Below are 138,248 nucleotides of genomic sequence, written 5' to 3' on the forward strand. Positions count from 1 at the left end.
ATCTATACAGTGGTTCTATATATCTATACATACTGGTTCTTATCAGTGTGACATGGACCATTAAGGATCTATACAGTGGTTCTATAGATCTATACATACTGGTTCTTATCAGTGTGACATGGACCATTAAGGATCTATACAGTGGTTCTATATATCTATACATACTGGTTCTTATCAGTGTGACATGGACCATTAAGGATCTATACAGTGGTTCTATATATCTATACATACTGGTTCTTATCAGTGTGACATGGACCATTAAGGATCTATAGATCTATACAGTGGTTCTATAGATCTATACATACTGGTTCTTATCAGTGTGACATGGACCATTAAGGATCTATAGATCTATACAGTGGTTCTATAGATCTATACATACTGGTTCTTATCAGTGTGACATGGACCATTAAGGATCTATAGATCTATACAGTGGTTCTATAGATCTATACATACTGGTTCTTATCAGTGTGACATGGACCATTAAGGATCTATAGATCTATACAGTGGTTCTATAGATCTATACATACTGGTTCTTATCAGTGTGACATGGACCATTAAGGATCTATAGATCTATACAGTGGTTCTATAGATCTATACATACTGGTCCTGATCAGTGTGACATGGACCATTAAGGATCTATACAGTGGTTCTATAGATCTATACATACTGGTTCTTATCAGTGTGACATGGACCATTAAGGATCTATACAGTGGTTCTATAGATCTATACATACTGGTTCTTATCAGTGTGACATGGACCATTAAGGATCTGTTGGCACAGTGACAGGTTGTGTGTGGGTCTGGTGAGTGGGACGAGCCTCGGGTTCGATTCCCAGCTCATCACCAATCACTACACATGAGCTAGAAATGCAGCAACAATGTGACCACAGGACCACTCCTCATTTTAACTCCTACACACCCATATGGGGGGGTGGGGTGGGGGGGAGGGGGTCAGTAGCATGTGGCACCAACAACATGGGTGATGAATGTTAAGATGACAACTGTGGTTGTCTGTCTGTCTGTCTGTCTGTCTGTCTGTCTGTCTGTCTGTCTGTCTGTCTGTCTGTCTGTCTGTCTGTCTGTCTGTCTGTCTGTCTGTCTGTCTGTAAGGCTTCGACTCAGGATTTATCAAGTCCAAGTTGAGTCTGTGATTTAATCCGTTGCTTTAATCCATGTCAACATAATACAGACTGCCGTGCATATGAGACATGGTGGCGGCGGGCATTAATTGAGGATAAATATTGCGTGCAGCCGTGCATAATGGTGAATCGTGGAGCATAGTAGAACAGACGAGAGTAATGCATCTCTTTGGCAACACAAATGCGCGTCATTTATTATTTCCACAGGTTGCATTTTCTATCTTGACAGAATGTAACATGCAGGACCTCAATGCTTTTAGCATCCTTTTATATCAACACTCCTGTGTAGAACTACATACAGTTCAGAGCAATTTTACATTCCACAGACCATAAGACTCTTACTTTCCCATAACTCCTTTACATTCCACAGACCATAAGACTCTTACTTTCCCATAACTCCAAAAAGAAAAAGTAGTGTCAAGTAAGGCTGGGCAATGTATCGAAAATGTATGGATATGGAGGTATCAACATGCAGGGTATACATATCAGGGTATACATATCAGGGTATACATATCAGGGTATACATATCAGGGTATACATATCAGGGTATACATATCAGGGTATACATATCAGGGTATACATATCAGGGTATACATATCAGGGTATACATATCGACCAAGACGGCTTGAAATGGGGTATTGGTGTGTGTGTGTCAAATTAATTAACAGAGACACTATGCATCATCATGCACGTAGCACATGCAAAAACGCAGTCCATCTGTAACCAGGTGTGGCTATTTCAATAAAACCTACCTAACTTTAGTATGTGTACTGTGCAGTGTGCATGCATGGATATGCTATTCATTATCTGGGTTAGGCAGGCAGTGGACCTGAAGCAGAAAAACATAAAAAAAACTATATAATGCAATTGTTTTTACTAATATCGTGAGTAATATCGATATCGAGGTATTCAATAACGTTATCGAATATCGAAGGTTTTCCTAATGTCGCCCAGCCTTGGTGTCAATGTAGCTAGGTACTTTTGCCGTGTAGCTTGTAGTGTAGCCTGCGACACTTCTCTGGGGATGGCTTTGCTGTAGTTAAAGCTATATTAATCGTGAGTTACTTGTAGCTTAGCGAACTACATGTTCCAAGTAGCTTGCCCATCACTGCTCACACAATTCAATTCAAAGGGCTTTATTGCCATGAGAAAACATACGGTTACATTGCCAAAGCAGAAGTGTACACAATACAATACATAAAATACAATACAATACAATCGGAAAACAAAATATATACAGGTGAAAAGAGTCTAACAGTTTTCATGCATCAAGGTTACATGCAGGCAGAGCAGGGATATTTATACAATGGTCTTTAAGGTGGTTGGGTTCCATTTGATATCCTTCTCCTATCACATCAGCTCACAAATCTTGCTGCTGTGTTTGCACATTGTTTTACTTCACCCAGCAGATATGGGAGTTTTTTTTTTATCATTGGTCATGTTTTCAAACTCTCCTTGTGTGGTTATGGTCTGTGGGAAGTATGTGTCTCTGATGTCTTGGTACAGTGGGCAGGTGGTCAGTATGTGTCTCTGATGTCTTGGTACAGTGGACAGGTGGTCAGTATGTGTCTCTGATGTCTTGGTACAGTGGACAGGTGGTCAGTATGTGTCTCTGATGTCTTGGTACAGTGGACAGGTGGTCAGTATGTGTCTCTGATGTCTTGGTACAGTGGGCAGGTGGTCAGTATGTGTCTCTGATGTCTTGGTACAGTGGACAGGTGGTCAGTATGTGTCTCTGATGTCTTGGTACAGTGGACAGGTGGTCAGTATGTGTCTCTGATGTCTTGGTACAGTGGACAGGTGGTCAGTATGTGTCTCTGATGTCTTGGTACAGTGGACAGGTGGTCAGTATGTGTCTCTGATGTCTTGGTACAGTGGACAGGTGGTCAGTATGTGTCTCTGATGTCTTGGTACAGTGGACAGGTGGTCAGTATGTGTCTCTGATGTCTTGGTACAGTGGGCAGGTGGTCAGTATGTGTCTCTGATGTCTTGGTACAGTGGACAGGTGGTCAGTGTCTCTGATGTCTTGGTACAGTGGGCAGGCGGTTTGGAAGTGTAGTTCAGCTTCCACATCATTGTGTGCAGTGCAGGTGCAAAGTCTGTTTTCTCTAAGGAGCCAGGTATGCCTATGACGACCTTTCTCGATTCTTGACACACAGACGGACGGACAGGGGTGAAAACATGACTCTCTGGGTTAAAATGCTCTCTGGGGGGAGGGGGGGGGGTTAATGGAGTCAGTAAAGAGGCTCCATTTCCCAGCATGCTCTGCTCCCTAAGGAGAACAAACATAGATGATTGACTAATAGAAGCTGAAACCAGAGCTGAGTCTACTAGTGGTGTCTACCAGGGACGTGCTGGGCCCCTGATTCAGCCCGGGAAAAAGATTTGTAGAGGCCCTCATTGCGCGCTATAGAGAGAGATCTCTCTATAGCGCTGCTGCTACTCAAAGATTTGCCATCTCAGATCATGACAAGTGACAAGCCAGTGGGCCAATTACTGTACATGAGTTCTATTTCGTCGTTGTTGAGTGGAAACCTTGTATGTCCAAAACCGTTTGTTTTGTATTTATCATTTTAAAGATGATTTAAACTAGTGAAAACAGCCGATCTACAAGCACACAACGCCTCGCACCTACTTTTGTGCGACAGCCTTGTATGATGAAGCAGGGCTTTGCTTTGCGAAAAAATGTATACATTTGAAACTTGGAGATACAAGGTTTCTGCCCGACAGTGACGATTTACTTTGTTGGCCGCCCAGCCCCCAAAATGGACATTTTTTTTTTTTTTTTCCTTTTCCTAATGGCCGGTAATGAACCGGCCGTTCGGGAGTTGTCCCGATTTTCCCAATGGCCAGCACGTCCCTGATGTCTACTATAATCCATTCAGAGCTGAGTCTACTAGTGATGTCTACAATAATCCATTCAGAGCTGAGTCTACTAGTGATGTCTACAATAATCCATTCAGACCTGAGTCTACTAGTGATGTCTACAATAATCCATTCAGACCTGAGTCTACTAGTGATGTCTACAATAATCCATTCAGACCTGAGTCTACTAGTGATGTCTACAATAATCCATTCATCTGAGTCTACTAGTGATGTCTACAATAATCCATTCAGAGCTGAGTCTACTAGTGATGTCTACAATAATCCATTCAGAGCTGAGTCTACTAGTGATGTCTACAATAATCCATTCAGAGCTGAGTCTACTAGTGATGTCTACAATAATCCATTCATCCGAAATGATGGGGCCGAAATGATGTGTAGGGTACCAAGCCGAGGGCCACAACATTGCAGGGGGCGACGGTGGTGTTCCTGCTACTCCAGCGACAGTTCAGATATCGTCGTTGTCGGGTGAAAATCTTGTATGTTCAAAACCATTCGTTTTGCATTTATCATTTAAAAAATTATTTAAACTAGTGAAAACAGCCGAGGCGTTGTGTGCTTGTAGATCTGCTGTTTTCACTACTTTTGTGCGACAGCCATGTATGAAGAAGCAGGGCTTTACTTTGTGAAAGAACATACACATTTGGAGATGCAAGGTTTCCACCCGACAACAACGATATACTAGTGTTGTTGCTGGGTTGGTGGGGGCCAGACAGTAGCCCCCCGCGGGCCGCAAATGGCCCGCGGGCCGCCTATTGGGGAACCCTGTTATAGTGGTTTCATACAGGGGTTGACGGTGCCCGCCCCGTGGCAGGTAAATACAACTTGCAGGGAGGTGGAGTTTGCTTTTTACTCGCCCGATCGGGCAAGTGCACGTTTGACTGGTCTGGGGACGCAAACATCTCTAGTTGGTTAACGATATAAACACGAACGTGGCTAGAGCACTCTGTCCCTCTTCTCTCTCCTTCCCGCACGCACGCACGCACGCACGCACGCACGCACGCACGCACGCACGCACGCACGCACGCACGCACGCACGCACGCACGCACGCACGCACACACACACACACACACACACACACACACACACACACACACACACACACACTCAGCGTGTCAGCATAATGTGTGTCAGCCAGACCAACGTAAACTCTTGACGTCCGGTTTTGGTCTATGGATAAATGTGTGTAATCTCTGTGTTCATGTCAAGGTGCGGGTTTGTCCATAATGTGTTGTAATACAATGTCCATGTATTTGCTAGAGAATCACAGTGTTTACATATTTATATCCATAATAATAGATTTTCCCTTTAAAAAACCTGCACTATTGACACATTTTACACAGATTTAATGTCTTTGCTAAATAGTTTCTATATCGATTTAAAATCAATGAATCGAATTGTATCACCAATGAACCAATATCATACATGTATTGTATCGTCAACCATGTATCGTGATACGTATCGTATCGTTGTTCAAATGTATCCTTACACCCCTAATGGCTATCCCTCCCACCACAGGTCAGAGCTCACTCGCTAGAAATTGACTTTTTCTTTTTACAACTCTACCACTTGCATTGGATGCCCTTGATTTAACAATGATTTTGTTAGGATAATGATATTTTATTAATTGATTTTTCCTTATTTTGGAGGCTTGGAGTAAAAGTAAATTGAATAAATGTAATCTGAGTATTTCCAGAATTTCCGTGCAGTAGTATTTTCTCAGAACAGAAAAATAACAATCTTGGCCATCAGTAACGTCCGGTAGAGAAGGGCTCGTTTTAAACATGAACGTGATCTGGAGTTGGATTAGGAGATGAATACACTTTGGTGAATCTCATAACACTGGCTCTCTATGGGGAAAACCGTATATCCTGATTGAGTTATCTCCCGTTGCATTCTGGGAGTTGGAGTTTTTCTCCACAGACAGCGGGCTACGGTTTAATATGAAACCTTATCACGTTGCGTCACACTCGCCGACGGCACGCGGGACATCAAAGAGTCGCTCGCCAACTTCCTCGACGGCATCCAGTGAGTTACGATCTGGTTTAAGAACGTCTGCTAAACGCCTACATTTTTAATTCTACATTCTAAAGATTGGCTTTCAAAGTTTGCAGAAGTGCTCAGTTTTTTTTTATCAAATCATGAACGCAGCGTAGGGGTGGGCGATATGGAAAGATATTGTATCACAATACTGTTCAGCAAATTATCACAATACAGTTTTGTGCGTGTGTGTGTGTGTGTGTGTGTGTGTGTGTGTGTGTGTGTGTGCGTGTGCGTGTGTTGTGCGTGCGTGCACGTCAGTGCTGACATGCAGTAACGTCTGTGTTCTCCATTAGGCTGTCATTATTACATCATACTGATGAAGTCAATCAATAACTTTACTCACAATATTGATTTAAATGTTTATTTCATTAGTGTACACACACTTCCATGGCAACACGCACGCACGCACGCACGCACGCACGCACGCGCACACACACCATACAGGATACCTCCATCGACCAATCAGAATCCTGTATTCCAGCTACAGTTGTACAGTACATTTAATAATACATTATATTGTGTTATTGTGTTTACTGGAAGAACACACACGCACGCACGCACACACACACGCACGCACGCACGCACGCACACACATCGCAATATATAAAAAGATAACTCTTCATTGTGTGTTTACCAAACTAATGAAAACTGAAATTCTAGTCAAAATGTCCTTAGTTTGAGGTTTTCTGGCTACCATCAGTAACTTATTGCACAATAGTCCAACCTTGACCATTTTCAATCCTGCACCTCACAAATGTCCCAAAGTATGAACAAAACTAACACTACATATCGGGGTCTTCAACGTTTTGGATTCATGTCAATTTGTGTTTTCAGATATTTAACCACTTGAACCGTCAATACTTAATAAACTTGACCTTTCACTCTGTACTTAGTCGGCTCTTTTCCCCCTCTACACCAAACCTCTTTGCCAACAATAGCCGATCTACAAGCTCGGCGTTGTGAGCTTGTAGATCTGCTATTTTTGGCAAAGGTTCCCAGAATATGGACGCTAGGGTTCAAGTGGTTAATATCAAAAAGGTTCTGTCGCTCAGTTTTGGAGGACCCTGTAGTAACTCTGAGGACCCCCTAGGTGTCCCGGACACCCTGTTGAAGACCCCTGCTATAACTAATAAAAAATAAGTGCTGTCAAAATTTAAAACCAGTAAAAATGTGCAAACCTGCTCTACAAACTAATTCAAACTAATTAAATTATATTTTTTTTAGGAATAATTCACTATTGTAACCTTAGCGCACACATGCGTGCGTGTGTGTGTGCGCGCGCACACACACACGCACGCACGCACACACGCACGCACTCTCTCTCTCTCTCTCTCTCTCTCTCTCTCTCTCTCTCTCTCTCTCTCTCTCTCTCTCTCTCTCTCTCTCTCTCTAATGAGACAGCTGAGACATTACTTCCTGTGTGTCTGCATCGACCTAATGGACCTGGAGACTGTGTGTGTGTGTGTGTGTGTGTGTGTGTGTGTGTGTGTGTGTGTGTGTGTGTGTGTGTGTGTGTGTGTGTGTGTTTAATGTGTGCGTCAGCTAAATGAGTGTTAATGTACAGTAATTTGACAGTGTAACAGATGATGTAACCGTAGCTTCTGGGGGTCCCTGGAACAACATATTTTGAGGTGGGGGTCCGCGGCCAAATACATTTCAATTAATACAATACAATTCATTTCGGGGGTCCTTGAGATGACAACGTTTGAGAATCACTGATATAGAAACATACATTTTACTTTTTCATGTCAAGGACCCCCAAAATGATATGTATTTTGCCACGGACCCCCATCTAAAAATATGTTGTTCCAGGGACCCCCAGAAGCAAAGATTTTAGTTAAAATGTTCACTCTGAATTTGGGTCTTGCCTCAAGCTGGATGCAGAATAGATACACATCCATGACCAGAGGCTTTGCACCATGAGCTGTTTTAATTCACCACCACACCACTAGAGGGAGCTACTGGCCTATTGTAGAGAATGGATCTGTTATGATGTTCATAATATGACAGACTGACACTGGTGGAAAAAAGTTCTCACATATTTTACAAGTATCAGTAAAAATATCAATACTGCAATATAGAAATACTCTATTACAAGTAAAAGTCTGGAATTCAAACTGTAAAGGTTTGAAAGTGTTGGCATCAAAATGTATTTAAAGTACAAAATGTTTGAAAATAGCCTATCTGATGATCTGATGCGACACGTTGTGAGCTTGTAGATCGGCTATTTTCAAATAGCCTAGGTATAAATTAGGGCTAACATGGTTTATTCATATTTTATAATAATATTATAATTTATAACTGCAAAGTAACTAGTAGCTAAAGTTTTCAAATAAATGTAGTGGAGTAAAAGTACAATATTTGGACCTGAGATACTTGCACTCTCTGCTTGCACAAGTAATAATACAAAATTATCTTTTCTTTTTTCAATGAGCCCGAGACCAGGCCCGGCCCGGCCCGACTAATTAGCATACATTTTAAGCCCTATCCTACCCTAAATGTCGGATCGGGTAGGATTGGGTTCTGGCAGAAACTGAGAACTCTACTCTCTCTCTCTGGTAACGGGCAGACATTCATTAACCAATGGGACAAGCCTAAACGCCGGAAGAACCCTAACCCACTTCCCAGTAGGGCTGTAATCTAGCCCTGTTTTAGGGATTCGAACTTCGGGGGGATTTTCCGAACGGACCATCGAACCTTAGATGGTTCGTTCAATTGAATAAAAATCGAACGTCCGAACGTTCGAACCATCGAACGTACTGTACCTTTAACCAGCTAAAACAGTGTAGGAAATGTTTTAAATGCGCTGTTTTATCCACTGAAAACGCGTGGATGCGTGGCCGCATTAACACCTAGGCTAACACTTGGAAAATCCAACCCAATCGGAGAAAATGTTGCGCAGTTTGTTGACGGACAGGCTCAATGTATAGCGGAGTTGCACGGATGATGATTAGACTTGGTGACTGCGTCGGAGCGCGTCGCGTTCGGGCTGAACTGGTCTCGATGTAACAACCCCAGAAATCGCATTATAGATCCTTTAGGACGTTGCAATGAAATCCATCTTTGCTCATGCTTAGGAGAAAGCCTGTTTAATCATGGGTGCATGGATGGGTGTTCGCTGTTCAGAGCACACACGTCTGTCTCTGCCCAGCTCGGCTGCTCTCACTCTGTCATCAAGCGTGTGTCAGCGAGGCTGGTTCGCCACCCGGTTCGCGGCCCCAAATAGGAGCGGAATTGGAGCGGAGGACGGTCCTTGATCGCTCCAAGCTGTTCTGGTGCATTTTATAACTACTATAACGGTCACCATTAACTGTTAGTGTTTACCGGTAGGCCTAACTTATTTCGTATTTGGCTATCTCTACTACTGTGATATTCTGAATAGGCCTATCACATTCTGATAATTATTTTCCGTGTAAAAAAAGAGGGAAAAAAAAGAAAAAAAACCTGAACCCATTAATTTCGAACTTCGATTGCCAACGTAACGAACGAACGTTCGAATCCCCGAAGGTTCGCTTGCAGCCCTACTTCCCAGCAAGCACAGTTATGACCTGGACCAATCAGTGGAGTCTCCATTGGGGCCAGATTACAGCCCATATGGGGCCAGATCACAGCCCATATGGGGCCAGATCACAGCCCATATGGGGCCAGATCACAGCCCATATGGGGCCAGATCACAGCCCATATGGGGAAGATCTTGACGTTTTTTGTTTGACAGGATTATTGTTATTGTTTGTAATGTTAGTTGAAATCTGAGCATATAAGGTTATATTCTGGGACATATTATCTGACTAGTTATTATGATATTTATCTGGCCTAGAATATCACCTGATTTCAACCAACACAAATCCTGTCAAACTAAAAAGTCCATATGACGTCCTGGTAATGACGTCAAGATCATTCCCATATGGGCTGTGATCTGGCCCCATATGGGCTGTGATCTGGCCCCATATGGGCTGTGATCTGGCCCCATATGGGCTGTGATCTGGCCCCAAGCGAGACGTCACTGATTGGTCCAGGTCCTGACTTGCTAGTTGGGTTTGTTGACACTTGTGTCAAAACTTCAAAGGAACGGCAGGAAGTTATTCTGAGTATAGTGTGTGCCAGCGGCTACGTCATTGTAGTCCTTAGCGGCCATTTCTTGGGTCAAAACACAGGTGTTTCAATTGTTTGATTGCATAGAACTAACGCTATAGTCTAATCAGAACACCTGTGTAAGGCTGTGTTTACCCAACAAATGGCCGCTCTTAGAACTACATTTGGCACACCCTATAATGACAACCACCCTCTCTCTCTCTCTCTCTCTCTCTCTCTCTCTCTCTCTCTCTCTCTCTCTCTCTCTCTCTCTCTCTCTCCATCTCAGGGGTCAAGTGATCAGAGGTCGCCCCCTGATGTTAGCTGGAGGCGGTGCTTTGCCGAGCAGTGATTGGTGGTTGGTTGCCGGGGCGTGCAGGTTACCGTGGTAACCATGATGCTGAGCAGTGCCGTGGCGTCGGACCTGGAGCAGATGGAGCTGCAGTACAGGTAGAGATTAATCAATAAATATTATTAATATCTGTACAGGTAGAAAATAATCAATAAATATTATTAATATCTGTACAGGTAGGAAATAATCAATAAATATTATTAATATCTGTACAGGTAGAAAATAAGCAATAAATATTATTAATATCTGTACAGGTAGAGATTAATCAATACATAATATTATTAATATCTGTACAGGTAGAGATTAATCAATAAATAATTGCGACCGAAGGTTGCATTATACCCTGAGAAATCTATACTGAGAAATCTATCATTATACCCTGAGAAATCTATCATTATACCCTGATAAATCTATCATTATACCCTGAGAAATCTATCATATAATCTATCATTATACCCTGAGAAATCTATCATTATACCCTGAGAAATCTGAGAAATCTATCATTATACCCTGAGAAATCTATCATTATACCCTGAGAAATCTCCTAGCTTGTCTGACTGTCAGTACAGGAGGTGATGTCACGTGACATCCCTTTTATGCCCATATATGAATCATTCTGTACCACATCACTTTGACTCACTGACATCACATGACATCACTTCCTGTACAGTCAAACAATACTGACAGTCATACAATACTGACAGTCAGACAAGCGTGACATCACTTCCTGTCATTACCAAATATGGGCATTCCCATATGTGTCCTTAATATTGATGGCATAATATCCTTAATAATGTCCTTAATATTGACAATATAGGAATCTCTGTATATGGGCATAAAACATATGTTAATTAGTAATGCCAAGCAGGGCCTTGGTGAGTTAGGGCCTTGGTTTGATGCCTGTGGATCTCCATATATGGGCATAATGGGGTACCCTAACATTCTCATTTTCGGCCTGGGATTTATGACATCAGAAATATCCATGTATGGGCATAAAAGTTTTTTTTCCCAAGGCCCTGCTTGGCATTACTTGCGTACGTTATGGAGATTCCTATATTGTCAATATTAAGGACATTATTAAGGATATGTTGTTATCAATAGTAAGGACATATATGGGAATGCCATATTTGGTAATGTCCATATATGGGCATGTTTTGACATTACATAACTATCATGAAGGGGTCTCCATATGTGAGTAACTGGTCCCATATACATCACTGGCCAGATGGCCAAGAATTGTCACCCTGAGGTGTCTTACTAGTATTAATATCTGTACAGTTAACTCACCCACTGCCATATGACACGTTTGAAGAGTTTTGGAGTTTGTCCAATACGTCAGTGACGAGTTTGACGACCATTTAATTGATTAGATTAACTCTAAAACAATCCAACTTTGATCGCCGAATTTACCTTCACCTACTTCTGGTTCTGGGCCCGGAAACGGATCCATTGCGATACGTGGACCAGCGTGCGAGATCTACACGCACGCGTCACGCACTGCGTAAAAGGCCAGAAAACCTCTGCAGTTAAATGGAAAAGAATATTTTTTAATTGTCGCAGTCAGTGACTTTATACATAGTGTTAATATTAATAATGCAGTCGGTAGCACTGTCGCCTCACAGCTAGAAGGTCCTGGGTTCGATTCCCAACCGGGCGGTGCTATGGGAACTGGGGGCGTGTTCTCTCCTCCACGTCATCAGCGCCCACACCATAGGTGGGAGTTTGCATGTTCTCCCCGTGTCTCCTAGGGTTGATACCCTCACAAAAACATGCATTAATCCTGGTCTCTTTACTGCCTCCCCCTGGCCAACCGGGGCGCCTGATCAAGGGTAAAGGAACTGGTTGGAATAACGTGTTCCTTCCACGCGCTACGTCCAACCGGAGTAACTCCCCCCCCCCTGTCAGGTGATAAGAAGCGGCTTGCTCACTCCTCGTGCAGGGAGGGCAGATCCCAGGATTACAGCTTAGGCAATTGGCATTGGGTGAAAAATGGGTTACAATAATGTGATGTTATGTTACTATAAATGAGATGATAAATCATACTTATTATAGACATTATAATACATAATGATGTGATGTTATGTTACTACACGCTCCTTGCCTGCCAAACTACAACCTCCAAGGACCCCCGGAGCTCCAGGAACCCCCAGGTCCCTGGGGGACCCCCAGATGTAAAAAATGACCAAATGTGCTAAACTGACCAAATGACCACCCCAACGGGGCTGCTCGCGGGGAATTCCCGGGGACCACCGACTCCTGGTGCTCCAGAACGGATGCAAAAGTGGTGGCGCCCCCAGTGGAGGACCCCCTACACTGCAGCTCACATAAAATGCCGTAACTCCGGCTAGGAGCGACCGGGACAGCCGGGGCCGGTACCTATTCGTCCGCCGTGGCGGCGCGGAGACCCCACCCCTCATTTCTCACATGGCCCTCTTCTAGCGCCACCATGAGGCCGATTCTTGCAAAACACATTTTTGGACACTGCTCCTACAATTTTTGCCCTAAAATCACGCAAATCGGTACACAGTCTGTCTACACTCATCCCATCAACATGAATCTCTCCCATATAGCGCCACCTCCAGGCCGATTTTTTAAAACACATTTTTGGACACTGCTCCTACAGATTTTGCCCTAAAATCACGAAAATCACTACAAAGTATGTCTACACTCATGTCATCAACATGGATCAGGAAGATTTTGGCAAAACAAATTTTTGCCCTATTTGTGGAGATACGTGACCTACGGTCGCTTATCTCCCGATTAGGGAGTCTTACTGGTGTTACTATAAATGAGATGATAAATCATACTTATGTAATTATAGATATTATAATACATAATGATGTGATGTTATGTTACTATAAATGAGATGATAAATCATACTTATGTAATTATAGATATTATAATACATAATGATGTGATGTTATGTTACTATAAATGAGATGATAAATCATACTTATGTAATTATAGATATTATAATACATAATGATGTGATGTTATGTTACTATAAATGAGGTGATAAATCATACTTATGTAATTATAGATATTATAATACATAATGATGTGATGTTATGTTACTATAAATGAGATGATAAATCATACTTATGTAATTATAGATATTATAATACATAATGATGTGATGTTATGTTACTATAAATGAGGTGATAAATCATACTTATGTAATTATAGATATTATAATACATAATGATGTGATGTTATGTTACTATAAATGAGGTGATAAATCATACTTATGTAATTATAGATATTATAATACATAATGATGTGATGTTATGTTACTATAAATGAGATGATAAATCATACTTATGTAATTATAGATATTATAATACATAATGATGTGATGTTATGTTACTATAAATGAGATGATAAATCATACTTATGTAATTATAGATATTATAATACATAATGATGTGATTTTATGTTACTATAAATGAGATGATAAATCATACTTATGTAATTATAGATATTATAATACATGATGATGTGATGTTATGTTACTATAAATGAGATGATAAATCATACTTATGTTATTATAGATATTATAATACATGATGATGTGATGTTATGTTACTATAAATGAGATGATAAATCATACTTATGTAATTATAGATATTATAATACATAATGATGTGATGTTATGTTACTATAAATGAGATGATAAATCATACTTATGTAATTATAGATATTATAATACATAATGATGTGATGTTATGTTACTATAAATGAGATGATAAATCATACTTATGTAATTATAGATATTATAATACATAATGATGTGATGTTATATTACTATAAATGAGATGATAAATCATACTTATGTTATTATAGATATTATAATACATGATGATGTGATGTTATATTACTATAAATGAGATGATAAATCATACTTATGTTATTATAGATATTATAATACATAACGATGTGATGTTATATTACTATAAATGAGATGATAAATCATACTTATGTAATTATAGATATTATAATACATAATGATGTGATGGTATATTACTATAAATGAGATGATAAATCATACTTATGTAATTATATATATTATAATACATAATGATGTGATGTTATATTACTATAAATGAGATGATAAATCATACTTATGTAATTATAGATATTATAATACATAATGATGTGATGTTATATTACTATAAATGAGATGATAAATCATACTTATGTTATTATAGATATTATAATACATAATGATGTGATGTTATATTACTATAAATGAGATGATAAATCATACTTATGTTATTATAGATATTATAATACATAACGATGTGATGTTATATTACTATAAATGAGATGATAAATCATACTTATGTAATTATAGATATTATAATACATAATGATGTGATGTTATATTACTATAAATGAGATGATAAATCATACTTATGTTATTATAGATATTATAATACATAACGATGTGATGTTATATTACTATAAATGAGATGATAAATCATACTTATGTAATTATAGATATTATAATACATAATGATGTGATGTTATATTACTATAAATGAGATGATAAATCATACTTATGTAATTATAGATATTATAATACATAATGATGTGATGTTATATTACTATAAATGAGATGATAAATCATACTTATGTAATTATAGATATTATAATACATAATAATGTGATGTTATGTTACTATAAATGAGGTGATAAATCATACTTATGTAATTATAGATATTATAATACATAATAATGTGATGTTATATTACTATAAATGAGGTGATAAATCATACTTATGTAATTATAGATATTATAATACATAATGATGTGATGTTATATTACTATAAATGAGATGATAAATCATACATATGTAATTATAGATATTATAATACATAATGATGTGATGTTATATTACTATAAATGAGATGATAAATCATACTTATGTAATTATAGATATTATAATACATAATGATGTGATGTTATGTTACTATAAATGAGATGATAAATCATACTTATGTAATTATAGATATTATAATACATAATGATGTGATGTTATGTTACTATAAATGAGATGATAAATCATACTTATGTAATTATAGATATTATAATACATAATGATGTGATGTTATGTTACTATAAATGAGATGATAAATCATACATATGTAATTATAGATATTATAATACATAATGATGTGATGTTATATTACTATAAATGAGATGATAAATCATACTTATGTAATTATAGATATTATAATACATAATGATGTGATGTTATGTTACTATAAATGAGGTGATAAATCATACTTATTATAGATATTATAATACATAATAATGTGATGTTATGTTACTATAAATGAGGTGATAAATCATACTTATGTAATTATAGATATTATAATACATAATGATGTGATGTTATGTTACTATAAATGAGATGATAAATCATACTTATGTAATTATAGATATTATAATACATAATGATGTGATGTTATGTTAGTATAAATGAGATGATAAATCATACTTATGTAATTATAGATATTATAATACATAATGATGTGATGTTATGTTACTATAAATGAGATGATAAATCATACTTATATTATTATGAATCTCTCCTAGCTCCTCTGACACCATCAACAAGCGCTGGGACGACGACTGGGACAACGAGAACAGCTCCGCACGACTTTTTGAACGCTCCAGGATCAAAGCTCTGGCAGGTAACAAACTGTGTGTGTGTGTGTGTGTGTGTGTGTGTGTGTGTGTGTGTGTGTGTGTGTGTGTGTGTGTGTGTGTGTGTGTGTGTGTGTGTGTGTGTGTGTTGGGGCATTCATTCAGTTAGGGAACATTCAAATATCAAAGTCACTATTCGACGTTGTTCACCAAAGTCGAATATTTGCTTATTTATATTTTTTATTTTATTGTTTTCTCTTTAAAACATATATAGTTTATAAAGCTTGGCTAGATAGGACGTTATAAGAATGAGTTGTCAGTGCCCCTGGTGGATGAATGTGTTAATGCTCAACACCTGAGTTCTCCACACCCCCACACCAAGCGTCAGGGTGGGGGTTCGGTTCTGCAGACAAATATTGTGAAAATAGCAGATCTACATGTTCTACATGCGAGGCGTTGTGAGCATGTACATCGGCTATTTTCACAATGTTCGCCTCTTGCTTACTTAATATTTGACAGTTTGGCCAGTTTGGCGGGTCCTGTCGAATATTCGTCTATTCGAATACTTTAAGTCGAATAATTAGAATACTAAAAATCACTATTGGTGAATGCCCTAGTGCAGGGGTCCTCAAATACAAATCTTGAAGGTCCAGAAATATTTTTTTGAAACAGGTCCGGGTCCGGAAAAAAAGGCGAAGGCGAAATAAGGCGGATACATTTATACAGTATGTACTGTATGTATGTATGTTTATTTTATAATCATTAGAATTGTTTATTTTAATTATTATTATTATTATTTGGAACTTTGGAAATCTCAGTTGGAACTGTTACCCCTGCTACCCGATGCTGGATAAGCGGTTGAAGATGGATGGATGGATGAATGGATAATTATTTATGCATGTAGAGTAGGCTACATTATTTACATTTATTGTGTAGCAATAAAACACTGGCTTATAGTTTAATTATTGGAAACTAAAGAGCATGAATGCAATATTAGGCTTGTCATTCAGAATGGAAAATAAAGTGAAACTTAGCGTGAGGGGGAGAGGATTACTTGACATTCAGTTGACACACGTACTGCACAAGCCAGACTGTGCTGTTTGCCTATGTCAAATGGCCAGTCAAATCAGGGTCAACGAGTCATAGTTATTAACCTAACACAGCCTAGGATAGCTGGCAATAATATGCGACGACACATCACATTGTTAAAGACGCATGATCACGCATCGCGAGTTTCGCGACCATTTCTCGTCTAATGCAAGCAGTTGGAGCCTTACATCGTGGATATTAATGTGTTGCTGTTGTCCTCTCCAATTGAACAGCCAAAGGTAGAAGATCTTTAAGTTATTAATCCAGTGGGAGCAATGGTTTCCAAGAGGTTTTAGCAACTTTTTCAGGCAGCGAGCGGCATGAGTGTGTGGAGAGGGGAGGGGAGGAGGGCATGGAGAGCGCTGCTTCGGAGGGAAGGAAAACCTTTGATCTACAAGCCCACAGCACGTTGCACCCGCTACGCTTTGTGGGCTTGCAAATTGGCGTAGGGGTGTGTCTTGTGAGCCTGTGTATGTGTTTGAGTGAATGAGCACATACACACCCACGCACACACAAACACAAATCACACACAGTCAGTCCGATCGTCAGATACAACTGTGCGGAGATTTCTCAGAAATGTGCCGCGGTCCGGACGGAGGTGCGCCTGGGTCCGGACATGGACCGCGGTCCGCCTATTGAGGACCCCTGCCCTAGTGTGTGTGCGTGTGCGTGTACTATCACTATTGGTGAATGCTCTAGTGTGTGTGTGTGTGTGTGTGTACTATTTTTTTAACCATCCACTGCCAAGTATATAATCAATTAATTCAGTAGCTTCTGCCACTTGGTTTTCAGTGTTTTTACCTTATTTTGAACCATTATGAAAATGGTAAATAGTAAATGGTGCATTTATACAGCACCTTTATCCAAGGCACTTTAAATAGATGGTGCATTACATTCACCCATTCACACACACATTCATTACATTCACCCATTCACTCACACATTCATTACATTCACCCATTCACACACACATTCATTACATTCACCCATTCACACACACATTCATTACATTCACCCATTCACACACACATTCATTACATTCACCCATTCACTCACACATTCATTACATTCACCCATTCACACACACATTCATTACATTCACCCATTCACTCACACATTCATTACATTCACCCATTCACACACACATTCATTACATTCACCCATTCACTCACACATTCATTACATTCACCCATTCACACACACATTCATTACATTCACCCATTCACTCACACATTCATTACATTCACCCATTCATACACACATTCATTACATTCACCCATTCACTCACACATTCATTACATTCACCCATTCACACACACATTCATTACATTCACCCATTCACTCACACATTCATTACATTCACCCATTCACACACACATTCATTACATTCACCTATTCATTCATACAGCCATGTCAGAGGAAACCATGCAAGGCACCAACCTGCTCATCAGGAGCAGTTAGGGGTTCAGAGTCTTGATAATTAACACCAACCTGCTCATCAGGAGCAGTTAGGGGTTCAGAGTCTTGATAATTAACACCGACCTGCTCATCAGGAGCAGTTAGGGGTTCAGAGTCTTGATAATTAACACCGACCTGCTCATCAGGAGCAGTTAGGGGTTCAGAGTCTTGATAATTAACACCGACCTGCTCATCAGGAGCAGTTAGGGGTTCAGAGTCTTGATAATTAACACCAACCTGCTCATCAGGAGCAGTTAGGGGTTCAGAGTCTTGATAATTAACACCAACCTGCTCATCAGGAGCAGTTAGGGGTTCAGAGTCTTGATAATTAACACCAACCTGCTCATCAGGAGCAGTTAGGGGTTCAGAGTCTTGATAATTAACACCAACCTGCTCATCAGGAGCAGTTAGGGGTTCAGAGTCTTGCTCAAGGACTCTTCAACACTAACTCTGGTGATCAGCGTTTTGCCTGTTATCTCTCCTTTGGCATCAACATCATGGAATTGTGGACAGAATATTTATCCAACGATAACAACATACAGTATTCTAAAATGTGGGTCTGATTGATTGATTGATTGATTGATTATTTTATTAGACAAAAATGGAGAACAGTACAAGTATAGTCAATACAATTGAAATGTAGTACAGTACAGTACAGTTAAACACCCTGCCTAAAAGGAACATCTCAAATAAGATCTTTTACGGTATTATTTACGTTGAAAGCCCTCAGTATTTAATTCATGGACATAATAAATAGCAAGCAAAGAAAACTTTCAATAATATTGCAGTTCTAAAAACACTATATGTACAGGGGGGGGGGGTGCTCACTTCTCACCTGTCTATGGGAGAAGTGATAACTACCTCTTCCTCTCTGGCCTCCTGAAAGGTGAGTTTTCAGGGCAGTTTTGAAGGATGCCAGCGAGCTACATGTTTTAAGGGAGGTAGTCAAGGAATTCCACAGCGAGACGCTAAATGTTATCAAATGGTGGTCAGAGGTGGTCTGTGGCTCAAATGCTGAATGAATAATGTGCCTTGAAAAGGCTTGAAGACCCTTTAGAGAGAGAGAGAGAGAGGGGGAGAATCCTGTCTCTCACATGATTCTGTTTTCCTGCATTCCTAAGAAGTCTCTGTGTCTGTCTGTCTGTCTGTCTGTCTGTCTGTCTGTCTGTCTGTCTGTCTGTCTGTCTGTCTGTCTGTGTATCTCTCTCCCTCTCTCTCTATCTCTCTCTCTCCCTCTCTCTCTATCTCTCTCTCTCTCTCTCTCTCTCTCTCTCTCTCTCCCTCTCTCTCTCTCTCTCAAATTAAAATGTGCTTTATTGGCTTGACAAGCATTCTTGTATTGCCAAAGCATTACATGCAGTATGATATAAAATAATAATATGAATGCAGATGTGCCATTTCAAAGCAACATTGAATGAATGAGAACTTTATTTCAGACACATCAGAGAGGTCCATATAAAAACCTACAAATACATATACATACAAAAGTACAAAAGTAGAAAAGATTAAAAAAAAAACACTCTAATACAAACATGTGCGCCAATGGCACCATAGTCTGGATGTGAACCGGACAGAGCTGCGTCTTGGGTTACATATAACCGCAATTATATCATTATCAGACACAGCCACTCTGCACATGAACTTATACATCAAGTGCCTAAGTAGGGCAGGGCAAGCGGGTACCCCCACACTTACAAACATATGACTAGCACTGCAGCTTCGAGGAGCTCCAAGCAGCAACCTCATGCTGTCAGTATAGGCCACCGTAAGTCGCCTCAGGCTACTTTGTCTATACCTGCACCAAAGGTGAGCCGTATACAAGGAGGGAGTGCAGAAACTTTTAAATAGGGCTATTTTGACAGGAACGGAGCACATGCTAAATTTACGGCACAGCATATTAGCTTGGCCATATAATTTGCGACATTGCCTATATATGTCTTTATCATCTGAAAGATCATTATTTTGTGATGACATGTCCAAGGTATTTAACCTCCTTGGATTCACTGAGGGCAGAGCCCGATAGAGAGAATACAGGGAACTTGGATTGGCGATCATCGCCACTATGCACAATCAAGATGTTACTCTTTTTAGCATTGTACTTGATATCATAGTCTAACCCATACTGAGTACATATATTTAGTAGTTCTTGCAACCCAGCAGTGCATGGGCTCCATATAACCACATCATCAGCATACATAAGGTGATTGATAAGACAATCACCCACCCTGCAGCCTGTACGACATGCACTAAGCCTCTTGGAGAGATCATCCATATAAATATTAAATAAAAGGGGACTCAAAATCCCGCCTTGGCGGACACCATTACATACATGAAAGGGTTCAGAAGTAGATTTGCCCCATTTGACCCTCATAGTCTGGTAAGCATATACCAAAATGCTAATATTCTGACAAGATATTTAGGGATCCCCCTTTCACATAATTTTACAAACATTAATTCATGATTAACTCTATCAAACGCCTGCGAGGCGTCAATCAAACACAAACATGGAGGAGTTCTGCCTATTATAATTATCTAACATCTCCTTTAGGGCAAATATACACATGTCAGTGCTATGTTTATGCTTAAACCCAAATTGATTGTCTGACGTAAGGATGTACCTCTCCAATCTATTCAGAAAAGTTCTCTCCAATACTTTGGAGAGAATGTTAGCCAGCTATTGGCCTATAATTTGCAGAGCTGTTTAACTTGCCAGTCTTATCTTTTAAGACGGTCACTTGGAGGACAGCCATGATAGAGTCAGGAAGGATGCCATGGACTAGATAGACATCCAGTGAAACATAAACTCAGCAGGGGGGAGAGTTTCTTACTTGCATATTTGATATGTTCGGCAGTTATATTATGGACCAGATGCCTTGTTGTCTCCAAGCTTCAGTATTGCAGTTTTTATTTCAGAAGGAGTGATAATAACCCCCTCATCAGACTCTACATTCTCAACAGCAGATACAGTACTTTGTACACAGTTAAACAGTTCTTGATATTTCTTCTTCCACAGGAGAGATATTTCGTTAGGGCCACTCACCCCATCTATGCTAGATGGTAGAGGTGTTTTTGTCATTGAGCTTGTAGATCAGCTATTTTTGCTATTTTCATGACCTTCTCTGAATTCGAAGTTACCTATGAAGGTGGATTCTGCTTCTCAATGGGAATGGAGTGGTTTCTTGATATTTGTGAGTTTCTGCAAAAATACACTTCATTCTCCGAAAGACAAAACAGGAAAAGAAACCTGTGGGGAAAAATGCATTTGCAGGACATTTTCAGGGAAAAAGCAGTACATATTGAAGAGTTGAAACAACACATCTGTATATTCAGACTCGGTGCCATGGCATTGGTCCGACATCTCATTGTTCCTACATCACATCAGTCAGAATCTGGTGATGTTAACTTGGTGAAAAATACTAAGCCTAAACCTAAACCTAACCTCATAAACTATGCCTAACCCTAACCCTAACCTCAGTAAAACTATGCCTAAACCTAACCCTAACCTCAGTAAAACTATGCCTAACCCTAACCCTAACCTCAGTAAAACTATGCCTAACCCTAACCCTAACCTCAGTAAAACTATGCCTAAACCTAACCCAAACTCTAATCCTAACCTCAGAAAAACTATGTCTAAACCTAACCAAAAAACCTAACCCTAACTAAATTCGGACTAATGAGATGTAGGACTAATGAGATGTAGGACTAATGACATGTAGGAAATGAGATGTAGGACTAATGAGATGTAGGACTAATGAGATGTAGGACTAATGAGATAGATGTAGGACTAATGAGATGTAGGACTAATGAGATAGATGTAGGACTAATGAGATAGATGTAGGACTAATGATATGTAGGACTAATGAGATGTAGGAAATGAGATGTAGGACTAATGAGATGTAGGACTAATGAGATGTAGGACTTATGGGCAGTCCCCATCAGAGTCAGAAAAAATAATACAAAAAAACAAGGAAAAAAAACATAAGCAAAATAACATCAGTCTTCAACACTTAACATGTTCACCCGTTGTCCTCATTTGGTGACAGGCTGCTACATATTTAGCTGCCAACCTTGAACATTGGGCTCTCTCACCTAATTCTCTCTCTCTCTCTCTCTCTCTCTCTCTCTCTCTCTCTCTCTGTCTCTCTCTCTCTCTCTCTCTCTCTCTCTCTCTCTCTCTCTCTCTCTCTCTCTCTCTCTCTCTCTCTCTCTGTGTCTCTCTCTCTCTGTGTCTCTCTGTCATATTATTTCATATCTTCCTGTTATGTTTTAGTGAAAAGTCATCTTGTTGAGTGAATAAACAATACAGGGAAATCCTGCCCCCCCCCCCCCCCCCCCCCCCCCCTCTGTAGTGTTGGTACGGTCCGGCCCCTCCCCTCTGAAAACATCATCATTCATTGTTTAATATGAAATACATGTTTATAATAATGATGATGATGATGATATATATCAGATATTTATTTACTGAATAAAACTCTCAACAGTAAACAAACCAACATAAAGTTTAAGTGTATAGAGTGTATCTGCACATTTAGAAAGTGACAATTTAAGGACTTTTTAATGTCTCTAAAATGACAAATTAAACATTGGCCAAATTGTGAAAATAGCATATCTACATGCTCACAATGCCTCACGACACGATGCGTTGTGAGCATGTAGATCTGCTATTTTCACAATAGAACCATGTTATAATGTACAAAATGTAATGCCTCAACTTGTCAGGGTTGAGGCATTTGGGGCCTTTTAAAGGAGTAGTTCACCTCCAAAAGGTATTTATTTTCTATTAATTACTTTTGATTACTCACCTCATGGAGACTTGAGTTCAATATTATAATTTAGTTTTTGTCGCATTCCTAAGACAATAATTTGATTACAATAAATGTACCCCCATTGATTCCGGATGGGGACCCACATGCTTTTGTGTCTCCATCCGGAATCAATGGAGGGTAAATGTATTATATTATTGAACTCCAGACTCCGTGGGGTGAGTAATCAATCAATAGGAAAAAAAGCCATATTCCTTTATTAATAAATACATAGAAAACGGAACCATATGGACCAATGTTTGTACCCTTTGTTCTTAAAGTGTCTTCACTAAATGCTGCTCAACACATCCTTTACTGTGTGTGTGTGTGTGTGTGTGTGTGTGTGTGTGTGTGTGTGTGTGTGTGTGTGTGTGTGTGTGTGTGTGTGTGTGTGTGTGTGTGTGTGTGTGTGTGTGTGTGTGCACGCATGAAAGCCTTGGGAGGTAAAGGGAGAGAGAGGGAGAACAATCAAAGAGAGAAACGTGTGTTGGCCGAAGCTCGCTCTACCACTGTCTGTCTGTCTGACCTTTGCACTGAAAGTTATTCAGTGGAATCTGTGTGTGAGAGAGAGAGGAGGGAGGGGGGGGGGGGTCGAGCGAGAGGTGGGCGGCGGCTTCAGGATTGTCTTCACTTCCTCAGTTTTTCCGTGTGGATTCAGAAAGACAGCGTGTGTAGCTCTGTGTGTGTTTACATGGATTTGGTTTAGTGTGTGTGTGTGTGTGTACATCTGTGTGGTTTACCGTGTGTGTTTGTGTGTGTGTGTGTGTGTGTGGTTAGTGTAACCGTGTGTGTGGTACATGTGGTTAGTGTAACCGTGTGTGTGTGTGGTTAGTGTAACCGTGTGTGTGTGTGGTTAGTGTAACAGTGATGGACACCGATTGGGATCTAAACTATTACAACTATACCCAGCTGGATGGACGATTCAAACAACTGCAAGGTAGGCTGGATGGCTGAGGGACCCCTTAGCTGAGAGAGACATGAAGCAGGGACCCCTTAGCTGAGAGAGACATGAAGCAGGGACCCCTTAGCTGAGAGAGACATGAAGCAGGGACCCCTAAGCTCAGTGGTTCTCAACCTGTGGGTCGGGACCCCCAGGGGGGTCCCCAGATTATTTTGAAACATTGTTTTCTCACTGAACAGTAAACAAACCAACATAAAGTTTACTTGTATAGAGGGTATCTGAACATTTCTTAAGTTACAATTTAAGTAATTAAAAATAATAATAATAATCATAATGGCTCTAAAATGAAAAAAAAAAAAACATTGGACAAATTGTCAAATATAAGGGGCAGAAATTGTGAAAATAGCAGATCTACTTGCTCAACGCCTCGTGTTGCAACGTGTTGTGAGCATGTAGATCGGCTATTTTCACAATAGAAGCGTGTTATATAAAATGTAATGCCTCAACTCTTAGTGCTCGTCAGGGTGGGGGGTCCCCAGTTAAAATATTATTTGGGGGGTCGCAGCCTGAAAAGGTTGAGAACCACTGAGAGAGCGATGAAGCAGGGACCCCTTAGCCGAGAGACAGATGAACCTTCACACACACATTCATACAGTGATGGCAGAGGAAACCATGCTTGGCACCAACCTGCTCATCAGGAGCAGTTAGGGGTTCAGAGTCTTGCTCAAGGACTCTTCCACACTAACTCTGGGGGAGCCCGGGATCCAACTAGGGACCCCTCCCTTGAGCCACTGCCGCCCATTTAGAGGGTGTGCGTATGCATAAAGTGAGTGGCAAACGAGTGGCAAAGTGAGTTTATTGTGGTTCTGTTGGGATGTATGGGCTGTCAAGGCCAGAAAGTTGCTTTTTGACACATCTGGGACACTACCAGTCAAAGTGACTACTGGCCAATCACAGCGCGTCTTTTCCGGGACTTATCAGTTCAATTCAACAGAGCTTTATTGGCATGTTTCCATCCAGTTCCTCAGATGTTCTTACAGGCTGCGTACGAAAAGACCCGCCCCCACCTGCCTCTGATTGGCCTACCGACTTCCGTTTCTATGACGCTCGTGGAAGCGATTGACGCGCGATAAATGGTAAATGGTGCATTTATATAGCGCTTTTATCCAAAGCGCTTTACAATGTGCATTACATTCACACACACATTCACACACCGATGGCAGAGGAAACCATGCAAGGCACCAACCTGCTCACCGGGAGCAACTTGGGGTTCAGTGTCTTGCCCAAGGACACTTCGACATGTAGACAGGAGAAGCTGGGATTTGAACCTCCGACCCATGGATCATTGGCCAACCCACTCTACCTCCTGAGCTACAGCCGCCCGCTGCGTAGGCACCAGAGACCTTTCTATGTCTGTGTTCTCCATCCTGACACATCCTGGACTAATTAATAAATATGATTAACGATGTAATTGTGAGGCTTTGTAAGCACACAGAGATTAGACTGACAATGAGCCATGAGGAAAATAATGCATTATGTATTGGACACAATGTGCCATGTTTATTGCCTATGACGGTAGTCCCATATGACATGATGGACTGGACTATCTCCATATATAGTGTTCTCCACATCTCCATGTTTAGGCCCTATCGCTCACACCCTAGGTGGGGTTGGCGATAGGGCCTTTTTTTGTGTGGAGTTTGCATGTTCTCCCCGTATCTCCTAGGGTTGATACCCTCACAAAAACATGAACAAACTCCCCCCAGAATGATAACAATTAGAATCGTCAGAGAAACGCTGTGGTTGGCCAGACAGTCAAGAATTGGCGCGATGTCACTCTGAGGTCGCATTCCACCCTCAGGTGTCTTACTAGTATGTTCTACTTAAGATTTGGTACAAACTAGTTATGGAAGTGGTTGTTATCTATGTCATCCTGTATATCGTCACTGTCGGGAAGAAACCTTGTAGAAAATTTGTAGTTTCACATTTGCAATTTGTTTTTCACAAAGTAAAGCACTGCTTCATCACACAAGGCCATCGCACAAAAGTAGTGAAAACAGCCTATCTACAAGCACACAACGCCTCGCATTGCGAGGCGTTGTGTGCTTGTAAATAGGCTGTTTTCACTAGTTTAAATCATTTTTTAAATGATAAATGCAAAACGAACGGTTTTGGACATACAAGGATTCCACACTACAACAACGATATGTACGTTGTCAGCTTGTATATATATTTCCACTATTTCCACTTGTATATATTGTAGATATTTCCACTATTTAATATCATAACACATGCATTTGAGCCATGGACCACCATTTGTTGAGAAGACCCAACATGTATAGCATTTTAAATCCTATTCTCAAGTCACTTTAAAAATGTGTGCAAATCTTGAATATATGTATTTATAGAGCAAACATTTGTAACTCAAATGTTGCTTCTGGGGGGTCCATGGAACTAAATATTTTGCAACGGGGGTCCATGGCCAAATACATTGGGGGTCCTTGACGTGAAAATGTTTGAGCACCACTGACATAGAAACAGTTTAAAAAAAAAACGTAGAAGGATTTAGAAGACACTTATACAGTAGAATCGTGTCAAAATTATTCAAAGACTTGCACACATTTTCACGATTTTTCTAAAATCTACAAGCTCGCAGCTTTTTTAATAGTTAAAGCATAAATTAGTGTGTAATAATGCGTTCCCAGTCTAAATGGGTTAATAACATGTAGAGTCATTGTTATTGACATGTTTGACAGACAGCTGTCAGACGGGCCAGGTCATTGCACCGACATGTTTCTGATGTTATGATGTCATCGTAATCATAATGTTGGTTCAGGGACTCTGACCCACGCTTATGGGATATTACCCTGTCAATCATTGACACGACTGAGTGCGCGGGCAAGCATCTTTATGACCAGAGAGAGAGAGAGAGAGAGATAGACAGTGATGTTACTATAGGTTTTCAATGTAATGGGTCCCGGGACCCACAGGTGGTCATTCAAATGGGTCCCAGAAAAGTTTTATGAGTCCTCAATACAATGTTTTTGAGCGCTGTGAGCTTGTAGATCGGCTATTTTCAAAATGTTTGCCTATTTCTTATATTTATTTTACAATTTGGCTAATGTTTGAACTTAGAACTACTAAAACTACTAAAACATGTGCCCCTAATGAATTCGGGCGCGCAAAATGGCGTCGGACGTCGGTGGAATCAAAACATTGACGTTTCTATCGCCTGTTTAATGTGGATTTTATTTGTGTTAACGTAGGGTAACAAGTAGGATGCTTTCACCCATGAACAATGGTGGTGTCTGTGGAATTTTAAAATGTTTTTCTTTTACTGCGACCCGGTAAATTATTTTAACATGGACTCCAATGGAGGCGCATCCCCGGGACCCCAGGACCATGACATGAATGAGTCCCTGGGCGACTTGAATGAGTTTTTGATGCGGGATGCGCACGTAATGACATCACTGGATAGATCATTAAACACGCTACTTTATTAAACCATAGATTATTTATTTCATAATCCATCAGTTCCATTGATTTTGCACCTGTAATAGAAAACAATTCAGGAAAACCTGCCACAGTGGACACGCACACACATACGTGCACATGCATACGCACACACACACACACACACACGCACATCCATACACACACACACGCGCACACCTCAGACCTCTGCTGGATGAAATAATGCAATAAACACCGGGGCCAGCGGGGGTGGCTCAGGAGGTAGAGCGGCCTCTTGGGAACCGCAAGGTTCCCAGTTCGATCCCGGGCTCCCCCAGAGTTAGTGAGGAAGAGTCCTTGAGCAAGACTCTGAGCAGGTTGGTGCTGCACATGGTTTCCTCTCACACTGTATGAATGTGTGTGTGTGAATGTAATGTACTCTCATTGTGAAGCATCTTGGATGAAGGCTGTATAAATGCATCATTTACCATTTAAATGGAATTGCTGTTTGTCCCTGAAATACTCTGTAGGAAACCCTGTTTGTTAGAGCAGCGTTGCTGCTAGCCACGCCTTAAACACGCACGCACGTGCATGTACACACACACACACACACACACACACACACACACACACACACACACACACACACACACACACACACACACACACACACACACACACACACACACACACACACACACACACACACACACACACACACACACACACACACACACACACTGTGTGTGTGTGTGTGTGTGTGAAGTGGGTCTTGACCTTTGCCCCCTCAGTGTTCAGATGGTTAATGGTTGAACGGGTCTGGGGTTCTACTCTGTGTTGTCTGTCCTTGAGCCAGGCACTGATAACAACCTCACCGTTTAGAACTCAGCTACTTTTAAATCTGTTTGATACAATACGTGTTAATTACTAATTAGTTCTATATTGTGACAGACAGTAATCATTGCTATAGAGTGTTTGTTCAGTAACAGTGTTAAATAGCTCTATATTGTGACAGTAATCATTGCTATAGAGTGTGTGTTCAGTAACAGTGTTAATTAGCTCTATATTGTGACAGTGCGGCACTCATAGATCTTGTAGATCTGCTATTTTTGAAAAATCATCAACATTTGTTCATGATTTCACGAAGTCTTTGAATATCTTTGACCCGATTCTATTCTAAATCCTTCTTCTGTATCAGTGGTTTCTCAAACTTTTACATGTCAAGGACCCCCAAAATTACATGCATTTGGCCGCGGACCCCCCATCTAAAAATATGTTGTTTCAGGGACCACCCAGAAGCAAATATTTGAGTTACAAATTAATGTTAGCTTTTAAAAATATGTATTCAAAGAAAAGAAAAAAAAAAGATTTTTCAAAAATAGCAGATCTACAAGCTCGCAGCGCGGTCTTGTATATCTGCTATTTTTCAATAGTTAAAGCTTAAAACAATGGTGATAATGTGTGAAAATACACTCCAGGTCTGAATGGGTTTTAAAGGCTTAATAACATGGCGTAATGTACAGGTATTTAAAGGGTTAATAACATGTGGTTTAATGCACAGGTATTTAAAGGGTTAATAACATATGGTTTAATGTACAGGTATTTAAGGGTTTAATAACATATGGTTTAATGCACAGGTATTTAAAGGGTTAATAACATATGGTTTAATGCACAGGTATTTAAAGGGTTAATAACATATGGCTTAATGTACAGGTATTTAAAGGGTTAATAACATATGATTTAATGTACAGGTATTTAAAGGGTTAATAACATATGGTTTAATGCACATGCGATCCTACAGACGCGCGCCAAGGTTCCTTTGAGTCATCCTGCCCCCCGACTTCCTGTTTACCTGTTTCCTGTTTGGCCACATCCTGTTTCCTGTGGGCTCGGTACAGAGCTGTGTTACAGACACTCGTCATGGAAGCACAGATGATCTGAGACGTCCATACACAAACACTAGCTTTAGATCCTACTCAAGGAGAATGACACCGTCTTATTGTACCAGCTGTGACCAAGTTAATAAAGGGATATTTCAGAATGACACTGTCTTATTGTACCAGCTGTGACCGGGTTAATAAAGGGATATTTCACAGAGTCATTTTATCCTCTATTCAGACTTTATTAGTGTTTGAGAAAGAATTTACCTACATCCCACGAGGATGATTTAAACCCAGACAGTTTTTAAAGGAGTAGTTCACCCCCAAAATTACCTTTTCTTCTATTGATTACTCACATCATAGACACTTAACAAAAATGGGGACCCAAATGCATTTGCATTTGCATTGATATGGAAAGGTAACTGGTTCCATAATTTAGGGGCTCAAAACAGAGAAAGTCCGAACTGTCGTTGGGACAGTGTGTGTGGTGGGTGGAGGGAGGGAGGCTGTATGGACAGTGTGTGTGGTGGGTGGAGGGAGGCTGTATGGACAGACAGACAGTGTGTGTGGTGGGTGGAGGGAGGCTGTATGGACAGTGTGTGTGGTGGGTGGAGGGAGGCTGTATGGACAGTGTGTGTGGTGGGTGGAGGGAGGCTGTATGGACAGTGTGTGTGGTGGGTGGAGGGAGGCTGTATGGACAGACAGACAGTGTGTGTGGTGGGTGGAGGGAGGCTGTATGGACAGTGTGTGTGGTGGGTGGAGGGAGGGAGGCTGTATGGACAGTGTGTGTGGTGGGTGGAGGGAGGCTGTATGGACAGTGTGTGTGGTGGGTGGAGGGAGGCTGTATGGACAGTGTGTGTGGTGGGTGGAGGGAGGCTGTATGGACAGTGTGTGTGGTGGGTGGAGGGAGGCTGTATGGACAGACAGACAGTGTGTGTGGTGGGTGGAGGGAGGCTGTATGGACAGTGTGTGTGGTGGGTGGAGGGAGGCTGTATGGACAGTGTGTGTGGTGGGTGGAGGGAGGCTGTATGGACAGTGTGTGTGGTGGGTGGAGGGAGGCTGTATGGACAGTGTGTGTGGTGGGTGGAGGGAGGCTGTATGGACAGTGTGTGTGGTGGGTGGAGGGAGGCTGTATGGACAGACAGACAGTGTGTGTGGTGGGTGGAGGGAGGCTGTATGGACAGACAGACAGTGTGTGTGGTGGGTGGAGGGAGGCTGTATGGACAGACAGACAGTGTGTGTGGTGGGTGGAGGGAGGCTGTATGGACAGACAGACAGTGTGTGTGGTGGGTGGAGGTAGGGGTGGGCGATATGGCGATAATTATCGTCTCGGCGATACAGCTTTGCCACGATAGGCCATTTCAGAATATCGTTTCTCTCGTGATACAAACAGTCATTTAGAAAAGGCTCTGGATATACAGCGAGTGCACGTTCCATGAGTCGCAGCTCTATTGCTTAATTTATACTTCTATAGTACGGTGGTGTAATTCGCCAAAAAGAACAGATCTACAAGCTATAACGTGTCGCGGCTCAACGTGTCATATAGTTTGAGGATCTGTCCCCTGCTTTCACGGCCCCTCCCCCGTGCAGCACGCAGACAGGCTACAGAGTGTCTACAGCACTGACTGAGTTGTGATTGTGTGCAGGAGCACGGCACAGTGGTCCACGATTTAGTTTCACTTTCACGGGACTTAAAGCAGTGATGCAGCTTGGCCTGCATTCTTTGAAGCATATTTTTCATAATGGATGCATTAAACTAACAGGACGCAAACTACTTATCCGTCCTGCTATCGCTATCAGCCATCTCACTGTTTGCAAAGCTGAACTGTGCTGGAGTCTCATCCATAGCTGTGTGTTCTGGCAGTATTGATGAGATGATTTAGATCACCTTGTAAATCCATGCTTCTGTTTTTATTAACTATAAACAAGTAGCTATTTGCTGCTATTTGTAAAGTGCTTATGTTTTCACCATTGATGCATGCGTGTGTCGTCGCGAATCGCGGTGAAATCGTCGCGTCTATTTTGCGTCTATTACATAATTGGCTTAGTTATAAAAACCATGCCATTATTGTTAGTAGAAAAGCGAAAAGCTAGGATGATAATGAGTGAGTAATTCTCTAAAAATAAAGCTTGTATCATAACAAACCTCCTGACTTTGGTTGGTCATAAGGTAATTTGTTTTCCCTCAAGTTTCAATGGTAAGGCATGGGTTGTTGTCAACCTGTGGGTCGAGACCCCCAGAGAGGTCCCGCCAAATTGTTTTGAATATAGCCGATCTACAAGCTCACAACACTCAAAAAACATTTCAAGGGAACCCATAAAATATTTCTGGGACCCATTTGAATGACCTGAACCATCATCACACCAACTAGTAAATATTTTGAGGTAAAAAATGATAATTGTTTAATCAAAAATCTGAATGTTATCATTAAAAAAAAACATAGATTAGGCTATCTATCTTTCTATCTGCAGCATAAAAATGAATAGATTATCTATAGAATATCTGTGTGGGTCTAATAAACCAACCATAAGGTAATTTGTTTTCCCTCAAGTTTCAATGGTAAGGCATGGGTTGTTGTCAACCTGTGGGTCGAGACCCCCAGAGAGGTCCCGCCAAATTGTTTTGAATATAGCCGATCTACAAGCTCACAACACTCAAAAAACATTTTAAGGGAACCCATAAAACATTTCTGGGACCCATTTGAATGACCTGAACCATCATCACACCAACTAGTAAATATTTTGAGGTAAAAAATGATAATTGTTTAATCAAAAATCTGAATGTTATCATTAAAAAAATCATAGATTAGGCTATCTATCTTTCTATCTGCAGCATACAAATGAATAGATTATCTATAGAATATATGTGTGGGTCTAATAATCATAATAAACCTAAAAACTCGCATAAAACAGTATCGTGATAATATCGTGTATCGTGATACTGCATGAAGCATATCGTGATAATGCTTTTATCCAGTATCGCCCACCCCTAGGTGGAGGGAGGCTGTATGGACAGACAGACAGTGTGTGTGGTGGGTGGAGGGAGGCTGTATGGACAGACAGACAGACAGTGTGTGTGGTGGGTGGAGGGAGGCTGTATGGACAGACAGACAGTGTGTGTGGTGGGTGGAGGGAGGCTGTATGGACAGACAGACAGATATTAACTAGGGCTGTCATGATTATGACATTTTACGTGCCGTTATTGTCACTCAAATAATTGTGATTAACAATTTAATTGTGTTTTTGTCGTTGACAATTAGGCCTACATTTCTGGTTTGGCTTAAGTTGTAGGCTTTGAAGTTGCACACGGAGGATATAACAGATAACCAGAAATACAATCACAACACAAGCTTGAAGATCTGCTATTTCCGCTATTTTTGAAAATGTTTGGAAATAAATTAAACATTTTCAACATGGAAACGATTGACCATTATCAAATAATTGTGATGACACGACAGACAGACAGACAGTAACGTGTCTCTCTTTCTCTTAGTGGTGGGCGATATAGTCATAAATATCGTTGAGACGATACAATGTCTCCACAATATGCCTTTTCAGAGATATCTTATGCATCGTGATACGAGGGAGAGCCTTATAAAAAACATCCTGTTGAATTGTCAATACAGAGATTCGTTGCAGAATCCATTTAAACCTGCATTTTGGTCTAAAGCTGTAGTTCTCAAACTCTAAAATGTCAAGGTCTCCCCTTAACACTGACAGTATACAAATGAAACTTACGGGTCCATTTGGTTTCATTTGTATACTGTCATAGTATCAGATACTTGTAAGGGTCAATTTAGACCTCCCAAAAGTCCCTGTACCCCACTTTGAGGACCACTGGTCTAAATGCTCTCCTTTTTCTTTTAGTTTTTGTTACCTTGTAGGTGGTTGTTGTACTGTTAAGTACCTTGGAAAATAACCATACAAACATGAAACATGAAAAAGAATCGCGATAAGATTGTGTATCGTAACCTGACTGCGCCAGATGGTGGCAGCAGTGCGTATGCCTGCATACCACTCTGCTTGCCATCATCTGGGATCGCTCCGGCAGACCCGATGTAAGGGGCGGGCCATTTTTTCAAATTCTTTAGCAGGTGATTGGATGGGGCCGTCTCTCTATCACAGTCTGGGAGTGCCAACTCCAACCACTCATATTGGCTTGTCTGCATGACGTTACACCCAGAATCCGCCTCCTGGGTTTCCACGTGGTCTGCAATCAGACTCTATTGGCTCAGAGCCGCTCAGAGCCTGCCCGTAGCTGCCGCTGATTGGTCCGGCCCGGGACTTTACGAGTGTTATCAACTCTCCCAGAGAGATCTCAGATGGTAAAGTAGGGCGGTACGCACTACTGCCACCATGTGGCGCAGTCAGGTTATGTGTATCGTGATACAGCTTGAAAACATCCAGTGATAGTGTATTTTTCCATATCGCCCACCCCTACTCTCTCTCCCCAGACGAGCGCGAGGCGGTCCAGAAGAAGACCTTCACCAAGTGGGTGAACTCTCACCTGTCCAGGGTGTCCTGTAGGATCTCTGACCTTTACCTTGACCTCCGAGATGGACGCAGTCTCATCAAACTACTGGAGGTGCTGTCTGGGGAGAGACTGGTAGGTGCACACACACACATGCACGCACGCACGCATGCACACGCGCACGCACGCACACACACACACACACACACACACACACACACACACACACACACACACACACACACACACACACACACAGTCTCATCAAACTGCTGGAGGTGCTGTCTGGAGAGAGACTGGTAGGTGCGCGCACACACACACACACACACACACACACACACACACACACACACACACACACACACACACACACACACACACTACACAGTCTCATCAAACTGTAGTGTACTAGTAATGCAGTGTGTTATGTCCAGCCCAGGCCCACTAAAGGCCGTATGAGGATCCACTGCTTGGAGAACGTGTTGTAGTGTGCTAGTAATGTATTGTTTATGTGTGTGTGTGTTATGTCCAGCCCAGGCCCACTAAAGGCTGTATGAGGATCCACTGCTTGGGGAACGTGTTGTAGTGTGCCAGTAACACAGTGTCTATGTGGTTGTGTGTTATGTCCAGCCCAGGCCCACTAAAGGCCGGATGCGTATCCACTGCTTGGAGAACGTGGACAAGGCTCTACAGTTCCTCAAGGAGCAGAGAGTTCATCTGGAGAACGTTGGGTCACATGACATTGTGGACGGGAACCACCGGCTGATCCTGGGTCTGATCTGGACCATCATCCTCAGGTTCCAGGTACAGTGGTTCACCAGTTAATCCGTCAGCCTAGGGGGCCACAGACCCCTTTAGGTACCCACGATTCCCTCACAGATGGGTGTGTCTGAAGACACACTGTAACAGACACTTAACTGTACAAGATACACAACATATACACACCACCTCATCCTGGGTCTGATCTGGACCAGGGCATTCACGAATAGTGATTTTTAGTATTCGTATTATTCGACCTCAAAGTATTCGAATAGTCGAATATTCGACAGGACTGGCCAAACTGTCAAATATTAAGTAAGCAAGAGGCGAACATTGTGAAAATAGCAGATCTACATGCTCGATTAGATTTATTAGATTTATTTATTTGCACAATAAAAAAACAATACAATGTTAACTTTATTACAAAAAAAAAAGCATGAAAATAAGTACACTAACACACACTAACTGTACAAGATACACACTACTACACACTGTAACAGACACTAACTATACAAGATACACACTACTACACACTGTAACAGACACTAACTGTACAAGACACACACTACTACACACTGTAACAGACACTAACTGTACAAGATACACACTACTACACACTGTAACAGACACTAACTATACAAGATACACACTACTACACACTGTAACAGACACTAACTGTACAAGACACACACTACTACACACTGTAACAGACACTAACTGTACAAGATACACACTACTACACACTGTAACAGACACTAACTATACAAGATACACACTACTACACACTGTAACAGACACTAACTGTACAAGATACACAACATATACACAGCACCTCATCCTGGCTCTTATCTGGACAATCATTCTACACACACTCCATTCTTACACTGCCAACGTTGAGATTCCATAGTTGTTTTCCAACTGAGAGATCTGAACATGAATCGTTCAGAGTTGGGCAGGGATAAGCTAAATCATAATGAGATGGAAAAATGTTTGATTCTTACTAAGGCTGGGACTTTAACTGATTAATTGCGATTAATTAATTACAGAAAATGTACGCGATTAAAAAAATTTATTAATTCGTTTTTGCACCACAGAACCTTCAGTTTCGGGCATACCGATCATAGCGATGCACCAACCAAGAAGAGACAACAAACGCAAAGGGAGAAGTAGCCGATCAGAGCGCTTTGCTTGGCCCAGTGGATGTGAAATTTAGATTTTAAAAACTCACTCGTTGATTCACTCGTACAACAAAATGTGTTTTACTTTAAAAATAATGCTTCTCAGGTCAAATATCAATGTGCGATTAAAACGTGATTAATTGCGATTAATTAATCACAGAGCCTGTAATTAATTAGATTAAAAGTTTTAATCACATCCCAGCCCAAATTCTTACTTTTGCAAATCAATGCATCAGATCAGTCTATGACCGTCTAGGGGTGGGCGATATGGTGATAAATATCATCGAGACGATACAATGTCTCCACGATACAGTATGCCTTTTCAGAGATATATATATGAGATGTGATGTGATACAATGAGGGAGAGCCTTATAAAAAAAGAAAATCCTGTTGAATTGGTGTACATTTGGTTTAATTTGTACAATGTCTGAGTTACATACTTGTAAGGGTCAATGTAGACCTCCCAAAAGGAAACCCAGAGAGTCCCTGGACCCCAGTTTGAGGACCACTGGTCTAAATGGTCTGTTACTCCTTTTTCTTTTAGTTCATATTACCTTAATTGTAGGTTGTTGTACTGTTAAGTAACTTGAAAAATAACCATAAAACCAACATGAAAAAGAATCGTGATGAGATCGTGTATTATCATACCGCTTGGAAAAATATTGTGATATTGTATTTTTCCATATCGCCCACCTCTATGACCGTCCAATCTCCACTGTGTCAGACTGCAGACAGACTGCACTGCGGCACCGGCCCTAGATCAAATGGATGAAACCATTGGTCAGGCATCACAACCATTGATCAGGCATCACACACGCTCACATGCATACCGTGATTATTTTTAGGGAGAGCAAATAAAGTTAGTTATTATGATGATGGTCGGCTTTTTCTTTTTGTTTGCCTTGGGCAGCGTGGTGCCTGATGCACTGTGCATGCTGTGCGTCAGGGTAGCGACGGCACTGACCCTACAGCCAGCAGACACCAGCTGTACAACTAACTATTCATTCATTGTGTTATGTTTGTTCCGTACAGATCCAGGACATCAGTGTGGAGACAGAGGACAACAAGGAGAAGAGATCGGCCAAGGATGCTCTGCTGCTCTGGTGTCAGATGAAGACTGCTGGGTGAGATTATTACACTGAAAAAAATATTATTACACTAAAAATAAGATTATTACACTCAGTTAGATTATTATTACATCGACATATATGCTCTAGGGCTGGGTCGGTATCGACATTTTGTTATCGCGGTAACCGTCTTCCCATTTACCGCCGGTATTGCGGTAATTACCGCACCCCCGTATCTATTAACACATTGACCGCCATTTTAACATACCTCCGTACTCCCACCTGCCATTCGTCTCCATAGACTTCCATGTAATTGGGTGTGCACGGATCATGCACACCCATGCCTAGATAATGCACCACGTGTGTCCACATTGCTCACAGCTTTCAAACAAAAAAATCCGAATGGAAATCCGTTCAGGCATTCATGAGATAACAGCCACTATGTTTAACAAAGATGGCTGCCAAAATGGCTGCCATGCTTGAAAGATGGGGTTGCTATGGGGGTTAAACATGCAATTTCGCGATTGCTATCATGCCTACTCCATTTTCCAAAAAAAAATTTGATTTTTTTTTTTTTTTTTTTTTTTTTTATTCTCTGGACTATCGGGCCTGGCGGGGAAAGACATTGGAATAATCTCGGGACTATCGGGCCTGGCAGGGAATGAGTTAATTAACCGATTTAGTGCCACTGACTTTTAACGGATTAAAATGTCCAGAGTGCCCGCCCCCGCCCCCATTCACTCCCGTTATCTTATTTTGAAGGCCAGAAGGCCACGAGCTGATTACTTCCGGTCTGACGTCATCGCATCCTGCGACGGAACCGATCGTTGTTACGTGCATGCCATGCTGGATTGCATCGGAGTATTTATACATGTGTTATATAAGCGAGCATCTGCCTCCATCTTCGCTTCTAAAGTGTAGTTTTGAGATAATGGACATTAAAGATGAGATCCCCGTCCACCTCAATGTTATGGGATGACTATTTTGTGCTAGTGGAGCCGTGATGATGATGAATCAGCGACGAATTTCGTCTCCGGACATCCGGCCATTCTACTCGGTAATGTACTCAACGTTACAGTAATAGATTACTTTTCGCGAGACATCTCGCGTTTGGCACTATAAGTACTCGAGTACTTTTCGTGAGACATCTCGCGGTTGGCTTTTAATGAGTTAAGGTTCGGCGATAAGCCAAAATATTGCAATTGTCTTCCCAAAAGTCGCCTCTCCACAGCCTGACTGCCCGAGCGATACATCCCTGTACAGCACAGTGGGTCTGGCTTTGAAAGGAGCAGATCTACAAGCTCACAACACGTCGCATCCGCGACGCGTTCTGAGCTTTTATATCTATGCACTGTTGGGTTACCATAGTAACGTAGGCTCCTCAGCTGTGTGTGAACAGGGGCGTCAATTGGGTATGGCAGGGGTATGCAGCTGCCATACCCTGGTCCCAGGGGGGGAAGATAAAAGTTAGTTCTAAATATAAATCCATGAATGTCTCTTTGTCTATCTGTGCTGGTTATTATGTTGGTAAATTACAGTAAAATAACTACAAATGCAAAATGTAACAAAATGGTCACTTTAACAAGGTATTATAATTATATTATAGGTATTATATATTATATGTACTTCTTAAAATAAATATATCATGCATGTTGCTAAGGTATGGCAACACCAGTCATGTTGCCATACCTTAGCTTTTTCTGAACTGACGCCACTGTGTGTGAACAAACCAGAAGAGAGAGACGGGTAGTCAGGATATGTAAACTCCATAACTCTATGGTAAACTCACGTCTCAAAACGCAGTGATTGAGTGCTGATACAGGTTTTAGTTACAAGACTTGACAGAAAAGGTTATAAAATCGCCGACGGGGCTCATCGCGCGTCGCGGTTGAAAAAGTACAATTGTTTCATTTTCGGTTTTAGTCCACGCAGCCTGCGCTCCGCTCGTAATCCGTATGAATAAAAAAAGAAACTGCGGAGCGGTGATCAGAAATGAAATCAATGAGGGGAGGAGGCGGCCAGAATGGTCAGAAATCTAATGAGAGCGGACGGTCTGGAGGGGATTTAACCTTTTATAGATAACTATGGATTTAACCTGCACATGGCTCTATATAGCCTACCGCAATGTTTTATTGCCTGCATTTGAGACGGATGGATTCACACCAACAGTGAAGCGTTTGCTGTAGCGAATCGAAACCACCGTTTTTTTGTGGATTTGCATTCGTTTCTTTGATTAAAAAAATAATACGGATGCGTCTTCACACATGCCCAAACGTTTGTATTTTCCGACAATACGTTAGAGGATTCGTTTTAATCGCAATAAAACGTGCCTGTGTGAATGCCGCCTTAATCAAAGTGAACTGTTCTTAAACGGTGTGTGTTTTTTCCAGGTATCCCAACGTGAACATCCACAACTTCACCTCTAGTTGGCGTGACGGCATGGCCTTCAACGCTCTCCTCCATAAACACAGGTACGTTGTGTACAGTTTGTATGAGAAATACATGTGTCTCCAGAGCCCCTTTTCGACTGCAGCTTTAGCACCACACTACACCACACTACACCACACCACTCCACTCCACTCCAAACCACACCCCACCATAAAATATCTACATTTTCCATTACACAAAAGTACACCTATCGGTAAGAAACAAAGTGACCCTTTTAACTCTTTCTCGGCCATGGGGAGACATTTATATTAAACCGGATTAAACCGTACTTCTTTAGTACTCAAATTAGCCAGACCGGAATTGACCATACTAGGTCATTAAAAACGAAATAAATAATGATCGGCTGCCCTTCTCCATCTAACCTTCGGTCTAACCAATAGTACCATTCTTCTCTGCGCATGAACCGGAAGTGCTGTTGATCGCTCTCCCTGGCAAATCAGCCATCTCCCATAGACTTACTGTGTAGACGCTAGCGTTAGCCTAGCCGTTGTCCTATAGGGGCTAGCTAGGCTAATGAAAATGTTTACATGGACTGTACATATGGAGATGATCACATGCGCCCACATCGATGTGCACGGATCGTGCACGCGAAGCGCACAGGGAGGAAGATGCCTCTGCCAAAACCCCCACTATATGCCAATGCAGAGCTGAGACAATTCGCTGGTAAGTAAACAACAGGGGATCGTGATGTGCGGTAAAAAGAATGACGTTACGTGGGATCGCGCTGATGGTCTTGTAAAATGAATGCTGTCTCAGATCATAATACAATAATAGAAATTTCCGGCTAGTCCACCGACAAGCCATTCTGGCCAGGCTGTGAAGGTGTTAACTGTGATTATAACACACTATACATTTCTATTACAACTATCCTAATTATAATGCCGTATAATGGATTATAATTGTGATTATAATACACCATAAAGTATTAATGTATTACTATGATAACTAAAATACACTATAATAGATTATAACAGTGGTTATATAACACAATAGAATCTATTGTCATGTATTACAACTATATCCTGTTGGTCTGGTGTTTGGCCCTGTTTGGCCTAGCTCAGACCTACTCTGGATTGGATACTTTTTAGTACCAGGTTTAGTACCACTTTCACACCACTCTACCAATGTCCTTGTAGTGGAAACACCTGGCACAAATGGGCGGTGTGGAGTGGTGTGGTGTTGGGCCATGTCAGTGGAAAAGGGGCTTATGTAAACACATATAATACATATATCATAACACATATACAGTATGAGCTATATTTTCACCCATGTCTTATCCATTATCCCTAAACGTCTTTGCCCTTTTTTTTTTTTTTTGCTCTTTTGAAAAACATTTTAGAATACTTCAAATAACCAATCTGCATGAACATGTTGTGAGCTTGCAGATGAGCTATTTGAACTATCTAACATGTTCTTCTTCAAAATTGTAAAACAAGGCAAATAAGTTTAGGGATTAGGGGTAAGGCATGGACAAAGATTGAGCCCTATATCTATGTAAACACTTACATGAATGCATACTGTATGTCACAAACTGGTTTGTTTTGGGTAATATTAGAATTATTTTCAATTCCTTTCAAGTTTGGGCGTTTGTTTGGAGTGACTGTTACCATGCATACATCGGCTGCTGTGTGTTGTGTAACGAGAGTGTGTGTGGGTTGTGTAGTTGTGTTAACTGTGTGTGTGTGTGTGTCTGTTGCGTGCAGGCCGGATCTGATTGACTTTGACAATCTAAAGAAGTCCAACGCTCATCACAACCTGCAGAATGCCTTTAACCTGGCAGAGCAACACCTGGGACTGACCTCCCTGTTGGATGCAGAAGGTAGGAGATATACTCTATTAATGTAAAACCTGTTCTGTTGTTCTAAAACTTGCAGCAAGGGGGAGCAAGAGAGCTAGTGTAGGGAGAAGAAAAAAAGAGAGAGAGGAAGGAGAGAGAGTTTTGTTGTGGATGTTACACTGGTCTAGCAGACTGCAGTTCTCGTTTTGTATTGTTTTTGAATGGACAGTAAAACGTTTATATTCTCAAGTGGTCCCTCATCTTTATATAACACCTCCAAGTTGTTATTTTAATACTCAAGGGGGAATTGAGACATTACAGCATAGTGTGTATGGATGGTACGATGGTGAACGACACTCCGGCATTCGCCTTTTATTTGCTGAGCTGCATATCCGGTACCACTTACACCCTCTTTGGTGAAACGGCGGTTGCGATGCGTTGTGAGCTTGTAGGATCTGCTGTTTTCCTGTGCCCCAGGATAATGGATGATGGGGATATTTTGGTTATCACGATAATATTGTAAATTATTTTGGTCACAATAATCTTGATAGGAAATTCTCATTAACCAGGATGGAGTTTAGTTCAGTTTGTCCCCAATTAGGCCTGGGGCCAATTCTGATATCTTCACAAATTGGTACCACCCAAGGTGACCGTACATTTTTTACATTTTTGACTTCCTACATGTCTCTAGTTTACATTTTGGTATGATAACCCTTTCTGAGACCCAGCTTAATTGATGTTATCAGCCGCTAGAGTCGGTCTCCCATCGACTTTCTATACAGGAGGAAAATACCCTGAAAACCTTTTTTTTCTGGGTATTTAAGTAGGATCTGAGGGGTCTAACTAGGGGTTTGTCATGATGCTGAATCCATTGCAAGCATTTGTTTTGCACAAAAAACATTCCTTGGGCTAGAAAAATGGCCACAGAAAGCGATGGTTTAGTGATGAAAAGTGATGAGTCATCACTTTTCATCAGTTTCATCAAATGTGTGGGCGTCTTCTGTGGCCATTTGTAGCCCAAGGAATGTTTTTTGTGCAAAACAAATGCTTGCAATGGATTCAGCATCATGACAAACCCCTAGTTAGACCCCTCACATCCTACTTAAATACCCAGAAAAAAAAGGTTTTCAGGGTATTTTCCTCCTGTATAGAAAGTCGATGGGAGACCGACTCTAGCGGCTGATAACATCAATTAAGCTGGGTCTCAGAAAGGGTTATCATACCAAAATGTAAACTAGAGACATGTAGGAAGTCAAAAATTTAAAATATGTACGGTCACCTTGGGTGGTACCAATTTGTGACGATATCAGAATTGGCCCCAGGCCTAAATGCTGTTATGGAATCCGTAGGAGATGCAAGGGAAAGGAGCGCTTGTTTTCAGTGATGACGTCGGAGGCGCACCGTCTCAGGCAACCATGAGCCATGTGAGACACCGGCGAGCAAGCGGTAGCGAGTCAGTCGCCGTGTCGAGTGGTGCAAAGGTCGCATGAGCCGACTCAGCGCCGTCCGAGTTGCATACACTGGGGTACAGAATAGTAAATCTTCATTTTTACTTCACACCGACATTCGGCACCTCCGCGCGGTCCAAGCGAATACAGCGGAGCGCTCCCAACCTCTGGTTCAGCCAATCACAAGCCGCGGCTTCTAATTTATTCACCCCCGTATCCTACGGATTGCATTATCACGTCCCTGATCCTCCTCTCTGCCACTGACTGCAGCCCCTCCATTCGGAGGCCAACAACTGAGCTGGCCTTTTATTTAGCTTGTTCAGCTCCCAGGCCTTAATGCCACTTCCTCAGCCAAAGCAGAATGCTGGCTACAACAGACTGATAAAACACCTCCCCAGCATATCACTGCATAAAGCAGAATGCTGGCTACAACAGACTGATAAAACACCTCTCCAGCATATCACTGCATAAAGCAGAATGCTGGCTACAACAGACTGATAAAACACCTCTCCAGCATATCACTGCATAAAGCAGAATGCTGGCTACAACAGACTGATAAAATACCTCCCCAGCATATCACTGCATAAAGCAGAATGCTGGCTACAACAGACTGATAAAACACCTCCCCAGCATATCACTGCATAAAGCAGAATGCTGGCTACAACAGACTGATAAAACACCTCTCCAGCATATCACTGCATAAAGCAGAATGCTGGCTACAACAGACTGATAAAACACCTCTCCAGCATATCACTGCATAAAGCAGAATGCTGGCTACAACAGACTGATAAAACACCTCCCCAGCATATCACTGCATAAAGCAGAATGCTGGCTACAACAGACTGATAAAACACCTCCCCAGCATATCACTGCATAAAGCAGAATGCTGGCTACAACAGACTGATAAAACACCTCTCCAGCATATCACTGCATAAAGCAGAATGCTGGCTACAACAGACTGATAAAACACCTCCCCAGCATATCACTGCATAAAGCAGAATGCTGGCTACAACAGACTGATAAAACACCTCCCCAGCATATCACTGCATAAAACAGACTGATAAACATGACAGCAGCCTGCTGCACACATTAAAGGACTTGAGCCTCCTCGGGAGGGACAGTCTGCTCTGTCCCTTTTTGTAGACAGCTTCCGTGTTGTTTCTCCAGTCCAGATCCTTGTTCAAGTGGACTCCTTGGAACTCGTTCTCCACCTCTTTCCCCTGGATGGTACTGGGGTCCTCCTCCACTGACCAAACTACTGGACACTGAATGTACTAGTAGTACCTCTAAAGGGAGTTCCAGACGATACGTGGTCACCGCTTCCTAGTAATTCATTTTCAATGAAAGGCGGGCGTCTCTTATGGCCGTGCGGAGAGGTTTAGGGGCGGTGAGGTGAGCGGGCACGGTCCCGTGAAAAACCCATGTACGCGGGCGGTGAGAGATGGACTGTGTTCATCTTTGTGGACTCACTGAGCGAGTGTGTTTGTGTCTCACCGCGGCGCTGACACCGATGATCCTAGCGGCAGCCCCCACGGCAACCGCTGCTCATCTGAAGGACCCCTTATACTTATTATTACTAATTCTACTGTGTGACCAAACTACAGTTATTATAATACAGGGATTGTGCAACCTGCTGCCAACTTATGTATTGCTAATCTTACTCCTTATGTATTGCTAATCTTTGTAATGTACATGTAATAAATAAATACATGGATGTTATTGTTTTTCAGACATCAGTGTGGATCATCCAGATGAGAAGTCAGTCATCACCTACGTGGTCACCTACTACCACTACTTCTCCAAGATGAAGGCTCTGAAGGTGGAGGGGAAGCGCATCGGAAAGGTAGCGTTCGCTGCCTCTGTTCTGTTAGCGTTGTAGTTACAACATGCTTTCAACAGCACTACTTTTAACATAGGGCTGTGACTTTTAACTGATTAATTGAAATTAATGAATTACAGCAAAATAACATGCTTAAAAATGAACACGTTTTAATCGCACCTGGTTTGTTGCCCCATGGTCAGAGTGAGTAACGAGGAACTTTCCCTGCAGGTTTTGGACAACGCCATCGAGACGGAGAAGATGATCGAGAAGTACGAGTCTCTGGCCTCAGACCTGCTGGAGTGGATCGAACAGACCATCATCATCCTCAACAACCGCAAGTTCGCCAACTCTCTGCTCGGAGTGCAGCAGCAGCTACAAGCCTTCAACACCTACCGTACCGTGGAGAAACCTCCCAAGTTAGTAACAGAAACTCACATAACACCTACCTACTGCACCGTGGAGAAACCTCCCAAGTTAGTAACAGAAACTCACATAACACCTACCTACTGCACCGTGGAGAAACCTCCCAAGTTAGTAACAGAAACTCACATAACACCTACCAGCTGTACCGTGGAGAAACCTCCCAAGTTAGTAACAGAAACTCACATAACACCTACCTACTGTACCGTGGATAAACCTCCCAAGTCAGTAACAGAAACCCACGTAACACCTACCTACCGTACCGTGGAGAAACCTCCCAAGTTAGTAACAGAAACCCACATAACACCTACCAGCTGTACAGTGGAGAAACCTCCCAAGTTAGTAACAGAAACCCACATAACACCTACCAGCTGTACAGTGGAGAAACCTCCCAAGTTAGTAACAGAAACTCACATAACACCTACCAGCTGTACCGTGGATAAACCTCCCAAGTTAGTAACAGAAACCCACATAACACCTACCTACTGTACAGTAGAGAAACCTCCCAAGTTAGTAACAGAAACTCACATAACACCTACCTACTGTACAGTAGAGAAACCTCCCAAGTTAGTAACAGAAACTCACATAACACCTACCTACTGTACAGTAGAGAAACCTCCCAAGTTAGTAACAGAAACTCACATAACACCTACCTACTGTACAGTAGAGAAACCTCCCAAGTTAGTAACAGAAACTCGCATAAAACCTACCTACCGTACAGTGGAGAAACCTTCCAAGTTAGGAACAGAAACTCACATAACACCTACCTACCGTACAGTGGAGAAACCTTCCAAGTTAGGAACAGAAACTCACATAACACCTACCTACCGTACAGTGGAGAAACCTTCCAAGTTAGGAACAGAAACTCACATAACACCTACCTACCGTACAGTGGAGAAACCTTCCAAGTTAGGAACAGAAACTCACATAACACCTACCTACCGTACAGTAGAGAAAACTCCCAAGTTAGTAACAGAAACACATATAGAGAGAGTGCGAGTGAGTGGCAAAGTGAGTTTAACGTTGTTTAATGCAATCATTTAGGACTTCTCTGTTTGGATGTATGGGCTGTCACGGCCAGAACATATATATTTTTTTGCCACTCAAAAGTTATGCGTTCCCGCATAACTTCTGTGACCAGAGTGCGGGACCACTTGTCTAACTGTGTCTGTGTGTGTGTGTGTGTGTGTGTGTGTGTGTGTGTGTGTGTGTGTGTGTGTGTGTGTGTGTGTGTGTGTGTGTGTGTGTGTGTGTGTGTGTGTGTCTGCGTGTGTGTGTGCGTCTGTGTGTGTGTGTGTGTGTGTGTGTGTGTGTGTCTGCGTGCGTGTGTGTGTGCGTCTGTGCATGTGTGTGTGTGTGTGTGTGTGTGTGTGTGTGTGTGTGTGTGTGTGTCTGCGTGCGTGTGTGTGTGCGTCTGTGCATGTGTGTGCACGTGCCTCAGGTTCACAGAGAAAGGTAACCTGGAGGTCCTGCTCTTCACCATCCAGAGTAAGATGAGAGCCAACAACCAGAAGGTCTACACTCCCAGAGAGGGCAAGCTGATCTCTGACATCAATAAGGTGGGTACTGTATGGGATGGTGGGGTAGAGCAGTAAGATGAGAGCCAACAACCAGAAGGTCTACACTCCCAGAGAGGGCAAGCTGATCTCTGACATCAACAAGGTACGTACTGTTACTGTATGGTATGGTAGGGTAGAGGGACAGAGTAAGATGAGAGCCAACAACCAGAAGGTCTACACTCCCAGAGAGGGCAAGCTGATCTCTGACATCAACAAGGTATGAGTTTATTTCAGATCCCCATTAGCTGTTACACCTGGCAACAGCTATTCTTCCTGGGGGCCACAGAAAATAATATACATATAAAAAAAATAACATATGTTTACAAATATCACAGAAAAATATATTTAATCAGATAAAATACTCGACAGCATAAAAACACGGTTAGTGCATTCAGATAATGTTACATGGTATACAGTGCATATATACAGAATTACAATGAATCCGGATGCATGATAAAATGCTTTAGTCTGTTCTTAAAGTGCCTTTTACTGTTAATTGTTGTAATAGGCCTACATACTGGTAGAGAGTTCCAAAAAGTCATTGCTGTCTAGGGATGGTACGATAAGTAAGGGCTAATGTCTGGCGGGATGGTGTTTTCCTCTGGTGTTTCAGTCCGAGTGTATCAAAGGGTGCGTTCGGAAATGCGCACCGGACTGCGCGGGCGTTCGCGGGCACTCGCGCCTGCGGCGCTCGGGCGCGAAGAGCAGGACCAAGGTCCGCTGGCCTTCGTGCCGCTGGCAATGTCGTGGACAATAAAACGAGCGCACCCTTTGATACACTCTGACTGAATCACCAGTAGAAAACACTCTCTCAATGTCTGGCTGAGTTATCCAGAAATAGAAGTCCCGACATCCTGATCATCAGGCTGAAGGGACGACCGCTCAGACAGACATTATCCTTAGCTTATTACACGGCTAGTCAATAACATTAATAATTTGACTCAAAACTAAAACAAAACAAAGTATTTCCTTGCTTACAGTAGTCAAAGTATTGCATAAGTGTTCACTCCCAGCGCAACACGGTCTCCTCGGGAAACAAGCAAGTGCTGGTCAAACAGAATCCATTTCCTGATACTGCATTGCCTATTTCTTCAAATATTTTAATTCTTGAGTGCAACGTTTAGTTGTAAATGTAGCTGTGTGTTTGTTTACATGGCTGACATGTTGGATACGGCACTACATTCACGCAGTGCAACCTGAGTGCAGCAGGTGTTCTGAGCCTTTGATTATCGGTCCGTTATCAAGAAATAACAGACTGCTGATTTCAGCGATTGACCAATCAGAATCAAGCATTCAAACATGGTGTGTAATAAGCGATATTATCGTTTAACGAGATAAAACAAACACTCACAATAATCGTATTGTGGAGATTTCATTTATCGTGCTATCGTCCTCCATCATGCACTGGGATCAATTCACCTTTTATTTACCAAGCTGCATATCCAGTACCACTTAAACTCTATAATTGGTAAAAGGTACTTATAATATATGTACTGTACTTGATACAGTCTTTTTCACTCTCTATCAAATGTCTTTGCCAAATAATATCCCCAGTGTGAGCTTGTAGATCGGCAATTATTTCCGTCATAATTGATGTGAACGCCGATATATCGTTATCTTTATTGCGTCCGGTGGGCGTCCCAATGGTATTTCAGAAAGCCTTTTCTGAACCAGCAGATTTGCAGATGTAAAATGTGCAGGCAGCAACCGGGAACGCCTCACAAAGAGAAGGTCCTGGGTTCGATTCCCGCCAGCGACGCTGTGGGCGCTGGGGGCGTTGCAGTAGCCTAATCCTGGTCTCTATGCTGCCTCCCCCTTGAATGACATTGTGACACTCATTTGTCCGTCCAATCAGACGTGGGAGCGCCTGGAGAAGGCGGAGCATGAGCGCGAGCTGGCCCTGAGGACGGAGCTGATTCGCCAGGAGAAACTGGAGCAGCTGGCCAGACGCTTCGACCGCAAGGCGGCCATGAGAGAGACCTGGCTGTCTGAGAACCAACGGCTGGTTGCACAGGTACTAACACTACCCTACACTACCCTAACACTACCCTACTACACTACCCCATACTAACCCACACCATGAGACCTGGCTGTCTGAGAACCAACGGCTGGTTGCACAGGTACTAACACTACCCTACACTACCCTAACACTACCCTACACTACCCCATACTAACCCACACCATGAGACCTGGCTGTCTGAGAACCAACGGCTGGTTGCACAGGTAAACGGTGTAGTCTCTTTGGAGACAACCTCTGACAGATTCTGACAGAAACAAGGAAAAATACACGTCTCCAAGTTGGTGGCTTTAGTGCGGCATGGATTCCTTTCTAAACAAAGTTAAACAAACACTGTATAAGCAATTTGATTGGATTCAATGATTTAAAATCGATATAGTAACTATTTAGCAAAGACATTATATCTGTGTGAAAGGTGTGGATAGTGCAGGTTTTTAAGGGAAACATGTATTATTATGGACATAAATAAGTAAACACAGTGATTATCTGCCAAATACATGGACATTGTATATTGACAAACCTGCACCGTGACATGAACCCAGAGATTACACACATTTATCCATAGACCAGTGTAGCTATATGGAAAGGAAAAGTAAAAATGTTCTTCTTAAAAATGTCTTCTAAATACAATGCCCATGTAGGCAGTATCGATACAATTGATTATTTGCACTGCCGATTCGATTCTCTACTTCGATTACATTTTAGCTGTTTTCATTTCAATATACTTCGATTTTCTAAGTTAAAAACGATATTTCGATACAGTTACTATATCGTTACACTTCTATTGTTTATTCATGGACATCCAATGTGTTGGATAACCGCTAACTTCGGCTGGGACCTCCAGGCAGTATAGGCCGCCACTAAGAAGCTGTGTCTCTGTGTACTATATATAATATTTCAGATATATGTATCATATTTAATGTTGTACATTTCAGGATAACTTCGGCTGGGACCTCCAGGCAGTAGAGGCTGCCACTAAGAAGCTGTTTCTCTGTGTACATACTGTATATATTATATTTCATATTTAATGTTGTGTATTTCAGGATAACTTCGGCTGGGACCTCCAGGCCGTGGAGGCCGCCACTAAGAAGCACGAGGCCATAGAGACGGACATCACAGCCTATGAGGAGCGAGTGCAGGCCGTGGTGGGCGTGGCCAAGGAGCTGGAGGCGGAGTCTTACCAGGACATGAAGAGGGTGGCGGCCAGGAGGGACAACGTGGTCAGACTGTGGGAGTACCTGCTAGGTCTGCTAGATCTGTTATCTATCTATCTATCTATCTATCTATCTATCTATCTATCTATCTATCTATCTATCTATCTATCTATCTATCTATCTATCTATCTATTTCTAAAGTCATGTCATCAACATGCATCTGTCCCATATAGCGCCACCATCAGGCCGATTTTTGCAAAATACATTTTTGGACTCTGCTCCTACAAATTTTGCCCTAAAATCACACAAAGCGGTACACGGTATGTCTAAAGTCATGTCATCAACATGGACCTGGCCCAGTTCCCATATTCCCTCCTGATTGGATACCATTGCCTTCTAAAGTTTGTGTATGCGACTTGACTGTCGCTTATCTCCAGATTTAAAGTCTTACTGGTCTATCTGTCTGTATCTATAAATGATATATCCATCCATCTGACGTATACCAGAAATTATGGTCCCTGATTGGCTACGGGCATTCGAATATTCGGTCTAAAATCCACCGTTGATTCGAATAAATTCGAAATATTCGAATAAGTAGAGAAATTCGAAGCATTCGCAATTCGGAGCTTCTGAGCTTTTTTTCTTTTTTTTTTTACATGTTATATTCACACCAATACAGCCATTGTTGCCGTTTTTTTGGGTCGCGCGTTAACAAAGACACAAGCCTATTTGCATATCAATAGACCTGTATTAGGCGACGTTCGCGACCCCCCAAACCTGAAGCTGTTTATTCTAGACAGTCGCTTCTATCGCTTTACTGGTGGTCGTGCAGGTCCGCGTTGGTCAGGGACGTGTAGAGAATGTTAAGAGAGACAGGGGCTGACATTTCTAAAAGGGCCCTTTGGTGGACAATTCTCTCTTAAAAGGGCAGGGGCTCAAGCCCCGTTTGATGTCTGTGTGCACGTGCCTGGCGTTGGTAAAAGCGCAGAGCAGCATCGCATCGTCTATGCGAAGCGTCACAGCAGCTGTGATGGAAGTTGGAAGTGGAACAACCACGACGTGAAACGAGCAATTATAATCACACCAATGGATTATGTTTTGGTTTGAATCAGATTAGGTAGTCTACAAGAGTAGCCTAGTGTGACGGAGGGAGTTTTACCGTGAACGTGGCTGCGTGCAGGCAGACTCGTGAGAGAAGAAATCCATGCTTTTTTACATAGTGTTTTCGGTGGAGAAGTCTCGTTGTCTGCCTTCCCGTCACTACCAAATGAGTCGCCCGTTTCAGCTTGACTCGTTATCATTCTGAATCAATTAAAGTTACATTGTGTGATTAAACGTGAGCACGTTTAACTCAAGAGTTAAAGCACTGTGTCTGCTAGGCGGAGGACAGACGGTCAGTGTGAAGGGAAAGTTAAGTAGCTGGAGGTTTATTCTTCGCTGTATGTCGGTGTCGCTAAACATGCACCCTTAATCTACAAGCCCACAACGTATTGGATCAGCGACGCATTGTGGACTTATAGATCAGCCCACTTTTGCAGCGGCGAATGGAGACTTCTGCCTCGCGAGACCAGCCACCTTTTAACGTTACATGCGGCCAGAATCTCGCGAAAAGTGCGGCAGATTTGTTTTAATTAAATATAAATTAATTTGAAGCTCAATTTTTTACTTTCGAATATTCTTTTATTGTTAACATTCGAAGGAATATTCGAATATAGAATATTCGTTCACAGCTCTACTAGCTACCTACCTGCCTACCGCCCTCACATAAAAAATCACATTAATCGGTACACAGTATCTCTATAGTCATGTCATCAAGATGGATCAGTCAGATTCTTCATATTCCATCCTGATTGGCTAACATTGGCTTCCAACGTTTTCAGGAATGATCTGTTTTGAACAAAATACCTAAAATCATGAACGCAGCATGTACTTTCCGTCGAATTTTGTATGCACGTCTAGTTAGATGGGATTCCATAGAGTCACATCTACATGGTTTGAAGATCTAATTCCAAAGACAGTCAGTCTTTTACATGATTTGTAGATCTAATTCCACAGACAGTCATGCCTACATGATTTGCAGATCTAATTCCACAGACAGTCATGCCTATGTGATTTTAGATCTGATCTGGTCTGGTTTGTATATGATTAGATATGCTCCAGGGTGGATATGGCTCAGGTGATAGAGCTGGTCGCCCAATGATCCGTGGCACGACAGATCAAATCCCGGGTCCTCATATCCACATGTGGAAGTGTCTTTGGACAAGACACTGAACCCCACATTGCCTCCAATAAGTTGGTCTGGGTTAGCTTGACACTATATTTCACCTCACAATGTATGAATGAATTAACCACTGTAAAGCGCTATGAAAATGCAATTCATTAGTGTGTAGTAGTTGCACATAGTACTACTCTGACTTTCTTCTTCCGTCTTTCCAGATACACTTTATTTTTCCACGCTATCCTCCCACAGTTTTGGTGGCACACGGGCCATATGTCACATCGACCGGCATGACATTTCAAGAGTTTTCCCATTGGCTGATGTCACCATGTGTTTTCTCAAGGGTTTTCCCATTGGATAACGTCAGCGCAGACACATACACACACAGACACACAGATGTAGATGTCCCTAATGTATAGATAGAAGATAACAGTGTGGGTGTTTCATGTAGAGATAGAAGATAACAGTGTGGGTGTTTCATGTAGAGATAGAAGATAACAGTGTGGGTGTTTCATGTAGAGATAGAAGATAACAGTGTGGGTGTTTCATGTATAGATAGAACATAACAGTGTGGGTGTTTCATGTAGGGATAGAAGATAACAGTGTGGGTGTTTCATGTAGAGATAGAAGATAACAGTGTGGGTGTTTCATGTAGAGATAGAAGATAACAGTGTGGGTGTTTCATGTAGAGATAGAACATAACAGTGTGGGTGTTTCATGTAGAGATAGAAGATAACAGTGTGGGTGTTTCATGTAGAGATAGAAGATAACAGTGTGGGTGTTTTATGTAGAGATAGAAGATAACAGTGTGGGTGTTTCATGTAGAGATAGAAGATAACAGTGTGGGTGTTTCATGTAGAGATAGAAGATAACAGTGTGGGTGTTTCATGTAGAGATAGAAGATAACAGTGTGGGTGTTTCATGTAGAGATAGAAGATAACAGTGTGGGTGTTTCATGTAGAGATAGAAGATAACAGTGAGGGTGTTTCATGTAGAGATAGAAGATAACAGTGTGGGTGTTTCATGTAGAGATAGAAGATAACAGTGAGGGTGTTTCATGTAGAGATAGAAGATAACAGTGTGGGTGTTTCATGTATAGATAGAAGATAACAGTGAGGGTGTTTCGTGTAGGGATAGAAGATAACAGTGAGGGTGTTTCATGTAGGGATAGAAGATAACAGTGAGGGTGTTTCATGTAGGGATAGAAGATAACAGTGTGGGTGTTTCATGTAGAGATAGAAGATAACAGTGTGGGTGTTTCATGTAGAGATAGAAGATAACAGTGTGGGTGTTTCATGTAGAGATAGAAGATAACAGTGTGGGTGTTTCATGTAGAGATAGAAGATAACAGTGTGGGTGTTTCATGTATAGATAGAAGATAACAGTGAGGGTGTTTCATGTATAGATAGAAGATAACAGTGTGGGTGTTTCATGTATAGATAGAAGATAACAGTGTGGGTGTTTCATGTAGAGATAGAAGATAACAGTGTGGGTGTTTGTTCTTCCAGAGCTCCTGAAGGACCGGAGGAGGAGACTGGAGCTCAACCTCAACCTGCAGAGAGTCTTCCAGGAGATGCTGCACATCATGGACTGGATGGACGAGATGAAGGTATATTCATGTCCAATGTATGTTTATTTAAGTTCATAAAGTCATAAAGTATACCGTAAATAACCAATTAGAAGCCCGGGGGTTAATTTTTCGCAAAATGGGGTCAGACCCTGGGCGTTTAAAAGAGACCAGGCGGCAGTTTGCCACCGGGCGATTAATTGGTTATTTACGGTAACTAAATGCATTTGAAATGAAATAAAGATTGTTACTTTTCAGGATTCCAAAAATTGCTAAACATAATTCAGGTGTGTGTGCGTGTGTGTGTGCGCGCGCGTGTGTGTGTGTGTGTGTGTGTGTTTCTTTGTCTTTGTCGTCTCATGGTTCACCACATGCATTAATGAGTCAGCACTGGCTCCTGTGTGCTCTGGGGAAGCACACTGCTGACTCATAGAATAGTGAACAGCACCATCTAGTGGCCAACAACGAAAAGATGGAGATGTTTTGGCACACAAGTGCTATATTTAGAGCGTGTTTCCTAAACCCACCAGGCTTGAGTTAAGACCCGCCTCGCGGAAACGCCCCTCTCAATAATCTTAAGTATGAAAGTGCATATATGAACGTTAGTGCTCTTAAGTTAGTGCAAAGCAATACTGTACCTACTACCTACCGATCCATTACAATAATACACGCAGCATAATACGCCCAAAGCCATATCCAAAGGACGGAGATCTCCAATCATGGCATGGAATGTGTTATATGTGCTTTATAAATAACCATGATTTGTGGGTGCGTGTGTGTGTGCGTGCGTGCGTGCGTGCGTGCTTGTGCTTGTGCGTGCGTGCTTGTGCGTGCGTGCGTGTATGTGTGTGTGCCTGTGTGTGTGTGTGTGTGCGTGTGTGTGTGTGTGTGTGTGTGCGTCTGCGTGCGTGTGCGTCTGCGTGCGTGCGTGCGTGCGTGCGTGCGTGCATGGTTGTGTGTGTGTAGATGCTGCTGCTGTCCCAGGACTACGGAGCTCACCTCCTGGGTGTGGAGGACCTGCTCCAGAAACATGCTCTGGTTGAAGCTCACATCTCCGTGCAGGCAGAGAGGGTCCGGCAGGTCAACACCAACGCCCAGAGATGCTCCATCAGCGGAGACGGTGAGAAACTATCGTCTATAACGGGTCTTTTAACGTTTTCAGGCCTAGTTGAGAGAGATGAAGCAGGGACCCCCACAACCTGTAGATTCCATATAGTTTCCTTCTTAGCACAATCATCAGTATATTTGGATGCATGTCAATTTCAGATATTTAACCACTTGAACCGTCAATGCTTAATAAACTTGACCTTTCACTCTGTACTTAGTCTGCTCTTTTTCCCTATTCCATATTTTATTTATTATTTATTCCATTCTATGTCAGCAATCTGGCCAGCCATCGTCAAAGAAAAGGTCCTTTTCACTTAACTGGAGCTCAGTTAGTCTGTTCTTGAGAGATTACTATGTCAGTGGTTCTCAAACCTTTTCATGTGAAGGACCCCCAAAATGATATTTATTTGGCCACGTTCCCCCATCTCAAAATATTTAGTTCCAGGGACCACCCAGTAGCAAAATTTGAGTTACAAACGTTTGCTTTGAAAATACATTATTCAAAGATTTGCACACATTTTTTCAAAAATAGCAGATCTACACGCTCGCAGCCGCGCTGTGAGCTTGTATATCTGCTATTTTTCACTGGTTAAAGCATTCAATTCTAGGCCTAAATGGGTTAAACCCATACTTTGACCATGGTTAAACCTACTGACTAAACTAGTTGTATTATCTCTGTGTAGGTTATAAGCCCTGCGACCCCCAGGTGATCGAGGACAGGGTGTTTTAATTAGCTATATAACTGTTAATGAACTAGTTTTATTATCTCTGTGCAGGTTATAAGCCCTGCGACCCCCAGGTGATCGAGGACAGGGTGTCCCACATGGAGTTCTCCTACCAGGAGCTGTCCCAGCTGGCTGCAGAGCGCCGGGCCAGGCTGGAGGAATCCAAACGCCTCTGGAAGTTCTACTGGGACATGAGCCAGGAAGAGACTTGGATCAGAGAGAAGGTTAGTTCTATATGAGCCAATAGGAGAGAAGGTTAGTTCTATATGAGCCAATAGGAGAGAAGGTTAGTTCTATATGAGCCAATTGGAGAGAAGGTTAGTTCTATATGAGCCAATAGGAGACCTGGATCAAAGAGAAGGTTAGTTCTACTGGGACATGAGCCAGGAAGAGACCTGGATCAGAGAGAAGGTTAGTTCTATATGAGCCAATAGGAGAGGAGGTTAGTTCTATATGAGCCAATAGGAGAGGAGGTTAGTTCTATATGAGCCAATAGGAGAGAAGGTTAGTTATATATGAGCCAATAGGAGAGAAGGTTAGTTCTATATGAGCCAATAGGAGAGAAGGTTAGTTATATATGAGCCAATAGGAGACCTGGATCAGAGAGAAGGTTAGTTCTATATGAGCCAATAGGAGAGAAGGTTAGTTATATATGAGCCAATAGGAGAGAAGGTTAGTTCTATATGAGCCAATAGGGGACCTGGATCATCATCTAACATGCAGCTTTCATGTGTTTCTTCGGTCTATGCACAGATCGCTTTAAAACACGCAGTAGGGTCTAAGAATATGAGAAAAGAAAATGGACCGTCGAGATAATCTGTTCCATAGTTCTGTCCAGTTGAATGGAGCTTGGTTCCTTTGGGAACCCAGAGAGGAATGCATAGACACCAGTGGTGAAAGTGAGCCGGAACGCCGTTCCGTTAAGAGGAGGTGAAGGCTCTGTCAAAATCCCAAATTAAATAACCTGCCACAAATGCACGTCCAAGAAGAAAACAATCTACTAATGTCAGATTTACATACACAAGGGTAGGCCTACTAATTACATTTTCTAATGAAGTGCTTCTGAATTGTCCCAGTGTGTTTATGTCAGCATAATCCACACGGTTTTCTTTTGTGTGTTTGTCTGTTTGACATGGAGCGACTTGAATGAATGAATGAATGGTTTTTATTTCGGTTCAAGGTTAAAATCATTGTAAAAACAATAACAACACAAAATAAAAAAATAAACAATAATTCAACCGAAAAGGACTAGGCAGAAGCCGAAGCTTATAGTGCCTACCCTTTTTGTCCTTTCTATAATTTTAAATTCTTAAATCATAAACAAAGTCATTGTAATGCTATAACAAAACAACACAAAAAACAAAAGAAAAAATGTAACAATTTGCGTTTCTCGCATTAATATAATATTTCATCTTTTACAAAACAGTTTTATACATATTTACTACATTATCTTTAAAGTTTTTCTTTAACAGGTAAATAGAACTACACATTTTAAGGTCATTATGACAATTATTCCATATTTCTCGTGCTCTAAATGATGTACATCTCTTCTTAATGTTTGTTCTAGGAGTCTCCATTTCAAACAAGCTTTTGGCCCTCAGCTCATACTTGGTTTCTTTGATTTGGAACAATTTCTGAATGCAGAATGGCAGTGATTTAAGCTGTGCTTTGAATGCTAATAAGACTGTTTTCTGATCAACTATGTCATAGAATTTCATGATGTTATACTTGTCGCGTCAATGTCCGCATGCGAGTGTAACTAAAGCAATGGGGATCAGTTCACTTTGCAGGTTGGAGATTCGGTGTGTTTGCATGCAAATTAACGCTGGATGAAGTAGGCAGGCTCTACGACAAATTACATTTCACCAACATTCCACATGTTTTTGTTGGCTGACAGATGGACACATTATCAGCAACGTTATTTCTGATTGTTACAAATCACATGTGTTCTACTTTTATGGGAAGAAAAAAGAAAACAAACAAGAGGGGAAATAAAAACAAATACCAGCGAATTTTGCTGAAGCACAATATGCAACACCAAATCTGTCAGATATGTTTAAGACTTGGTAACTTGACTAGACTACAACGTTGTCGATAACAACATCGAATAATGACTTTGATATTCGAATATTCTGTGAATGCCCTATTTGGTGCAGGACACTTTAATACAAGAATCTATCTATACATTTCTGCCATCACAGCCCTTGTTCTCTCCACGTGTCCATAACGTTTTCATTCTGGCCGTGTGTTTCCTGTTTCCTGTCCAGGAGAGCATCGTGCGGTCGGAGGAGCGTGCTCGTGACCTGACGGGGGCGCTGCGGCTGCTCTCGCAGCACCGCGCCTTCGAGGACGAGATGACTGGCAGGGGGGCGGGGCTCAGGACCACCGTGGCCGAGGGGCGGAGCCTGGCGCTGGCGCCCGGACACCTGGGCGTGGCCAAGATACAGGAGCGAATCGCAGAGCTGGAGGCCCAGTGGGCGGGGCTAGAGGCGCTGGCCGCAGAGAGGTAAAAGAACCAGAGCAGTGTAAGGAGAGTGGCGACACTTCCGTCAAGTCTATTTACTCTATGGTGGGAAGCTAACTTAGCCTAGCCTACGCAAGCGCACACATGCACGCATGGAGCCTGTTCTCATTCCTAGCGAGCCTCTGCCCCGTCCGCCCCCATTCTTTTTCACTTCTTTTAATAATGTTATCTACCTTAGATAAGCCCGCGACTGCGTTAAAATGGTGAAAAAGACGATTGTGATTTGGTCTACTTACCAGTGAATTAATGACTGGGCTAGAATGGGGGCGGACGGGGCAGAGGCTCGCTAGGACTCCATGCGAAGCCACTTCTAGTCTGCGGCGAGTCGCACTCTCATTACACTGCTCTGAAAAAGAATATTCACCTTATTCCTGGCCATCTCCAGGGCGCTGCCATTGCCTTTCTGCTTCAGTCAACATCTCCTCACTTCCTCCCTAGTAAGGAAGTGAACAGGGAATCGGTGTGTGGCCACATTTTGCCAAAGAAAGCGGCCAGGTCTATGAAAATAAGCCCTATAGAAGCAACTAGGCTCCGTTTTACAACTTTACATTAACTGTTCTGCTGCCGTTGACAATCCTCACCGTCATTGAAAGGGTTAAAACCATGGTGCCGTTGACGGTGAGGACTGTCAATCTTACTGTATATACAGTAAAGGTATTATTACTTACTGTACGTCGCTCCGCACCCGCCTGCATTGGTAATGTCCGCGATTTGTTTACAACGCACATCGGGCGTGCACGCGAATTGAACGTCCTCCATAGTAAATCCATTGAGAGGCCCATATAGAGACTTCATTTACTCAAAAGAGACATTCTTATACAAAGGGTGGTCTCCATACTGTACACAAATACACTCGGCTGGGCGCAGCCATGTTTCCCTTCTGGACCCACACTGTCATGTGACTAGATGACGTAATCGTTGCCGTCAAGTGATAATCCAAAAAAAAAAAAAACAACCCCCTTCCGGCCCTTCAAAATAATAGCGGCGGCCTACGGAGGAAACGACGCGGCACCAAGGCACCAAGCAAACTTCAGATTAAAAGGCAGTAATTGTGTTAATGGCTATCTACAAATAGCAGATCACGATGTGACAGCATTGGAGAAGGACCTCCACGTGTCCTACAGTTCTAATAATAATAATAATAACTAGAAATACTGTTCCTACGAAACAGTGTGGGCTGCTCCTGACTATATTCTACAGCGTGCTGACTGTCATGTGAAGCTCAACCAACACTCCAGCTAACACCACTCCTAGATGTTTTTCCACAACTCGACTGCGACGGAACTCACTCTATAAATAATGAAGATAACATGGTGTTCTCGCCTTTCAGGCGAGCCCACAATAATAATAATAAATCTATGTCTTCGGGAAAGCACACGGGCGTCAATTGGGTATGGCGGGGGGTATGCAGCTGCCATGCCCTGGTTCCAGGGGGAAAAATAAAAGTTACCTTTAAATATAAATCCATGAATGTCTCTTTGTCTATCTGTATTATGTTGTTAAATTACAGTAAAATAACTACAAAATGTAACAAAATGGTCACTTTAACAAGGTATCGTGGTACGTTTACTAACATGCCAAGTTTAGCTGCACTTGAACAACCGTTCCAGGCTGCCATATCCAGCCCAAGAAACCATAGAAACGGGGGGAAATAGAATGTACTTCTTAAGGTATGGTAACATGACTGGTGTCGTGCGAGTGCAAGACACCAGTCATGTTGCCATGCCTTAGCTTTTTCTGAACTGACGCCACTGGGGAAGCAGCGTTGGAACAGGACCTGCATGTCCAACACTTCTAATAACAATAATAATAATGATGATGATGATGATGATGATGATGATGATGATGATGATGATGCTGCATAATAATACATCTATGTCTTCAGGAAAGCAGCGTTGGAGCAGGATCTGCGGGTCCAGCAGTTCTAATAATAATAACAATAATAATAATAATGATGATGATGATGATGATGATAATAATACATCTATATCTTCAGGAAAGCAGCGTTGGAGCAGGATCTGCGGGTCCAGCAGTTCCATGCAGACGCAGACGATGTGGACGCCTGGACTCTGGACGCTCTGAGGAGAGTTTCATCTGTGGAGACTGGAAACGATGAGTTCTCTACTCAGGTTAGTATTATTAATATGATAATAACTACTGTACATAATGTACTGGATATGATGTGTTCTTTACTGTGTTTATTATTAATATGATAATAACTACTGTACATAATGTACTGGAAATGATGAGTTATACACTCAGGTTAGTATTATTAATATGATAATAACTACTGTACATAATGTACTGGAAACGATGAGTTATACACTCAGGTTAGTATTATTAATATGATAATAACTACTGTACATAATGTACTGGAAACGATGAGTTATACACTCAGGTTAGTATTATTAATAACTATAACCATATGAGAATAACTACATGATGTGTTCTTTACTCTGTTTATTGTTACAATGAACCAAAACTAACTATAATCATAAGTACAGTATGTGTGTCTTTTAATGGACAACTTAGTTTTTTTTTACAACTAAGGTTCATATTTTAGATGCTTTTGATTTCTGTGGCAGGGGGCATGCCCCCACCCACTGAAATCAAAATCGCTAAACGTGCTAAAAGATAGAACACTGTAAATGAAAATATTTTAACACTCATCTTTTCTTTTCTCTAAAATATGAAATCTTGTTGTAAAAAAAAAACAAAGTTGTCCTTTAAGGTATATAAAGTTAGCCTGATTTCAGACTCAGCTCACGCTTTAGTCTGAAACTGTGCCCCATTCTGAGCGATTTACGGGGGAGGGACTTTTTTGCGAGCGTGCACGCGCGCGAGTGATCGAGACGCACGGTGGACACGACGCACGGTCGCGGAGTGTGTGTGTGTGTGTGCACGGTCGCGGAGTGTGTGTGTGTGTGTGTGTGTGTGTGTGTGTGTGTGTGTCTCTGTCAGCCAGTGACTGCTTCCACACAGAACTGCGACCAGAAACATGTAATCAACATTAACAGTTTGGTGAAATAAGTGCGCGCGCGCGTGTGTGTGTGTGTGCCTTCCTCAGCCTGCCTGTGTGTGTGAACTTCGTTTGAATCGTTTCAACTGCTGCGCGGATTGGATATTCGTTAGACCCACCCCCACCCCCCGCGCTCATTGGAGCAGCCGAAAATAAAAACCGATTCATGTACTCAGCTCCAGACCAGAGAAAGAGTCCACTCTGAGAGTGGGCGGGGTCTATGGTCTGGAAGCAGGCTAATATAAAGTAATAACTCATTGACTGCTCTATCACGAGTTTCCCGAGTTATTCAGGTTCGTTCACGTATTATAAAAAACTATAATAAAGTACAGATTGATAGTTTAGTCAATATAGTAAATGTATATCTTTAATGACCTTGTTGTCCTTACATCAGGCTCTGGTGAGGAAACACAAAGATGCAGCAGCCGAGGTGGAGACGTATAGATCTGTTATCGACGCTCTGATGGAGCAATCTGCTGCCCTGCCTGAAGACCAGGTACACACACGCACGCAAGCGCGCGCGCACGCACACACACACACACACACACACACACACACACACACACACACACACACACACACACACACACACACACACACACACACACACACACACACACACGTTTTGCTACAGATATATTGTACAAAATGAGTCGACAATATTAATACGAGAATCACATGAAGAGATAACCCTGAATGAGCCTTACAGGTCTGTAACTCTTGAGTGTGTTCAAATGGAACCAAATGGACCTGTAAGGGTCCATTTGTACAATGAGTTAAGTGTCATACTTAGTGTCATAGTAAATCATCTTCTCATACATAGTGTCATAGTAAATCATCTTCTCATAGTAAATCATCAGTGTCATACTTAGTGTCATAGTAAATCATCAGTGTCATACTTAGTGTCATAGTAAATCATCATTGTCATACTTAGTGTCATAGTAAATCATCAGTGTCATACATAGTGTCATAGTAAATCATCAGTCTCATACTTAGTGTCATAGTAAATCATCAGTGTCATACATAGTGTCATAGTAAATCATCAGTGTCATACTTAGTGTCATAGTAAATCATCAGTGTCATACTTAGTGTCATAGTAAATCATCAGTGTCATACATAGTGTCATAGTAAATCATCAGTGTCATACTTAGTGTCATAGTAAATCATCAGTGTCATACTTAGTGTCATAGTAAATCATCAGTGTCATACTTAGTGTCATAGTAAATCATCAGTGTCATACATAGTGTCATAGTAAATCATCAGTGTCATACTTAGTGTCATAGTAAATCATCAGTCTCATACATAGTGTCATAGTAAATCATCAGTGTCATACATAGTGTCATAGTAAATCATCAGTGTCATACATAGTGTCATAGTAAATCATCAGTCTCATACTTAGTGTCATAGTAAATCATCAGTGTCATACATAGTGTCATAGTAAATCATCAGTGTCATACTTAGTGTCATAGTAAATCATCAGTGTCATACATAGTGTCATAGTAAATCATCAGTGTCATACTTAGTGTCATAGTAAATCAGTGTCATACATGTATTAAGGGAAAGTTAGCCTCGTGCTGGACCAATCTGGGAACTAAATCATTTCCAATATCTTTCTTCACAAATGTGTTCATAAAGGTGTATCACCTCTGAACTTTCTCAATCACAACTCCCTTCGAAAACTTTGTGGGAGCCAATCAAAGTTGCGTGTATCCCGAGGCCCCTGGGATTAAAGGAGGAAAATTTTAAATAGTGTCAATATGAACGTATGAAGTGTGTAATTAGGGTATTTTGGGGCTGGTGAATCCATTCCAACCATTAGTTATCAGTAAAAATGATCACTTATATCCCGATTTAGGGAGTCTTACTGGTAAACTATGTGTTCTTCAGGTTGGAGGTTGTCTCCATAGAGGAGTTACAGTGATAAACTATGTGTTCCTGTCATATCCTATGAAACCATATTCACCAAATATTGTCATGAATTACATAGTGGAAGGCTGGTATTTGCATAGATTTAACTCAATCTGTCTGTCTCTTACTGGTCTTATTTACATTTACCACGTAGGGTTCCTGGGTGGGGCAAAGTTGTCACTTTCCTGTCTTTGTAGGAACACCTGTTGTGTGCTAGAAGGCCACATATGCATTGAGTAGATCTATAGATCATGTTGAGTAATCAACATGTCTGGGGGATGACCGTATGTGTCTCAGCTAACTTTGGAAAGAATATAAAGAGTGACCAAAATGTTGTATTGGGTGTGCTTCCATGGGAGGCCGGAGGGCTGCTGCACCTCTGTGGCTCCATACATCTATACAATACAAAACCAAGATGGAACACTGAACCATCTCTGCTCCGTCTGCATTCCTGCCTGCCTTCAATTGTCTATTTCTCAACAAGTTGAGAAATAGTTAAACTCATAGTCTTTAACTCATTAAAAGCCTCAGAAATTAACGGATTAAAATATCCAGAGTGCCCCCCCCCCCCGGCCCCATTCACTCCCGTTATCTTATTTTGAAGGCCAGAAGTCCACGCGCTGATTACTTCCGGTCTGACGTCATCGCATCCTGCGCCGGAACCGATCGTTGTTATGTGGTGCCATGCTGGATTGCATCGGAGTATTTATACATGTGTTATATAAGCGAGCATCTGCCTCCATCTTCGCTTCTAAAGTGTAGTTTTGAGATAATGGACATTAAAGATGAGATCCCCCGTCCACCTCAATGTTATGGGATTACTATTTTGTGCTCGTGGAGCCGTGATGATGACAAATCAGTGACGAATTTCGTCTCCGGAGCTTCGGCCATTCTACTCGGTATTGTACTCGCCGTTACAGTAATAGATTACTTTTCGCGAGATATCTCGCGATCGGCACTACTAGTACTCGAGTACTTTTCGCGAGACATCTCGCGGTTGGCACTAAATCGGTTAATATACTTCATTCCTCAGGTTGGGGGTCGTCTCCAGTGCATAGAGGAGCGCTACAGTGATAAACTATGTGTTCCACAGGTTGGAGGACGTCTCCAGTGCATGGAGGAGCGCTACAGTGATAAACTATGTGTTCTACAGGTTGGAAGTCGTCTCCAGTGCATAGAGGAGCGCTACAGTGATAAACTATGTGTTCCACAGGTTGGAAGTCGTCTCCAGTGCATGGAGGAGCGCTACAGTGAGGTGGTGGAGCTCTCCAGGCTGAGACGCCAGGCTCTGCAGGATGCTCTGTCTCTCTACAAGATGCTCTCCGAGGCCGACGCCCAGGAGAGGTGGATCTCTGACAAGGAGCAGTGGCTCAACGCCATGACCATCCCTGAGAGGCTGGAGGATCTGGAGGTCATCCAGCACAGGTAGGGACGGGGCTGAGGAGCTCGTTAAAAACCCACTCAGAACGGGTACACATTATTGTGTATCATTATTTTATGTTTAACTATTGAAACATAGCAGATCTACAAGCTCACAGCGCGGCTGCGAGCTTGTAGATCTGCTATTTTGAAAAATCGTGAAAATTAGAATTTTGACCCGATTCTATAAGTGTCTTTTGAATCCTTCTAAGATTTTTTTGAAAACCCCTATGTTTCTATGTCAGCAATCTGGCCAGCCATCGTCAAAGAAAAGGTCCTTTTCACTTAACTGGAGCTCAGTTAGTCTGTTCTTGAGAGACTACTATGTCAGTGGTTGCTGTGGTTCTCAAACCTTTTCATGGACCCCCAAAATGATATGTATTTGGCCACGGACCCCCATCTCAAAATATCTAGTTCCAGGGACCTTCCAGAAGCAAAATTTGACTTACAAACGTTCGCTTTGAAAATACATATTCAAAGATTTGCACACATTTTCACGACTTTTTCAAAAATAGCAGAGCTTGTATATCTGCTATTTTTCACTGGTTAAAGCATTCAATAATTCTAGGCCTAAATGGGTTAATCTGTATTATAATGAGCACCTTATTGATCCTGCTTATCCAGCCTACTGTTGAGTGTTTTCTAATATTTTGTGGAAAGATGTGAGACGACAAATTCTGAACATAACCGGTATCTTTTTTTATTGGCCAGTTGTTGTGACTGTGAGTTTGTGGCTGACCACCATCTATGAAAATAACAATTGACGACTATTTTAGGCCGGGTGGGGCCTAAAATGTATGCTAATTGACCTTTTGTCAAGTCCTGCCCCTCTTCACACCCATTGGTTGCAAACCTGTTTTTTTTTTCAGTTGCTTCGTATTGTTATTTTGTGTATTCAATTCTCAATTGAATAATCTTTAATTCTTTAATCTTGGTTTCACTAAAAAGGAGCCTCTCAGATGCAGTATAGTGACTGGGCATGTTTTTAAATGTTTTTAATTCTCCTAAAACAATGTTTTAGCAAGGCAGATAGAGCCTGCTGGTTGGTCAGTCAGGGACCAATCAGAAGGCTGACACAAGGTGAATTGGTCGAGTCGGCCCAGTAAAATCCCGATTAAGGCCAGGCTTAAAAAAAAATTCAAACGCTAATTATACGACACCTCACAACCCGAAAGAAAATGTATTCTCATCAAATGGGAATGGAATATTCTCTTCTCTTCCAAAGGAGTTGTTTTACATTAGGATTTTTCTTATTTTTTTTTAAGTGAATGAGCCGTCGCTCCGAACATCAGTGGAATGTTCCTGTCCATGTTAACGTGTCGTTGTGTTTTGTCCGCAGGTTCGAGAGCCTGGAGCCGGAGATGAACAGCCAGGCGTCGCGCGTTGCGGTGGTCAACCAGATCGCCAGACAGCTGACCCACAACGGACATCCTTCTGAACACAACATCAAGACACAACAGGACCAACTCAACAACAGGTAAATACATACTTTTACCCAAGTAGGGTCTCCAGGTGATTAACTTAATGTGTAACATTGTTTTCTCTCTCAACAGTAAACAAACCAACATACAGTTTAAGTGTATAGAGGGCATCTGCACATTTCTATAGTGGCAATTTAAGGACTTTTTAATACCTTTTTTTTAAGACAAATTAAACATTGATCAAATTGTCAAATATTAGAGGCAGAAATTGTGAAAATAGACGATCTACATGCTCACAATGTCTCTCGTTGCAAGGCGTTGTGAGCATGTAGATCTGCTATTTTCACAATAGAACCGTGTTATACAAAATGTAATGGCTCAACTCTTAGTGCTCGTCAGGGTGGGGGGGTCCCCTGTTAAAGTATGATCATTTTGGGGGTCGCAGCCTGAAAAGGTTAAGAACCACTGGGCTAGACCACACTTGCATCGATCACATCACACTTCATTTATGGTGCTTGCGTGTCTTCTGCTCCTCCACCACTAGGTGGAGCCAGTTCCGTGAGCTGGTGGACCAGAAGAAGGAGTCCCTGAACTCTGCGCTGGGGGTGCAGAACTACCATCTGGACTGTAACGAGACCAAGTCCTGGATCCGAGAGAAGACCAAGGTGTTACACCGTTATCTGTTACCTGCTAACTCTGTTACACTTTTATCAGTTACCTTAACACTGTTACACTGATATCTGTTACCTGTTAAAGGACAACTCCACCCTAAATAACATCTAGGCTAATTGCCCTATTTATATTGATCCAAAATGACTGTCCATGGGGTCTGTTAGGCAGAAATTATCCTGTTGTCCAGTTTCCCCAGCAGAACTCGGCAGCTCTCATAGCATAGAGTGGAGCCCATAATCGCTTTTATACTATTTGTTCTGTGAAAAAAAGAATATCACTTTTGACCGCAACAAATATAGCATGCTTCTACACTGGACTAGTGAACTGCGCCTGCTGCTACGTTTTAAGAGTCATGGCAGCATGTGTGCGTAGTGCGTACACACCTGTATAACCAAGAGGTGTAATAAAGACGTTGTGTTGTGCAGGTGATCGAGTCCACCCAGGAGCTGGGCAACGACCTGACGGGGGTGATGGCGCTGCAGAGGAAGCTGTGCGGCATGGAGAGAGACCTGGCCGCCATCGAGGCCAAGCTGGGAGACCTGAAGCAGGAGGCCGTCAGGCTGGGACAGGAGCACCCTGAGCAGGAGAGCGCCATCTCTGGTCGACTGGAGGAGATACACGCTGTCTGGGAGGAGATGAAGGTTTGTGTTATTCTTTTTGCCAAGCGACGCCTCTGGGGCACGGTGGTGCAGTCTGTAGCGCTAGATAGATAGATATAGATAGATAGATACCTTTATTATCCCAAGGGGGAAAATTAGTTGCCCAGAGGCAGCACAGCAGTATAAGGTTATTTACAAAGTTACAGAGAAGTATGAAAAAGATAAAAAGAAAAAACAAGAACAGAGTACAGAAAGTGTACAGGGCTAACATAACACAGTGTAATTATCATTTTGGTGCACAATGCACATGCAGTGTCTGCAAACAAGCAGGTGACGTTAATCATAATATGGGCGATAAATGCATTCTTTGGCCGATTAAAATATCATCCAAGGTGGCCAAGTGGAAACCCAGGCCATGTGCTCACAACAGGTTGCTAAAGCCAAACCAAAAGTCTCCCGAGAAGCCTGTCCTAGACGGGAGTCTGCGGACTTAAAAACGGATGATGGTTAGTTTGTTAATTAGTTAATGAGGTAGTAACCAGGCCTGGAATTTCGTCATTTTAGGGCAAGGTGTCCTAAAATGGTGGTGTCCATTTTTTGGAGGACACAAAGGCTAAATGCCAGGACAGGAAGGCCATCAAATGAAACAAGATTTTAGTCCATTAAAAGAATTTGTTGAATTTAAGGGTTAGGGATGATAACCTAATCTGCAGTGAAATAGATAAATAATGATATTTACCAGTTAGACTCCCTAATCGGGAGTTAAGCGACCGTGAGGTCGCAGCGTGATTTTAGGCCAAAATGTGTAGGAGCTAACCTGACTTTCGCCAGATAGTTGCAGCAGTGCGTAACGCTCTGCCTTACATCTGGGCTCTCTCGGGCAGACTCGATGTAAGGGGCGGGCCATTTTTTGAATTTCTGTAGCAGGTGATTGGATGTGGCCGTTTCTATCACAGTCTGGGAGTGCCAACTCCAACCACTCATATTGGCCTGTCTGCATGACGTTGCACCCAGAATCTGCCTCCTGGGTTTCCACGTGGTCTGCAATCAGACTCTATTGGCTCAGAGCCGCTCAGAGCCCGCCCATAGCTGCCGCTGATTGGTCCGGCCCGGGACTTTACGAGTGTTATCAACTCTGGCCGAGCAAGCCCAGATGGTAAAAGCAGAGCGTTATATACGCAATGCTGCCACCATCTGGCGAAAGTCAGGTTATGTAGGAGCAGTGTCCAAAAATGTGTTTGAAAAAATCGGCCTGACGGTGGCGCTATATGGGACAGATCCATGTTGATGAGATGAGTGTAGACATACTGTGTACCGATTTGCGTGATTTTAGGGCAAAATCTGTAGGAGCAGTGTCCAAAAATGTGTTTGAAAAAATCGGCCTGATGGTGGCGCTATATGGGACAGATCCATGTTGATGACATGAGTGTAGACATACTGTGTAGCGATTTGCGTGCTTTTAGGGCAAAATCTGTAGGAGTAGTGTCCAAAAATGTGTTTTAAAAAATCGGCCTGAAGGTGGCGCTAAATGGGACAGATCCATGTTAATGACATGAGTGTAGAGCAAGTGTGTACCGATTTGCGTGATTTTAGGGCAAAATTTGTTGGAGCAGTGTCAAAAAATGTGTTTGAAAAAGTCGGCCTGATGGTGGCGCTATATGGGACAGATCCATGTTGATGACATATACTGTGTAGCGATTTGCGTGATTTGGTTTGAGGGGCACAAGGCCAAACTGAGGGGCAACGACGGCCATGGCCTTCATGGCCTCTATGAAATTGGTAGTAAGGGAGGGGTCGTTTTTTATTGAGGGGTGTTACTGGAGGAAAATAGGGGAGGGTCATGCTATTTCAATTTCAGTCCTAGGGAGGGTCTGCTGATTTCACTTTGAATTCAAGGGAGGGTCATGCAATTTTTCAAAAGCAAACAATGGCTCCAGAGGTACAGGCACTTATGCAACCATTGTCAACAGCCTTCTGCTTCATTTAATGACAAACCCTGGGTGCCATCCCTGGAAATGTCCCACAGTCACTGCAGTTAGTGTGAATGAACTGAAGTGGCTGTGTTTATACTACAATGTATTTTCCTAAAACAATGGAGAGCTGTAAGGCAGCAACAATGGTTGTCAGAACTGTATCCCCCCTCCCTAAAGTAAAAAGTGAAAAGGTGCTAAAAATAATTAACGACCGCTCGTTGAAAATGCGCATTTGACACAGATTTGACGACAGGCAATCAACAGCACAAAATGAATGGCAGCAGTTACAAGCCTTCTCTGTGTTGTGCACATGTGTCAACTGTTTAATCTGTAACCTAGATGTCAAATAACCTGTTCTCAACCTGTGAGAACTTCTCACCTTTTATGTGATGTCCACGTTGACTTTTACACTAGCAGCACTATAGGCTACTCACTGTGTGTTACTTTAGTTTGGAGGGTGTGTTAGTTTATATTTGGAAATGTGTTTTTGGGATGAAGTGCAGCTGGGATCTCAATGCATTATATTAGCCTATTCATTATTGTTCATTGCTGCTGCCGCCCGCACCCGTTTTAACCATAAAAAAATCCTAATTATTTACAGTAAAAAAAGAAAGAAAGAAAAAAAATCTCTGTTCTGTTCTCGCCACTGGTTAGGAATATAATAATATAGGTTTTATAGGCATAATTTTACTGTGGTAAATGCCATGTTGTAGGGGAGGGTCAATCTTTTTTATTTTAATGCTTGGGGAGGGTCACTGATTTTTTCCCCAATTGAGAGGGAGGGTCATGGCATTTTATAAAAGGGCTTATACATTTTCTCCAGTAACACCCCTCAATAAAAAACGACCCCTCCCTAACAATGTTTTCTCTCTCCAGACCACATTAAAGAACCGTGAGGAGTCTCTAGGAGAGGCCAGCAAGCTGCAGCAGTTCCTCAGAGAGCTGGACGACTTCCAGTCCTGGTTGTCTCGGACGCAGACGGCCATCGCCTCGGAGGAGCAGCCTGTCACGCTGTGCGAGGCCCAGAGACTGTTGACCCAACACCAGAACATCAACACAGAGATACAGGTAGAATAACCCAACACCAGAACATCAACACAGAGATCCAGGTAGAATAACCCAACACCAGAACATCAACACAGAGATCCAGGTAGAATAACCCAACACCACCACATCAACACAGAGATCCATGTAGAATAACCCAATACCAGAACATCAACACAGAGATCCAGGTAGAATAACCCAACACCACCACATCAACACAGAGATCCAGGTAGAATAACCCAACACCAGAACATCAACACAGAGATCCAGGTAGAATAACCCAACACCACCACATCTACACAGAGATCCAGGTAGAATAACCCATTTAGGCCTACAATGATAGGGCTGTCTTCGACACAGGATTTATGAAGTCGATTCGAGTCGCGGGGGTTAATCCGACGCGTCGACGAATCGTTTTATAGTCTACTTTGTGTAAAAAAAAAAAAAGAAAAAAAAGTGTTGCTTTAAACCACGTCAACATAATAGAATAATACATTAAGAGATGAATTGAATACACAGTGTTTTCGGTGATATCGGTGCGCGAGCACAAATGTTATCTGCATAGCAGTGTACAACCATAGAGTTATAACACACCGTTAAAACAAATAAAACATCTCCGCTGTTTCAACTCTGCCCCGTCTCTCTGCACTGTCTGCAGCGTGCAGTAGAGATGAGACATTCGCGAACGATTCCGCTCTCTTGAACGGCTCTTTTAAATGAACGATGGGATCCAGTCCGCAGTCGCGGGACACAGAGCACTGACAGAGTAATGAGTCAGTGTCGAGAACGGATTAATTTCAGAAACTGATCATAAAAAGGTGGAGGCACAGCTCCCGCTTGAGCCAGGAGTGTGGACATGTCATGGACGCAAACACAGCGAAACACAATCATTCATCATGGATTACAACACTGGAACAATTCAGAAGCACTTTAATTAGAAAATGTAACTTGTAGCCTACACTTGTGTATGTTAATTTGACTTCAGAAGATTGTTTACTACTTCGTGGACGCGCGTTTGTGCTGTGGCAGGTTATTTAATATGGGATTTTGACAGCGTGCTTCCTCCTCTTAACGGAACACTGTCCCGGCTCTGAATGTTTTAACGAAGCGGCGGTTCTGAACCGTTCTGGCCGTTCCGTCTCACTTTCAACCCGACGCTGGTGCGAGACAATAAATAACTGTTCGCCAATTGCTACTTCTCATTGGAAGTACATGACACCACACCAGTCCAGCAGTGCACCGCAGTACTGGCAGTAGTAGGCTATAACTGGTGATATAAAAAAATATATATTTTCGCTTCGACTCAAACAATTGGCGTCGATTCCCGGGGCTTAAAACGACGCGTCGATTCGTCGATTTTTAGAAGACACCCCTACAATGATTGTGACCGTCAGGTGAAAATGTCACCTGGTTCGGAAAATGAAAAAGAAAAATTTGTGTTCAACACCAAATCCTCCTATCTACTATGTCTAGGTAAATACCTCCTATCTGCAGTCGACAACATGCAGATAGGAGGGTTTTACTTAGAAATAGATTTTTTTTTTTTTTTTTTTTTTTTTGTTAAATAATACAGCACTTGTACGCTCATTTTGAGATCAATACATTCTACAGGTCTGCTACAAGTTGTACCATCAACATTGTTTGTCAACGCACCCTCTTGGTGTGGTAAAAGTGTCACCACCTGAAACCAACCATTAGCAATCAGCAGATTTTGCCACTTTTCCAAACCTGACAAATGTCATGTTCTAGTCACATGACATTTTCTTTTTCGTTTTTTACAAAATAAGGGTCAGAAGGATCTTGCAGACAGACAGACCATGTGCAGCATAGCCTGTTTTCCTCATTTCAAGTGAAATACAGAAATGAAATGCTCCTGGAAGGAGCTAAGCTCCAAACATCTGGCTTTGTCCGTATGGACGCTAGGGTTGCAACGGTACTCGGTGTTACCGGTGTTACCGGTGAGCGAGCACAACACCGAGTACTTTACTTGCACACCGATAACCGTTAAATAAAAATAAAACGCATCCGCTGCTCTGCCCCGAGGAGCGCAGAAGAGATGTGATGTTCGCCAACGATTCCGCTCTTTTAAATGAACGATGGGATTCGGTTCTCAATCGCGGGAGCTGTTCCTTGTGTGGGAGTGTCGAGAACAGATCCAGAATCAACGGATCATCCACGGGGCGAGGCACAAAGATGGGAGTCCTCATGGAAAAGAGGCATTACATTTTGTATAACACAGATCTATTGTGAAAATAGCAGATCTACATGCTCACAACACCTCGCGCTGCGAGGCGTTGTGAGCATGTAGATCGGCTATTTTCACAATGTCTAAAAGAAAAACGAGTTTTGTCGGTTATTTACACAGGTTTCTACATTTTCTTGGGCTGGATATGGCAGCCTGGAACGGTTGTTCAAGTGCAGATAAACTTGGCTTGTTAGTAAACGTGCCACAATTAACAATAATAATGCATTGCTCCTGTGCAGCTGACCTGCTGAACCTGGGAATATACCATTTTGTCAAGATGGGTAGAATACAAGTGTGGAGAATATAATTATAATACAGTGTGACAATTTTGTAAAATTTTGCATTTGTAGTTATTTTACTGTAATTTAACAACATAATAACCAGCACAGATAGACAAGAGACATTCATGGATTTATATTTAAAAGTAACATTTATTTTCCCCCCAGGACTCAGGGTATGGCAGCTGCATACCCCTGCCATACCCAATTGACGCTCCTGCGTTGTGAGCATGTAGATCTGCCATTTTCACAATAGAAATTATTTTCGACTTTCGACTTTCTCTGGTGGGAGTCGGCTTGTGTAATGAAGTCGACGGAGTCGACTTGTCGACTTTTTCGTTAATGCCCTACGTCATGTCTTTCATCTTTTTGAAGATGCAGGGAACATGTTCCCACCGTCCTCCCCAAGCTCCATGTTGACAGGAGAGATGATCAGAGGAGCAGAGTTTCTGCCACTAGCATTAAGACATGGACTGAAGTATGGGTAGAGTTTCTCAGTGAAGGAGCAGCCAGTGAAAGAGTAGAGATGAACTCTGGCCTCCACGTCATAAAAGGAGACCAGACCCTCCTCATAATCCACAAACACTCCCACTTTCTGGAGCTCCTCTCTTACAGGGAGGAGGACAGCAGGGTGATCATAAGCACAGTACTTATTTTCATTCAACCCTATAGTCCAGAAACCATCTTTGGGACTCAGTTCGTTTTCACCTTTCCTGTCGATGGACTCTCTGGCCACTCCTAGATCCCAGCCAGTCTTCCCTCTAACCTGAACCTCATAGTAAAACCTTCCTGAGGAGAAGCTCTGTTTTCCTAAGACACAGTTATATAGAGAGAATATCTCTCTGTTGTCTGGGAGATTCCTTCTTATGCCTCCTTGACTCACTTGTCTCCCATCCTCAGACAGGATGAGGTGGGGATGTGCTGTATCAGGATCCAGAGTCACATCCATCTCATATTTCTGGAACCTCCTCAGCTCAACATCAAACAGCTTCTTCTCCATCTCTTGACTGAGTGTCTTCTCCAGCTGACCTACAGCTGTCCTCACTGTCCACACGTGTAAAGAGTGATGGACACTGACCTTTGTCCAGTCCTTGGTGGGTCTCCACCCAGTGTTGATGGATGGGAAGTTCTGGAGGAGGTGGAGGTGGTCTTCAGTGTGTGAGAGCTGCTTCAGCTCAGAGCATCTCTTCTCTAACAGAGTGATTTCCTGTTGAAGCTCTTTAATGAAGCCTTCAGCCTGTTTCTCCGTTGTTTCATGCTTCTCTTCAATCACACCAATGAGCTCAGCCTGGCTCCTCTCAATGCAGCTGATCAGAGCGGTGAAGACCTGCACGCTGCCTGCTATCGCTGTGTCTGCATCTTTCCTGCTGAGCTCTACTGAGTGTCTGACCTCCTGGATCTTCACTCGTCTCTCCTGGATCATCTGCTGAACCTCAGCCTCGGTCTTTGCTTCATATTCTTCTTTCATCTTGTGGATCCTGAACTGATCGGCCATCCCAGAGAGAACTTTATTAACAGAGAACTCTTGTCTCGTACTGAATGTTCTGTTACACAGTGGGCACTGACACACATCACTGCTGTCCCAGTGCTGTGTGATGCAGGCGTTGCAGAAGTTGTGTCCGCACGGAGTGGTGATTGGATCAGTGAACGCCTCCGTACAGATAGAACACAGGAAGTGATCCTCAGACAGCAGACTGAAGGCAGAGGACATTTCTACACCACTGTGATATTGCAGCTTAGCTCTGGTTACCCGGGATAGTTCAATAACAACTCAACCAGTTAATGAGATCCAGGAATGTATAAGATATCTGACTGAAGGCTTTGTCCTTGGGCTGTGGTGGATACGTATTATCTCTGGGTCTCTCTCTGTGGTGGATACGTATTATCTCTGGGTCTCTCTCTGTGGTGGATACGTATTATCTCTGGGTCTCTCTCTGTGGTGGATACGTATTATCTCTGGGTCTCTCTCACACATTGTGTAATCTACTTTTAAGCTGTGCTTCGTTGAAAGCGACGTCATCAAACATGACCTCAGTCCTTCCCTAATATGGACTTTTATGATGTTTTGACAGACTTCTGTGAAGATGTTTACAAAAAAATCAAACCTCGGTTCGAAGTGAAGCAGTGAACTTTTATTCTATGTGTTCTAGAGCTATGAACTCTGTGATCTGTACATTCTTCCAATTCTGAATGAATGAATGATTTTATCTGGAGGGCCGAATTGTCATGTGAAGCGTGACCAATTCTCAAAGTATGGTCTCATTGGATATTTTTAATCATCCAATCATCAGACCGGGACGGACATTACACACATATTCTGGACGTATGGGACAGATAAAACCTGTTCATTATGGACTGAAATGACCATATATGGACATGAACGGGACACACATGTACGGGACAGATAAAACCTGTTCATTCTGGACTGAAATGACCATATATGGACATGAACGGGACACACAAAGCCACTCCTTGGAAGCGGCTTTCACAGCTTCAAAAAAGTTAAGTACAGTACAGTAGCAACTGCTGAAAAAAATATGCTGTTGGCGTATGCACTATGCCAAACTTTTATGCACATGTACATTTGAGGATGCTCTTTTCTTTTCTCCTTGCTCTTTTGCCTTTTGCACTCTTTCTTTTTTCATCTTTCTACGTCTTATTATTGATTACACTAACTTAATTAGTGTGGGCAACACATTATAGTAATGGGGAAACTTTATTTATTACTAGGGTAACTTTTCCGCTGCCATTGGAAATTGACAGACAGACAGACTTCTGTCCGGAATAGGGAATCAATAGGGAATCAAGGGAAGTGGGAATCAATAGGGAATCAATGGGAGTGGGAATCAATAGGGAGTCAATTGTTTGAGCTTCACATATTGTTGTTATTTTAGGACATACATGGGCAACTGGCGGCCCCACCTTCACTTAATGCGGCCCGCAGGTTAATACCGGAATACTGATTGATTTCAGCTGTTACAATTCCAAACATGACCTGCTATATTAGTAGCTTAATGACTAGTGTAGTAGTATTAAAATGTATTTTTTTTAATGTCCAATGTATTCGTATTTAGGTTCATGAAGTTAACATGAGTATACAACTAAATACGTTTGAAAATGTTAGATTTCAGGATCCCAATTAAAAAATAACAAAACATTATTCAGGATTCCAATTCAAAAGAGCCAAAAATAGCCGATCTACAGGCTCAAAACGCATCACGCTGCAATGCGTTTTGAGCTTGTAGATCTGCTATTTTTGCTTCTTTTGTATGACAAAGTAGGACGTGTAGCAATATGCAATGGCCCTCGCCATCATCACAGTTGCCCACCCCTGTTCTAGGACTATGCTCAGGACTAGCAGAGGATGAGGGACATGGGTCTAATGCAGGGGTGCCCAAAAGGTAGATCGTGATCTACCAGTAGATCACCAAGGGTGTGCAGGTAGACCACATGACATGCCTCTAAAAATATATCATTAAAATATAAAATGTATGTCAATATGACATCAAGAAGGGGCTGTCAGCTCCCTTCATGGCTTCTAAAGTAGGCAAACCTCCAATGCAACACTTTGTTCAAGATTTTGTAGCATTACAAAGAACCCCAAAACCTACTGTACCACTTCCATACAGAATGACATTTTCCCAGTATTTCCCATTTATTTCCCCCTAAAATGTAACGGCAGCGCTGCTATTCCAAAGCCTCCCTCGGGCCCTCAGCTAAAACATTTTGGATGGGTAGATCATTTTGAGCTAGTCATTTTAACACATGGGAAGCCAAGGTTTCTAACATTTCTAGCTGTTGCTGCTGCCGCCGTTCACTCACGCTTTATTTTGAAGAGCCTCAGAAGCTTTGTGCGTGTGCACGTGAGTGTCCACTGACGATTGAGGAAGAAAATCCATTTGTTTACAAACGCTCGCGAAGCTAAAATCCAAACCGGGGCGGACCATCGCGGTAAAGTGTTGCAGTGAAAACAATCAGATCTCTGCTTCCCTGGCGTTCTTTGCACCTCATTCATAGATAAAGCCCTTTTTATGTTTCAACCTAGAATGGAAATCAATGCAGCCTTGTCGCGCCATTTTCTCCCTCTCTCTGAGCTACGGGGTGACGTATGGACTAGGGTCATTCACAGGGCACACAGCATGCACGTAGAGCTGTACAAGTTAACCCCTTGTTGTCTCGTTGAGGGACGAGACAACTCCTTTTGGCAGAGTGACCCCTAGTGGCCTTATCTCGTTACTGAACGAGTTTGGCCTGTTGGGTGTTAAAAGTAGATCTCACATCAAAAAAGTGTGGGCACCCCTGGTCTAATGTATTATTATTGTTCTTCTAGGACTATGCTCAGGACTAGCAGAGGATGATGTATTGTTATTGTTCTTCTAGGACTATGCTCAGGACTAGCAGAGGATGATGTATTGTTATTGTTCTTCTAGGACTATGCTCAGGACTAGCAGAGGATGATGTATTGTTATTGTTCTTCTAGGACTATGCTCAGGACTACCAGAGGATGATGTATTGTTATTGTTCTTCTAGGACTATGCTCAGGACTACCAGAGGATGAGGGACATGGGTCTGGCGGTGACCCAGGGCCAGACGGACGCCCAGCACATGTTCCTCAGCCAGAGGCTGCAGGCTCTGGACACGGGCTGGAACGAGCTGCACAAGATGTGGGAGAACCGGCACCACCTGCTGGCCATGTCGCACCACTACCAGCTGTTCCTGAGGGACAGCAAACAGGCAGAGGCCTTCCTCAATAACCAGGTAATTAACCCATTCACTGCCCTAACCTGAGGATCCTTCCTCAATAACCAGGTAATTAACTCATTCACTGCCCTAACCTGAGGATCCTTCCTCAATAACCAGGTAATTAACCCATTCACTGCCCTAACCTGAGGATCCTTCCTCAATAACCAGGTAATTAACTCATTCACTGCCCTAACCCCAGGCCTTCCTCAATAACCAGGTAATTAACCCATTCACTGCCCTAACCTGAGGATCCTTCCTCAATAACCAGGTAATTAACTCATTCACTGCCCTAACCCCAGGCCTTCCTCAATAACCAGGTAATTAACCCATTCACTGCCCTAACCTGAGGATCCTTCCTCAATAACCAGGTAATTAACCCATTCACTGCCCTAACCTGAGGATCCTTCCTCAATAACCAGGTAATTAACCCATTCACTGCCCTAACCTGAGGATCCTTCCTCAATAACCAGGTAATTAACTCATTCACTGCCCTAACCCCAGGCCTTCCTCAATAACCAGGTAATTAACTCATTCACTGCCCTAACCTGAGGATCCTTCCTCAATAACCAGGTAATTAACTCATTCACTGCCCTAACCTGAGGATCCTTCCTCAATAACCAGGTAATTAACTCATTCACTGCCCTAACCTGAGGATCCTTCCTCAATAACCAGGTAATTAACCCATTCACTGCCCTAACCTGAGGATCCTTCCTCAATAACCAGGTAATTAACTCATTCACTGCCCTAACCTGAGGATCCTTCCTCAATAACCAGGTAATTAACTCATTCACTGCCCTAACCTGAGGATCCTTCCTCAATAACCAGGTAATTAACTCATTCACTGCCCTAACCCCAGGCCTTCCTCAATAACCAGGTAATTAACTCATTCACTGCCCTAACCTGAGGATCCTTCCTCAATAACCAGGTAATTAACTCATTCACTGCCCTAACCTGAGGATCCTTCCTCAATAACCAGGTAATTAACCCATTCACTGCCCTAACCTGAGGATCCTTCCTCAATAACCAGGTAATTAACTCATTCACTGCCCTAACCTGAGGATCCTTCCTCAATAACCAGGTAATTAACTCATTCACTGCCCTAACCCCAGGCCTTCCTCAATAACCAGGTAATTAACCCATTCACTGCCCTAACCTGAGGATTCTTCCTCAATAACCAGGTAATTAACTCATTCACTGCCCTAACCCCAGGCCTTCCTCAATAACCAGGTAATTAACCCATTCACTGCCCTAACCTGAGGATTCTTCCTCAATAACCAGGTAATTAACCCATTCACTGCCCTAACCTGAGGATTCTTCCTCAATAACCAGGTAATTAACTCATTCACTGCCCTAACCCCAGGCCTTCCTCAATAACCAGGTAATTAACTCATTCACTGCCCTAACCAGTAGATCCTACCTCAAATCTACTCTTATTACCATATGTAATTATGTCATGCCTGTGGAGCACTTTGATCTGCAACCCTGTATGAATGGTGCTGTACAAATACAGTTATTACGACCGTCAGGTTGCAGCTTCTATGAAAAGCTCCACCGGCTGTCAGTCAGTCAGTCAGTCTTCCGTCACGTCACACTATTGCCCTACTAATATATCCGTCACCGTTGCCCCGATCCATGCCAAACTTTGCACACACATGAATCTGTCCCATTTAGCGCCACTATCAGGCCAATTCTTGCAAAACACATTTATGGACACTGCTTCTACAGATTTTGCCCTAAGATCACGCAAAGCGGTACACAGTATGTCTAGAGTCATGTCATCAACATGGATCTGTCCCATTGTGTATACATGCAACCTGACGGTCGCTTATCTCCCGATTAGGGAGTCTTACTGGTTATTAAAGTGAAGATCAAACTGACGACCTTACTTTCTGCCCCTCCATCAGGAGTACACCCTGGCCCACACAGAGTTAACTTACTTTCTGCCCCTCCGTCAGGAGTACACCCTGGCCCACACAGAGTTAACTTACTGTCTCCCTCCATCAGGAGTACACCCTGGCCCACACAGAGTTAACTTACTGTCTCCCCTCCATCAGGAGTACACCCTGGCCCACACAGAGTTAACTTACTGTCTCCCTCCATCAGGAGTACACCCTGGCCCACACAGAGTTAACTTACTGTCTCCCTCCATCAGGAGTACACCCTGGCCCACACAGAGTTAACTTACTGTCTCCCTCCATCAGGAGTACACCCTGGCCCACACAGAGTTAACTTACTGTCTCCCCTCCATCAGGAGTACACCCTGGCCCACACAGAGTTAACTTACTTTCTGCCCCTCCATCAGGAGTACACCCTGGCCCACACAGAGTCGGTACTGAGTATCACATTTTGGGCGACTGGAATGTGGATGTTTTGCGTAAAGAAGCACCCATGTTCAAGTCCTTTGATGGGTTATGCAATCAATACAGCCTCACTCAGCTTGTCACAGTACCCACCAGGGTGACAGAGCACTCTCAAACCCTCATAGATCTCGTCGTAACCACTGACAAGTCCAAAGTCACCGCTAGCGGGGCTATTGTATGCGGTCTTAGTGATCATTATATGATCTACTCTACCCGAAAAATACACAAACCCAAGGCTAGTGGCCACAGAACTGTCGTTGCTAGAAGCCTGAAGAACTACTCCAGTGAGGCTTTTAATCTCAAACTAGCGGGTGTAGACTTTTCCCCAGAGCTGCAGTGTACAGATGTCGAAGAAGCATGGTGTGGTTTTAAAACCAAATTGACCAATGCTCTAGACGACGTGGCCCCCTTGAATACCACCAGGGTTAAAGCCCGCCAAGAGCCATGGTATAACTCAGATATTGCAGAATCAGCTAAACTCAGAGACAAAAAATACGATGAAAAACGAAAGTGCTGCAAAAAGCTAAGTAAAAAATTCAACCCTGACCTCAAAATCCACGTTGAGCATCTTACTGCTCAATGCAAGAAACTTAGAAACCAGACAACCGCCCTAGTCAGATCCGCCAAAAAAAACTACATCGACGACAAAATCGATGAATACAAAAACAAACCACGAGACCTATGGAAGTTGCTTAACAACCAATTAGGCTTAAAATCAAAAACCATATGCCACAACATAAACATCAAAACGGACGCCGCTCTCATTTCTGACAAAGGTGAAGTGGCTACCCATCTTAACAAAACCTTTACCACCACAGCCCGTTCACTGGTCGAAAGACTGGTCGCCCCATCTGGGCGGTATGGTGAAGAATTTGTTAAAAAATTCTACAAAAAACTGGGCGTCAGAAAAGACAGCTTTAAACTTTCCACAGTGACAACTGATGAAGTGTTTAAAAAATTGAGCGCCCTACCTCAACACAAGGCCACTGGCCTTGATAAAATCCCAGCTAGATTTCTCAGAGATTCAGCCGCCACCATTGCTCCAATCATTACCCACATAATTAACCTTTCCATCGAACAGGGTCATGTCCCCCAGGACTTCAAACTAGCAAAAGTAACCCCCCTGCACAAAAAAGGTAGCAAACTAGACCCTGGAAACTACCGCCCCGTTTCTATTCTTAGCTCCATATCCAAAGTCATGGAGAAAATAGTCTACGAACAGATTGCAAGATATCTCGATGAGAATAATCTGATTTACGAGTTCCAATCTGGATTCAGAAAATCCCATTCCACTGACACATGCCTTCTCTATTTGACTGACCAAATCAAACGCGAAGCGGATCAGGGCAAATATAGTGGCATGGTCATGATGGACCTCCAGAAGGCATTTGACACCGTGGATCATGCTATTCTGATTGAGAAACTAAAAGCCATCGGTCTTGACAGCGCAGCAGTGAGCTGGATGCAATCTTACCTGGTGGGGAGGGAACAGGTGGTGGAGATTAACGGAACCCTGTCCCCCCCCCCTCCCAGTAAGCTGTGGTGTTCCTCAAGGTAGCATACTGGGACCTCTGTTGTTCCTAATATACGTGAACGACATGGCATCTGCTTGCGACTGCAACCTGTTCCTGTTCGCGGATGACTCGGCTCTCCTAGTCTCGGGCAAGGACCACTTGCAGGTTGAAAAGACACTTAACTCTGAACTGAGTAAGATCTGCACATGGCTTAACGACAACAAATTATCAATTCACCTGGGAAAAACCGAGTCCATCCTCTTTGGATCAAATCATAACCTCAAAAAGGTAAATGACTTCACAATCAAAGTGGGTGACAAGGTCATAACACGAAAAAACTAAATCTCTTACTTAGGATGTATCCTTGAAGCTAATCTTTCCAGCGAAAAGATGACTTCAAAAGTAATAAAAAAAAATCAACCAACGAACTCGTTTCCTACAGAGGATCGCCCCAATGGTCAACTTCAACACACTGAAGACCATAGCTGGTGCAATAATCCAGCCCCTCTTTGACTACGGAGTCCACGTATGGTATCGTGACGCCCCACAAGCCCTTAAAACTAAACTCCAAACAGCCCAAAATAAACTAATTAGGGTCCTTCTTAACCTTCCCTATCAGACTCACCTCACCGCTACTCACCAGTTAAGAGTGGGGTGGCTCAGAGTAGATGACAGAGTACAGCAACTTGCAATGGGCCTGGTGTACAAGATACACTACACCACTATGATACCCAAGTACCTGTCAAAATACTTTATAAACGTTAAGGATGTCCATAATTACAACACCAGAGGCAGTGCCACAGATCACGTTCAACCCAGAGTCAACTCAAAGAAAGGGTCGAACTCGTTCTTCTGCTATACCACAAAAATGTGGAATGCCTTACCGAAGGCCATAAAGGAGTGTGGATCACTAGCATCCTTTAAAATTGCCCTGAAAAACCACTTACAGGCAGCAGCCGTTCGCAACTGGAAAAAACCTAGCCCAACCCTACCCTCCCTGCCCCTTCCTTGTATATACTTGTATACTTGTATATTCCTTGTATATACTTACTGTCTGTTTAGATTTACTGTATATTCCTTGTATATACTTACTGTTTGTTTAGATTTACTGTTTTCTTTTCTTTTTTTTCCCCCTGTTCTTTACATATCTACTGCATAGTACTGTGTTCTATTTGTCTGTCATTCAATGTTATATGAGATACTTAAATGGTTTCCTGTTGAAATAAGCTTAGTCTTTTCATGGATCTCCTTTTAGTAGACCTTGTACCAGTGAACTGTACCGTCATGAATCTGTACATTTTCCTATGCAAACTTCTAATAAAGCCTTCAATCAATCAATCAATCAGTTAACTTACTGTCTCCCCTCCATCAGGAGTACACCCTGGCCCACACAGAGTTAACTTACTGTCTCCCCTCCATCAGGAGTACACCCTGGCCCACACAGAGCTTCCCTCCACCCTGGAAGCAGCCGAGGCCTCCATCAAGAAGCAGGAGGACTTCATGACCACCATGGACGCCAACGAGGACAAGATCAACGGAGTGGTGGAGGCTGGCAGGAGGCTGGCCAGCGACGGAAACATCAACGCTGAGCGCATCCTGGAGAGAACGTGTTCTATCGACGACAGGTGAGATAGAGATAGAAATGTTTCTATTGGTGACAGTTGAGATAGAGATAGAGATGATTCTATTGATGGCAGGTGAAATAGAGCTGTTTCTATCGATGACAGGTGAGATAGATAAACAAACAGTTTCGTAACTTCGGTCCATTATATCTCCCCTTTGATAATACCAATTGGTATTGTATTTGATATCATTGTTATCGTTGATTAGTCACCTTTACAACTAGGTATAAGGGTTGCATTGGCCATGAGCACCACAGCTAAACGTGTGGTAGTGCCCCCCCAAAGAAATTTGCCAAAATGGCCTGCAATACCGTTCTGTTGGTATTCATTCTGGTTTTGGCTCTAATTACACTTTAGCCTCTGCATAAGACTACAGTGTCATCGAGGCTAGGGAAAGTGCTACAGCCAGTGTAATCCTGGTCTCTATACTGCCTCCCCCTGGTCATCCAGGGCGCCTGCTGGAGGTGAAAGGAACTGGTTGGCATAACGTGTTCCTTCCACGTCTTTGCTTCCACGCCTGTTTTTGCATGATTGGATTCTGCTATTTCTGTCAGAGCATCAGTGAGTTCAGCAAAGAGGATCAATGAGGTCATAATGTTTCACTAGAAGAACAGAGAAGTTGATGATGTAATGATGATGTCACAGTGATGTGTGATGATGTCATTCCAGACACAAGAAGAACAGAGAGGGCGCTGTTGAGCTGCTGATGAAACTGAAAGACAACAGAGATCTGCAGAGGTTCCTGCAGGACTCACAAGAGGTACGCACGCACGCATGCATGCACACACACACACACACACACATGCACACACACACACACACACACACACACACACACACACACACACACACACACCTGTGTCTCGTGTGGACATGTTGTGAAGATGTTGACAGCTTAGGACTCGTTATAGTGCTGTGTATATAATATTATGTTTTATTTCATTGTAATATTTCCCAGTGGTCTCCATGGATCAATGAGGAGATGACCTGTTGTACATTATGTTACAGTAGATCAGGGCTAGGCAACGTTAGGCACGGTGCCAACATTGGCACAGGGGAGGGTGATCACTGGCACACTGGCAGAAGAGTGATGGTTTATTTTAAAATCAAATATAGTTTCAAATAAATTAAGTCACCTAATTTGCAGCAAATCACATCCTGAGCATAATTCTACATTCATTAAAATGATAGAATAAAGGAAGTTATTCTAAGCTAGAATTGGACAACAGCTTTTTGGGAGGGGCATAGCTACAGGCTAATTACGGAGATAGGTGGGTTATTGATCTGAGTCTAATGATCGTCATAACAATGTCCTGACAATCACAATATGTCTGAATCTTTGATGGTATGTCATTAAAATGTATGTTGACAGTGACATGGCACACTGACTATCTAGAAAGAAAAACAAATAAATAAACATGGCACCTAATTTCAAAAAGGTTGCTGACCTCTTAAGTATATCATATTATACTTCTATAATATTTTACTGTATTTCTCCAGTTATCATTGTTGGATCAGTGAGAAGATGACCTGTTGTATATGATATGTTACTGTATTTCTACAGTTAACTCATGGACCAGATACATGTCATATATAATATGTTAGTGTATTTCTCCAGTTATCTCTATGGATCAGTGAGAAGATGCTGAGCGCTCAGGACCTTTCCTACGACGAGGCCAGGAACCTGCACAGCAAGTGGCTTAAACACCAGGCCTTCATGGCTGAGCTGCAGAGCAACAAGGAGTGGATGGACAAGATAGAGAAGGTATGAAACACACCATGAAACACCATGAATCATGAGACACCATGAGACACCAGGCCTTATGGATGAAATAGAGGAGGTATGAAACACCATGAAACACCAGACCTTATGGGTGGATGAGATAGAGACGGTATGAAACACACCATGAAACACCATGACGAGATAGAGAAGGTATGAGAAACACCATGAAACACCATGACACACCATGAGACACCATGCCTTATGGATGAGATAGAGGAGGTATGAAACACACCAGACCTTATGGATGGACATGATAGAGAAGGTATGAGAAACACCATGAAACACCATGCCTTATGGATGGACAGATAGAGAAGGTAATGATAAACACCAGACCTTATGGATGGATGAGATAGAGAAGGTATGAAACACACCAGACCTTATGGATGGACAGATAGAGAAGGTATGAAACACACCAGACCTTATGGATGGATGAGATGGAGAAGGTATGAAACACACCAGACCTTATGGATGGATGAGATGGAGAAGGTATGAAACACACCAGACCTTATGGATGGATGAGATGGAGAAGGTGCCTCGACGCCCACAACGTGTCGAGGCAGCAGTGCGTCGTGTTTGGGTGGGACTCCTGGGCCACAGTAGCCTGTGGTTGGGGTAATAAGCTATTATTCAGATGACAGACAAGTCAGTGGGCCAATCATGTGATGTCTCTCTGCTCTGTGGGCGGGTCCTACTGAAGGATTGGCCCTCTGCACTTAGTGGCACTAACTATCATAAAATGGTGACAAAAAAGGTTAAAAGGGTTAGATAAAAAATAAAAAATGTAGTATAGTGGGCCCACCGGGCATATGCCCGGTATGCCAGATGCCCAGTCCCCCCCTAAGCTGACGCTTAGGCCCCATTTACACATGCAGCCAAATCCAGCCTGAATCAGACCTGTGTAACATCCAGATTGGAATCCTATTTGTTCCATGTGTGTGGGACCATTTAAAGTTTAAACCAATCAGATTGCAATCTGGATGTGGCACAGATCTGATTCAGGCTGGATTTGGATGCCAGTGTAAACGGGGCCTAAGGGCTGCCCACCTGCCCCTGGCAGGGAGGGTGGAGTTGGCTTTCAGGTTGCCCGACCGGGGCAAGTGCTCATTCTAGAGGGGACGCAACCATCTGTAATAGACACAACACCAGATATCTGTCTTTAACACCTGAACCTGGCTTCTGGTCTGCGGAATGTATAATAAGAGCACTGTTTACCTATAGTGTGCGGTTTTCACTGTTGCTACATGAAAAACATATGAAATAATAAGTTTGAACCCATTGTCATTATCCATAGCTATGTAGGTATGTGGCATTTTGTATTGCACAGCCCCAGAAAGTAAAAAGAATATTGTTAAATTGACTGGTAATTACATTTTTAGCTTTTTTTAACATTTGTTTTACTTTTCGGGCAAGTGAGCATTGAGCACAGCGGCCCATGACATCATCTTTAAATGATCAAGACAAGAAGCGATCAAGACATTATCACTGTACTATAAAGCCATTTAACACTTATTGCACACTAATGAACGATTGTTTTAATGATATTTAACGACAGTATTTGTTATTGTGGGCTTGAAAGGCGGGAACACTATGTTATCTTCATCATTTACAGAGGTCCGTCGAGTGAGTTCCGTCGCAGACAGTACAAAGGCAGGGCCCTTAGCCAATGAGGTGCAATCGAGGTGTTAGCCTGAGTATTGGTTGAGCTTCACAGTTAGCACGATGCAGAATATATATATATATATATATATATATATATATATATATATATATATATATACGAGCGAGCCCACACTGTTTCGTAGGAACAGTATTTCTAGTTTTGTCACTTATCATCTTCATAGATAGATAGATGCTGGTCAGCCACAAACTCAGTCACAACAGCTGGCCAATAAAATATACCAGTTCTGTTCAGAATGTTGTCATCTCACGTCTTTCCACAAAATAGTTAAAAAGATTAGTGGTCTGGATAAAAGCCTGGCTCAATAAGCAGAAGCGATAAGGTGCTCATTATAATCAATACAAATGAACGAGCTCCATCCCTAGTCATGACGACTTCCTGTTTCCTGTAGTCTCGCGTGGCCAGACTGTTGCCTCCGCGATTTGGTCAAATGCTCCCGGCATACAGTCTGGTAAAGGGAAATAGAAACGATGAGTGCGAGATGAAGCGGAAGTGAAGCCCCCTCGTAACTTCCGTTTCAGTCTCACATCGCACACATTTATCATTATATAAATAAAAATCATATAAGCATGTTTAGCTTGCTGCTTAGCAGAAATTACATTTTAAAATATATTTTCTTGAACGGTAATGTCCGTTTCCATTACTCGCCGTTCGGGAGCTGCTGTTCCAGACTCTATATAGCATTCAGAGATTGTGGAATAGTTGTCTGGCTACGCGAGACTATGTTTCCTGTGTCCTCTGTCATGACCACTTCCTGCTTCCTGTCTCCTGTCCAGGACGGCACGCTGCTGGTGTCAGAGAAACCCGACACGGAGGGCGTGGTCAAGGATAAGCTCTCCGCCCTCCAGGCCATGTGGGAGGAGCTAGAGGCCACCACTCAGACCAAGGCTCAGTGTCTGTTCGACGCCAACAAGGCCGAGCTGTTCACGCAGAGCTGCGCTGACCTGGACCAATGGCTGCTCGGCCTGGAGGGTCAGCTGACCTCCGACGACTACGGGAAAGACCTGACCTCTGTCAACATCCTGCTGAAGAAACAACAGGTACACATTTATTATTTAAAGGGAATCTAGGTGACTTTAAGCCTATTTTTTATTTATGTGCATCTAAATATTTGTGCAGTCATCTCCCTCTATCAGCCACTGTATTGTTGTGCTGGAGTGTTTCCTTGCAGAAAGACACATCCCCCTGGCTGTATTTTGGTTTTGTTCCACTGTTTATGTTGACATTGTACTGTTTATGTTGACATTCATCCCTTGGAGGGATGTTTTTGTCAGGGGGAGCTGCCCAGAGCTCTTAATTGCTCCCTTTGAACTTCAAAACGGTTGCGGTGCAAACTAATTCCTGCGCGAATCAGTGTTGATAGGCATGCATGGCAATATTGTTTTTGTTGTGTATGATGTCAGTCTAGAGGTCTGCTCAGATAGTCTTTATTGTCATTTCTCATCAGTTAGTTGACCAAGCTACGGATTGTAGCTTGTAAGAGTGTCATAGTGTAATGATAAGTGACCTTATTGACCTCCAGAGAGGCCTCCAGAGAGGCGAGAAGAGGCCAGAAGATGAATATTTTAGTTTTTCAAAGTCTGTTCATTTGTATTTTAAACTTGTATTTGCTGCCTATCATTTATAACCTGTAAGATTTTCCACAGTCTGTCTAAAAGTGTGGTTATTTTATCGCTTATAAGTGATATTCATCTAATACACTTTTGAAATTCAAGGTTAGCACCGCTCAATAATTTTTTATGACGTATTTTACGCGGCCTAAACGCGTTATGGCGTATTTTACGCGGCCTAAACGCGTTATGACGTATTTTACGCGGCCTAAACGCGTTCTAAATCAGGGTTAACCAATCGGGTGCCTCTGTGACTATGACATCATGGACAGATCAACAGAATCGAAGTGTTTCATTGATCTAGCGAACTCATGTCATCATCATTTGTGACATCATAGTTTTGGTAAAAAAGCGGTCTACAGGAGCGGTTAGCACCGCTCAAAAATGCTATCTAAATGACATGTTAGCCTTTTCATAATAAGCCTGTATTATTATAGATGTTGGAGGTGGAGGGGAGACAGAAGGAAGTAGTGGAGCTCTAACATTAACATAGTGTTTTATATTATTGTTTTACACAGCTTGGTTGAATGCTTGATTCTGATTGGTCAATCGCTGAAATCAGCTGTGTGTTATTTCTGGATAGCAGACCGCTCCGCTCTATAACAGACCACTGCCTAATCAAAGGCTCAGAACACCTGCTGCACTCAGGCTGCACTGCGTGGATGTTATGCCGTATCCAACATGTCAGCCATGTAAACAAACACACAGCTAAACCTTGCTCTCAAGAATGTTTTTAAACATATTTGAAGCGAGAAATGGATGACGTAGTAACAGAAAATCGATTCCATTTGACGAACACTTCCTTGTTTTCCAAGGCGACGTGTTCGTGTTGCGCTGGGGGGGGGGGGGGGGGGGCGCCCAGCACAACACTTGTGGAATACTTTCAGTACTGTAAGCAAGGATATACTTTGTTTTGTTTTTAGTTAGCCGTGTAATAAGCAGGATAACGTCTGCCTCAGCAGTCATTATCCAGTGATAACATCCCTTCAGGCTGATAAGGTACTGATGCAGAGCGGAGGCAAACCTTATCCCTTTCATATTATTCTAGATGCTGGAGGTCCAGGTGGACGTCAGACAGAAGGAGGTGGTGGAGCTCCAGTCCCAGGCCATCGCTCTGGGCCAGGAGATGTAGAGGACCTCTAAACATTAACATATTATTATTATCTTCTAGATGTTGGAGGTCCAGGTGGACGTGCGTCAGAAGAAGGTGGTGGAGCTCTAACATTAACATATTATTATTATCTTCTAGATGTTGGAGATGCAGGGGTACGTGCGTCAGAAGGAGGTGGTGGAGCTCCAACATTAACATTAACATCATGTATTATCTTCTAGATGTTGGAGGTCCAGGTAGACGTCAGACAGAAGGAGGTGGTGGAGCTCTAACATTAACATTAACGTATTATTATTATCTTCTAGATGTTGGAGGTCCAGGTGGACGTCAGACAGAAGGAGGTGGTGGAGCTCTAACATTAATATATTATTATCTTCTAGATGTTGGAGGTGCAGGTGGACGTGCGTCAGAAGGAGGTGGTGGAGCTCCAGTCTCAGGCCATCGCTCTGGGCCAGGAGGGCCGTGACGTGGAGGAGGTGGACGGACGCAGACGCCTGGTGGAGCAGAAGTTCTCCGCCCTGCTGGAGCCGCTCCGTCACCGCAAGAACTTCCTGGTGGCCTCCAGGGAGGTGCACCAGTTCAACAGAGACGTGGAGGACGAGATAGTAAGGAGGAAAACTACCTTAACTTGGCTTTAGTTGGAGCGTATTATTACGCATGATTACTTGAGCTGTAGATCTGCTATTTTTTTTGAAAAGTCATGAAAATGTGTGCAAATCTTTGAATATATGTATTTTTAAAGCGAAAATTTGAAACTCAAATATTTGCTTCCGGGACGGTTGCTGATACATAACATTTCGAGACGGGGGTCGGCGGTCAAATACATAATAATTCTAGAGGGTCCTTGACATTAAAAAGTCTGAGATCCACTGACAGAAACATGCGTTTTTCACAAGACCTTAGAAGGATTTTGAAGACATTTATAGCACACATTTTCAAGATTTTTCAAAAATAGCAGATCTATAAGCTGTGAGCTTGTACAGGTATCTTAATCTTTTTAAATTAGTTAAAGCAACGTAACAATACTTAATAATAATCCTAGAAGCAAATGTTCATCTTTAGTCCCACATATACGTAAAAACATAAGATGCAACATTACGATATCCAACTGCCGAAAAAAAAAAGAAAAAGAAAAAGAAAAAAAAGACAAAGCTAATTTAAGCCTAACTAATACATACTCTAAACTTTAGAGTATGTATTAGTTAGGCTTAAATGTAAGTTTTAGATATTCTATTGGTTGAGTATTAGTCTTTAGAGTCTAAAGACTAATACTCAACCAATAGAATATCTAAAAGCTGTTTTGGACAACAATCTTGTTGATGGAAATATTTTTGTGTGTGTGTGTGTGTGTGTGTGTGTGTGTGTGTGTGTGTGTGTGTGTGTGTGTGTGTGTGTGTGTGTGTGTGTGTGTGTGTGTGTGTGTGTGTGTGTGTGTGTGTGTGTGTGTGTGTGTGTGTGTGTGTGTGTGTGTAGCTCTGGGTGGAGGAGAGGATCCCGGTTGCCATGTCAACGGACCACGGCAACAACCTGCAGACGGTGCAGCTGCTCATTAAAAAGAACCAGGTACTGAACACTGACCCCTGCTGGACACACACTGAGCGTTAGAGAAGGGCTTTTCAGGGGGCACGGTGGCGCAGTGGTTAGCGCATCACCTCACAGCTAGAAGGTCCTGGGTTCGATTCCCACCGGGGGACACTGTGGGTGCTGGGGGCGTGTTCTTCCCTCCACGTCATCAGCGCCCACACCCTAGGTGGGGTTGGCGATAGGGCCTTTCTGTGTGGAGTTTGCATGTTCTCCCCGTGTCTCCTAGGGTAGGTACCCTCACAAAAGCATGCAGTAATCCTGGTCTCAATAATGCCTCCCCCTGGCCAGCCGAGGCGCCTGATGGAGGGGAAAGGAACTGGTTGGAATAACGTGTTCGTTCCACGCGCTGCGTCCATCCCGGGGAAATCCACCCTGTCAGGTGAAAAGAAACAACATGGACTCCTCATGCATTGAAGGAAGCATGAGGTCAGTCCGTTGTCTCCCCAGGCGTGGCAGAGGGAGAGCAGAGCCCAGGATTACATATTGGCACTGGGTGAAAATGGGTTACGAAATCGTGGGATAAAAAGTAAAAAAAAAAAAAAAAAAAAGAAAGAGAAGGGGTTTTTGAACTTTTTTGACTCAGGTCACCCCTGAACCTTTTCATGGCCCCCCTGATTTACACTGTTCATTTTTACAATCTTACATCATCATTACGCTACGTAAATACAGTATGCACATCTTTCCCCCTGAGATACGGTACGCTATGTGTCACAGAGAAATGTTCAGCTTCCATCAGAAGATTCAGAACTGACTGAAAATAACTTGACATTTAACCATCTGAACCCCTGCATCCCTATTCTGGGAGTTTCACGTTGTGACACGTTGTGAGCTTGTAGGTCTGCTATTTTTGGTGAAGAGAGTTGTCGTAGATGGAAAAAGAACTAATCAAGTACAGGCAAATTAGGTCTGTTTTACTAAGCATAGTGAAGTGATATTGATGACTTCCAAATATTATCAAATTATTTTGAGGCACCCTGGACTGGCATCATGGCACCCTTTGTGAAACCCTGCGTTAGAGAGACCTGGCTAACGCTCTGGACCAGAGCTAGGTTACACTGTGCTTTTATGTGAGGGTTAAGTTTGACAAATTGTTGATTCCTGGTCAAGGTGGCCTGTTGTTTATTGACTATAAGGAGCCTCTCTGCCTCCTGATCTGGCCTGAGATCACTACCACTGCCTAAAACCACTAAAGTCGGGTTATCAAATCCATCCGCTGAACTGCCTAACTCAACTTTAGTGGAGTTATACCATTTCAACCATCCTTAAGGCTCTTTTCCACCGGCAGCGATAACGATGACGATAACGATTTAAAAAAGTGGGTTTTCAATTGAAGTGGATCGGCAGCATCCACCAAACACCGATAAAGACAACGATAGCCGACAACTACATCGTTAGGATCAACAACGATGTGGTTAAGATCACAGTGATATGAAACTGGGTCTCTGACAAACAGCTCGAGGTGCGCTCTGAGCGAGCGGCTGTTAATTAGCGCCTCTTCACATTGATGTCCGATAACTTTATCGGACATCAATGTGAAGGCATAATTATCGCTGTGATATTTTATGGCTATCGTTATCGCTGCCGGTGGAAAAGGGCCTTTATCCACAACTTTCCAACATCCCATCATGCATTGCTCAGAATGTGCAGGCAGCTTCCGGCGCCGCAGCCGAGAGTGATCTACAAGTTCACAACGGTTGCATCTGCGACGCGACGTGAGCTTGTATGTCTGCTGTTAACCGGAAGTGTCCCGCAAATAATGCTACAGTAAATTCTCTCGGAAACAGGTGGATACTAGCCTGGGAGCAATACCATTTTCTACAGGCGACCGGAATACACAATCGATACCTCTGGTGCTGTGCTCCTGCAAAATGATTCCCCTGGTTAAAACATTTTCTTTTTTGTATTATAGTCGTCACACACACACACACACACACACGCACACACACACACACACACACACACACACACACACACACACACACACACACACACACACACACAGATGTTACATGTTAGGTGTTGTTCTCCTCAGAGCCTGCAGAGGGAGCTCCAGGGCCACCAGCCTCGCATCGATGACATCATGGAGCGGAGCAGAGCTCTGCTGAAGGAGGAGGAGTCACATGGGGAGGTGGTCTGCCTGCGATTGGCTAAGCTGAGCGGCCTGTGGGAGGAGCTACGAGAGGAGGTGGAGAGGAGGAACGCTCGACTGCAGGTCTGTGGAGATTTGGATTTTTATTATTTTTCATTTCGTTTTGAATTTTTGTTTTGTTTTACATTTTCAGTTTAGTTCGAAGGCAAAGCTGTCTTTCTACCGAGCAGTCTCCGTTCCTACTCTCACCTATGGTCATGAAGTGTGGGCCAAAGTATAAGGTCACGGATACAAGCGTCCAAAATGAGTTTTCTCAGACGGGTGACTGGTATCTCCCTTAGAGATAGGGTGAGAAGTTCAGTCACCCGAGAGAGACTTGGAGTAGAACCGCTGCTCCTACACTTGGAAAGGAGTCAGCTTAGGTGGTTCGGGCATCTAGTACGGATGCCCCCCGAGCGCCTTCCTAGGAAGGTCCTCGATGCACGTCCCACTGGGAGGAGACCCCGTGGCAGACCAAAGACCAGCTGGAGGGATTATATCTCCACACTGGCCTTGGCAATTGGCCTTTTTTTTTTTTTTTTGTTATCAATTATTTTTATTTTCCATAACATAAAATTAGAGACATACATATGAATAGAACAAGAAAAAGTAAAACATTAATCAAAAGAAAAATGCAATTAACAGACAAACACAAACAATAGCAAAACAAGAAAAGGAAAAGAAAACCCACCCACCCCCTTTCCCCGGACCAACACGGAATGTACAATAGTGCATGCCTGTGCTAGGCTGTTACCACTATATAGTGATTTCTTGAATCATAGCCTTAAGCTTATCTGCAATGTCCGACCACATATTAATGTTGGCAATTGGCCTTTTTGAAGATTTATTTAGTTTTGACCAAATCTAAAACACAGAATATATATTTTCTCTTTGATTTTAGTTTTGTAAAACACACAATACAGCTTCAGCAAGTTATTGTTCTTTTTTTCGTAAAGCCTCTCCTAAATCGAATTCTCCTAATCTGAAGGAAAGAAACGTTTATCCTAGTTTGGTTATTTTGTATTGTTTTAGTTAACTGTAATAACCCTGTTCTGTCTGTAGGAGGCAGCAGTACTGCTCTAACTGTAATGACCCTGTCCACCCTGTAGGAGGCGCACAACGCCCAGCTGTACTACTTTGACGTTGCGGAGGCTGAAGCCTGGATGAGCGAACAAGAACTCTACATGATGTCTGAAGAGAAGGCCAAGGTAATCTGATACATGTAATATGCATGTAATCTGTTACATGTAATCTGTAATCTGCATGTAATCTGCACATGTGCGGGAGTGACACGATGAAATAGGGTGAGATCGCGATACGACATTTGATTTCGTTACACTGTATCGAACGTATTTAATCTGAACTATGATGAAATATTGTAGCTTAGACAAAAGCCCTACTTTGTCCTTCTTCAATGCCACACAAACATAACAGAAGAAGCGGATCTTCAAGGGGATGTTTCCACCAGACAGATGTCATGTGAAAAATATGTTTAATCTAGACTGGAATTCCATATCATCGTTAAATCATTAATGTTGTGTGTGTGTGTGTGTGTGTGTGTGTGTGTGTGTGTGTGTGTGTGTGTGTGTGTGTGTGTGTGTCTGTGTGTCTGTGTGTGTGTGTGTGTGTGTGTGTGTGTGTGTGTGTGTGTGTGTGTGTGTGTGTGTGTGTGTGTGTGTGTGTGCAGGATGAGCAGAGTGCGGTGTCCATGCTAAAGAAACACCAGATCGTTGAACAGTCTGTGGAGGATTATGCAGAAACTGTCCATCAACTCTCCAAGACCAGCCGAGGACTGACTGCACAGGATCACCCTGACAGGTACAATATTATACCCTTATAGATATAATATACACCCTGACAGGTACAATATTATACCCTATAGACCCTTATAGATATAATATACACCCTGACAGGTACAATATTATACCCTATAGACCCTTATAGATATAATATACACCCTGACAGGTACAATATTATACCCTATAGACCCTTATAGATATAATATACACCCTGACAGGTACAATATTATACCCTATAGACCCTTATAGGTACAATATACACCCTGACAGGTACAATATTATACCCTATAGACCCTTATAGATATAATATACACCCTGACAGGTACAATATTATACCCTATAGACCCTTATAGGTACAATATACACCCTGACAGGTTTAATACTAGTAAGACGCCTCAGGGTGATGATGTGGACATCAGGGACCTCCATATATGGGCATACAAGGGATGTGTTCTCCTGGCATCACAGGGATCTCCATATCTCCATATATGGGCATACAAGGGATGTGTTCTCCTGGCATCACAGGGATCTCCATATCTCCATACATGGGCATAAAAGGGATCGTTCCCCCTGGCATCACAGGGATCTCTCTAACAGGGAGATATATTGGTGACAGGGAACTCCATGCATGGTCATAAAAGGGATTCTGTTAGTGTGACATCACAGTGAAGTCAGAGTGCGATGTCAGATGATCCTCTTTTATTTGCTTTATTTCCACATCAAGTAAGACTAGTGCTATGTGCATTATTTTATGGCTTGGAATTCCATTTATATTCTGTCAAGTAATTTGCTAAATCTTCTCTCTTTTTAATACTTCTGTGCAATTAGCATATTCCACACAAACACTAAAACAAACTAATGTACATTTGTCTGCTATTTGTCTGGGTTGTTGTCTGCCTGCTATCAAATGGGATAACGTTAACGATAGCTGAGCACATCTCTCTTTCAATTGCTTCACAATGTTGTTTATGACTTGGCCCACATTCAACACGAATGGATAGATCGATATATAATCGATACTATAGTTCTTATGGCTAAGGAAAATCAAATCAAATCAAACAATCTAGTTAAAATAGATAACCCAGACTGTTTATCTACCAAATGGCTAATGATGCAGTTGTTAAGTAGAGCTACAGTAGGCTACATCTCTCTTTCATTTCATTTGCATTAGGCCTACAATGTCGTTTTGGCTATACTAATTAGTCGGGCAAAGCCACTGAAAAAATAAATAAATCTGCAAAAATATGTGATTTTAATGGCCGCTTTTGAGATGTTTTGGCCATTATCTCTGGAACGGAAGATCCAATCGGGAGCCATTATTGTTGCGACCGTCAGGTCGCACTTACTATCAAAACCTCCACAAACTGTGAGTCAGTCAGTCAGTCAGTCAGTCCGTCTGTCTGTCACACCTCACACGTCACACTATTGCCCTGCTCATATCTCCGCAACCGTTGCCCCGATGCATGCCAAATTTTGCACACACACTCCTTGCCTGCCAAACTACAACCTCCAAGGACCCCCGGAGCTCCAGGGACCCCCAGGTCCCTGGGGGACCCCCAGATGTAAAAAATTACCAAATGTGCAAAAATGACCAAATGAGCACCCCAACGGGGCTGCTCACGGGGAATTCCCGGGGAAGTCCCTGGGGACTCCTGGTGCTCCAGAACGGATGCAAAAGTGGTGGCGCCCCCAGTGGAGGACGCCCTCCACTGCAGCTCACATAAAATGCCGTAACTCGGGCTAGGAGCGTCCGGGAGAGCCGGGGCCGGTACCTATTCGTCCGCCAAGGCAACTCGGAGACCCCACCCCTCATTTCTCACATGGATGTCTTCTAGCGCCACCATGAGGCCGATTCTTGCAAAACACATTTTTGGACACTGCTCCTACAGATTTTGCCCTAAAATCACACAAATCGGTACACACTATGTCTACACTCATGTCATCAACATGGATCTGTCCCATATAGCGCCACCATCAGGCCGATTTTTGAACCACATTTTTGGACACTGCTCCTACACATTTTGCCCTAAAATCACGCTGCGACCTGACGGTCGCTTATCTCCCGATTAGGGAGTCTTACTGGTTTATGTGTGGTCAAGATTTGAGACTAGCGTAACTTGAGCTGCCGCTGCTGCAGAGACCCGCGACCCCCCTGCATCTGATCAGACAGGGAAAAGAACGAAGGAGCGCTCGTTCATGGTCCTGTGCTACTTGAATAATCGGTTGAGTGCGATCGTTCAAAGCAGTAAAAGAGTTCATCGTGACCGCCAGGTCGTTGTTACTACCAAAACCTCCACCGGCTGTCCGTCAGTCCCTCAGTCAGTCAGTCAGTCCGTCTGTCACGTCACTTCACGTCACGTCACGTTACACTTTTGGCCCTACTCTTACCTCACGCACCGTTGCCCCTATCCATGCCAAACTTTGCACACACACACTCCTTGGCTGTCAAACCACAACCTCCGCCCCTGATTTCTCACATGCCCCTCTTCTAGCGCCACCATGAGGTTGCTTCTAGCGCCACCATGAGGTTGCTTTTTGCAGACAACATTATGCGACCTGACGGTCGCTTATCTCCCGATTAAGGAGTCTTACTGCTACTGTACATCTATGATACTCGGTACTGTATATGTGTTGCAATCTAAACATTTGTGTGTGTGTGTGTGTGTACGTGCGTGTGTGTGTGCGTGTGCGCGTGTGCGTGTGTGTGCATGCGTGTGTCAGTGAGCGTATGGGCATGCGTCAGTCTCAGGTGGACAAGCTCTACGCGGGGTTAAAGGACCTGACAGAGGAGAGGCGGGGCAAGCTGGACGAGAGGCTCCGCCTCTTCCTGTTGAACAGGGAAGTAGATGACCTGGAGCAGTGGATCGCAGAGAGAGAGGTCGTAGCGGGGTCACATGAGCTGGGCCAGGACTACGAGCACGTTACCGTGAGTACTCATTGAGGGCGAGTTCGTATTCGTTAATAAGGTCATAACGGCACCATCGTATTCGTAATTTGTATTATGAAAGGTGTGCTGAACGCAATCAGTTAAAGTTTTATCGTCGCCAGCATATTTAGCGCAAGGGGGAGTGTTCATATGTAAATTAAGGGGCGTAATCCGGTGGTGACATGGTATTGACCGAATTCACGTTACGCAACTTCCTGGCGCTGACGTCACGGTAGCAGGGGAAAAACTAATATCCCATAGAGTTAACACAGAAATCGCAAATTTAATCAATTTCCGAAAAGTACAGTATAAAATACGGCTAGCATGATCAAGAACACAAAATAGTAAAAGGCATAATTTACTTTACCATTCGAAATAATGATTTGTTGGCTTTAAGTCCAGCTATTTCTATGTTATTTTCGGTTATTTTACCCTCCAAAGCTGACGTCAGCACCAGGAAGTTGCTGAGAAATTTGCTGAGTGCGCATGCGTGGACGGGCTGTGAATAGGGTCTATTATGAACCTTGACTCAATAACTCATGTCCTGCTATCCCTGTTGAAACCGGAGATTTCCCGCTGTACCACTCTGCCATGCCCGTAGATCCCGGAAATTTAATTAGCTTTAATCATTATGAAATAATTAAAAGTATGATCGCTGTTTATAGCTGATTCAGACTCTTTAGGCCCTCCTCCTAACTGTATCCAGCCGTATTTCCTGTTTTGACCGGATCTAGGTTTCCGTATCCGGTCTAAGGCCCAATCATAGCTCTGCTCCCATTGTAAACAAGGAAGCTGCACGGCCATAACATAACATGTCTTTTTTCAAGGAGATTTTTTTATTTGGAAGCTGTTTGATTCTTTTTTTTTTAAACAATATGTTTATTTTCTTTTTTTGGTTTTACATACAAAACAACACATACAATACAATAAAAGCAAAGTTCAGACAAAACAAACAAATAAAACAAAAATAATAATAATCATGACACAAAGAGCACACACATCACATCAACATCCCGATTCATAAGCCACAAGGCCAGACAAATGACCGTAGAGAGAAAATAAAATAAAAAACACAGCTACCCTACTCCTGGTTCCTCCATCAGATAGGAAAGATCGTTTCCCTTGACATACTGAATTAAATTTCCCCATATTTTCTCAAATAGCTCTTGTTTGTTTTTGAGAGTGTATGTAATTCTTTCTAAAGGAAGGCATAAAGATAGTTCCTTAAACCACGGAGCGATGCTAGGTTTCCCTGTCTTTTTCCATGAAAGGGTGATAACCCTTTTGGCTTGTAGGAACCCAAGGTCCAGAAATGTTATCTCGCAGTTTTTTATCTTATGGCCGATCGGGTAAAGGCCTAATAAGAAGAGTTTTGGATCAAGCTCAATGTTAATAAGTAGTATCCGTTGTAACTCCTTCCTAACCTCCTCCCAAAACTCCTTTATTCTTGGGCATGCCCACAAACAATGGAACAGAGTGCCTTTATCATCGTTACATCTGTTGCAAGTATCTGGGATATTAGAATTACATTTGTTTATTTTTTCTGGCGTGATGTACACCCTCATCAGCCAATTATATTGCAGCAATTTTAAACGAGTATTACTAGTCTGTGCCTGAGCCTCCTCACAGGCTGTGTTAAACTCATCCATTGTTAGCTCCCCTTGTAAATCAGAGTTCCAGGCATTAAATCTAGATTCAGATGTTTCGGGAGAGAAGTCCACCAGGAGAGTATAAAACCAGATATGATGCCCCTTTCAAAGGGATTCCTAATGAGAGCTCTTTCTATTATCGACAGAGGAGGAATCGTCAGAGACTGTGCTTGTTTAACCTTTATAAAGTCCCTGAGTTGGAAAAATTTAAACAGGTGTGTTCTAGGAATATTTATAATTTAGCCATAAGTTCTTCAAATGAAAGCAGAGTCTTATTTTTGCCAAAAACATCTTTTAGTTGTTTGATTCCTTTTCCAGCCCAAAGCTTAAAACCTCCATCCGCCCTACCCGGAGCAAATGCCTCATTCCCCCAAATCGGGCTGAAGCGAGAAATGGGGATGATATCGCACAAATATTTCCGAACATCCTGCCAGACCTTAATCATGTTTTGGTTGGTTGTAGCTTTTTTAAGTTTACTTAACACATTGGACGCCAATATAAAATCCATTAAACTTACCGGCGCGCGTGCGTGTCCGCGCGAACGGCACCGTGATCGCTGGGCGCACATGTAAACTTTAGCGTGGAGAAGAAAAATGTGACCCACCTTTGTTTTAACACATCGGATGCCCACGTGGTGTCTACAAGTCAATTTCTTTGATGTCGCTGGAGGCCCACGACGCGTTTGACGCGTTGTACAGTACTGTACTGTAGCTACTGCACTTGGCTACCGCGGTGATGAAACAACTCCATTTCCCAACATGCAGCGCGCAATTACGTCACCCGGACGTGCTGTGTGTCTCGTTGACTTCCTGTTTAGCGGCTGCACAAAAATGCTGTTTTCTCCGGATTCTCTTCCTTTTTTCATTTTTTTCTCAAAACGGCAGCCTCTTCTACATGCCGTAACACAAACACTGTGGCTTAGAAATGATAAAAAACGGTCCTGACTGAAAGAAAAGATTTTCGCGAAATAAACAGGACATACTCGGATTACATTTACTCGGATTACTTTTCTCGCCAGTACTCTCGCCGGTAGGTAAAATGACGCGTTGCCATGGGCACCAGCAAATTAAGACGTCAAAACCACGTGGGCGTCCGATGTGTTAAAGGGATCCCTGACTAATACGACAAATATGCATTAATACATTATAATTGTCCTCTATAACTACAATGTAAAATTTAAAACACCTCAATTATTTTATTTCTTCTAGAAATAGCTAATCTTTCACTCGATAGGAGAAATGCCCGTCGCAAGTTGATGATGTCATAAATGTCATGTGTGATCTATCCCTATGGAATTGATGGCAAGCATGTGCAAATAAAAACAAACGTAATACTTCCTATGGTTAATATGAGCATCAAATCAATATTTCAAATGTGTTTGTGTTTTTTTTGCACATGCATTCCATAGGGATAGATCACACATGACATTTATGACATCATCAACTTGCGACAGGCATTTCCCCTATTGAGTGAAAGATTAGCTATTTCTAGAAGAAATAAAATATTTAAGGTGTTTTTAATTTTACATTGTAGTTATAGAGGACAATTATAATGTATTAAGGCATATTTGTCGTATTAGCCAGGGATCCTTTTAATATATTCATATATTAATATATGAATATATTCATATATTCATATATTTATATATATTCCTCAGATGCTCCAGGAGCGTTTCAGGGAGTTAATATATTCATATATTAATATATTAATGTATTAATATATTCATATATTCATATATATTCTCCAGATGCTACAGGAGCGGTTCCGGGAGTTTGCTCGGGACACGGGGACCATCGGTCAGGAGCGTGTGGACTCGGTCAACCGTCTGGCCGATGAACTCATCAACGCGGGCCACGGCGACGCGGCCACGGTGGCGGAGTGGAAGGACGGCCTTAACGAGGCGTGGGCCGACCTCCTGGAGCTCATCGACACGCGGACGCAGATCCTGGCCGCCTCCTACGAGCTGCACAAGTTCTACCACGACGCCAAGGAGATCCTGGGACGCATCGTGGACAAGACCAACAAGATACCTGAAGAGGTGATTGTTACTATTATTATTATTATTATTATTATTATTATTATACTGGGACGCATCGTGGACAAGACCAACAAGATACCTGAGGAGGTGATTGTTACTTATATATTATAAAGTACAAAGATGTTAACTCTTAACTCTTACTTAATTATTATTATTATACTGGGACGCATCGTGGACAAAACCAACAAGATACCTGAGGAGGTGACGATTACTTAACTATTACTCAATTATTATAAAGTACAACAATGTGTTTAATTATCACTTAACTCTTAATTAATTGTGGGCTCGCTGAAAGCGAGAACACTATGTTATCTTCATTATTTATCTATCAAGTTCTCCTAAAAGATGACGTAATCTATCAGTCAAGTTCTCCTAAAAAATGACGTAATCTATCAGTCATGTTCTCCTAAAAAATGAGGTAATCTATTACAAAGGCAGTGTATCAGTCAAGTTCTCCTCGACAGTACAAAGGCAGGACCCTCAGCCAATGAGGATCAGTGTTCTTGGTGACATCACTTAACCAATGAGGGAGCAGCGAGCCCACACTGTTTCATAGGAACAGTATTTCTAGTTACTATTATATAATATTATTATTATTTTGATACCGGGTCATTGTTGCACTTTAAAACTTCAGTCAAGACCTACCACAAACACATGGACTCTTTTCCCCCTCACGATTTTACATTGTAACTGTACACACACACACACCAACACACACACACACACACACACACACACACACACACACACACACACACACACACACACACACACATACACACACACTGACGTGAGCAGCGTAAAAAGCACCATGGCTGCAAACGTTCCCATTGATTGATTTATTGAACAAAAATGTAACGAGTAACGAGTACAGTCAAACACTGTGTCTAAAGGGATCTTTGCAGTCTTGTTTCCATTGAGGTCCTACATATTAAATTCATAAAAAATGAGGTAAAAAGAATAACACCAAACTCTGAACTATTTCATTACAAAGACACATCAGGTGGTCTGAGAGGGGAGGAGCCTCCTGAGAGCTGCCATTTTTTTATTAAAAAAAACAAACACAGATGAGCTAACCGCTCCCTGATGTGTGTGTTAAAGGAGTAGTTCACCCCAAAATGACTTTTTTTCTATTGATTAGTCACGCCATGGAGAGTAGAGTTCAATAATATTTTTTGTTTTTTGTCGCATTCCTAAGACAAAAATGTGATAACAATAAATTTACCCCCATTGATTCCGGATGGGGACCCATTTCGAAATGGGTCCCCATCCGGAATCAATGGGGGTAAATTTACTCAAATCAAATTGTTGTCTTAGGAATGTGACAAAAAACTGAAAATATTATTGAACTCAAGTCTCCATGGCGTGACTAATCAATAGATTTTTGGGGGGTGAACTACTCCTTTAAGATCGACTCTGATTAACTGTGCATCTTTAATTCACCAACACGAATACAAGAAGATCCCAGTTGAGTTCAATTCTTATTGTTTTATTAAACCTCCAGGTTGGACGCGACCAGAACACCGTTGAGGCGCTGCAGAGAATGCACACCACCTTCCAGCACGACATCCAGGCTCTGGGCACACAAGTATGTATAACACCCCTATACACACTTCTACAGGGAACACAAGTACGTATAACACCCCTATACACACTTCTACAGGGAACACAAGTACGTATAACACCCCTATACACACTTCTACAGGGAACACAAGTACGTATAACACCCCTACACACATCTCTACAGGGCACACAAGTACGTATAACACCCCTACACACATCTCTACAGGGAACACAAGTACGTATAACACCCTACACACATCTCTACAGGGAACACAAGTACGTATAACACCCCTACACACATCTCTACAGGGAACATAACTCTGTATAACGTACAATGTTTTGTTACGTTTAACTACCTAACAATTAATTTAGCGAATGTCCGTTCGTCCGTCCGTCTGACCATCTGCATGCTGACATCACTGATACTACACAGTTTCGCCGCCATGGTAACCGTCTGTTTGCATGCTACTCTGACGTCATAGTACTGACATCACAGACTGGCCTGGACAGTGGACACGGAACACCATATATGGGCATAAAGATCTGCTCAACCGTCACTCCAACATTACTTCTGAGACTCCTACATTCAATCCCTCAGATACTGTGCACACATGCACACGCGCCCAGGCACAGGACTAGTATTTTTAACGTTTTAACAATGTTTTTTACTAGGGATGTGGTATCGGTACTCGCAGTATCGGTAATCGTCCCGGTACCGGCCTATTTTGCTGTACTCGTACTCGTCCGATATTGTTCACGGCAGCGCCAGATACCATTTTGTTTCATAATTATGTTGGTAACAACAACGTATCAAAAGTCCTAAGACACAGTTTTGTGTGTGTTCAACTAATGAACAGTGTTTTCACCTTCTCTCACTCTAGCCATGACAACATCATTATTTAAAGCATTTTATTTTGGAGCGCCACACACTATTTAAGCACTTGTACACAAACTTAACTTGTAGTATCGGTATTTGGTATCGGCAAGTACTCAAATTAAGTACTAGTACTTGTACTTGGTCAGCAAAAAAGTGGTATCGGGACATCCCTATTTTTAACAATGTTCCAGGTGCTTCAGCTACAAGAAGACGCCTACGTCAGTCTGCGTATAATGTTTTGTCACGTTTAACAATGTTTTAAAGGTTTTAACAAAGTCTTTACCGATGTTTCCAGGTGCGTCAGCTCCAGGAGGACGCGGTGCGTCTTCAGTCTGCGTACGCCGGCGACAAGGCGGACGACATCCAGCGCCGCGAGGCGGAGGTGCTGGAGGCCTGGACCGGCCTATTGGAGGCCTGCGAGGGACGCAGGCTCCGCCTCCTGGACACCAGCGACAAGTTCCGCTTCTTCAGCCTGGTGCGAGACCTCATGCTGTGGATGGAGGACGTAATACGCCTAATAGAGTCTCAGGAAAAACCCAGGTACGTACTGTAATACATCTAATAGAGTCTCAAGAGAAACCCAGGTACGTAATACGCCTAATAGACGCTCAGGAGAAACCCAGGTACGTACTGTAATACATCTAATAGACGTTCAGGAGAAACCTAGGTAGGTACTGTAATATGCCTAATAAACGCTCAGGAGAAACCCAGGTAGTCTACAGGTATCCCCAACAATTTGAATATTGTGTAAAAGTTCATTTTCTTCTGTAATATACTTTTTGAAACTTTAATATATTCTAGATTATTTGTGCATGCAGTGAAATATTCAAAACCTTTTGGGGTTTAAATGTAGATTTTTATGGCATACAGCTCATGAAAATCTCAAAATATTAGAATACATCAAAATAAGGATTTATAATACAGAAATGTCAAACTGCTGAAAGGTTATGTTAATGTATGCACTCAGTACTTGGTCTGGAATACTTTTGAACAAATGTCTTCATCAATGGCGTGGCATGAAGGTGGTCAGCCTGTGGTACTGCTGAGGTGTTAAGGAAGCCCAGGTTTGCTTTGATCGAGGCCTTAAAGGAATAGTTCACCCCCAAAATGATCTTCTTTCTATTGATTACTCATGCCATGGAGACTTAAAGGTGATACACCATGCATTTAAAAAGTATTTATGTCATATTGTTTATGTCCCAAAAACGTTTTTCAAAAGGTTTGAGGCTAAATTACCACTCCTGAATAGAGAGCCTCTCGTTTTTGAATGGCTCTCAGAGCATTTTCAGCTGCAGTACCACCTTTGGCCCGAACTGCGCCCCCCCCCCCCCCCCCCCCCCTCCACCTTCCCAAAACCAGAGAAAGACACAACGGTCTGAAATGGGACTTTGTGAGGATAGAAGGTGCTAGTGGGACCCCAAAAAAAGGTTTTAAAATAGGAAAAGTGAATTTTCATGGTGTATCACCTTTAAGTTCAATAATATTTTTTGTATTTGTCGCATTCCTGGAATCAATGGGGGTAAATTTATTGTAATACATTTTTTTCTTAGGAATGCAACTATAAACTAAAAATATTATTGAACTCAAGTCTTCATGGCATGAGCAATAAATAGAACATAGGTCATTTTGGGGGTGAACTACTCCTTTAACTCATTCTGTGCCAATCACGAGTATACACGTGATATATTAGCGCATCCCACAGTGCCAATCACGTGTATACTCGTGATTCAAAAAAAAAAAAAAAAAAAAAAAAAAGATTTTTTTTTGAATTTTTTTTTTTGATTTTTTTTTTTTTTGGACCCCATCAAAACTAGTGAACATGATTTCAATCGCGATTTTGCATGTTTAACCCCCATACAACCCCCATACAACTCAGGTAGCAGACCTCCAAGCTCACAACAGTGTAAAACATAATGGCTATTATCTCAAGAATGCCTGAACGGATTTCCAATCGGATTTTTTTGTTTGAAAGCTGTGAACAAACTGCACAAACCCACAACAATGCAATCCAGGATTGCATTGGATTTTTTAGAGCTCATTCTTCTCTGTTTTTTTCCCATGCATGAGGTGTGCAAGGTTTAATCATGGCTAAGTTGACGAAAATAAGGCTTTTAAAATGCTTGGTAGCCAATAGCTAACTTCAAGCTAACTTCATCCTCTTCCTGTACATGCACAAAGGAAAGTGTTTAGGCAAGTCATGGCTGCAGGGCTTCTGCATATACCAGCATATCTCTATGGGATTGTCTGTGGCACACTTGGCCCCCTCTAGTGGTGAAAGGGTGGCATTAAATGAGTTAAGCTCATCCGTGTGGTTGAGTCTGGTGTCTCTCATCTTCCTCTTGACAACACAACACAGATTCTCTGTGGGGTTCAGGTCAGGCCAGTCAGTACACCAGTTACTAGTAGTTTAATACCATGGTCAGTACACCAGTTACTAGTAGTTTAATACCATGGTCAGTACACCAGTTACTAGTAGTTTAATACCATGGTCAGTACACCAGTTACTAGTAGTTTAATACCATGGTCAGTACACCAGTTACTAGTAGTTTAATACCATGGTCAGTACACCAGTTACTAGTACTTCTGGCTGTGTGGGCATGGTGCCTAGTGCTTCTGGCTAAAGGAAATCATCATCTCCATAAAGCTTGTCAACCTACGGAAGCTCTAAAATCCCTGGGTAGATGGCTGTGTTTATCAAAGAATCCATATCTCAAAATATTAGAATATCAGCAATACAATCTATTGCTGGTTTTGCTCCACTGTCTTTTATCAAGTTCAGAGTCAACACAGCCATCTTCCTGGGATATAGAGTATAGTAGTAGATACAGACAGACAAAAAACTATTACATGACAACTTTTCTTATTATTATTAAGATGAGTGTTAACTCATCTAGTGCCTTTCGCGTGATGTCACGCGATAAGTACTAGAGTACGTATAGTGCCGAATGCGTGATGTCGCGCGAAAAGTAATATATTACTGTAACGGCGAGTAAAAATACCTAGTACAATGGCCGACGCTCCGGAGACGAAATCCGCGCTGATTTGTCATCATCACGGCTCCACGAGCACACAATAGTCATCCCATAACATTGAGGTGGACGGCCGATCTCATCTTTAATGTCCATTATCTCAAAACAACACTTTAGAAGCGAAGATGGAGGCAGATGCTCGCTTATAAAACACATGTATAAACGCTCCTATGCAATCCAGCATGGCACCACGTAAACAATGATCAGTTCCGTCGCAGGATCCGATGACGTCAGACCGGAAGTACTTCCGGTCTAGACTTCTGGCCTTCAAAATAAGACAATGGCCGTTAATGGGGCCGGGAGGGGGCACTCTGGACCCCCTAATCCGTTAATGTCCTGGGCTCTGGATGAGTTAAAATGTTTTCATTTACTGCTTTCTATCGTTTTTTTTTTTTTTTTTATATTTTAACGATTTTTATTTCCATGCATGCAAGTGGCTAAATATGTCTTTTTATACACAATAAGCCCATTCCCAAGATGCACCGCAATCCTTCATGGGCAGATGTGACTTATGGGGGCTGGTGTAAATAGTAACAGAGGAAATTGCTGGCTTATTGTGTCTAAAAATACATATTTAGCCACTTGTACGCATGCCCCCACCCACTGAAATCAATAGAAAGCAGTAAATGAAAACATTTTAACACTCATCTTTTCTTTTCTCTAATTACAATCAAAGTTGTCCTTTAATCACACTGCTGTAAAGAGAAGTACTGTATCTATATTTCTCGATAAAATATATTTTATGTGTGTTTATTTTGCTATACGTGTGTGTGTGTGCGTGCGTGCGTGCGTGCTTGCGTGCGTGTGTGTGACTGTGCGTGTACAGGGACGTGTCTTCCGTGGAGCTCCTGATGAACAACCACCAGGGCATCAAGGCTGAGATCGATGCCCGTAACGAGTCCTTCTCGCTGTGCATCGAGCTGGGGAAGAGCCTGCTGTCCAGGAAGCACTACGCCTCCGAGAGCATCAAACACAAGCTGCTGGACCTCACTGACAAGAGGAAGCAGATGATAGACAGCTGGGAGGACCGCTGGGAGTGGCTACGACTCGGTAAGATACACAAATAGACACACAAACGCGCGCGCGCGCGCATGCACACACACACACACACACACGCAAACACACCATAGACTGTAGAAAAATATGGACGAAGCAAAGCCATTGGTCTCTATGCTGCGAAAATGATGTTTTTTTGTCCCTTGTATGGGTGTCGCCATCATTGTTTGAATGGTACTGGCTGCCAACGGTCCCGTGCACGTGGGAGAATGTGTTCGGACTTCGGAGCCTCCTGAAATATTTATTTGCGCTGTTAGGCCTATACTCCGTTACATAAAGATAAACTTTGAATACTTTATAAAACAAACAAAGAAAAGAGCCTGCACGGTCAACAAACTGTGACGCTTCCCTGCCTAGCATCAAAACCTCAGTCAGGGTGTCACCCATTTCTTTTCACCGCACCCAAATCATTCTATTAGGGAGGGGACATCCATTCAACACTATTTGATACAATGCAATTAAATTCTTCATTCAACCCCTATAACTCTATTCAAAATCATCATTAAATTCATAGAATGGTCAAATAAACCCGTAAATATACATTTCATATAGTAGGCAAATAATATCAGAATAAATATAAATCTCCTCTCCTCTCCTCTCCTCTCCTCCCTTCCCCTCCCTTCCCCTCCCCTCCCCTCCCCTCCCCTTCCCGTCCATAATTATATTCTCCACACTTGTATTCTCCAGGTTCCACAGGTCAGCTAAACAGGTGCAATTAATTATTGTTAATTGTGACACGTTTACTAACATGCCAAGTTTAGCTGCACTTGAACAACTGTTCCAGGCTGCCATATTCAGCCCAAGAAACCTGTAGAAATGGGGAAAAAATGAAATGTACTTCTTAAAATAAATGTATCATGCATGTTGCTAAGGTATGGCAACATGACTGGTGTCTTCGCGCGCATGCAAGACACACGCGCCATACCTTAGCTTTTTTTCTGAACTGACGCCACTGCTCTCTCCCCTCAGTCCTAGAGGTGCATCAGTTCGGGCGTGATGCGGGCGTGGCTGAGGCGTGGCTGCTGGGTCAGGAGCCCTACCTGTCCAGCAGAGACGTGGGTCACAGTGTGGACGAAGTGGAGAAGCTCATCAAGAGACACGAAGCCTTCGAGAAGTCAGCAGCCACCTGGGAGGAGAGGTTCTCTGCTCTGGAGAGACTGACCACCGTACGTATGCATGCACACACACACACACACACACACACACACACACACACACACACACACACACACACACACACACACACACACCTGGGAGGAGAGGTTCTCTGCTCTGGAGAGACTGACCACCGTACATATGCATGCACACACACACACACACACACACACACACACACACACACACACACACACACACACACACACACACACTGGAGAGACTCACCACCGTATGTACACACACACACACACACACACACACACACACACACACACACACACACACACACACACACACTGGAGAGACTCACCACCGTACGTACACACACACACACACACACACACACACACACACACACACACACACACACACACACACACACACACACACACACACACACACACACACACACACCTGGGAGGAGAGGTTCTCTGCTCTGGAGAGACTCACTACGGTATGTACACACACACACACACACACACACACACACACACACACACACACACACACACTGGAGAGACTGACTACGGTGATTTTTCAAGATCAAGATTGCTTTATTTGTCTTTCATCCCTTTCTGTCTGCAATCAGATTTAGAAAGAGCAAACAAAATTGTGTTTCTCCTAGTTTGAGACAGCAATTCATAAAAGAATAAAAACAAACAGTGCAGCAAAATACTCTACTTTAAATCTAATAATAATAAAAATAAATCCTAAAATATATGATACTATAGGGACTAAATCCTAAGGACACGGTTTAGAATGTAGAATATTAGAATTGTTAACAACAAGCGATTGACCAACATTCTCTCACTCCCAAAATGTACAGCAGTGTTAACTGTCCTCTATGGACAAATGTGACCAAGAGGCAGTCGTCTGACGTGACGGGGTGGGGTCACTTCCTGTGTCCAGGAATGCAGAAGTGACCGTTCTCAGAGCCAAGACATGAATGACTAACAGGGCCTTAAAATAAGGTCTGAAGCAGACATGAGCCACGAGAGACACCATGTCACGCTGCCACGTTTATCAGACTCTGTGCGGCTTGAGTTACGTTTCTATAAGACACAATCGTAACTTATTGTCCCTCCTAGTCCACCCGTGATGTCTTGGGAGCGAGAAAGTGTTGTGATCAACACACATGACGGAAGAAAAATATCAGTAATGTGATACACAATGTGGTAAAAACAACAAGTATGTGAAACAAACAAGAGAGAGATTTGAAGTTAATGCACATATATACAGAAGATCTACAATGAACTGTGTGTGTGTGTGTGTGTGTGTGTAGTTGGAGTTGCTGGAGGTGAGGAGACAACAGGAAGAGGAGGAGCTAAAGAGGAGACCGCCCACTCCTCCAGAGCCTGAGATCAAGGAGGAGGAGCCTGTGGTACAGAGGTAAGCGCCCTACAGACGGACGGCGGTTGATTTGGATCAGCGGGGACTGCGGTGGAGACACACACACACTCTCTCGGCGGGTAAATGCCGGGCGGTATTTCACAACGATGACCCCAATCCAACTCCTGCTGCCGTGAGCTTGTGCACTAACGAGCTCACGGAGGCGGACCGCAGGGTTGAGTGTGGTAGCCAATAAAAAATATGTCACCAAAGTCCTGGATGGATGGATGGATGTTCTGATGATCGTGAACAAATTAATGTCCTGACAATAGTCAATCAATCAATCAATCAATCAATCAATGTCAACGTGTGAGCTTATTGATAAGATAACACACTATCTCTGTCTGTCTGTCTGTCTGTCTGTCAGTGAGCTCATCATTCAGAATGGACTGCCATCATCAGACCAGGATTCACCAAAGGTCAGCATCGTGCACGCACGCACGCACGCACGCACACACACGCACACACACACGCACACACACACGCACACACATGTCTACACACAGTGAAAGCATACAGGGACACACATATTTGAGGTACAGTAGGCTAAAGGTTACATTCAGACTCATGAATCCTCATGATACAACACACTCCATGACACTAGTAGCATATATATGACAGCATATCATTTAGCATGTAGATCAGCTATTTTCACAATACGAGTCACATTAAATGTAATGCCTACAATTCACAGTTTGTCAGCCTTCTGATTGGTCCCTGAGACTCCCTGACTGGCCAACCAGAAAAAAACATTCACTTTTTGCTATCGGGGTGGAGTTTGTGCAGTGGAGAATGTTGAATGTGGCTTTCAACAACTGTCCGCTCTGCGCGACACGGCGTTCGCCCGGTACGGCCGCGGGAGGTGATAGCGATCTCGCTCAACATAATGAATAAGCTTCAACAAACTAGTTCACATGGACCTTATCAATGGTCTAAGAGTCACGATTGGGTACATATATTTTAAATGGGCATAATTACGAAAAGCCAGCCTATTATGTGAGGAGAACTATAATCTGCCTGTCCTCTTCCTACCCAAGATGCAATGCGCTTTCTCTTTCTATTTCTATTCTCTCTCTGATCCAGAGGATTAAACTAATTAAAACATATATTTTCGGGGGAGAACTACTGTTTTGCTATGTAATTACTGTACCTTTTTCTTCCCTTTTTATTAATATCACGTAGATGTGTTTTTTTTGGTACTTTATATAGCTGTAATGAGGCTGTGAAAACAATAAAAAATCCCATTCACTGCCACTATAAAATAATCTGCAATGGGTGATTCTGTCCCACTGGGATTAAACAAATTAAAACATATATTTTCGGGGAAACCCCCTGTTTTGCAATGTAACTACTGTACCTTTGTCTTCCCTTTTTATTAATATCACCTAGATGTTTTTCCTTTGGTACTTTATATAGCTGTAATGAGGCTATGAAAAAATAAAAAAATCCCATTCACTGCCACTATAAAAACAATCTGCCCAGGGTCAAATGTCCCACCATAGTAACAGGGCAGAATGGGCGGGATTTGCAAACTAGTGAATTCCAAGTGCTTGTCAGGGTGGGGGGTCCCCAGTTCAAATATGTTTATTTTGGGGGTCACAGCCTAAAAAGGTTTGAGAACCCCTGCTCTATGCCAACACACCCCTGGACATAATGTTATGTTGACATCATGTTATGTTGACGCAGGAGGCCTTGGTGAACGGCGTGGCAGAACCCCTCGCCCCTCCCTCCCCCACCAGGAAGGACAACAAGGACAGCCAATCACTGACTCTGCCTCCTCACTCCAACAACACTGACTCCGCCCCTAACTCCGCCCAGATGGAAGGCTTCCTGCACCGCAAGCACCAGTGGGAGGCGCCCAACAAGAAGGCCTCCAGCAGGTAAGTCGATAATGGAAACCGTAGGATACAGGGCTGAATAAATTAGAATCCGCAGCTTGTGATTGGCTGAACCGGAGGTCGGGAGCGCTCTGCTGTGTTCACTTGGACCGCGCGGAGGCGCCGAAAGTCGGGGGTTTACTATTCTGTCACCCAGTAGATGTAACTCGGACGGCGCTGAGTCGGCTCATGCGACCTTCGCACCACTCGACACGGTGACTCGCTCGCTACCGCTCGCTCGCCGGTGTCTCACGTGGCTCAAGGTTGCCCGAGACAGCGAGCCTCCATCGTGGTCACCGAAAACAAGCGCTCCTTCCACAAGCATCTCCTATGGATTCCAAAATAGCGGTCTACATACCTACACAACCTACAACCTAACACTTACTCAACTACACACTACAGGAGTTTTAAAGTTTGGACTCAAGTTTGATGACTTTAGACTCGCTTGATCAAATCAAAAATAGACTTGAAGTCCATTGACTTATGACTTTACTGTCTTGAACATTCTTGACTTTAGACTTCAAGTCTTTTCAAGACAGTAGGATCACACAGTAATGTCTATGGGGAGGTATTAATTGGTATTACAAAAAAGAAAGTATACTTACTGCAGTACATTGTTGAGGTCATTTCTCCCCTCTCCCTCAGATCATGGCATAATGTGTACTGTTACATAATGTGTACTCCTCTCCTCTCCTCTCCTCTCCTCTCCTCTCCCCTCAGATCCTGGCATAACGTGTACTGTGTGATCAGCCATGGAGAGCTGGCGTTCCACAAGGATGTAAAGATGGCCGCCCAGGGGGTCCCGTACCACAACGAGACCCCCGTCCTCCTGAAGGACTCTGTGTGCGACGTGGCCTCAGAGTACAAGAAGAAGAAACACGTCTTCAAACTCAGGTACATTTGTGAGCTTGTAGGATGTTCCCTCCAGAACAAACTCAGGTACATCTGTGAGCTTGTAGGATGTTCCCTCCAGAACAAACTCAGGTACATTTGTGAGCTTGTAGGATGTTCTCTCCAGAACAAACTCAGGTACATTTGTGAGCTTGTAGGATGTTCCCTCCAGAACAAACTCAGGTACATTTGTGAGCTTGTAGGATGTTCTCTCCAGAACAAACTCAGGTACATTTGTGAGCTTGTAGGATGTTCCCTCCAGAACAAACTCGGGTACATCTGTGAGCTTGTAGGATGTTCTCTCCAGAACAAACTCAGGTACATCTGTGAGCTAATCGGTAGATTTAGCGACCCAGTCGGTAGATTTAGCGACCCAGTCGGTGATTTAGCGACCCAGTCGGTGGATTTAGCGACCCAGTCGGTAGATTTAGCAACCCAGTCGGTGGATTTAGCGACCCAGTCGGTGAAAACTACCGACTGGGTTGCAACCCAGTTGTAGGTCGCTAAATGATCTCGCTCCTACTGGAAGGCCATCAAATGAAACAAGATTTTAGTCCATTAAAGGGTTAGGGATGATAACATAATCTGCAGTGAAATAGATAAATGATGGTATTTACAATCTGATGAATCCATGCTCAGCCCTGCACCAATCAAAGTCACTGGATTGTTTTTAAAATGGGGACTCAGGGGAGTTAAGATTTCAGAATCTCAACAAAAGACCCTGGTGTCTACATGACAAGAAAGAGACACTGGTGTCTACATGACAAGAAAGAGACACTGGTGTCTACTGTCTACATATTGACCAGACAGAGACAGAGCAGAAAGTGGTACAGTCAGCTGGGGAATTAAGGCCACTGTGGCCTCAGGTCATGCCATTGGTTTGAGGGTCATTAAGGCCACTGTGGCCTCAGGTCATGCCATTGGTTTGAGGGGCATTAAGGCCACTGTGGCCTCAGGTCATGCCATTGGTTTGAGGGGCATTAAGGCCACTGTGGCCTCAGGTCATGCCATTGGTTTGAGGGGCATTAAGGCCACTGTGGCATCGGGTCATGCCATTGGTTTGAGGGGCATTAAGGCCACTGTGGCCTCAGGTCATGCCATTGGTTTGAGGGGCATTAAGGCCACTGTGGCCTCAGGTCATGCCATTGGTTTGAGGGGCATTAAGGCCACTGTGGTCTCAGGTCATGCCATTGGTTTGAGGGGCATTAAGGCCACTGTGGTCTCAGGTCATGCCATTGGTTTGAGGGGCATTAAGGCCACTGTGGCCTCAGGTCATGCCATTGGTTTGAGGGGCATTAAGGCCACTGTGGCCTCAGGTCATGCCATTGGTGGCCATGGCCATGGCCTTCGTTGCTTCCATGAAATTCCTCCCCTGCTCAGAATAACATGTTTTTATTTGTCTCCATTTCTCCAGAGTGGCTGACGGCAACGAATATCTGTTCCAAGCCAAAGATGAAGTAAGACTCTTTATTTTCTTCTTTATTATTAATATTATTATTATTATTAGGGCGCAGTTACTATCAAAACATCCACCTCATTTCTGTCAGTGAATTCATTCAGTGAGTATGTCACACACAACATTTGGTTACCTATCGACTTCAGTTCCTCCCTTCCATAGTTCCTCCCTTCCATTCCATCCATAAAGGCAGGTCACAAAAAGTTGTAAGTAACACATTTGGTGTAACACTCAGTCACATGGGTCTGTGGCACGTCGCTGATTGGCTCTCGTGTGTGTGTGTGTGTGTGTGTGTGTGTGTGTGTGTGTGTGTGTGTGTGTGTGTGTGTGTGTGTGTGTGTGTGTGTGTGTGTGTGTGTGTGTGTGTGTGTGTGTGTGTGTGTGTGTGTGTGTGTGTGTGTGTGCGCGCGTGCGTGCGCGTCCTGCTTCTTCAATGTGCCATATTTAGAAGCGCTGTTGTTTCAGCGCGACCTTTGGGCTTGTTGTTACGACCATATTTTGCAGTTAACTATAGCACATCTTGTCCATACGTCCGTCCTTCCTTCCTTCCCTAACACCTCAATTGGATCATCACCTAGCCTTACATTAAGACGCATTCTGCAGTGACTTTCGCATTGTGACGTCGGCAAAACTGCAATTGCGGCTCTAGACATGCACAAATTCGAAATATAGCACGCCACAGAAGTTCTGCAAGATGTATGCGACTTGTCCGGAAGCCTTGTTTAATGTATTAGTCCGTATTTTTAAATAAAATTAGTTTTTACCAAGTGTACAGCTTTTCCTCGTTTGCTACAATGTTAGCTGCAACAGCGCCCGTTGGTGGCTGGGTAGCCTCGGAAACCCAGGCTTCATTTGGCGATCGGAAGAAAAAGAAGCCTGGGCGATCGCGTTACTTAGGATCGCTGTTGGAGGAAGTGTAGAATTTCCCTAACCAATCAGAGTGCAGAGAACGTCATACCGAATGTGTTAATGTCATGACGCAGCAGCGTTCTCTGCGCTGAGCAGAGGAGCAGAGGGGGGTGGGGGGAGGAGAACACATGCTATTGGCCAGAGACTTGCGGTGAGACTCGCCACGCCCGCACATCTGCCTACACGAACTGGTCCGCGTTAGCATAGTGTGGTGGCTGGGAAGCATTATTGTGCATTCTTCTGTATACACATACGTCATGTCCTTGTATGAGCAAATGGGGGAATGGATGAACGTCACGTGATAAGTGCAGCCATCTTTAACCAGACCAGAGCTGCTCGATTTGGAATCAACACACACTTAGTAAAAACTCATTTTATTTAAAAATACGGACTAATACATAATGACTGCCACCTGACCTTTAAAAATCGACTTAACCATTTATTTCCCTGCCACCAATTTTTTACACAATTTTTTACACTTTTTTTTACAATTATTTTCCTAATTCTGTGTTGGTGTGAGATATGTCAAACCAAACACCAATGAAAGTTAGAAGGAGGTCCAAAGAGCTGACCTCCAAAGAGCTGACCTCCAAAGAGCTGACCTCTACATCTGATTCCCAGATGATCCCCTGTTAGGGCAACCACACTAATAGAATCCCTTTTATTATTAATATTAAGCCCATATCTGGGAACGCCCATACAATAGGGCGAGGTCACTTTTCGCCCTTAGGCGTTATTATAAAGTTATTACTATCAAAAACTCCACAAACTGTGAGTCCGTCAGTCCGTCAGTCCGTCCGTCAGTCAGTCTGTCTGTCACACATCACATGTCACACTTTTGCCCTGCTCATATCTCCGCAACCGTTGCCCCGATCCATGCCAGATTTTGCACACACACTCCTTGCCTGCCAAACTCGCGATCGCGAAATTGCATGTTTAACCCCCATACCAACCCCATCTTTCAAACATGGCAGCCATGTTTGTTTACGTTTGAAGAAAACATAAGGGCTCCTTTCTCCTGAATGCCTGAACGGATTTCCAAGCGGATTTTTTTGTTTGAAAGCTGTGAAAAGCATGCACATGCATAGTGCATGATCTGTGCACGAATGTGTGCACCAGCGTGCACACTATATATTTTTTTTAACCCTTTGTTGGCGAAACGGCAATATAAGAGGTCCCACTTTAAATATGGCACCGACTGAGTTAAACAAAGTTGTTTTCAGTCAGTTCTAATCAAAATGGCTATTATCTCAATGTTTTCACTACTCAACATAATCTCAACATAATCACTAAAATATCGCCACTGTCGGGCAGAAACCTTGTATCTCCAAGTTTCAAATGTGTACGTCTTTTGGTAAAGCAAAGCCCTGCTTCATCATACAAGCCCAAAACTAGTGAAAACAGCCGATCTACAAGCACACAACACCTTGTGATTCGAGGCGTTGTGTGCTTGTACGATCTGCTGTTTTCACTAGTTATACATTTATAGATGCATTTTATAGATGATAGAAATACAAAACGAACGGTTTTGGTTTCCACCCGACTACGAAGATATGCTATAGGGAGAGCGGGGTAAACTGAGACACCGGGTAAACTGAGACGCTCCATTTATCTTGGCAATGGAACACATTTGTGGCCATGTGACCATTATATTTTCAAGCCCCTTGAATTTCCCACTTGTCATGAAAAGAGAGACCTGATAGTGCTGTAGAAAACATGCTTTTTTCACAAAAATGTGTTTTTTGCATGTAAAAGTAAATTTTCTTGCTGTCAACATAATCAGCTGTTGTGTCAAAGCGAATTGATGCAGGGAGAACATTTTATATCATACATGTTGATGAACTACCAACTTATAAATCCATGTGATAGATGCTAGCTGAAGATTACCCTGAATTGATAAAAATATCCCTTTTCCCAAAATGTGGCTGTGGGGTAAAGTGAGACAATTGCTTCGGGGTAAAGTGAGACTATCCTTAACATGAAAGACAGGGAGAAAGCTGTAAAAACCTAATTAAAGGGTGTACCAAACTAGTCTCAATTGATTCTTATGTATTTTCCCCTGTAGAATCCATTTTTGATATATATTTCTTTGTATTGTGCATAATTAATGAGATAATTAGCATATTTGACTAAATATGCGAATTATTTCATTAGTTATGCACAATACAACAATATACTTTGCAGAAATAGATTCTACAGGAAGAATTACATAAGGATCAACTGAGGAAAGTTTGGTAAACCCTTCTATACATTTTTTATAGGGTTTTTAGTTTTTTCCTTCTGCCCATGTGTCACATTATTTGACACATGGGTGGAAATGACAGGACAAAGCCTATTAAAAGAATGTCTGCTATGTACATTTTTGTATTGCGCATATTTAACCCGGTTAACCGGGTTTTTGTGTTTTTATGGTAGTTTTAAAGTGAAAAAAGTGAGTGGATCACTTTACCCCGTTGATTTCTCTGGTCTGTCTCAGTTTACCCCGGTCCTGGGGTAAACTGAGACACAAGACCACTTTTTTTAAAACAATCATATTTTCTCTGCCTTTTGTCTTGAATATGTTCTGATAACTTCCATTGTTAGGAAACATCCCAAATTACTGGGAAATGTGTATATTTTTACTGATATATCTTTTAGTTCGCCTCTAGGGGAGAAAATGTAAAAAGTGTCTCAGTTTACCCCGCTCTCCCCCTACATATAATGTGCTGGGAGTGAAAATTATAATGTAGGGGTGCCTCGTATTAAAAGCAATATTTATGAGGTTCCCTGAGACAAAAAAGTTTGGGAACCTCTGCTATACAGTAACATGGTATCTATCTATCCTAGGATGACATGTCCTTATGGATCCCATAATGTATATGTCACAGTTTTTTTGAGTTTCAGTGAAATTGAGGACAGGAGCGCTCATCGAGCAGTCGCTTTGATCCACAACAATGACAACGACAACGTAGTATCGGCAGGAATGATAGCGCCTCACCCCACAGAGTTTAGGGTTAGGGTTAGGATTAGGCATAGTTTTACTGACGTTAAGGTTAAGGTTAGGGTTAGAGTTAGGCATAGTAATCGAATGGCTAAACACACCTGAGCTAGGCTAGTAGATAAACAATGAAAGAGGTGTCGCAAACGAGTGACGTCAGTGCCTACACAAGTGAATGGCTGTTGTCGCCATCTCATGGTGAATACGCAGAATTAAACAGGTGCGCTGATAAGAGACTATCAAAGTGAATTGATCCATGTGGTGTTAGGGGTGTGTGGTGAACTACAAAACGAGCGCTCTTACCCCAATCTCACTGAGTTACCCAAACTGACTGTAACATGCACATTCTATCTCACTGAGTTACCCAAACTGACTGTAACATGTACATTCTATCTCACTGAGTTACCCAAACTGACTGTAACATGTACATTCTATCTCACTGAGTTACCCAAACTGACTGTAACATGTACATTCTATCTCACTGAGTTACCCAAACTGACTGTAACATGTACATTCTATCTCACTGAGTTACCCAAACTGACTGTAACATGTACATTCTATCTCACTGAGTTACCCAAACTGACTGTAACATGTACATTCTATCTCACTGAGTTACCCAAACTGACTGTAACATGTACATTCTATCTCACTGAGTTACCCAAACTGACTGTAACATGTACATTCTATCTCACTGAGTTACCCAAACTGACTGTAACATGTACATTCTATCTCACTGAGTTACCCAAACTGACTGTAACATGTACATTCTATCTCACTGAGTTACCCAAACTGACTGTAACATGTACATTCTATCTCACTGAGTTACCCAAACTGACTGTAACATGCACATTCTATCTCACTGAGTTACCCAAACTGACTGTAACATGTACATTCTATCTCACTGAGTTGCCCAAACTGACTGTAACATGTACATTCTATCTCACTGAGTTACCCAAACTGACTGTAACATGTACATTCTATCTCACTGAGTTACCCAAACTGACTGTAACATGTACATTCTATCTCACTGAGTTAACCAAACTGACTGTAACATGTACATTCTATCTCACTGAGTTACCCAAACTGACTGTAACATGTACATTCTATCTCTCCTAGGACGAGATGTCCTCGTGGATCCAGGCCTTCCTGAACAACAAGACGGAGGTCCCCTCCAGTAACCATAGCAACCAGAGCACCCCGGCCTCCGGCCGCGCCCACACCCTCCCCCCCGCCGTCACCACGGCGACCGAGTCCTCCAGCCCCGGGAGGCAACGCTTCAGCCTCTTCAGCAAGAAGAAACAGTAACCACGGCAACCAGCCAGTTAGTGGAGGACCAGGTGGATGCTAGGAGGTTTTAATGGAGAACCAGGTGGATGCTAGGAGGATTTAATGGAGGACCAGGTGGATGCTGTTAGGAATTTAATGGAGATACAATTTATAATTTACAATTTAGGCATTTAGCAGACAGAGTGACTTACAGAGCGACTTACAATAATCAAAGTAATACATCAATACATCACATGCATAGAAATATCAATCTAGAGACAAATAACGTAAGTTGACCGAGCACCTAATCAGTAAAAAAGCTTTATATGTCGTTGGGGTAAGTGAGAGCTACGGTAAGTACTATGGTCTTAGATGGTCGTTGGGGTAGGTGAATGCTATGGTCTTAGGTGGTGCTATGGGCGACAGGGAGTTTATTCCACAGTTTGGGGGCCAGGAGGGAGAAGAGTCTCGGACGAGTGGATTTTTCTTTTGTCCTGGGGTTTTTAGCGAGGGTCAGCATCCCAGTGCTGGCTGATCTGTGTAGGGGTTGATCAGGCTTTGGAGGTATGGAGGTGCCGTAACTATGGCTGCTTTGAAGGCCAACATCAGTGTTAGAGATACTAGAGACCAGGTGGATGCTAGGATGATTTAATGAAGGAACAGGTGATGCTAGGAGGATGTAATGAAGGAACAGGTGATGCTAGGAGGATGTAATGAAGGAACAGGTGATGCTAGGATGATTTAATGAAGGAACAGGTGATGCTAGGAGGATGTAATGAAGGAACAGGTGATGCTAGGAGGATGTAATGAAGGAACACGTGATGCTAGGATGATTTAATGAAGGAACAGGTGATGCTAGGATGATTTAATGAAGGAACAGGTGATGCTAGGATGATTTAATGAAGGAACAGGTGATGCTAGGATGATTTAATGAAGGAGAACAGGTGGATGAAGGAAAGTGATTTCACTTAAAGGAGTAGTTCACCCCCAAAATAACTTTTTTCTATTAATTACTCATGAAATGGAGACTAGAGTTCAATAATATATTTAGTTTTTTGTCACATTCCTAAGACAATAAATCAATGGGGCTAAATTGACTATAATCACATTTTTGTCTTGGGAATGTAAAATATGATTGAACATGAGTAATCAATAGGAAAAAAATAAAAGTCATTTTGAGGGTGAACTACTCCTGTAAGGAGTTGCTAGGATTTAATGAAGGGATTGCTAGGTGGTTGCTATGAGGTGTCAAAACAAGGGGTTGTTGGGTGGTGTTAGGGTGGTGTTATGTGAATGCTAGGTGGATGCTAGGTGACCATGATTATGAACATGCTCTAAATAATCAGTGTTTAATTTCAGCTGCTCTTGACACAATCCATCACAGATCAATACAAATGATGATGAATGTAATCAGATTAGCTTGTGATGAATGTAATCAGATTACTTTGTGATGAATGTAATCAGATTACCATGTAGTCCCTCAGGGCTTCATCCTTCTAATATTAAACATTTTCACAGAAAATAGCAGATCTACAAGCTCACAATGCGTCGCCATGCAACGCGTTGTGAGCTTGTAAATCTGTTATTTTCTGTGACGGTTTTCCCAGTAATGCGTAAGCTGGGGTTTAATCAGTTTAAACCAAAAGTTCACGTAGAAAATGCCAGGGACAGCCAATGAAAACGTTCCACCGCTCAGAGGCCCCACCCACCCGCGGGGAAAACAAGTAAGTGAAGATGATAAAAAAAATAAAAAAAAACATTCCACCAAAGTCAGACTTTGCGTTAAATTGTTGACATTCGCGTTAAACTTCCTGTTTGGTCTCCACCTGTCCAGTTCTCCTAGCGTTCGATTGGTGGGTTGGTGGGTTGGTTTCGGCCAATCGCAGTGAAGCCCCGCCCCCCTCCTCCCGGTCCTCCAGTTGAATCCTCGCCATCGAGCGACGAATACGTGAATAAATTATAATGATTCATTTGTGAATGCGTGAATATATGAATAAATTAACGGGCGAATAAGTTGAAAATGAGGAGGAGGAGGAGTCTGGTTGCGCTTAAAGATGATGTCATCGATGATGTCACAGCGTTTCATCTCTTTTTCTATTGATTTTCGTATTTTGATTTTTTTTTTACATTTATTATGTCAAAACTGGATTGAAAGTTCTCTATCTTTCTTTTTATTTTTTTTAAACTATTTGTTTTAAGCATCTCAACGACCAACCTTAATCCTTGAAAATCGGACCAAGAGCCATTTTGTTAAGTTTGTTGCCTTTTTCTTTTACGTCGCGCACAGGAACCACTCCCCGATTGGTAAAAAAAAAAAAAAAAAACTGGAACAGTTGACGTGAACAACCAATCCTCATGGAGGGGAGTGGCCTGTGTGGGCCTATCCTGTTCCTGCATGCGTTTAATTCAGGATGTTGCATCACTGGCGTTATGAAAGGACCACCTTTTAATGGTTAATATTATTATGATCACCATTAATTCTGCCTTCCTTTTAATGGTTAATATCATAATGATCATTATTTCTGCCTTCCTTTTTTTTACCTTTCAAATAAAATAAATACGTTAAGGATTATAAAATCAACATGTATTATATAAACACTTCAAAGCATTGATGTTACATGGTAAAAAAAATATATATATATAAATATATAAAACATTTACTGCAACAAATCCAACTGACCATGAGGTTGCCTGCTTGTCTCCTCGCCCGCCCCCTGCCCTCTCTCTCCCCGTCGCTGTATCTATACTGTATCTAATTAGATACATGATTATATACTGAACACTGTATCCATACTGTATCTTAATGTATCTACGATATCTACACTGTACCGATAATGTTTCTACTGTCTAATTAGATATTTACCCCCAAAGGTCGGCTATTAGACGTACCGTCTAAAACCGGGTTATGACTGGTCTAAGAGTGAAAGTTTTATCTATAGCCGGTTGAAATGACCGGCTATGTACGGACGGTCATTTCAACAGCGATATATAGACGGTCTTTATACTGTCTAACTGTGTATCGTTGACATGACATTGTTTCTGAGTCTAAAAAACGTTCTAATAAGGGGATTTTATGAGAAACTTTCCTTGGGCTAAAAACGCCCCCACAAAACGATGGTTTAGTGATAAATCATCACTTTTCACAGATTTCGTGCAAAACAAATGCTTGCAATGCATTCAGCATCATGAAAAACCCCTAGTTTGACCCCTCACATGCTACTTAAAGCAGATTTATTTTTTGTATTTTTTTCCTGTGTAGTAAAGTTAATGGTAAACACACTTTCATCAGTTTTTTTATGAAGTTTCCCCCGGGAGTTGAATTTCAACCTTTTAGTACATATTATTACACACCTTTAGAAACACATTGGTGAAGACATTTCCCAGATTTTCTTATGTTTCCCTTATTATTCCCTTTTAGACGAGTTATAACACGGTTTCAGCACCAGATCCGTTTGGACATATTTTAGACGTCTAATAGCCCGAGGAATGCTCAGTGGGTTCACTGTATTTAATGTCTCTACCATACAATAGGTACATTGTATCTAATGTATCTGCTGTATTTACTGTATCTGTTGTTATGACGACGGATACAGTGTTTACTGTCATTGTATCTGTTCTATGACAGATAGAATGTATCGAGCCCTGGATCAAGACTATCATAAATGTTATTTGCTCCAGTCTGACATGTTGCTTGCGTGTCTCGCATAAGTCTTGGTCTCCACCTCCCCAACAGTCACTGGACGTCCACCTCCAAAGCCCCTACTTTTCCCTAAATGTACCGTTTTGCTTGATATTATTCAAACGCCCACAGAAAATTAGGTTTATTAGTGTAGCCACTGTTCCTTTAACTTAAAACTTGTGAACTATGCTCAAAACTGTACTTTTTGGAACATTCAGTGCCTTTGCAATCGTTTTATATCCCTTTCCTTTTTTTTTGTACAAAGCAATAATCTCTTCCCCGAACTTTTCTTTCTTACCAATCCTTAAAGTCAACCAACTTCTCTTCGGGTTGAACATCTGATGCAACAATTTAAGCCCTTGATTAGTCGATTACAGTTGATTACACATATTTTCAGGTGTGCTTAAGAGTTGATTAATTGAAAGTGAAAGTAGCATTTAGCATTGCATTTGGGAGTAAAAACAAATTACAAATATTACTTATTTCACTCCTGGATGTAGGCGGTGAGATAAAACAGTGTTCAGGCAAAGACAACATTCCAACTGAAAAGAATGTGGACTAATGCATATCACACAAATAACCTAATGCTCAGTTACCCTCCGTGTGGCTACAGAGTTTACTTTACGTTTCATTCTTGGACATTTACGGAGATATCTGGACTTTACGCCATGGACGTCCAGTGCCCGTTCGGGAGTCAGAGATCAAGACTTATCATACATAACGTAAACAGAATGTGACAAACTGGATGAAACACAGTCTTGATCCGAGGCTACGACCACGTGTCCACTCTCACTGTATGTTATTGTACCATAGATACAGTTGATACGACCACGTGTCCACTCTCACTGTATGTTATTTTACCATAGATTCAGTTGATATCTGATGTGTCAGACCAGATATACACCAGATAACTGATGTATCTGTGGTCTAGAGATGATAGATATGGAATGTATCTATGATATAGAGATGATAGATATGGACTGTATCTATGATATAGAGATGATAGATATGGACTGTATCTATGATATAGACATGATAGATACTGTATCTTAACATCTAACAAAAACACAGGAAATGCTGTGCTTGGTCAATTATTTCTCTGCAACGATGCTTCTTGACAATAACCTTTACACCGTTGGAAAGTCTGTTTTATTTCTCTTTTAAACAGAGTCCTGTTTCCACAAATACATGTTCAACAACAACAGAATGAGCTCTTTGGCAGAAGATTCGGCAAACGTGTTTGTGGGCTCAGCCCACCAATCCATGGTCCTTAAGAATGTGTCTATTTAAAAAGTAAATAGAATAAAAGAACAAAAGTTATTGTCAAGAAGATTTTTGCCGCAGATGTAATCGTTCCAAGCGTTTTGTTGGCATGTTTCCTCCACGGTCACTGTATCTATGGCACTGACAGCGCCATCTAGGGGACGTTTCCTCCATGGTCACTGCATCTATCGTAGCGAGAGCGCCATCTTCTGCACAATCACTGTACTGCTCTGTAGAAACCTCTCCATTATGTGTCTGGGATGTGACGGCTGACATGTATAGAAGAGCCGGGACCAGACCCACTGCAACCTGTAGTCTCTCTCTCTCTCTCTCTCTCTCTCTCTCTCTCTCTCTCTCTCTCTCTCTCTCTCTCTCTCTCTCTCTCTGCCTCTGTTAAATATGTGCGATGTCATTAAATGCTTTTAATCTTTTGCCTTTGTGTTGGTGTGTGTTAATTATTTGTGTTGGTGTGTGTTAACTTTTTGTATTGTTGTGTGTGTGTTAACTATAACTAACTAACTATCTACGACATACTTGTACATGGGCAACTGGCGGCCCGGGGGCCACATGCGGCCCCCACCTTCGCTTAATGCGGCCCACAGGTTAATATCAACGGAATACTGATATATTATTGATTTCAGCTGTTATAATTCCAACCATGCAAACATGACCTGATTTAATTACTTCAGTCTCTATTAGTAGCTTAAAGGTATATTCAGGACTTCGCTTTCATTCAAATAAAAATAAAATGTGTACATTTTCCACTAATGCACCTGACTATAATGTGCGCTGACCATATACGGACTTCCACCCTGTCCCCTGTTACGAGCATAGCTCGCTCGAAATTTTCCCGTTCGCCACAAAGATCTCCACCAATCAGGATAGAGTATGGCCTCAGTGCGCGTTCTAGTCTGTTCCTCTGCGCGTCCACCCTTAGTGAAGCGCGGGTGCACAGTTCCTCCATTCTGTAAACAATGGCACTGGAGCCACTACATTACATTCCGCGGCAGTTTTAACTGCTTTAACTTGCTATTTTTTAATTTACTCTTTCTATTTCAAGTCTCTGCTTGTATGTTTACTTTATTTCGCGTTTGTTTTTTATCGATTAGTGTCTTAGACAGTTTAACTTTTTACAAAGGGAAGAGTTTCAGGAAGCTGAATGTGGACAACAGGCTGAGAGATGCTGAACAAAGAAAGGAGGTAAATAAGAAATATTTTATAATTGTCAGAGTGCAGCAATCTATTTCCTAAGTAAACGTTTGTTAGGTGGGTTTGTCATTGGGATCTTTGAAGGGTTTGGGGCTATATTTCTTGTAAAAAGTTTCGTTTTAAAGTTAGCCACATTGTGGGTGAATCCGCCCTAAAAACAATACATTGATCTAATAAACAGGGGCCATTAAATGAGACATATGTCTTGTCTATAACTTGTAAATGATTTCAATGTCCACACAAAGGACAAATAGACTTTACTTGTAAGTTACTTTAGCCCATAGCTTCAGCCATGAATAAACACAACGTGAGTCACAACATACGGCTGACGTAAAACGCATCTACAGAACTACTTTTAGCATCGTAAGGTACATTCACAACATAGCCCATATTATCAAGTCATCCTATATTTTATACCTCTATGATATCAACGCCGCATTTGTTAGACCCACGCTTGCTATTCCAGAAAGATCTGAACGTTATTGGTGCATAGTGATGTTTGGAGGGGGTCGCTCAACACCTAGCTACTTACAGGAGGTCTATTGATATGCATAGGTACTGTGCAATGCTTGTTTCTTTGTTCAAACATCCCATTGTGATACTAAAGCCTTAGCGAGGTGCGAATTGGGGGGGTTTGCATGTCAATGCATACAAGTCTGTAACTCTGGACCCTGAAGGGTTCATTTGGTTCCATTTGTACACTGTCAGATATAAAGGGAGACCTTGAAATCTGCTTTGAGAAACACTGCACTAGGCCATTAGATCAATGTATTGTACTGTACTGTTTTATGACAAATTGTAAAATTTACTTTTGTGTCTATTTTAGTCTCACCAATCTAATCTAAGCATCATCTCCTTTATTTCTATACAGGCTGAAGAATTTGATGTCTGAAGAAGAGCAGCTGTACATCCGATCACACTACAATTATGACACCAATAAACGTTGAACATTTGAAAAATATATATGTATATATAATGAGGCAATCTATACACACAAATAGGGTAGGCTATTCTACAGTCTGGAAGATGCTAGACTCCACTCCACTTCCCATTTTCACCTGCAAACCGTTTCCTAAATAAACAAGTTGTCAACCTGAAACTTTTTTTTATTATTACAAATGCCAGAAATGTTTTGCAGCTAAACGATATGATATTGCATTTAAATGGGGTTTCATACCAAAATGCTTTAGTGTATGAAACAATACAATATAGTGTTTTCACAATGTTTACAACTTCCCATCATTGTAAGCTTTCAGAGGTCAGAACACATTCAAATAACTTACCACATACAAAAAACATTTACCATTGACTAGATCAAAATGAAATCGAGACATTACAGTTTATGTATATCAAAGCATCATTTTATTAATCATGTTTAGATCATGTCAGTCTTTCATGCAGATCATTAGTGATGGTAACGACTGCTCAGAAAATAAAAGCCTTTTAGTTAGCATTATGTATGCTTTCTTGTTGTGCTCTTCACGAGCGAAGATCAATCCAGATCAACAGTAACAGCGATGATGAAACAAGGTACCTGTATGAAAAAAAGGGTAAAGAATGATTAGATTAGCAGTCATAATAAATGCCTCAGTCTATTGAATACTGCAGTGTTATTCATTTATCGTTAGACCCGCAGCATAGATCATTTAGCAGCTCCAAAATTATTAATCCAGATACAGGGTCGTCGTCATGTTGGCTTGTGTGGACATACTGTGTCAAAATATATATTGTTTTGCCCCAGACATAATTTACCAGACAGTATTATTTACCAGAGAGGCAGAGCGCTAGCCCTGAATGATCAAACAGGTCTGTAAATCAAAAGGACCGTAGTGTTCGGGTTAGTTATGATGGTCCAAATACAAGTTTTGAGTCTGCTAATCATTATGCTGATTGTAAACTACTGAACTAATAAAATGCCAGTGCCTGTCTCGTATAAATCAGTATCATACATATTCTAAAGCTGGAGAAGTAGGCCTACCGATACTCAGTAATTGTGTCTTGTGATCAAAATGAGAACATTATAATGGTGTAATAAAAAATATACATTTCCAAAGCTGTAAGGCCAGTAAGAGGACTATAACACGGCCGCATGCCAAGCGATACGGTAGCGTTAGTTAAATATAATTGTTACATGTCTAAATATGTTTGCATTTGTAAATAAAGATGACTTTTTATTTCACTTACCGATTGGAATGTGTAGAGCTTAATCGATCCATGCTGTATAGAGTAAAGATGTTAGTTTGTTTGTTTCAGTTTGTTTACATCTGGGCGCCATTACAGGAAACTGCTGGGCAAAGCGCGTTCTTGTGATGAGGCAAAAAACTCCTCTCCCGCGCCCTCTGCTGGAGAGGAGCCACATTTTCATTAAACCTGAATATGCCTTTAACACTCTAACCTAACGTGGACCAGTTTGTGTAGGCAGATGGGCGGGCGCGGCGAATCTCTCCGCGAGTCTCTGGCCAATAGCATGTGTTCTCCTCCCCCCTCCCCCCTCTGCTGCTCTGCTCAGCGCAGAGAACGCTGCTGCGTCATGACGTCAACACATTCGGTGCGACGCTCTCTGCACTCTGATTGGTTAGGGAAATTCTACACTTCCTTCAACAGTGATCATAACGCGATCGCCCAGGCTTCTTTTTCTTCCTATCGCCAAAAGAAGCCTGGGTTTCCGAGGCTAGTAGCTTAATGACAAGTATTAAAATGTTATTGTCTTTTTTTGTGCATTTGTATTCAAGTTCATAAAAATAATTCCCCTGCGCTCAAGGACATACTTTTAGGGCCTATCTAATAAACCCCTTGATGCAGCGTAGTTTTGCTTTTGGTAAATTCGTTTGGTATAAGCATCTTTTAGTCCAACTCGTTGCGACTGGCGAGACTACACTAGGCTACTGGAGCATTTTAATAGGGATTGGGGAAACAAAACAAAGCGACGCCGCTTCTTGTGGTTTCCGCCTAGAACGGATCAAATGGCCCGTTGTAAACGAATACCAGGCTTTCCTCCAAGAAAGCCTGGTGACGTGAAGTCGGGAGCGTTCCGTTGTGTTCGCTTGGACTGCGCGGAGGTGCATCTCCTACGGATCCCATTCCATCCCGACTGCACTGCCTTACAGGTATACACACACACACACACACACACACACACACACACACACACACACACACACACACACACACACACTGCAATCCAATCCTTTTAGAGAGTATTATGCTCCCACATGGCTCAGATTAGCTGCTGTCCAGTGGTGGTAAGTAACTAAGTGCATTTACTCATAAAGTAACTAAGTACATTTACTCATAAAGTAGCTAAGTGCATTTACTCATAAAGTAACTATAAGTACATTTACTCAGGGATCTTTCCTTTACTGGAGTATTTTCAGTACTTTTACTTGTACTCCACTACATCTCAGAGGCAAATATTGTACTTTTTACTCCACTACAATTATTTGAAAACTTGTGTTACTACCGTAGTAGTAGTCTACTGTGTAGATTTAGAATAGTATTACAAAACAGCCTCATATACGTAGAGTATGGCCTTTGGAAAATAGCAGATCTACAAGCTCACAACGAGTCGCGATCCAACCTGTTTGACCTTGTAGATCTGCTATTTTTGCAGAGAATTACAGACCTACATTCTGACATTTTCTCCATTCTATGTCATGGAGAAATCAGATACTCATTTCCCCCCACATGGACGTACACACAAAGTCACATATTGGAGCGGCTAACCGCTCAACAATCACACAGACACCAGACAGCCTTTAACAGTGTAACAGTTTGATTTGGTTGATGTATGATTTTGATTGATGTGTGGTTTGATTGATGCTGTGATACTTGATCAAATGAAAAATTAAACTAAAAGAGACAAGGAAGACAAACTGCACTGTATATTATTACTATTAGATCAATCTAAATGTGTGTGTGTGTGTGTGTGTGTGTGTGTGTGTGTGTGTGTGTGTGTGTGTGTGTGTGTGTGTGTGTGTGTGTGTGTGTGTGTGTGTGTGTGTGTGTGTGTGTGTGTAAAAGTAGATTTTCTTGAAACTTTCATATATTCTAGATACATTGCATATTCAGTGAATTATTCCAAACCTTTTTGTTGTCTGTTGAATTTTTATGGCATAGTGGCATACATCTCATGAACATCTCATGGCATACATACATACATACATACATACGTACATCTCATGGCATACATCTCATGAACATCTAAAGTCCATATTTCAAAATATTACAATATTATGGGAGACCACTCAAAACAAGGATTTATCATAGAGAAATGTCAGCCTTATGAAGTCAGAGTTGCTTGAAGTCCAGTGGGAAACTTATTAAAGTCCAGTGGGAAACTTCCTCAGGCAGTTAAGAGTTGGGCTGCTGCATCTGCAATGCTTTTTTTACACAATATTTTGATTGATTGATTGATTGATTGATTGAAGACTTTATTAGAAGTTTGCATAGGAAAAGGTACAGTTTCATGACGGTACAGTTCACTGGTTATTTCCACTGGAAACCATTAAAGTATCTCATATAACATTGAATGAATTGAATGACAGACGAATAGAACACAGTACTATGCAGTAGATATGTAAATAAAATAAAATGAAAGAACCAAAAAAAAAAAAGAAAAAAAGTAAGTCAGGGAGGGTAGGGCTGAAATTAATTCTAATTTAATTTTTAGATTGTTCTGTATTATTGTATATTATAAAGCAAACATAGTTGTGTGATGCCTTCAAACTGCTGTTTTACAACTTTCTGTTCAGGAAAAATGAACAAACAACTGTCTCTAAATCTACTCAGCAACAGCTTAGAGCATAGCTCCACCCTGGCAGTGAAAAGGTTAATTGGTTCCATAGACTCTGACTGGAACAACTAATATTGACCTGCTATTAATAGACTGTGTGTGTGTGTGTGTGTGTGTGTGTGTGTGTGTGTGTGTGTGTGTGTGTGTGTGTGTGTGTGTGTGTGTGTGTGTGTGTGTGTGTGTGTGTGTGTGTGTGTGTGTGTGTGTGTGTGTGTGTGCCGTGCGTGCCGTGCGTGCGCCACACATCCAGCCACTTGAATGATTCTCCACCATATTCTGCACACTCCCCCTATATTTATATATATATATATATATATATATATATATATATATATATATATATATGTGTGTGTGTGTGTGTGTGTGTGTGTGTGTGTGTGTGTGTGTGTGTGTGTGTGTGTGTGTGTGTGTGTGTGTGTGTGTGTGTGTGTGTGTGTGTGTGTGTGTGCCGTGTGTGCCGTGCGTGCGCCACACATCCAGCCACTTGAATGATTCTCCACCATATTCTGCACACTCCCCCTATATTTATATATATATATATATATATATATATATATATATGTGTGTGTGTGTGTGTGTGTGTGTGTGTGTGTGTGTGTGTGTGTGTGTGTGTGTGTGTGTGTGTTTTTTTTTCTTCTCTTTTTTACTGTCACAATAATTATGTCAACATAAACAGTGGATTTGATTGATTGATTAAAGACTTTATTAGAAGTTTGAAGACTTTATTAGAAGTTTGCATAGGAAAAGGTACAGTTTTATGACGGTACAGTTCACTGGTACAAGGTCAACTAAAAGGAGATCCTAGAAAAGACTAAGCTTATTTCCATAGGAAACCATTGAGCCAAACCAAAATACAGCCACCAGGGAGGTGTCTTTCTGCAAGGAAACACCCCAGCACAACATTATAGTGACTGATAGGGAAATGACTGCTGAAATATTTATATAGCCAACATGCAGTGGTGGAAAAAACATTCCAATGTTTTACTTAAGTAAAAGTATCAATACTGCAATATAGAAATACTCTGTAAGGGTGCCCTCACACCAAAATACCTGGAGTGGAATCTGCCAATGCATTTCAATGAGAATGGAGTGTTTTTTGCAGAAATCCTCTGCTGGCATGAAACCGCTTCACTCTCATTGAAATGCATTGGCGGAACGCGGATTCCACTCTCATAGGTACTTTATTGGTGTGAGGGCACCCTTACAAGCAAATTACTGGAATTCTAAATGCACTCGAGTAAAAGTACGAAAGAATTGGATTCAAAATGTATTTAAAGTACCAAAAGTAGGGCTAAAGTGGTTTATGTGTATTTTAATTATAATTTATATCTGCAAAGTAACTAGAAGCTTTTCAAATAAATCTAGTGGAGTAGAAGTACAATATGTGGATCTGAAATGTAGTGGAGTGGAAGTAAAAGTACTGGAAATTGGAAATACTCAGGTAAAGTACAAATAACTCAAAAGTGTACTTAAAGGGGAAGACCACCACCACATTTTGGGGTTTGTATTGTAAAGTACAACTTGATGACATCACACATTGTACTTTACAATACAAACCCCAAAATCAATCCTCCAGTTCTAGGCAACACAGAAGAGGGGGAACTTTTTTTTTTATTAACTCCTCTAAGGTATATTAATGACATAGTTCAATATTGAAAATGGGTGGTCTTCCCCTTTAAGTACAGTACTTAATTAAATATACTTAGTTACTTAATTTACACCACTGTATACATGTGTATAAAAATAGGCTTAAATTACCTAGTACCCCTTTAAAAAACACGTTTTTGTTTTGACAAAGATACATCTTTTTATCAATTCTAGAAAAGGCAGGCCAGTCCTATAATATGTAAAAACTATAATAATACAAACTCACATTAAGTCTATACTCAGTTTAATCTAATAATGCAGGATAAATGACGGTTGGAATAAATCTATAAACCATTTATAATAATAAAGAAACTTCAGTAATTTAATCCATTTTATAAACGAGATCACTGCTCTCAACCCGTCCACACATGATGATCAGCACCTTGGACAGCTCCTCCCAGCTCCTCCCAGTGCCCGTTGGGACTTGTAGTCCATTACGGTCCTCCCGTCCCGTCCGTTCCTCTTGTGGAGCACCGTCCGCGTCGCGGCTTACACAACTACAACTCCCACAATCCCTCGCGGCTGTCACTTGGAACCAAGCAGCCTACGGAGCGTAAAGGAGAAAAAAGGCTATTCTTGAAGCAGCCTCTGCGCTCCCAGCGGCCAACGGTAAAACCTCACTGGATGTAACATTATTACCAAGCGGATTCTATGGATTATTAACGCTGTTTTTATACCTATATTTTCTATTAATGTTGCCTTTTCTCCTGTGAGGACACAGACTGTGGGGAGAAACGTGGTGGTTTAATTGTTCATCAAAAAGACGTTTGGAGGAAACACTAAAAAGAAGAGAGAATAAATCTGAGCTGCTGTAATCCTATATCCCGGTTTCTAACGGAATAAACAACGTTATGTCCAAACGGAGATATTCCACCATGAGCTTCATTTCATAGACCTTTAAGAATCCAACACAGGATTGCTGTTGGCATCGTTTTTATTTCTATTTCTCTTCTCTCCCCGTAAAGCAGAGATCTGTGGTCTGTGGAGCTGTACTGACAGGCGGTAGGAAACACATTTAATCCTCCTCACTTCACTGTGTGTCAAAGGATGAGTATTTTATTGTTATAGTGTGCTTTTGATCGAGCCTTTTATAAATCATAACGGGATCTAGTGATTTACAATTAATACAATTAAGGCTTTATAGGAACAATCAATAACGATTCGATTATTGATTGATTATAGATCGTCTGCTCTGTTTCGCTCTCATTGAGCCAATATCCTACTGTAGCCTGATGTGAATGAATAAACTATATATTATAATATTATGAATGGACGCTTATAGAGCATAAATGGACTGTAATGTCATACAATATTATGAATCGACTCTAAATATGGCATAATATTATGAATCGACTCTAAACAGAACATGACTGACTGTAATATCATAATAATACAATATGGTCTATTATGAACAGAGCTGCTTGTAGGGCAGGTCTTCATTCATGGAACCATGCTGTCATATCAGAGTGTGTGTGTGTGTGTGTGTGTGTGTGTGTGTGTGTGTGTGTGTGTGTGTGTGTGTGTGTGTGTGTGTGTGTGTGTGTGTGTGTGTGTGTGTGTGTGTGTGTGTGTGTGTGTGTGTCATCACTGCTCACACTCAATGAAGTCAGTGGTGGAGTAACTGTAGGCTACTCCAGTAACTGTCTATCCTGCTCTGGTCTGTACTCAAGTACTGTCTGTACTCAAGTATTTATACTCAAGTATTGTCTGTTTCGGGCAGCGGTTCTCAACCTGTGGGTCAGGACCCCCAGGGGCGGTGACAAATTAAACATTGGTCAAATTGTCAAATAGGCAGAAATTGTGAGAATAGCAGATCTACATGCTCACAGCGCCTCGCAATCATGTATGTAGATCTGCTATTTTCACAATGCCTCAATTCGTAGTGCTCGTCAGGGTGGGGGGTCCCCAGTTAAAATATGATTATTTTGGGGATCACGGCCTAAAAAGGTTGAGATTCACCGGCTTAGGGCAGCAGTGGCTCAGGGGTAGAGTGGCCGGTTCCCAGTTCGATCCCGGGCTCCCCCAGAGTTAGTGTGGAAGAGTCCTTGAGCAAGACTCTGAACCCCTAACTGCTCCTGATGAGCAGGTTTCTTCCGTGTGAATGGGTGAACGTAATGCACAATCTACTGTACAGTGCTATATACATTGTATATACATTTATTTGTATTTACTCAAGTACACTAGTATGTCACAGGGCCCCCAGTCCAACCCTTGATGCTGAGTACAACTGTACTACAATAGAGTACACTTTAGAGTACAGTTGTGTGTTTTACACGTACAGTATATTACATTAGATTGTTGATTACATTAGATAATTGACACCAGGTGAAAATGGTTTACAAAATAATGGGATAAAAATAACAAATAAATGCATGAAAATATATCAACATGTAAACATTTTTTTTTTACAGTCTCTGCTTTGCTGTCCGCTCCACAGGGTGAATGCGAGCTGAGCGGTTGTGGGCGTGTCTCTTGCCGGGGGCGTGGCTCGGGGCTGAAGTGGGCGTGTCTCAGAGGTACAGTAGGCCTGTCACAAGTAATCGTCTAATTGCAATTATAGTCATAATCGTTTCCACATATTTTCAAACATTTTCAAAAGTAGTGTAAATAGCAGATCTACAAGCTCACAGCGTGTTGCATCGTGACGCGTTGTGAGCTTGTAGATCGGCTATTTCCACTATCAGAGTTGTGAGTTATTTCTTTGTATATTTAGGTTATGTGTCATAACTGCCATGCTTGTGCAGCTTCAAAGCCAAACGGAAATGTAATTGTCAACGTCAAAAACACAATTAGATCGATAATCGCCAATTATTTGAGTGACAATTAATCGTCATGTAAAATGTCATAATCATGACAGCCAGGCACGTGCACACATAGACATGGGCTTGAGCCCCTCCCTGCCCTTTTACCCCTCTGTAAAAAAAGTGCCATCTCTCAGACCATGAATGCAGTTTTTACTATGGTGAAAGAAATGCAAATGCCCCCTCTTCCCATGCCATACCTGAAGGCAGCTTTCAAGAGAATTGCCTTGCCCAAACTCTGCTGAACTTGAATGCAGCTTCTTATGTTGAAAGAACTGCCCTCTCTGTGTAGAAATCCATGCCGCTACGTTACGCCACATCTCCAGTACTGACTTGAATATGTTTAGTTTAGTGTGGTATCAAGCACCGAAAATAGCCGACCTCCAAGCTGCGACACGTTGTGCTATTTTCGGTGCCATTGTGCTATTTTCGGTGGTCTGCTATTTGGAGGTCTGCTATTTTCAATATTTCCACCAAAAGGCCCTTTTAGCAGGGGCGTCAATTGGGTATGGCAGGGGTGTGCAGCTGCCATACCCAGGGTCCAGCAGGGAGAATACAAGTTACTTTAAAATATAAATCCATGAATGTCTCATTGTCTATCTGTGCAGGTTATATTGTTAAATTACATTAAAATAACTACAAATGCAACATTTAACAAGTTATTATAATTATATTCTCCACACTTTTATTCTCCCCATCTTGACAGAATAGTATATTCCCAGGTTCCGCAGGTCAGCTGCACAGGTGCAATTCATTATTGTTAATTGTGGCACGTTTACTATATTATGTCAAGTTTAGCTGCACTTGAACAACTCCAGACTGACATATCCAGCCCAAGAAACCATAGACATTTTTGGGGGAAAAAATAGAATGTACTTCTTAAAATAAATGTATCATTCCTGTTGCTAAGGTATGGCAACATGACTGGTGTTTTGTGCGTGTGTGCAAGACACCAGTCATGTTGCCATACCAGGGACGTGCTGGCCATTGGGAAAAGCGGGACAACTCCCGAACGGCCGGTTCATTCCCGGCCTGTCCAGGCCGGCCATTAGGAAAAAAATAAATTTCGGCCTTCGTTCCATTTTGGGGGCTGGTTGGCCAACAAAGTAAATCGTCATTGTCGGGCAGAAACCTTGTATCTCCAAGTTTCAAATTTGTAGATTTCTTCGCAAAGCAAAGCCCTGCTTCATCATACAAGGCCGTCGCACAAAAGTAGTGAAAACAGCAGATCGGCTGTTTTCACTAGTTTAAATCATTTTTAAAATGATAAATGCAAAACAAACGGTTTTGGACATACAAGGTTTCCACCCAACAACGACGAAATATAACTCATGTAATTGGCCCACTGGCTTGTCACTTGTCATGATCTGAAATGGCAAATCTTTGAGTAGCAGCAGCGCTATAGAGAGAGATCTAGCGTGCAATGAGGGCCTCTCCAACTCTTTTTCCCGGGCTGAATCAGGGGGCCCAGCACGTCCCTGTGCCATACCTTACCTTTTTATGAACTGACGCCACTGCCTTTTATAAATGTCAGCCCCTGCCTCTCTAACGCTCTGTGCACGTCCCTGGTAACAGCCCTGCTCGGGGGCGGCGCCCGCGGCGGCCATGACGGACAAGACGGCGCCGCGCTGCCAGCTGCGTCTGGAGTGGATCCACGGCTACCGCGGCCACCAGTGCAGGAACAACCTTTACTACACTGCTGGGAAGGAGCTGGTCTACTTTGTGGCAGGGGTGGGCGTGGTCTACAGCACCCGGGAACACACCCAGAAGTTCTACCTGGGACACAACGATGACATCATCAGGTGGGTGGCCTTTAACAGTGACATCATCATCAGGGCAGTCCTCGAGTTTCTAAACTCTAGGAGAGCTAGGTGAAGGAGCGCTCGTTTTCACCAGCTTCGGCATGTTAGCTACTCACCAGCGTCGGCAGGTTAGCATTTCACCAGGTTAGCATTCACCAGCGTTAGTTTTACTGAGGTTAAGGTTAGGGTTAGGTTTAGAGTTAAGGTTAGGGTTAGGGTTAGAGTTAGAGTTGGGGTTAGAGTTAAGGATAGGTTTAGGTTTTGGTGCACCTCTGCCGCGGTCCAAGTGACTTTAATGGAGCACTCCCTACATCCGGTTCAGCCAATCACAAGCTTCAAAAATGAGTCCGGGGCGTGGTTTTTCCTTAGCTCTCCTAGAGTTTAGAAAGTTGCGTCCTGTCCGTCCGTAGCCTATAAAAGTGGTTCTTTGAGCTAACGGCTCCTATATCTGGCTTTGTCTGTTTGTCCCGTGTCTGTCTGGACTGTCATTGGTTAGTTGGTGTCTGTCTGTACGGCCAGGATCACATTGCCCAGGATTCCTCGGGAAGCTTAATGGAATTAATTCATAATTAGACTGAATGTTGGTCCCTGATTGGCTGCGGGTGTGGTTTAAAAAAAGTAATTACTTGCGCAAACGGAGTGTGTAAGTACTGCGATCGTCTGAGTATGTATGAATGTATATCGGTGTACCCTCATATCATGTAGGATATGATAACATCTATAGAGGGTATGTGCATGCATAAAGTGCATGGCAAAGTGAGTTTAACATTGTTTAATACCATTAAGACTCCTAATCGGGAGATAAGCGACCGTCAGGTTGCAGCGTGATTTTAGGGCAAAATGTGTAGGAGCAGTGTACAAAAATGTGTTTGAAAAAATCTGCCTGAAGGTGGTGCTAAATGGGACAGATCCATGGTGATGACATGAGTGTAGAGTACAGTAAGTGTGTACCGATTTGAGTGATTTTAGGGCAAAGGAGCAGTGTCCAAAAATGTGTTTTGCAAGAATCGGCCTCATGGTGGCGCTAGAAGAGGGCCATGTGAGAATTGATGGAGATGGGTGGAGGTTGTGGTTTGGCAGGCAAGGAGTATGTGTGCAAAATCTGGCATGGATTGGGGCAACGGTTGCGGAGATATGAGCAGTGCAAAAGTGTGACATGTGACAGACAGACTGACGGACTGACGGACTGACTGACGGACTGACTGACGGACAGCTGGTCGAGGTTTTGATAGTAACTGCGACCTGACGGTCGCAATCATTTAATGCTATTAGCTTGTATTGTTGGACTTTTCTGTTTGGATGTATGGGCTGTCAAGGCCAGAAAGTAGTGTTTTGCCACTCAGTAGGCGTTCCCGCATAACTTCCAGGTATGATGAAGATGACACGCGCATACCCTCTATACAAGACATTAATTCAGCTTTGTCATATCATGTTCTGTAATCTATAGTAACATCTCCTTAAAATCCCTGATGCTCTAATACACTGCAATCATGCATCTCT

The 138,248-nt window shown here is 42.4% G+C and overlaps 3 protein-coding genes across 3 annotated transcripts in view; 2 read left to right on the plus strand and 1 right to left on the minus strand.

Annotated features, from left to right (window-relative positions):
• Nucleotides 1-24,305: 24,305 nt before the first annotated feature.
• Nucleotides 24,306-121,036, plus strand: LOC308282508 (spectrin beta chain, non-erythrocytic 1-like). The gene is made up of 44 exons (XM_080722873.1): nt 24,306-24,426; nt 34,178-34,329; nt 34,825-34,998; nt 37,164-37,255; nt 39,589-39,669; nt 41,350-41,465; nt 44,602-44,714; nt 44,922-45,109; nt 46,555-46,672; nt 48,528-48,686; nt 49,733-49,934; nt 53,570-53,670; nt 54,595-54,748; nt 55,512-55,684; nt 57,728-57,966; nt 59,981-60,113; nt 61,398-61,499; nt 64,125-64,336; nt 65,670-65,807; nt 66,296-66,416; nt 66,849-67,064; nt 69,872-70,063; nt 77,093-77,320; nt 82,602-82,804; nt 83,471-83,561; nt 84,420-84,566; nt 87,039-87,302; nt 89,364-89,588; nt 90,457-90,546; nt 92,600-92,779; nt 93,805-93,903; nt 94,383-94,513; nt 97,216-97,420; nt 100,817-101,107; nt 102,612-102,695; nt 103,843-104,087; nt 107,403-107,626; nt 108,602-108,798; nt 110,073-110,179; nt 110,547-110,598; nt 111,866-112,059; nt 112,777-112,950; nt 114,362-114,404; nt 119,406-121,036. Exons 1-44 carry the CDS (start codon nt 24,357-24,359, stop codon nt 119,592-119,594), a joined length of 6,909 nt encoding a protein of 2,302 aa, XP_080578999.1. The 5' UTR covers nt 24,306-24,356; the 3' UTR covers nt 119,595-121,036.
• On the minus strand, nt 72,924-74,273 carry LOC308281566 (E3 ubiquitin-protein ligase TRIM39-like; the record flags this gene model as incomplete). Its single annotated transcript, XM_080721795.1, has 1 exon — nt 72,924-74,273. The coding sequence occupies one exon, from the start codon at nt 74,271-74,273 to the stop codon at nt 72,924-72,926; it is 1,350 nt and encodes a 449-aa protein (XP_080577921.1).
• A 15,515-nt stretch (nt 121,037-136,551) lies between the features above and the next one.
• Nucleotides 136,552-138,248, plus strand: part of LOC308282503 (echinoderm microtubule-associated protein-like 6) — a gene marked incomplete at its 5' end in the record, with an annotated part of 77,416 nt that continues 75,719 nt past the window's right edge. The window contains one exon of the mRNA XM_080722867.1: nt 136,552-136,748. Within this exon, the coding sequence (XP_080578993.1) occupies nt 136,552-136,748 (197 nt within the window). The remainder of the gene's footprint in view (nt 136,749-138,248) is intronic.

Source organism: Nannobrachium achirus, assembly GCF_963921795.1.
Source record: "Nannobrachium achirus genome assembly, chromosome: 3".
Taxonomy (NCBI): Eukaryota; Metazoa; Chordata; class Actinopteri; order Myctophiformes; family Myctophidae; genus Nannobrachium; species Nannobrachium achirus.

Coding starts and splice junctions, on each gene's coding strand:
- LOC308282508 (XM_080722873.1), top strand. CDS start 24,357: ATGGACACCGATTGGGATCTAAACTATTACAACTATACCCAGCTGGAT. Junction 97,421..100,816: donor AGGACTACGAGCACGTTACC/GTGAGTACTCAT, acceptor TATATTCTCCAG/ATGCTACAGGAGCGGTTCCG. Junction 110,599..111,865: donor CAGACCAGGATTCACCAAAG/GTCAGCATCGTG, acceptor ATGTTGACGCAG/GAGGCCTTGGTGAACGGCGT.